The sequence below is a fragment of the Humulus lupulus genome, chromosome 5 (assembly GCF_963169125.1).
Source record: "Humulus lupulus chromosome 5, drHumLupu1.1, whole genome shotgun sequence".
Taxonomy (NCBI): Eukaryota; Viridiplantae; Streptophyta; class Magnoliopsida; order Rosales; family Cannabaceae; genus Humulus; species Humulus lupulus.
The window spans coordinates 218,965,340-219,080,598 of NC_084797.1; the positions used below are offsets into that span (position 1 = coordinate 218,965,340).

The 115,259-nt window shown below is 39.5% G+C and overlaps 1 protein-coding gene and 1 long non-coding RNA gene across 2 annotated transcripts; one reads left to right on the forward strand and one right to left on the reverse strand.

Moving 5' to 3' along the window:
• Positions 1-4,920: 4,920 nt before the first annotated feature.
• LOC133833978 (uncharacterized) lies at positions 4,921-7,427 on the forward strand. The gene is made up of 2 exons (XR_009893246.1): positions 4,921-5,080; positions 7,264-7,427. It is a non-coding gene; the product is annotated as an uncharacterized LOC133833978 (long non-coding RNA).
• A 3,404-nt stretch (positions 7,428-10,831) lies between these two features.
• LOC133779956 (uncharacterized) lies at positions 10,832-112,196 on the reverse strand. Its single transcript, XM_062219851.1, has 11 exons — positions 112,124-112,196; positions 111,546-111,880; positions 63,421-63,513; positions 62,549-62,630; positions 38,363-38,485; positions 37,089-37,247; positions 36,865-36,947; positions 35,482-35,495; positions 35,007-35,134; positions 31,309-31,509; positions 10,832-10,845 (listed from the first exon to the last, which is right to left on the reverse strand). Exons 1-11 carry the CDS (start codon positions 112,194-112,196, stop codon positions 10,832-10,834), a joined length of 1,305 nt encoding a protein of 434 aa, XP_062075835.1.
• Positions 112,197-115,259: the final 3,063 nt, after the last annotated feature.

Here is a 115,259-nt window from a genome sequence, read left to right on the forward strand (position 1 = left end):
CTTCAATTCAAGAGCTCAAATCTTGTTTCACACAAATGGTGGAGGAAACGAAAGACATAAAAATCCAAAAGACAAAGCTAAACACTACTTTGGCAATTCAAGAGCATGGTAGACTTCCCGCTCAACCTCTAATCCATCAAAAAGGGCAACACATGGCACAAACCTCCTCCTCTACAGATACAAATTTCAAAGAGGTTAATGCTATCACTACTCGAAGTGGTCAAAGTACAGTTTCGCCATTAACTAAGACAACGAGTACGTGAATGCTTGCTCCAAATGATGATGTGACAATAAGCAGTCAAGTAAAGGAACCTTTTCCTCAAGCTTTGAAATCCATTGGAAAGGTACTGGAAAATCATGGTGAAATCCTAGACCTTTTAACACAAGTGAAGATCAACTTGCCATTGTTGGATGTGATCAAACAAGTGTCGGCTTATGCCAAGGTTACCAAGGATTTGTGCATCATTAAAAGAAAGCACCATGTCAAGAAAAATACATTCTTGGCAGAACAAGCTAGAGAGGTAATTGACTGCAAGACACCGCCTAAGTACAAAGATCATGGTTGTCCCACCATCTCATGTCAAATTGGGGAACAAGAATTTGGTCAAGCCCTTCTAGTCATAGGAGCAAGTGTAAATCTCATACCATATTCAATATACTTGGAATTAGGTCTAGGAGAACTCAAGCCCACATCTGTGGTGCTACAACTGGCCGATCGATCAATCAAGAAACCTCGGGGAATAGTAGAAGATGTTCTTATTCAAATTGAAAAAATTCTATTACCTTATTGATTTTCTCATCTTGGACACTCAATATGAAGTGAGTATAGAGTCCAAAATTCTATCATCCTCGGTAGAACTTTCCTCGCAACAGCAAATGCACTCATTAACTGTAGGAAAGGTTTCATGAAAATCTCTTTCGAGAACATGACTCTAGAAGTGAATGTTTTCCACATTGGCAAACAACCACCTGATAACGATGAGTGTTTCCAATCATATCTGATCGATACACTTATTTCGGAAGAGGTTGAATCGAAATACACGTCTAATCATTTTAATCACTTCTTCCAAATTTCAGAAAGTTTTGAGCCTGATGAGTCTAAAATCAACCATGAAATCTTCAAACACTCACAGGCTAGAAGAACCATGTTTTGGAATCCAATCTTTGAGGAACTTCGTCAAGATCGAGAAACACCAAAACCCTCCATTTAAAAAGCTCCTCAACCAAAGTTGGCCCAACTTCCCGAGGATCTTAAGCATGCTTTCCTGGGAGCTGCCAACACTTTTCCTGTCATAATATCTTCCAAGATCAATGCCACACAAGAGCACCAACTCATCAATGTGTTGCAAGAACAAAGAGATGGATTAGGATGGACGATAGCTGACATCAAAGGTATTAGTCCTTTAATTTGCTCCCATCACATTCAATTGGAAGACAGGGCTATACCACGACATGACCCTCAAAGAAGATTAAACCCAACGATGAAGGAAGTAGTTTAGACTGAAGTCTTGAAACTTCTTGATTCTTGAATAATCTATCCTGTTGCTGACAGTAAATGTGTTAGCCCAACTCAGGCTATTCCCAAGAAATAAGGAGTAACATTGGTACAAAGAAAAAGGGGAACTTATGCCTACCAAGGTCACAACTGGGTGGCGCATGTGCATTGATTATAGAAAATTCAATGCAGCCACCCGCAAAGACCATTTTCCACTTCAATTCATCGATCAAATATTGGAAAGTGTGGTGGGTCATCCTTTTTATATTTTTCTCGATGGTTATTCACGGTATTACCGAATCAAGATTTCCTTAGAAGATCATGATAAGACCATATTCACTTGTCCTTTTAGTACTTTTGCCTTCCGGTGTATGCCATTTGGCCTGTGCAATGCTCCAGCCACTTTCCAGCGAGGCATGATAAGCATATTTAGTGACATGATCAAGAAATGTATGGAAGTATTCATGGATGATATGACAGTCTTTGGAGATTCCTTTTAATCAAGTCTCCTTAATTTAGAGTCTGTGCTTAAACGTTGCAAAGAGAAAGGCTTGGTAATCAAATGGGAAAAGTGTCATTTCATGGTGCCATCAAGCATAGTATTGGGGCATGTCGTGTCGGAATGAGGAATTGAGGTTGATCAATCAAAGATTGAACTCATATCAAAGCTGCCCACCCCCAAGACTGTGAAAGACATTCAATCTTTTCTTGGGCATGCATGATTCTATAGGAGGTTCATACAAAATTTCTCGACAATTGCTCGCCCTTTGTCAAACCTCCTAGCAAAAGATGTAGTGTTCAGTTGGACACTTGAGTGTGAGGAATCTTTCCAAACGCTCGTTGCAAAACTCACTTCCGCCCCTATCATTCAGCCACCATATTGGAACTTACTGTTCGAAGTCATGTGTGATGCTAGCAATTATGCTATAGGGGTCGTCTTAGGTCAAAGAAGGGAAGGGAAGCCCTTCGTTGTCTATTACGCAAGTAGAACTCTTAACAGTGCTCAGATGAACTATTGTACTACTGAAAAAGAGTTACTTGCTAAGTATTCACACTTGACAAGTTTCTTTCCTACCTGATTGGTTCACCTATCATAGTCTTTACCGACCATTCCAAAAAGGATGCTAAGGCGTGTTTAATTAGGTGGATCCTTCTGTTACAGGAATTTGATCTGACCATAAAGGATAAGAAAGGAGTTGAAACGTGGTAGCGGACCACTTATCTCGTTTTGAATTTTCCAATTTCGCTGATGGCCTAGCCATTCGAGATGACTTCTCTGATGAACATCTCTTCGTAGTCACAAAGTTGCCATGGTATGCTCATATCGTTAATTACTTAGTGACTGGAGAACTTCCAACTGCATGGAGTGCACAAGATAAACGTAAATTTTTGGTCGAGGTTTGTAACTTCTATTGGGACGATCCATATATTTTTAAGTATTGCCCCGACAAAATTATGAGACGTTGCATTCCAGATGATGAAATTTTTAGTGTCCTGAACTTTTGACATAATGAAGCTTGTGGTGGTCATTTTTCTATGAAAAAGACTACTGCAAAAATCTTTTAGTGTGGTGTTTATTGGCCCACTTTATTCAAAGACACTAACAATTTATGTCGATCATGTGAAAGGTGTCAGAAATTAGGTGCTCTGTCCCAGCGACATATGATGCCATTAAACCCAATTCTTGTCATAGAAATATTTGATGGCCAAGCTAAATTACCCAACCGAGAAATTAAGCAAATCTTAGAAAAGACAGTTAATCCTGACCGCAAAGATTGGTCCTCACGACTTCTTGATGCTCTCTGGGCATACCGCACTGCTTACAAAACTCAGCTTGCACTACTACAAAATACCCTTTACGGGACACTTTTTTAGGACATGCACATAAATGCAAGTCCTTAAAAATATTTATGGAGTTTTTAGGACACTCATTGAGAGTCCTGAAAAAACATAATATAGGACTCGCAATGAGTGTCTTAAAAAAATATGCGAGTCCTAAAAAACTATGGGCTAAAAAATGAGTGTTTTACTTAACAATTTTAAGGACTTGCTTTGGGAGTCCTTAATACTCTTTAAGGACTCGCTTTGCGAGTCCTAAAAACACATTGGCGAGTCCTAAAAACACATTGGCTGAAAAATTAGTAATTGTGACTTTTAAAGACTCGCTTTGCGAGTCCTAAAAAAGTATTAAAGACTCTCAAAGCAAGTCCTTAAAATATTTTGTAAAGAAGCATAAAAACACTCTTTCTTTCGAAAATATAGGATAAAAGGGATTTATTTTAGTCTCACCCAAGATATTTTTAATTTAAATAAAAAAAATTATGTTAACTAAAATAGAATTTATATATTAGAAATATAATCCCTAATATACCACTAATGGATTGTAGCCGCAGACCCTCACCCTCACTCTCGATCTCTCCGTCGACGCACCCCTCACCCTCGATCTCTCTGTCGCCGCACCCTCACCCTCCCTCTCGATCTCTCCGTCGCCGCCTCTACCTCAGCCAGCCGATTGTAGCCGCACCGCCACCGTCGCCGACCGAATAGCACAGGCAGAAGGGACGATTCGCACGGAGCGAAGAGCACAGGCCGAAGGTATTAATCAATAATAATTTCCATTGCCAATAATAATAATAAAAAGGAAAAAAAATCAACCTAAGTTCTTGATATCTAAGCCAAGTGGAGTTGTTCAATATTAGTAGAAATGATGAAAATGAAAGAAAAATCAAGTCTGTCAACTTTTTTTTTCTCATTTCTTTCTGGATATGATGCATGCTGGTTAATTGTATTTATGTATTTACATATTTTATAAAGATCATTGAGTCATTGCCTCGTTTGTTTGAACTTCGAACCATATTATTTTAGTTTGTGCTTTCATTCTATTGTAGATTGTGTGTATCTGGGTCTGGTTTTTCTGACCAATTTGAGTGTTGTTGATTTGTCTGGATTTTTTTGTACATATGTTTTTTTTTCTGTTCATTGGGTGATATCAAATAAAAGAAAGCTCGTGATTTTATTTTATTGTTCATCGGGGTGTATCACGGGATCCGTTTATTTCATTTATTTTGTTTTTCTGATGCATTCTTTCTGCCTGACCATTCAAGTAACGAAAATAGCATTTATAATTTATTCCATTGTTTGACGAAGTTTAAATATATTTGCGTAAATTGGTAAGCAGTGAATAAATTTTGCAACTTCAGAAAGTAGACCAATGTTATTCAGATTCTATATATATATATATATTCATATAAATGGGGTGATAGTCTATAAAACCAGAGCTCACTGTTCAAGCTGAGCCAATCATGGACCCTTATGGCCCTTCTATAGTTGATGAAAATTTGGAAGCTATAGTGGTCAGGTTAGTTTTGGATTAACTTCTTTTTTGGGACATTTCATTGAATATACAAAGGTGACATGTAAAAGAATATACAAGTATGTATGCATATATTTGTTGTGTTGATTTTAACCGTTTTAAAAGAGCATGTCAACATCTGACATTTTTCTTTTTTTATAATGTTGATTAAAATGAATAGGTTAATATTTTGATTGGTCTTAAAGCATTGGATTGGTAGCTAATTGCAAGAGGTATGTTGCATTTGATTTAGTTTTAAAAAATTTCAATATTTTATAATTTTGAATGATAACTGTACTATTTTAGTGGAGTTTGAATATCTTAGATATTCATCCGTAGTGAAGTAGGTTCTGGAAATTCTGTGTGTTGCGGTGATAACGGAAGATTGAGAACTTGCATGTCTTAGTGAAGTAGGTCCTGAGAATTTTGTGTGCTGCGGTGATATATAGATGAAAACCTGTGTGTTGTTTGATTTGATTGACATGTTGGTGTTGATTGTGACAAATGTCTAGGCTAGTAAATTAGGGGATATGCTGTCCAATTTTCTATAAATTTTTTTGTACTTGGTTTTGTGTGGAAATATAAAAAAGATGACTGCCACAATGATAAATTTGTGATCTAGATATTTAATATTTGAACCCTCATATGAACTTGGTTATCAAAATAATTTTTGATCCCCTCTTATGAATGCTCAGCGTGCCCTCTTTAGTCATAGAAATGAATAAAGTATATGTTGCACTTGTTTAGTTTCACAACGGGTACAGATCTAATAGCTCACTATGTTCTTAAAAAGACAAAGATAAGCAAATAAGTTGTCCCATCAAAAATTAAAATCACACAACTGCATTAGGCCAACATAAGTGACATTTTGTGTTTACTTTCTTGAATCATCCGTGTATTTACAATGCATGGTATTTTTCCTTTTTATGGAAGATATATATATATATATTGTTGTTGAATTTGTATTATGGACTTATATAAACTTTATGCTGATGAATTTAACATTAAATAAAAAACTATCAATAATAGTTCTTTTTTAAAATTTACATTAATATCTCAGTTGACTGGTCTTTGTAGCACCTTAATTTGACTTCCATAATAGCAGCTATTTGCCTGGCCTAATTTAGCTTTGGTCTCTAGATATGTCTCAAATAATTTTGATGTACTTTTGCCACGTCTGTTACCAAACATTGGTCCCAAAACAATTACTTTATTTATTAAGTTGGATTTGTGTAATTAAAACAATATTCAACCATGTCAATAATAATATTGGTTAAAAGCATTTTAAAAGTAGTCCCAATATAATAGGTGAACTTTTAGGGGAGTGGTCCAGTAAATTAATTCAAAAAATTTATGTAATGGTTGGCTCAAGTAAATGTATACCAAAAAAAAAAAGTATGATCCAACTTTACTACATCACCAGCTTTGTATAAATAATTTGGTTATTGCATTTTTATGACTATTTTATACAATAAAATAAATTAGTTGCTTCAGACAATTAAAGGATCCCCTCCTATAGAATTAGAACAACGTTAATCAAAGATTAGATTTAATAATTGGTTAACTTTTGTGAGTCACTTTTGAGTAATTGATTATATACTAATCCCTATAATATACTAATACAACATATTGAATAAAATGATGATAATTTCTATGTTTTGTTGTTTCATGAGAAATGAGAATCCAAACTATTTAGATAACGTGACAAATTGTGTGATGTTCAACCAAATATTAATATATCATATGAAGTTTAGTACTCATCTTGTCCGTGAGCTTTGCTATTTTAATTGTCACATCAGTTTTGGTATCAATATATATATATATATATTAATCAAACTTCCTCAAATATGTCTCAAGACATTTTTTATGCTTAGATTGATAAATATCTTTATTTTGGCTCACTTGTTAATATGAATATATATATATATAAATTTTCATGTTATAACAAATATTACAGGAATGATTTGTGTGTGGTTTAGACATTTTGTGAGGTATTTTGATTGATCATGAGCAAATATTAGTGAGCAGAATAAGTTGATTGTATATTTGCTAATGTGCTATGAATGATTAGTAATTTGGTTTATTAATGTCTATATGATTTGATAAACTAACTAGCTTGAGCACTTTTAAATTGAGACTGACAGATATGTATTCCTTAGTTTAAAGAACTAAGACTAACTACTTAAGCCATGAGAAAGTGTCGATATTCTTAGCTGTACAAGGGTCTTGTTTTTAGAACTTGAGAATTTCTTATTTTGATGTTCTTTACATTTTAGTCAAATTTGCTTTACTTGATAAGAAACATTGAGGGGAACTATGATATATGAGTGGTTGAAATGACCATGGCTATATATGCTTTGAATTTATTACCACTAATATAATTATAATTAAATTTTTTTTTTTTTTTTTTTTTCAGTTCACCTTCGACAAGCCATATACTACTCAAGAAATTGATGAAGTTAGAGAAGAATGGGCAATGTTATTTTTACATTTGGTTAGAGCAAAATGAATGATGTTATAGCTAGCTAATTACAATACATGTTTAGAAATTTTAAATTTATTTCGTAAAATTTTTTGCCATTTTTTTAGTATTTTCTTTTCAAATTCTTTTGATACATATTCGACACTCAAATGGATATATATATTTTTAAATCAAAATTAAAATTGTAGCTGTATTTTTTTTTAAAAAAAATTACTTTTAAGGTCATGCAAAGCGAGTCCTAAAAAATTACCCGCGAGTCCTAAAAAATTACTTAAAGGCACTCAATCCGATTTTTTAGGACTAGTATTGCGAGTCCTAAAAAGTTACTTAAAGACACTCAACCAGATTTTTTAGGACTTGCATTGCGAGTCCTAAAAACATTCTTTTAGGACTCGCAAAGCGAGTCCTAAAAACTTAATTAAAGGCACTCAACCAAATTTTTTAGGACTCGCAACAATTTTTCAGGACTCGCATTGCGAGTCCTAAAAACATTTTTTTAGGACTCGCGTTGCGAGTCCTAAAAAGTTACTTAAAGACACTCAACCAGATTTTTTAGGACTTGCATTGCGAGTCCTAAAAACATTCTTTTAGGACTCGCAAAGCGAGTCCTAAAAACAGTTTTTTAGGACTCGCATTGAGAGTCCTAAAAAACCTTAGTTTTTAAGGCTCTCAAATAGAGGACTCGCGCCCCGCGAGTCCTAAAAAACCTTTTTTGTAGTAGTGTTGGTATGTCTCCTTATAGGCTAGTCTATGGTAAGTCATGCCACCTTCCTGTTGAGCTGGAACACACAGCTTATTAGGCCATTAAAAGCTTGAATTTTGATCTCAAGGCGGCATGACTCAATCGTAAGCTTCAGTTGTCAAAAATTGAGAAGTTAAGGAACGATGCTTATGACAACTCTAGGATCTACAAGGCTAAAATGAAAGCTGCCCATGACAGGCAGATCCTAAGAAAAGAATTTGAATCAAACCAACGAATGAATCTTTATGACTCTCATTTGCATATCCACCCTGGCAAGTTGAGATCAAGGTGGACTGGCCCATATCATGTGAAAACCCTCTTTCCCAATGGTGCTATTGAGGTCACAGACCCAACTGGTGGGAGAGAAGTCAAAGTAAATGGCCAACGACTTAAACACTACATAGAGAGGGTGACCCATCCTGAAGAAGTCACTCTCGTGGAACCGGGTTACCATGTTTGAGTAGTGTTCCAAATTGTTTGTACATAGGTTTGTTTTTTGTTTATTTCCCTTTTGTCATTTTATTTTATTTTTTTATCATTTTGTGTTATCAGTTTTTCATGTTTTAAAGAATCAATATTCGCTCTATCACTCGATGCTCACTATCTAGGTGTTCTCTTTCCCTCCTCTTTTACATTTGTTATATTTTGAGACATTGAGGACACTGTCAGATTTTGGTTAGGGGTGGTGAGCATATTCATGCACGTTCATGTTGATTTTTGTCATATTAATATTTTCACAGCCAAATTTTTTTAAAAATTACTTATTTATTCTTGCAAAATGTTACTTTTGAGTCAATTTTTGTTATCTATATTACTAAGAGTTTCTCTAGATTTACCTAATGCACATGCCAAACATTGTGGTAAGATGGTTGTTAGCACATATTTGCTTAGAAATTTTCCATGTTTAAGAATTCATTCTTTTCTGTGAGAGGTGAGACTTGAGAAAGAAACTTAAATTTTTTTATTGATGCTTAGAAATGATTATAAGAAAGAAAAAAAAAAGAAAGACACAAGAGAAATAGTTCTATCATTTTCAATCATGTTGTCTCTTGTGTTACAAAAAAATGTGTTTATTAATTTCATGTTTTATTTTATGGCTCTTAGAATAAATGTAAAGATTATATATTTAACTTAGAATTCCCAAAAAACTGGTTTTGTGGTACTCTTTATGATGGTTGTCCAAATAATTTATTTCCTATCTTCGTTTCAATTATTATTTAAAAGTTTGTCCTAAATATATATCCATTTGGTGAGTGCTTACTTCTTTATTTCCAATTCCATGAGCGAAACCCTTAACTTTAAAAATTTTCAATTACATGAGAGGTTAATGGAGTTGAGACTTTTATTTGACATAATTTCGAAGGCTTTATGTGCTGTGCTATGGTTTGCGGTAAAAAGGTTCAAGTTTGGTGCACACACTCACAACTCTAGATTTATTCAAAGTAATTTTGATAACTCTTGTTGACTTGTTACTAACATTTTGTGTTAATACTTAATTTCTTTTATAATTTTTTATATGAAATATATCATGTTGACATTTATTATTTCGCTTGAATTGCTAGAGACTAGCAATTAGCTGGTTGGGGGTTGTGATTAGTGCTCAAAATATCATTTTATTAGTCTTAAAGTTTAAAATTAATTAAGTTTTAATTAATATTTTCATTGATTTATTGCCATATATTTTATATTTGAAAATATTAATTTTAATTTAATATGTCTTTAATTTTAAGGAAATAAAATGTATTTTGACCCAAAGAAAAAGAAAGAAGAAAGAAAGAATTAAAATTTAACAAATCATGAAAAAATGGCATTTTTTGAAGATGAAATGGCCCAAATAAGCCCAAGTCCAAAGCCTTCAGCTGCCAAGCCTGTAACGTCCTGGTTACCCCAAGACAGTTACAGTGAATGTTGAATCGTGAATTTAACTCGCTACCTGAGTTCTTTGATTAAAAACGTGCTTCTAGGTGTTATTAATAGGTTAAGGTGGAAAACCAATCAAAAGGAAATGATATATTTTATTGAAAACATAAAACTGTTCATGGGCCCATAAAAACGTTTACAAATTATTTATGATACAAAATGGTCATTACAGTATAAAATTTACAACCTGCTGATCTAAGCGACAAAAATAAGGTAAACCCCCTAGTTCCCTTGAGAACTCCTTGACCGTGGTGGTCAAGTGGCCGCATATGTACACATCACCACCTAAGCTCTCTACTCAAGGCTGGGTGAGCTTTTCTTTCCCTTTACCTGCACCACATAACACCCATGAGCCAAAGCCCAACAAGAAAACTCAATACTGCAAGAATATAAAATCAAACGATGATCATAATAACCATCCAGGACTTTCAGTACAAAATAGAGGAGTGACAGTTGTAAAAGTCACTAAGGTGGGTTCCGTTCCCTCTACAAATAAGTGATCATCTCACTAGCTTAAACGAGATAGGTATCTGATGAAAAAGTCACAAGCATAAACCTACCGAGTGACCATATAGCCTCCCAAACAGAGGCGCCAGCCTCAAGCTCCTGCACCCAATGTCGCGGCATTGCCTCCCAAGCGTCGCAGCATTGCCTCCCAACAGCCAAAAACCCCTGTTTTCTCCCATTAAAACCTCGTTTTTTCCCTCTTTCAATCCTCCAAAAACTTACTCAAACATCTCCAAATCCAAAACCAAGTATTACCACAACACAATCAACATACGAACATCAAAACCCAAGCAAATTTTCTCAAAAACCTCCATGAATTCCCATCTAACCACATCAAAATCTCTTGACTAAAAACCATAAAAAAACAGAGTATAGCTTAAATTCATGGGTGAATTCTTACCTCAAGTTGGGTTTGTGTCCTCTTCAATGGATGAACTAAGTTTATAAACTCCAATCCCTGATTTCCCAGCTTGTTCTTCAAATTAAGGTCAAGAATTCCAAAGGAAAATGAAAGAGAAGGGATGTACGGGAGAAGGGGAGAACTTGCTCTGTTTTGGTAAGCTTCTACAATCTACAAAGTTGATATATATCTTAGGGGTGAAATGACTATTTTTCCCCTCGGCCATTTAAAGGTTTCTAAGTAGGGCTGTGTAGAAATTTTTACAACCCGCCCAACCCGAATAATCCGCCCAAACCAACCCGAAAAAACCGCAAAAAAACGTAACCCGAATAAACCGACCAAAATTTAAACCGCCCAATTGTTACATTGGGCGGGTTGAAAATAATTATCAACCCGCCCAATATAACCCAACCCGCCCAATTAAGAATTTATTATTTTTAATATATTCAAATAAATATATAAATTAATTAAGTTTTGTTTTATTTTTTTTTACTATAAATTTAAAATATTGTTTTAAGTTTAAAAAGATAAACTTCACACTATTAGTACTAGTATTTAAAAGAAAAAAATGTAAAAAAAAAAATACCACTTTTGTTTGGGCGGGTTGACCCGACCAACCCACCAAAAAAAAATACTATTTCGGTTTGGGCGGGTTAACCCGACCAACCCGCCCAAATTATTGGACGGGTTAAAATTTTTTTTTTCTTAATTGGGCAAGTTACGGGTCACTTTTGCTAACCCAATTATGACATTGGACGGGTAAAAATTCCTTGTAACCCGACCAACCCGCCCAATGATCAGCCCTGTTTCTAAGGACTCCCAAGGGTGAAATCGTCCTTTCCCACCTATTTCATTAATCATAACTAACACCCTCCAATTCCTGCTATTCTAGATATTCTCAAATACCAATAATTCATATCTTGTTACCCTTTAATTCTTGGTAATGCTATAATCACCAAAACACCACGAGACTCACCCCGAGCCCCGAGCTTAAGCCTGTTATGACCAAACCGATAGTTTATAATCAAAGATTGTCTCATGCCGAGTAGCTCGAACAAATCCACATTATAATGTGGCCTCAACAATTATTCACAACCATAAACCAAAATATTCAAGTATGCCCTCAACAGGCCAAATTACCAAAATGCCCTTATAATCAAATGTGGACCCATATGCATGCATTTAACAGCATATTATAATATAATTCACATAAACATGCTTATACTCATTTAATGGCATAATAAAATAATTATGGCCCTCCCGACCTACTAATCTAGCCATTAAACCGCATTAGGGATTTTGGGGCATTACAACTATCCCCTTAATACCGAAATTTCGTCCTCAAAATTTACCTGTACAACTTGGGATGCTGACTTCACATATCTGACTCCAGCTCCCTGATCACTTCCTCGACCTTGTTGTTCCTCCACAATACCTTAACCAAAGGTATCGTCTTATTTCTGAGGACCTTGTCCTTCCTATCAAGTATCTGGACTGGCTGTTCCTCATAGGAGAGATCTGCCACGAGCTCCAGATCTTCGTAGCTCAAAACATGAGTCACATCAGATACATACCTTTGAAGAGCTGAAACATGAAACACATTATGCACGACTGACAACGCCGATGGCAAGGCCAACCTGTAAGCCACCTGACCAATCCTCTCCAGGATCTCAAATGGACCTAGGGCTTAGCTTGCCCTTCTTCCCAAATCTCCTCACCCTTTTCCATGGCGAGACTCTAAGGAAGATGTAGTCTCCCACTTGGAACTCCACGTTCCTGCGCTTGGGATCTGAATAACTTTTCTGTCTACTTTGAGAAGCGAGCATCCGAGCTCTAATCTTCTCAATGGCTTCACTGGTCCTCTGAACTGCCTCAGGACCCAAGTATTCCCTTTCACCTATCTCATCCCAATGAATGGGAGATCTGCACTTCCTACCATACAACATCTCATAAGGTGCAACTCCAATGGTAGACTAATAACAGTTGTTGTAGGAAAACTCTATCAAAGGTAGATACTTACACCAAGATCCACCAAAGTCCAACACATGCTCGTAGCATGTCTTCCAATATCTAGATCATCCTCTCAGATTTCCTATCTGTTTGAGGATGATAAGCAGTACTAAACTTCAATTGTGTTCCCATGGCCTTCTGTGAACTTCCCTAGAACTTGGATGTAAAAGTGGGGTCACGATTTGATACGATTGAGCTCGGCACTCCATGAAGACGCATCATCTCTCTCACATAGAGATCTGCATACTAGTTAACTATATTGTAATGAACCAACTTATTCTAGATTTTGGACCATTAAAAATACTTATACATAGACACTATTCTTTAAGAAAACTTACATACGAAATAGTCATAACTTTATTAAAAATTGTAAAACCAAGGTTAAAATACATAAAAATTGGTTAGGATATGGGATGCCATTGTTTTGAAAATAAAACATAACATAACTTAAATCTTAAATAAATTGGTTACAAAATTGAGTGCGGAAATACATAGAAATCATAATTAAAAGACTTAGAAAACTTCATCCTCGAATCATTCACGCAGTCCACCGATTTCATTCTCCCTCAATACACAGTCCTAAGCTTCCAAGAATCTTCCTGCCACCATACTATTTTCCTGCACATATAAAACAAAGGAATGAGCCTAATGCCCAGCAAGGAAAATCTACTACAAGCATGAAACATATACATAAAACATTAGCTATAAACATATAACATATTCTATAAAAATATATCATAATTCTAACCCATTTTCATGGTAACTATTGGGGTTTTCTAACTAAGCAACTATAAGCCTCATACTACAATCAGGTTTGCTAGCTAAGCAACTATAAGCCCCAAAACATAAAAGTATTGGGGTTTGCTATTTAAGCAACTATAAGCCTCAAAACATATATATCATAACGTATAAAGACATATCATAACATATTATAAACATAACACATAACATATAGAAACTATCCTATTTTCCCTACCAAATACCGGGATGTGAGAACAAAGACGAGATTTTGGAACACTCCAAAAACCATTAATGAGAAGGTGAGTATTTCTAAAAGAAGAAGATGAAAAGGAAATAAATCTAAACCACCAAGATGATACTTACCGATAAGAAACCTCAAGTTCAAAGAACTTAGATGCCTAACCACGAATGAAAACAGCAAGTTAGGAATTGAGTAGAGAAAAACTATAAAAACGAATGAAACAATATAGAAAGGAACTAGAAATAGGAATACCTTGAATGCACTATAACCAAACTACACCTCAAAATCGAAATACACACTATGAACCTTACTTCCCAAGTGTTTAATAAGCTTAGAATGATAAAGCTTATAACCCCAACCCAAGGGTTTAACACTCTAAAGTAAACCTAGCTGCTTGAAGGCTCTGAACTCAGCTTGAAGAATGAAGAAATGGCTGGGTACTAGGTCCTATTTATAGAGTTCAAGAATGAAAAGATTTTCTTTTAGCTTGAATAAAAATAATGAATTTTAATTGAATATCATTTGAATATTCGTTCAGTAGAGGCTTAAGAATCGGTCAAAAAGATTCTGGACTTATCAAGAGGTTATGGAATAAAATGAGCTCGGTTTCAAAATTATTCAAAATTCATGCCCTAGAGCTGATATATCGCCCATGCTAGGCGATATATCGCCTGGGCTGATATTCCCGAGGGCTCATCGAGGTGGTCGTGCGAAGTTACGTGTTTTTCGTATCCTCATGTGGCGATATATCGCCCCTAGAGCTGCGATATATTGTCATACGCAGAAATATTATACACGTAATTGCACTTTTTAAGCCTAATTTGAATTGAGTAAACCGCTTTGACTGAGTCTAATAACGATTTCAAAGCTGTTAGCAGACTTTGGAATTTTCAAATATTACTCTTAATAAACTATTTCTCAAAAATACTTAATTTCTCATTAAACATGCACATGACAAATGTCATTATCTTATTGGGTCTATCTAAACCTTATAGTATAATAAATTGCATCTTCATAATCAGTCATATTAATCAAACCTTAGGTTATAATTAATATTCTTAAACTATAGGTTAAACTTATAAAATCTACAAGTGTTGCTACGAGTGTCCAACTAAATCTCGGCTTGAACCAAAATCCACAGTAATAAACATACTATAACTACTACCACTACTATCTAACTAGCTAAGTATAGTTCTTGGACTCTAAAATTCTCCCCAACTAAAAATAATTTCTTCCTCGAAATTTACTTACCAAATAATTCAGGATACCGGCCTCGCATGTCTTCCTCCAACTCCCACGTTGCCTCCTATTTAGAACTATTACTCCATAGGACTTTGACTATCGGAATAAGCTAGGACTATAACTGCTTCATCCCTCTATCTAGGATGCTAACCGGTCGTTCCTCGTAACTTAAGTCTTTCTGGAGTGCTATCGTATCATACTTGAGGACGTGAGATGGGTCTGACACATACTTGCGTAGCATTGAGATGTGGAACACGTTGTGGCTATCTGCTAGAGCTGGCGGTAGGGCTTGTCTATAAGCAATTGATCCCACTTTGTCCAATATCTCAAAAAGACCTATAAAATAAGGACTAAGCTTGCCTTTCTTCCCAAAACGCTTCACACCTATCATAGGAGATATCTTCAGGAAGACTTGATCTCCGACTTTAAATTCCACATCGCGTCGCTTGGCATCTGCATAGCTTTTCTGACGGCTTTGTGCATCTAGCATACGCTTTCTAATCAGCGTTACTGCTTCTTGAGCTTTTCTAACAGCTTCGGGACCGAGAAGCTGCCTTTCTCCTACCTCGTCCCAGTGTAGCGGAGATCGACACCTTCTTCCATAAAGTAACTCATAAGGTGCCATCCTGATCGTTGACTGGTAGCTATTATTGTAGGAGAACTCTATCAACGGCAAGTACTTATTCCATGATCCTCCGAAATCAAGTACACAAGCGCGTAGCATATCCTCTAAAATTTGTATGGTGAGCTCGGACTGACCGTCTGTCTGAGGATGAAAAGTTGTACTAAGACTTAACTTAGTACCCATGGCTTGCTGTAAACTTCCCCAAAATCTCGATGTAAACACCGATCCTCTATCCGACACTATTGTCTTGGGGATTCGATGCAACCTTACAATCTCTTGGACATAGATGTCTGCGTAATGGTCCACTGTGTATGAAGTCTTAACAGGCAGGAAATGAGCGGACTTGGTTAGTCTATCTATTACTATCCAAGCTGAATCATGCTGCTTACTTGTTCTTGGCAAACCTGTCACGAAATCCATGGATATATCGTCCCACTTCCATTCTGGTATGCTAAGTGGCTGCAATAAGCCTGCAGACCGCTGATGCTCTGCTTTCACTTGCTGGCATATTAGACATTTAGACACAAATTCCGCTATGTCCTTCTTCATCCATGGCCACCAATACATTGCCTTGATGTCGTGTGTCATCTTGGTCGACTCTGGGTGAATTGAGTACGGGGTACTGTGCGCTTCTTCTAGAATCGTCATCTTAATTCTTTGATCAATTGGCACGCATACCCGATCCTTATATCTCAATAACCCTTGACTTGATATTGAGAAATCTATGGCCTTGCCTTCTCTGACTGCATCCATATGTACCACTAGTGTGTCATCTTGCCCTTGCCCAATCCGTATATCTTCTAGCATATTTGACTGGATAGACAAGTTAGCCAGCTTACCGACAACTATTTCTATTCCGGCATTGATCAGCTCCTGCTGCAACGGCTTTTCTATTCCGACTAATGCTGCTAAACTCCCATAATTCTTCCTACTTAGCGTATCGGCAACTACATTTTCCTTTCCCAGGTGGTATAGGATTTTGCAGTCGTAATCCTTTACTAACTCTAACCACCTGCGCTGCCTCATGTTGAGCTCGTTCTGAGTGAAGAAGTACTTTAAAATTTTGTGGTCCGTATAAATCTCGCACCATTCTCCGTAAAGATAATGGCGCTAGATTTTCAACGCAAAGACCACTGCTACGAACTCCATATCGTGAGTTGGGTAGCATTGCTCGTACTCCTTCAGTTGCCTTGAGGCATAGGCTATCACCTTGTCATTCTGCATCAGCACGCAACCCAACCCTTGCATTGATGCGTTGCAGTAGACTACAAACTTATCGTTGGGTGTCGGTACACAGAGTACTGGTGCTGAGCAAAGCTTATCCTTAAGCAACTGGAAGCTTTCTTCACATTTATCAGTCCAGTGGAATCTTTGTTGTTTAAGTGTCAGGTTGGTGAGCGGAGTGGCTATCTTAGAAAAGCCCCCTATGAACCTCCTATAATAACCTGCTAATCCCAGAAAGCTTCTTACTTCGGATGCGTTCTTCGGTCTTGGCCAATCCTTCACGGCCTCTACCTTTGATGGGTCTACTGCAACTCCGTCCTTGGATATAATGTGCCCGAGGAACGCCACTTGCGAAAGCCAAAACTCACATTTCTTGAACTTGGCGTAGAGTTGATGCTCCTTTAATCGTGACAAAATCAACCTCTAATGTTCCTCGTGCTCAACTTCGTCCTTGGAGTATACTAAGATGTCGTCGATGAATACTACGACGAATTTATCTAAGTAGTCCTTGAAGACCCTATTCATCAAGTCCATAAACACGGCTGGAGCGTTGGTAAGACCGAAAGACATAACTAAGAACTCATAATGCCCATAACGAGTTCTAAAAGTTGTCTTAGGAATATCCTCTCCCCGCACCTTGAGCTGATGGTACCCGGACCGCAAAATCAATCTTTGAAAATACGGTCGCACCTCCGAGTTGATCAAACAAGTCGTCAATCCGGGTTAGCAGTTACATGTTCTTAATCGTTACTTTATTCAGCTCACAGTAGTCTATGCACATTCGCATACTTCCGTCCTTCTTCGCAAATAGAACCGGTGCTCCCCATGGCAAATGACTTGGTCTAATAAAACCCAAATCTAGGAGTTCTTGTAGTTGCGTCTTTAACTCCTTGAGCTCTGTAGGTCCCATTCGGTATGGTGCCTTGGAGATAGGCTTGGTACCCGGTACTAATTCTATCGTGAAGTCAATTTCCTGAGTCGGTGGCAACCCTGGCAAGTCATCGGGAAATACTTCTGGGAATTCTCTTACAATACGGACGTCTCCAACCTTAAGCGGTGTTTCCTTTACTATGTCTGTGATGCTGGCTAAGAACGCTTAACATCCTTTGAGCTTTGAGAGATGATACTAGCGGGGTGCATAGTCCTGAAGCGTGTCCCATGAAGCATAGTCTTTGGCCATCAGGATTCTCGAACATCACTTTCTTTCGTTTGCAATCGATGGTTGCGCCATGCCGTGCTAGCCAGTCCATGCCTAGTATCACGTCTAAGTCCTTGATCTCCAGTTCTATCAAGTCTCCTTATAATTCTACGTCATCAATCTTGATCAGTACGCCTCGTACTATCCGTGATGATAGAACTACTTTGACCGAAGACAACTCGGTTACAAACCTAGTTCTAAATTGTTCACAAGGTTTGTCTAGTTTTTCTATCATTCCTAACGAGATATACGAATGAGTGGCTCTCGAATCAAATAATACATAACATATATTATTGAGGATAAAAGCCTAACTCGTGACCACCTTATTGCTAGCATCAGCCTCTCCTTGGGTTAAGGAAAATACCCTGGCAGGAACCATCTTATCTTCCTTTTTCCCTTCTGGCTTGAGTTGAGGACATTCTTTCTTCCGGTGTCCTTCTGGACCATAATTGTAATATCCCTTGGTGTTTTCCCGGCATTTACCAGGATGTTTCTTCTGGCACATAGTACATTCCGGGTACTCTACATAACCCGACCTGCTGCTTCCATTGTTTGTCTGTGCCCGTTTATCGTTGTCGGACTGCTTATTGTCAGGATGCTTTCTTTTCTGAGCGTTATTGTTGTTGTTGCTGGACTGATTGCTGTTGTTGTGGTTGTTGTTGTTCCGACTAGTCTGAGGTTGACTGTGCTGTCTAGGCTCAGGCTTACTGGCTTCTTCTTTACTAACATTAGCCTGCAGCCTTTCTACCTCTATTGCTGTCTCTAAAACATCGGCATAGGTAGTATTTCCTGGGTTTGCTAGCTTAACCCCTAGCTCGATCTTCAGTCGAAGTCCTCTAATAAACTTAGACACTCTCAGATAGTTAGTTGGAACCATTTCCGGTGTGAACTTAGCTAATCGGTGGAACTACCGAGCATACTCTGCCACTGATAAACTTCCTTGCTTCAGGCCAGTAAACTCCTCGACTCTTGAAGCGAGTACATCCGAATTGTAATACTTCTTGTGCAACAGCTTCATAAATCGGGTCCAAGCCATGGTGGCAACATCATGCGTCTGGCTAACTAAGTCCCACCATATCCTGGCATCCTTCTTAAGCAGAGACGAAATGCAGGATATGCGGTCCGCGTTGCCTAGATTCATGTGTGTTAAGATTGGCTCCACGTTTCTTAGCCACTCTTCTGCCTTGAAGGGGTTTATAGTCCCTTCAAAGTTCGGAGCATGTTGCTTACAGAAACGCTCATAAACTGGCTCCATGTGCTGAACTGGATATGGTGCATAACTTGCCACTGGCCAACCCCCATATGGACCAACTTGTTAGGGTGCTGGGGCCATTTGTTGAGGCTGTGGTGGAGGCGGAGGCTGAGTCTGAGGCTGAGCCTGTTGTCGCTATTGTTGCAATAGCTCCTCAACTTGTTGTCGCAGTCTGGCAATTTTTGCAGTGTTGTCAACTAGCGGCGACGATGGCAATAGCACATTGCGGCTGGCAGTAGCACACACTCCCCTTTTGCGAACTGGAAGGGCTACATTGTTCACCGGAGCAGCGTTGGAGACATTTCCATTGGTGCGAGCAGACCTTCAGAGCGACATCGCAACAAAGTTCTAACAGTTGAGAAAAACATGTTAGAACTTTACCCTAATAGGCTCTAAGGAAAAAACTTAATCTACACAAACATAACTCGGACCTATAATTATGAATTCTTATGAAAATTATAAAAGTCTTCTTTATTATTAGAGTGGGTTTCTATACTTAGATAAATAAGCCATCTTTATTTTCTAAGTCTGTTTCTAATCATCCTATATGACTTAATTCTCAGGCTCGAAACTCCTCTTTGTTCCAAAGTTAACCATATTGAGGGAGGGTTGGATCAGTAAAATCGTTCCCACTACTATGGCCCCCTAACTCTCAGTATAGAAACTTGGTTCATTGATTTGTATCCACCCTCACCAAACTCAGTCATTATTTATTTTATTTATTATTTATTATGATTGCAAAAGAAAAAAAATCAAACTCATACATGATAACAAAATAACCATGATAGTAATTTGGAAAAGAAAGTTTTTCATTATTTACAATCGTAAAAGAAAACAAATAATAAATGAAAATAAACAATGAAACTAGTCTATTCTAAAAATTGGGATCTTTTACATCCGATCCTTCATCTAGCATATCACCTTCTATCTCTTCATAGTCATCATTGTCTTGTGCCTCAAAATGCCATCGAGGAAGATTCATAAAAATTCCATGTTTTTTCTCATTTGTAAACTTAAATTCCATTTTTGATGTGAACCTAAGTATGAGAAAGTAATATCTCATAGCTACCGGCAGTTCATCTTCATCATCTAATGTCTCCCAAATTTCATCTAAGGCTACAATCACGGTAGGATAATCTTGAAAGAGTCTAATTACTAAAATGTATTTCTCTGTTGATCTCATCATGATTTGCTTAGATTCTTGGAGGTGACCTATCTCCCTGTGGAACAAAAGTAGCCTCCGAGTGATTCTTTCTAGCACTCCTACGGTGTTTGGGGGTTCTCTAATTCTTTTAAAAGCCTTAATGGCTCAGATATCCTCATAAGTTAATGCTCCGTTCATTCTTAACAGAAAACATAAAGGCTAAAATCATTAGCTATACATATAAACATAATAAATATAACTTAAACACTTACTTGGTGGTCAGATTCAGAGCTTTGAGTGTGTGTATCGAGGAAAACTTCATGCGAATGAACCGTTGCTCTGATACCAACTGTAATGACCCAACTTATTCTAGTCTTTGGATCATTAAAACGACTTATACATATACACTATTCTTTAAGAAAACTTACATACGAAATAGTCATAACTTTATTAAAAATTGTAAAACCAAGGTTAAAATACATAAAATTCGGTTAGGATATGGGATCCCATTGTTTTGAAAATAAAACATAACATAACTTAAATCTTAAATAAATTGGTTACAAAATTAAGTGCGAAAATACATATAAATCATAATTAAAAGACTTAAACAACTTCATCCTCGAATCATTCACGCAGTCCACCGATTTCATTCTCCCTCAATACACAATCCCAAGCTGCCAAGAATCTTCCCGCCACCATACTATTTTTGTAGAGTCCAAGAACTTTACTTAGCTAGTTAGATAGTAGTATTATAATATTTATAGTATTATCTTTGTAACTGTGGATTTTTGGTTCAGACCAGGAATTATTTGGACACTCATAGTAGTACTTATAGATTTTATAAGTTTAACCATTAATGTTAACCTAAGGTTTGATTATATGACTGATATTAAGGATAATATTTATTATACTATAAGGTTTAGATAAGGACCAATAGCATTTTAAGCACATGTTATGTATGGATGATTAAGGATTAAGTATTTTGAGGATTAAATTTAATAAGGGTAAAAGTTTGAATGCTATAAGGTCAGTCAGCAGCTTTGAATACGTTGAGCGCTTAGTCCAGGCTGTTTACTCCATTCAAACTTAGCTAAAAATGTATAATTTCGTGTTTAATTAATCAGCGTGTGCCGATATATCGCAACTATAGGGGGCGATATATCGCAGCACGTAGATACGGAAAACACGAGACGATGCACGACAGCCTCGGGCATACTGGCCCAGGCGATATATCGCATCCTTCAGCATATTTTGAAACATTTTGAATTTGTTATCCATTCAGCCATTCAACCTCTTGATAAGTCCAGCATCTTTTTGAACGAGTCTTCAGCCTCTGCTGAACGATTATTCAAATTATTTTCACCTAAAAAGCTATTATTTTTATTCAAGTAAAATTAAGATCCTTTAATTCCTTTACTCTATAAATAGGACCTAGTACCCAGCCATTATTCATCTTTTACTCTAAGTTTAAAGGCTGCAAGTGCTAAGTGAGTGTGAGAGTGTAAACACCTGGGTTGGGGAATCATAAGCTTGATCATCATAAGCTTATCAAACACTTTGGGAAGTAAGGTTTTATAGTATTTCGATTTGAGGTGTAGATTGGTCTTACAAGTCTTCAAGGTAACCCAAAACTCTAGTTCATTTCTGTACTTGTTCTTTTAAGTTCTCATAGTGTTCTACTCAGCCTCTAACCTTAATTTTTATTTTGGTTAGGAAATCTAAGCTCTTGAGTAAAAAGGTTTTGGTAAGTATGTTTCTCAATGGTTTAGTCATTCCATTCCTTTCATTCTTTTTCTTCAAATCTACTCACCCTGTTATATATGGTTTTAGGAGTGTTCCAAAAGTCCCAACTTTGTCCTCACATCCCGGTAACTTTGGTAAGGAAAATAGGATAGAATCTATATGTTATATGCTTATGTTATCTTATGTTTTATGCTATGAAATATGTTATAAAATATGTTATGAATATGTATGTTTGTAGGCTTGGGCATATGACCCATATGACTAACAAGACCCCAAATAGATTATGGGCATATGACCTACTTAGCTAGTAGGACCCCACTAATCTCATGGGCATATGACTTGTTTAGTCTATGGGACCCCAAGTAATAATGGCCATTATAGTATGTGTATGATAAAGTGTTATGTTAAGTTTTTATGTTTCTTATGAAATTATGTACATGAACTATGTGTTAGATTTTTCCTTGCTGGGCATTAGGCTCATTCCTTTTTGTTTATATGTGCAGGAAAATAGCTATAGTGGCGGTAAGATTCGTGGATGCTTGGGAGAATGTGTATCGGTGGTGAATGGAGTCAAGGAGTCGAGAGTTCGATTTTCGAGGATGTAGTCTTTTTTTATGGTTTTATATGTATTTTTCCGCACTTTCTATGTAATTCCTTTTATTTTAAATTATGTTTTGTTTTAAAGACAATGGGATCCCATATCCTACTTATTTTATGAAAGTAACTCTTATTTCTACAAGTTTCCAATAAAGTTATGATATTTTCGCAAATGTAAGTTTTATTAAGGATTTGTATGTATAGTTTCATTAATGGTCCAAAAGTCTAGAGCAGTGGGTCATTACAATTTTCCTACACATATAAAACAAAGGAATGAGCCTAATGTCCAGCAAGGAAAATCTACTACAAGCATGAAACTTATACATAAAACATAAGCTATAAACATATAACATATTCTATAAACATATATCATAATTCTAACCCATGTACATGGTAACTATTGGGGTTTGCTAACTAAGCAACTATAAGCCTCATACTACAATGAGGTTTGCTAGCTAAGCAACTATAAGCCCCAAAACATATATATCATAATGTATAAAGACATATCATAACATATTATAAACATAACACATAACATATAGAAACTATCATATTTTCCTTACCAAATACTGAGATGTGAGAACAAAGACGGGATTTTGGAACACTTCTAAAACCATTAATGAGAAGGTGAGTATTTCTAAAAGAAGAAGATGAAAATGAAACAAATCTAAACCACCGAGAAGGTACTTACGGACAAGAAACCTCAAGTTCAAAGAACTTAGATGCCTAACCACGAATGAAAACAGCAAGTTAGGAATTGAGTAGAGAAAAACTATAAAAACGAATGAAACAATATAGAAAGGAACTAGAAATAGGAATACCTTGAATGCACTATAACCAAACTACACCTCAAAATCGAAATACACACTATGAACCTTACTTCCCAAGTGTTTAATAAGCTTAGAATGATAAAGCTTATAACCCCAACCCAAGGGTTTAACACTCTAAAGTAAACCTAGCTGCTTGAAGGCTCTGAACTCAGCTTGAAGAATGAAGAAATGGCTGGGTACTAGGTCCTATTTATAGAGTTCAAGAATGAAAAGATTTTCTTTTAGCTTGAATAAAAATAATGAATTTTAATTGAATATCATTTGAATATTCGTTCAGTAGAGGCTTAAGAATCGGTCAAAAAGATTCTGGACTTATCAAGAGGTTATGGAATAAAATGAGCTCGGTTTCAAAATTATTCAAAATTCATGCCCTAGAGCCGATATATCGCCTGGGCTGATATTCCCGAGGCTCATCAAAGTGGTCGTGCGAAGTTACGTGTTTTTCGTATCCCCGTGTGGCGATATATCACCCCCTAGAGTTGCGATATATCGTTATACGCTGAAATATTATACACGCAATTGCACTTTTCAAGCCTAATTTGAATTGAGTAAACAACTTTGACTGAGTCTAATAACGATTTCAAAGCTGCTGGAAGACTATGGGACTTTCAAATATTACTCTTAATAAACTATTCCTCAAAAATACTTAATTTCTCTTTAAACATGCACATGACAAATATCATTATCTTATTGGGTCTTTCTAAACCTTATAATATAATAAATAGCATCTTCATAATCAGTCATATTAATCAAACCTTAGGTTATAATTAATATTCTTCAACAATAGGTTAAACTTATAAAATCTACAAGTGTTGTTACGAGTGTCCAACTAAATCTCGGCTTGAACCAAAATCCACACTAATAAACATACTATAACTACTACTAGCTATTACTACTACTACTACTATCTAACTAGCTAAGTAAAGTTCTTGGACTCTACGTATATATAGTCCTCACAGGAAAGAAGTGAGCTGACTTGGTATAGCGATCCACTATCACCCAAATAGAATCATGTTGACCAATAGTCCTGGGTAACCTCACCACGAAATCCATCGCGATGTCCTCCCATTTCCACTCTGGGATATCCAGAGGCTGCAATAACCTTGCTGGCCTCTGATGCTCAGCCTTGACCTGTTGACATGTCAAGCACTTAGCCACATATTTCACTACATCCTTCTTCATCCTCGACCACCAATACAATGATCTCACATCCTGATACATATTCATGGTGCCTGGATGCAAAGAGTAAAGTGTAGTATGAGATTCATCCAGAATCTCTCGCCTCAAAGAAGTGTCTAACGGAACACATATCCGCCCCTTGTATCGCAGCAAGCCTAAATCAGACACTATATAATCTTTGGATGCTCCAGCCAAAACATCATTTTTTATCTTGATCAGCTGTGGATCACCCAACTGACCCTCCTTGATTCTCTCCAACAATATAGAATGTAGCGTAATATTGGCCAACTAGCCCACCAGCAACTCTATACTAGCTCTGGTCATATCATCTGCTAACTCTCTGGCTATCAGCCTCGCACTATAAATCTGTCTCGGGCCCTTTTGGCTTAAAGAATCAGCTACCACGTTGGCCTTTCCTGGATGATACAAAATCTCACAATCATAATCTTTTACTAACTTTAGCCAACACCTTTGTTTCATATTCAAATCTTTCTGTGTGAAGAAGGTATTTCAGGCTCTTGTGGTCTGTATAGATCTCACACTTCTCCCCATAAAGGTAATGCCTCCATACCTTTAAAGAAAATACCACAGCTGCCAACTCCAAATCATGAGTGGGATATCTCTTTTCATACTCCTTCAGCTGACGTGAGGCATAAGCAATTACCCTCTCTGACTGCATCAGAACACAACCGAAACCTTGATGTGAAGCATCATAGTAAAACACAAACTTCTCCTAATCTGTTGGAAGACTTAGAATCGGAGCTGTAATCAACCTCTGCTTCAGTTCTTGGAAGATGTTCTCACACTTATCTGACCACACAAAATTCTGATTTTTGAGTGTCAGCTCAGTCAATGAAGTAGCAATCTTTGAGAACCCTTCCACGAAACACCTATAATAACCTGCAAGTCCAAGGAAAATTCTAACCTCAAAAGCATTCTTTGTCCTTATCCAATCTTCATTGAATCTATCTTAATCCCCTCCTTAATGACAATGTGCCCGATAAAAGATACCTGAGATAACCAGACCTCACATTTCTTGAACTTTGCAAACAATCTGTGTTCCCTCAGTCTGTGTAGAACCAATCTCAGATGTCGTTCATACACTAACTCTGACTGAGAATAAACAAGGATATCATCGATGAAGACGATCACAAACTGGTCCAGATAATCCTCGAACACTCTGTTCATTTGATCCATAAAAGCAGCTGGGACATTAGTCAATCCAAAAGACATGACTAAGAACTCATAATGCCCATACCTGGTGCGAAAAGCAATCTTTGGTATATCTCCCTCCTTGACCCTCAACTGATGATAACCAGAACGAAGGTCGATCTTTGAGAATACATTCTTACCTTGCAACTGATCAAACAAATCATCTATTCTTGGAAAAGGATGCTTATTCTTGATTGTTAACTTATTCAGTTCCCTGTAATCAATGCACATCCTCAGAGACCATCCTTCTTCTTCACAAACAGAACTGGCGCACCCCAAGGTGAGAAACTAGGTCTGATAAAACCCAAATTCAACAATTCTTGCAACTGTATCTTTAATTCTTTCAACTCATCTGGGGCAATTCTGTAAGGTGAAGTAGTAGTAGTAGTAGTAGTAGTAGTAATATCAGTAGCAGCAGTAGTAGCAGTAACAGTAGCAGCAGCAGCAGCAGTAGTAGCAGCAGCAGTAGTAGCAGTAGCAGCAGCAGTAGCAGTAGTAGTTGCAGTAGCAGCAGTAGTAGTAGCAGAAGTAGCAGTTGCAGTAGGAGCAGCAGTCGCAGTAGCAGTAGCAGTAGCAGGAGCCAGAGCAGGAGCAAAAGCAGGAGCAGGAGCAGCAGTAGCAGTAGCGGCAGTAGAAGGATTAGTGGTAGCTGGCGCAGTAGCAGTTTTGGTAGGAGCAGCAGTAGCAGTAGCGGCAGTAGTAGCAGTAATAATAGCAGTAGTAGTAGTAGTAGTAATAGGAGCAGCAGGAGAAGTAGTAGTAGGAGCAGTAGGAGTAGCAGTAAGAGTAGAAGTAGCTGTAGCAGTAGCAGAAGCCGTAGCAGTAGCAGTAGGAGTAGGAGCAGCAGTAGCAGTATCAGAAGCAGTAGCAGTAGCAGTTGTAGAAGTAGTAGACACAGTAGCAGGAGCAGGAGCTAGAGCAGGAGCAGTAGAAGCAGTAGTAGCAGTAGCAGCAATAGTAGTAGCAGTAGCAGCAACTACAGCAGCAGCAGCAGTAGTAGCAGAAGTTGTTGTAGTAGTAGCAGCAGAAGTAGCAGTAGCAAAAGTAGCAGTAGTAGCAATAGTAGCAGTAGTAGGAGTAGTAAAAGTTGCAATAGCAGTAGTAGAAGTAATAGTAGAAGCACCAGTTGGAGTATTAGTAGCAACAGCAGCAGTAGCAGTAGCAACAATAGTAGTAGCAGTTGCAGCAGCAGCAGCAACAGTAGCAGTAGTAGCTAGCCGTAGCAGTAGCAGCAGCACGAGCAATAGGAGAAGTAGTAGCAGGAGTTGTAGTAGTAGCAGTAGCAGTAGCAGAAGCAGTAGCAGTAGCAGGAGCAGGAGTAGTAGCAGTTGCTATAGGAGAAATAGCAGCAGCAGCAGTAGTAGCAGTAGTAGTAGAAGTAGCAGTAGCAGTAGCTGTAGCAGTACCAGTACCAGGAGCAGGAGTAGAGGCAGGGGCAGTAGCAGTAGCAGGAGCAGGAGCAGGAGCAGGAGCAGGAGCAGTAGCAGTAGAAGTAGCACTACCAGTAGCAGTAGCAGTAGTAGAAGTATGAGTAGCAGAAGTAGTAGTAGGAGCAGCAATAGTAATCGGAGCACCAGTAGCAGTAGCAGTAACAATAGGAGTAGCAGTTGCAGTAGCAGCAGCAGTAGTTGTAGTAGTAGTAGGAGGAGTAGGAGAAGTAGTAGCAGGAGCAGTAGCAGTCGGAGTAGGAGCAGTAGTAGCAGTAGTAGTAGTAGCAGTAGCAGTAGCAGTAGTAGTAGTAGGAGCATTAGCAGTAAAAGTAGGAGCAGCAGCAGCAGTAGCAGTAGGAGAATGAGTAGCACTAGTAGTAGCAGAAGTAGAAGCAGTAGTAGCAGTAGCAACAGCAGTAGTAGCTAGCAGTAGCAGTAGCAATAGCAGCAGTAGCAGTAGCAGTAGCAGCAGTAGTAGAACTAACAGTTGCAGCAGCAGTAGTAGTAGCAGTAGCAGTAGCAGTAGCAGTAGCAGAAGCAGTAGTAGCAGTAACAGTAGGAGTTGGAGTAGGAGTAATAGCAATAGCAGTAGCAGCAGTAGTAGTAGAATTAGCATAAGCAGAAGTAGTAGTAACAGCAGTAGTAGTAATAAGAGCACCAGTAGCAGTAGCAGTAACAATAGGAGTAGCAGTGGCAGCAGCAGCAGCAGCAGTTGTAGTAGTAATAGGAGAAGTAGTAATAGAAGCAGTAGCAGTAGGAGTAGCAGTACCTGAAGCAGTAGCAGTACCTGAAGCAGTAGCAGTAACATTAGTAGTAGCACTAGTAGTAGCAGTAGTAGTAGTAGAAGTAGAAGTAGCAGTAGCAGATGGAGCATCAGTAGCAGTAGCAGCAGGAGTATGAGTAGGAGTAGTAGTAGTAGGAGGAGTAGGAGTAGTAGTAGAAGTAGCAGTAGCAGTAGAAGTAGCAGTAGCATTAGCAGCAGTAGCAGGAGCATGAGCAGGAGCAGTAACAGTTGCAGTAGGAGCTGCAGTAGCAGTAGTGGCAGTAGTAGTAGTAGTAGAAGTTGTTGTAGCAGTAGCAGCAGAAGTAGCAGTACCAGTAATAGTAGCAGTAGTAGGAGTAGTAGCAGTAGTAGGAGTAGTAGTAGTTGCAGTAGCTATAGTAGAAGCACCAGATGGAGTATTAGCAGCAACAACAGCAGTAGCAGCAGTAGCAGTAGCAGTAGTAGCTAGCAGTAGCAGTAGCAGCAGCAGTAGTAGTAGGAGAAGTGAGAGCATGAGCTGTAGTAGTAGCAGTAGTGGTAGCAGTGGCAGAAGCAGTTACAGTAGCAGGAGCTGTAGCAATAGCAGGAGCTGGAGCAGGAACAGGAGTAGTAGCAGTTGTTGTAAGAGAAGTAGCAGCAGAAGCAATAGTAGCAGTAGTAGCAGTAGTAGTAGTAATACTTATAGTAGAAGAAGCAATAGCAGTAGCAGTACCAGTACCAGGAGAAGGAGCAAGGGCAGGGGCAGTAGCAATACCAGTAGCAAGAGCGGGAGCAGTAGCAGGAGCAGTAACAGTAACAGTAGCAGTAGCAGTAGCAGTAGTAGTAGTAGTAGGAGCAGCAATAGTAATCGGAGCACCAGTAGCAGTAGCAGTAACAATTTGAGTAACTGTTGCAGTAGTAGTAGTAGGAGAAATAGTAGCAGGAGCAGTAGGAGTAGGAGCAACAGCAGTAGTAGCAGTAGTAGTAGTAGCAGTAGCAGTAGTAGCAGTCGTAGTAGCAGTAGTAGTAGTAAGAGCAGTTGCAGTAAAAGTAGGAGCAGCAGTAGCAGTAGCAGTAGAAGTAGTAGTAGTAGCAGTAGAAGCAGCAGCAGCAGTAGCAGTAGTAGCAGTAGCAGCAGCAGTAGTAGTTGCAGTTGTATTAGAATTAGTAGTAGTAGTAGTAGTAGTAGTAGCAGTAGCAGTAGCAGTTACAGTAGCATTAGAAGCTAGAAGTAGCAGTAGCAGCAGCAGTAGCAGTAGGAGAAGTAGTAGCAGGAGCTATATTAGTAGTAGTAGCAGGAGCCGGAGCAGGAGCAGGAGTAGTAGTAGTAGTAGTAGTAGTAGTAGTAGTAGAAGTAGCAGTAGCAGTAACAGTAGCAGAGGAGATGGAGCATCAATAGTAGTAGGAGTAAGAGTAGGAGCAGGAGTAGTAGTAGTAGTAGTAGTAGTAGTAGTAGTAGTAGTAGTAGTAGGAGTAGGAATAGCAGTAGCAGTAGCAGTCGCAGTAGCAGTAGAAGTAGCAGTAGCAACAGTAGCACGAGCTGTAACAGTTGCAGTAGCAGAAGTTGCTGTAGAAGTAGCAGCAGAAGTAGCAGTAGAAGCAATAGTAGCAGTAGTAGGAGTAGTAGTAGTTGCAGTAACAATAGTAAAAGTAAAATTAGAAGCACCAGATGGAGTATTAGTAGCAACAACAGCAGTAGTAGTAGCAACAACAGCAGTAGCAGCAGCAGTAGCAGTTGCAGTAGCTGTAAGAGTAGGAGATGGAGCATCAGTAGCAGTAGGAGTAAGAGTAGGAGCAGGAGTAGTAGTAGTAGTAGTAGAAGGAGTAGGAGTAGTAGTAGCAGTAGCAGTAGCTATCGCAGTAGCACTAGAATTAATAGTAGCAGTAGCAGCAGTAGCAGGAGCAGGAGCTGTAACAGTTGCAGTAGGAGCAGCAGTAGTAGTAGTAGCAGAAGTAGCAGAAGTTGCTGTAGAAGTAGCAGCAGAAGTAGCAGTAACAACAATAGTAGTAGTAGTAGGAGTAGTAGTAGTTGCAGTAGCAGTAGTAGAAGTAATATTAGAAGAACCAGATGGAGTATTAGTAGCAACAGCAGCAGTAGCAGTACCAACAATAGCAGTAGCAGTTGCAGTAGCTGTAGCAGTAGTAGATAACAGTAGCAGTAGGAGAAGTAGTAGCAGGAGCTGTAGAAGTAGCAGTAGCAGTAGCAGAAGCAAGAGCAGTAGCAGTAGCAGAAGTCGGAGCAGGAACAGGAGTAGGAGTTGCTGTAGGAGAAGTAGCAGCAGCAGCAGTAGTAGCAACAGTAGTAGTAGTAGCAGTACCGGTACCAGGAGCAGGAGCTGGGGTAGGGCAGGGCAGGAGCAGGAGCAGTAGCACTAGCAGTAGCAGTAGCAGTAGCAGTAGCAGTAGCAGTAGCAGTAGCAGTAGCAGTAGTAGTAGTAGTAGTAGAAGTAGGAGTAGGAGAAGTAGTAGCAGGAGCAGCAATAGTAATCGGAGCACCAGTAGCAGTAGCAGTAACAATAGGAGTAGCAGTTGCAGCAGTAGCAGCAGAAGTAGTAGGAGAAGTAGGAGAAATAGTAGCAGTAGCAGTAGTAGCAGTAGTAGTAACAGTAGCAGTAGTAGGAGCAGCAGTAGCAGTAGCAGTAGAAGTAGTAGTAGTAGCAGTAGTAGCAGCAGCACCAATAGCAGCAGCTGCAGTAGTAGTAGCAGAAGTAGCAGCAGCAATAGCAGTAGCAGTAGTAGTAGTAGTAGTAGTACTAGTAGCAGTAGCAGCAGCAGTAGCAGTTGTAGTAGTAGTAGCAGTAGCAGTAGGAGAAGTAATAGTAGGAGCTGTAGTAGTAGCAGTAGTAGTAGCAGAAGCAGTAGCAGTAGTAGGAGCATTAGCAGTAGCAGGAGCCGAAGCAGGAGCAGGAGTAGTAGAAATTGCTGTAGGAGAAGTAGCAGCAGCAGCAGTAGCAGTAGTAGTAGTAGTAGAAGAAGAAGTAGCAGTAGTAGTTGTAGTACCAGTACCAGTAGCAGGAACAGGGGCAGGGGCAGTAGCAGTAGCAGTTGCAGAAGCAGCAGCAAGCACAGGAGAAGAAGCAGGAGCAGTAGAAGTAGCAGTAGCTGTAGAAGTTGTAGAAGTAGGAGTAGCAGAAGTAGTAGTAGGAGCATCAATAGTAATCGGAGCACCAGTAGCAGTAGCAGTAACAATAGGAGTAGCAACTGCAGTAGTGACATCAGTAGTTAGAGTAGTAGTATGAGATGTAGGAGAAGCAGTAGCAGTAGTAGTAGTAGTAGCAGTAGCAGTAGGAGCAGCAGTAGCAGTAATAGTAGTAGCAGTAATAGTAGTAGTTGAAGTAGCAGTACCAGTAGAAGTAGCAGCTGCAGTAGCAGAAGCAGTAGTAGCTAGCATTAGCAGTAGGAGCAGCAGTTGCAGTAGGAGAAGTAGTAGCAAGAGCTGTAGTAGTAGCAGTAGCAGGAGCAGGAGCAATAGCAGTAGCAGGAGCAGGAGCAGGAGCAGGAACAGTGGCAGTTACAGTTGCAGTAGGTGCACCAGATGCAATAGCGGTAGTAGTAGCAGTAGCAGCAGTAGCCATAGCCGTAGCAGTTGCAGTAGGAGCAGGAGCAGTAGGAGCAGTAGCAGCAGTAGCAGCAGTAGTAGCAGTTGTAGTAGGAGCAGCAGTAGCAACATCAGTAGTAGCAGAAGTATAAGCAGTAGCAATAGTTGCAGTAGCAGTAGCAGCACCAGCACAAGTAGTAGTCGCAGCAGCAGCACCAGTAGTAGCAGTAGAAGAAGTAGCAGCAATAGAAGAAGCAGCAATAGTAGCAGTACCAGTAACAGTACCAGTAGCAGGAGCAGTAACAGTTGCAGTAGGAGCAGTAGTAGCAGTAGCAGCAGCAGTAGCAGTAGCTGTAGTAGTAGCACTAGCAGTAGTAGTAGTAGTAGTAGTAGTAGTAGTAGTTGTAGTAGTTGAAGTTGTAGTAGCAGTAGCAGTAGCAGTAGCAGTAGCAGTAGCATTAGTAGCAGAAGTAGCAGCAGTAGCAGTAGCGGGAGCAGGAGCTGGAGCAGTAAGAGTTGCAGTAGGAGCAACAGTAGCAGTAGCGGCAATAGTAGTAGTAGTAGGAGCAGGAGCAGTAACAGTTGCAGTAGGAGCACTAGTTGCAATAACGGCAGTAGTAATAGTAGTAGTAGTAGTAATAGTAGTAGTAGTAGCAGCAGTAGCAGTAGTAGTAGTAGCAGTTGCAGTAGCCGTAGCTGTAGCCGTAGAAGTAGTAGCAGCAATAGCAGGAGCAGTAGCAGTTGCTGTAGGACCAGCAGTAGCAGTAGGAGTAGCAGCAGAAGCAGTAGTAGTAGTAGTAGTAGTAGTAGTAGTAGTAGTAGTAGTAAGAGAAGCAGTTGCAGCAGCCGTAGGAGTAGGAGCAGCAATAACAGTAGCAGTAGTAGTAGTAGCAGTAGTAGTAGTAGATAGGACTAGCAGTAGCAACAGCAGCAGTAGAAGTAGTAACAAGAGCAGTTGCAGCAGCAGTAGCTGTTGCAGCCCCTGCAGCAGCAGTAGCAATAGTAGCTAGCAGTAGCAGTATCAGCAGCAGCAGCAGTAGTAGCAGTAGTAGCTGTAGCAACAAGAGCAGTAGCAGCAGCAGTAGCAGTAGTAGCTAGCAGTAGCAGTATCAGCAGTAGTAGTAACAGTAGGAGAAGGAGTAGCAGTAGTAGTAGCATAAGCAGAAGCAGTAGCAACATTAACAGTAGTAGCAACAGCAGTAGTAACAGTAGTTGCTAGCAGTAGCAGTAGCAACAGCAGCAGTAGAAGGAGCAACAACAACAGTTGCAGTAGAAGTAGCAGTAACAGCAGCAGTTGCAGCAGCAGCAGCAGAAGTAGCAGTAGCAGTAGGAGAAGGAGAAGTAGTAGTAGTAGTTGTAGAAGTAGCAGAAGTAGAAGCAGTAGCAGTAGCAGAAGCAGTAGTAGAAGTAACAGTAGGAGTAGGAGTAAAAGTAATAGCAATAGCAGTAGTAGTAGTAATAGTAGTAGAATTAGCAGTAGCAGGAGTAGTAGTAGCAGCAGTAGTAGTAATAAGAGCACCAGTAGAAGTAGCAGTAACAATAGGAGTGGTCGTGGCAGCAGTAGCAGCAGTAGTTATAGTAGTAGGAGAAGTAGTAGTAGGAGCAGTAGCAGTAGGAGTAGCAGTAGCAGTAGCAGGAGCTGAAGCAGAAGCCATAGCGGTAGTAGTAGCAGTAGCAGTAGTAGTAGCAGTAGCAGTAGCAGTATCATTTGCGGTGGCATTAACAGTAGCAATAGTAGTAGCAGCAGTAGTAGCAGTAGTAGAAGTAGCAGTAGCAGTAGGAGAAGGAGCATCAGTAGTTGTAGCAGTAGGAGTAGGAGCATCTGTAGCAGAAGCAGTAGTCGCAGTAGCAATAGCAGTAACAGTAGTATGAACGGGAGCAGGAGCAGGAGTTGTAGTAGTAGTAGTAGTAGTAGCAGTAGCAGTATCAGTAGAAGTAGCAGTAGCATTTGTTGTAGCAGTAGCAGGAGCAGGAGCATAAGCAGTAACAGTTGCAATAGGAGCAGCAGTAGCAGTAGCGACATTAGTAGTAGTAGTTGCAGTTGCAGTATCAGTTGCAGTATCAGAAGCAGTAGCTGGAGCAGGAACAGTAGCAGTTGCAGTAGGTGCACCAGATGCAATAGCGGTAGTAGTAATAGTAGTAGTTGCAACAGTAGCAGTAGTAGCAGTAGCAGTAGCCGTAGCAGTAGAACTAGCAGGAGAAGGATCAGAAGTAGGAGCAGTAGCAGTTGCAGTAGGAGCAGTAGTAGTAGTAGCAGTAGCAGTAGCAGTCGCAGTAGCAGCAGTAACATCAGCAGCAGTAGTAGTAGCAGTTGTAGTAGGAGCAGTAGTAGCAACATCAGTAGTAGGAGCAGTATTAGCAGTAGCACTAGTAGCAGTAGCAGCAGCAGCAGCAGCACCAGTAGTAGTAGCAGGAGCAACACCAGTAGTAGCAGTAGAAGAAGTAGCAGCAATAGTAGCAGTAGTAGTTGCAGCAACAGTAGAAGGAGCAGGAGCAGTAACAGTAGCAGTAGAAGGAGCAGGTGATGGAGCAGAAATAGGAGCAGGAGCAGCAGCAGTCGAAGTAGGAGGAGTAGTAGCAGCTGCAGTAGTTGTAGCAGTAGTAGTAGGAGCAGCAGTAGTAGCAGTAGCAGTAGTAGCAGTAGTAGTAGTAGTAGTCGTAGTTGTAGTAGTAGTAGGAGTAGTAGTTGCAATAGCAGTAGCATTAGCAGTAGCAGTAGCAGCTGTAGCAGGAGCAGGAGTAAGAGAAAGAGCAGGAGCAGTAACAGTTGCAGTTGTAGTAGGAGCAACAGTAGCAGTAGCGGCAATTGTAGTAGTAGCAGTAGCAGTAGCAGTAGCAAGAGCAGGAGCAGGAGCAGGAGCAGTAACAGTTGCAGTAGGAGCACCAGTTGCAATAGCGACAGTAGTAATAGTAGTAGTAGGAGTAGTAGTAGCAGCAGCAGCAGCAGTAGAAGTAGTAGTAGTAGTAGTAACAGTATCAGTAGCCGTAGCAGTAGTCGTAGAAGTAATAGTAGCAGTAGCAGTAGCAGGAGCAGGAGCTGGAACAGTATCAGTAGTAGCTGTAGCAGTTGCAGCAACAGTAGTAGCCGTAGCAGCAGTAGTAGCAGTAGCAGTAGCCGCAGCAGTAGGAGGAGCAGGAGCAGGAGCAGTAGCAGTTGTACTAGGAGCAGTAGAAGCAGTAGCAATAGCAGCAGTAGTAGTATCAGTATTAGTTGGAGCAGCAGCAGTAGCAGCAGTTGTAATAGTAGATGTAGCAGTAGCAGTAGCAGCAGCAGCACCAGTAACAGCTCTAATAGTAGCAGCAACAGCACAAGTAGTAGCAGTAGCAGAAGTTTCAGCAGTAATAGAAGCAGTAGCGGTAGCAGCAGCAGTATTAGAAGTAGCAACAGTAGTAGCAGTACCAGCAGTAGGTGTAGCAGCAGCAGTAACAGTAGCAGAAGCAACAGTAGGAGCAGTAGCAGTTTCAGTAGGAGCAGTGGTAGCAGTAGCAAGAGCGGCAGTTGTAGTAGCAGTAGTAGTAGGAGCACGTGTAGCCGTAGCAGTAATAGTTGCAATTGTAGTTGTAGCAATAGTAGCAGTAGCAGTAGCAGCAGCAGCACCAGTAGTAGCAGTAGCAGAAGTAGCACCAGTAATTGCAATAGTAGCAGTAGCTGCAGCAGTAGTACCAATAGCAGCAGTAGTAGCATTAGCAGTAGCAGTAGCAGGAGCAGGAGTAGGAGGAGGAGCAGGGGCAGTAGCAGTTTCAGTAGGAGCAGTAGTAGCAGTAGCAGTAGAAGTAGCAGTAGCATTAGCAGTAGCAGGAGCAGCAGCAGGAGGAGCAGGAACATGAGCAGTAATAGTTGCAGTAGGAGCAGCAGTAGCAGTAGCGGCTGTAGTAGTAGTAATAGTAGTAGTAGTAGTAGCAGTAGCAGTTGCAGTAGCAGTAGCAGGAGCAGGAGAAGTAACAGTTGTAGTAGGTGCACTAGATGCGATAGCGGTAGTAGAAGTACTAGTAGTAGTAGTAGTAGTAGTAGCAGCAGGTGCACTAGATGCAATAGCGGTAGTAGAAGTACTAGTAGTGGTGGTAGTAGTAGTAGCAGCAGTAGTAGTAGTAGCAGTAGCAGCAATAGCCGTAGCAGTAGCTGGAGCAGGAGCAGGAGTAGGAGGAGCAGGAGCAGGAGCAGTAGCAGTTGCAGTAGGAGCAGTAGTAGAAGTAGCAGTAGCATCAGCAGCAGTAGTAGTCGCAGTTGTAGTAAGAGCAGCAGTAGCAACAGTAGTTGTAGCAGAAGTATTAGCAGTAGCAATAGTAGCAGTAGCAATAGCAGCACCAGCACCAGTAGTAGTTGCAGCAGCACCACCAGTAGTAGAAGTAGAAGAAGTAGCAGCAATAGAAGTAGCAGCAATAGTAGCAGTAGCAGCAGTAGTAGAAGGAGGAGGAGCAGGAGCAATAACAGTAGCAGTAGCAGGAGCAGTAGCAGTTGAAGTAGGAGCAGTAGTAGCTGTAGCAGTAGCAGCTGTAGTAGTAGTAGCAGCTGCAGTAGTAGTAGCAGTAGTAGTAGGAGCAGCAGTAGCAGCAGCAGTAGCAGTAACAGTAGTAGTAGTAATAGTTGTGGTAGTAGTAGCAGTAGCAGTAGCAGCAGCAACAGCAGGAGCAGGTGCAGGAGTAGAAGCTAGAGCAGTAGCAGTTGCAGTAGGAGCAGTAATAGCAGTAGTAGTAGCAGTAGCAGTAGATGCAGTAGTAGTAGTAGTAGTAGGAACAGCAGTAGGCGCAGCCGTAGTGACCGCAGTAGTAGCAGTAGCAATAGTAGCATTAGCATTAGCAGCATCAGCACCAGCAGTTGTAGCGGCAGCAGCACCAATATTAGCAGTAGCAGAAGTAGCAACAATAGAAGTAGCAACATTAGTAACAGTAGCAGCAGCAGTAGTAGTCGTAGCAGCTGTAGTAGCAGTAGCAGTTGTAGCAGTAGCAGTAGCCGCAGCAGTAGCAGGAGCAGGAGCAGTAGCAGTAGCAGTAGCAGTTGCAGTAGTAGCAGTAGCAACTGCAGCAGTAGTAGTAGAAAGATTAGTAGGAGCTGCAGTAGCAACAGCGATAGTAGAAGCAGTAGTAGCAATAGCAATACTAGCTGTTGCAATAGCAGCAACAGCACCAGTAATTGCATTAGTAGTAGCAACAGCAGCACAAGTAGTAGCAGTAGTAGAAGTTGCAGCAGTAGAACAGCAACAATAGATGCAGTAGCAGTAGCAGCAGCAGTATTAGCAGTAACAGCAGTAGTAGCAGTAGCAGTAGCAGCAAGATATAGCAGTAGCAATGGCAGGAGCAGGAGCAGTAGCAAGAGCGGCAGTTGCAGTGGCAGTAGTAGTAGGAGCAGCTGTAGCCACATTAGTAGTAGTATTTGTAGAAATAGTAGCAGTAGAAGTAGCAGCTGCAGCACCAGTAGTAGCAGTAGCAGAAGTAGCACCAGTAGCAGCAATAGTAGCAGTAGCAGTAGCAGCAGCAGTAGTAGCAGTAGCAGCAGTAGTAGTAGTAGCAGTAGCAGCAGCAGCAATTGCAGTAGCAGTAGCAGCTACAGTAGTAGTAGTCGTAGCAGTAGCAGCAGTAGAAGTAGTAGCTAGCAGGAGACGTAGCAGCAACAGTAACAGTAGTAGCACCAGCACCAGTAGTAGTAGCAGCACCAGCACAAGTAGTAGCAGTAGCAACAATAGAAGTAGCAGCAATAGTAGCAGTAGCAGCAGCAGTAGTAGCTGTAGCAGCAGTAGCAGTTGCAGAAGTTGCAACAATAAAAGTAGCAGCAATAGTAGCAGTAGCAGTAGCAGCAGTAGTAGTAGCAGTAGCAGTAGCAGTAGCAGCAGCAGTAGCAGTAACTGGAGCAGGAGCAGTAGCAGTTGCAGTAGCAGGAGAAGGAGCAGGAGTATTAGTAGTAGTAGTAGCAGTAGCAATAGTAGTAGCAGCAGCAACAGCAGCAGTAGCAGGATCAGGAGCAGGTGCAGTAACAGTTGCAGTAGGAGCAGCAGTGGCAGTAGCGGCAGTAGTAGTAGTAGTAGTAGTAGTAGAAGTAGCAGTAGGAGAATCAGGAGCAGTAGCAGTAGCGGTTGCAGTAGCAGTAGTAGCATTACCAGCAGCAGTAGCAGCAGTAGTAGCTGTAGCAGTAGCAGCAATAGCAGTAGCACTAGCAACAGCAGTAGTAGTAGTCGTAGCAGTAGCAGTAGTAGCAGTAGCAGCATTAGCAGGATCTGGAGCAGGAGCAGTAACAGTTGCAATAGGAGCAGCAGTAGCAGTAGCGGCAGTAGTAGTAGAAGTAGCACTAGCAGAAGCAGTAGCACTAGCAGTAGCAATAGCAGTAGCGGTTGCAGTAGCAGTAGCAGTAGTAGTAGAAGTAGTAGCATTAGCAGCAGCAGTAGCAGTAGTAGTAGCTGTAGCAGTAGCAGCAATAGCAGTAGCAGTAGCAGCAGCATTAGTAGTAGTCGTAGCAGTAGCAGCACTAGTAGTAGTTGCTAGCAGGAGCAGTTGCAGTAGTAGTAGTAGTAGCAGCACAAGTACCAGTACCAGCGGTAGCTGTAGCAGCTGCAGTAGCAGAAGTAGCAGTAGTAGTAGGAGCAGCAGTAGTAGCCGCAATGGTAGCAGTTGCAATAGTAGCAGTAGTAGTAGCAGCACCAGTAGTAGCTGTAGCATAAGTAGCAACAATAGAAGTAGCAGCAATAGTAGCAGTAGAAGTAGCAACAGTAGTAGTAGCGGTAGCAGCAGTAGTAGCAGTGGCAGTAGCAGTAGCAGCAACAGTAGCAGTAGCTGGAGCAGGACCAGGAGCAGGAGCAGTAGCAGTTGCAGTAGCAGGAGCAGGAGAGTAGTAGTAGTAGCAGTAGCAATAGTAGTAGCAGTAGCAGCAGAAGCAGTAACAGTTGCAGTAGCAGCAGCAGTCGCAGTAGTAGTTGTAGTTGTAGTAGTAGCAGTAGCAGTAGCAGTAGCAGTAGCAGTAGCAGTAGCAGGACCAGGAGCAGGAGCTGGAGCAGAAACAGTAGGAGCACCAGTTGCAATAGCGGCAGTTGTAGTAGTAGAAGTAGTAGTAGTTGTAGCAGCAGTAGTATCAGTAGCAGTAGCAGTAGCAGTTGCCGTAGCACTAGCAGTAGCAGTAGTAGGAGCAGAAGCAGGAGTAGTAGTAGTTGGAGTAGTAACAGTTGCAGTAGGAGCAGTAGTAGCAGTAGCAGTAGCAGTAGAAGTAGCAGTAGCAGTAGCAGCAGTAGCAGGAGCATGAGCAGTAACAGTTGCAGTAGGAGCAGCGGTAGCTGTATCGGCTGTAGTAGTAGTAGTAGTAGTAGTAGTAGTAGTAGTAGTAGTAGTAGTAGTAGTAGTAGTAGTAGCAGTAGCAGTAACAGTTGCAGTAACAGTAGCAGTAACAGGAGTAGGAGCAGGAATAGTAGCAGTTGCAGTAGGTGCACCAAATGCAATAGCGGTAGTAGTAGTAGGGGTAGTGGTGGTAGTAGTGGTGGTAGTGGTGGTAGTAGTAGTAGTAGTTGTAGTGGTAGTGGTGGTAGTGGTGGTAGTAGTAGTAGTAGTGGTAGTGGTAGTGGTGGTAGCAGTAGTAGTAATAGTAGTAGTAGTAGTAGTAGTAGCTGTAGAGTTTTTGTTTTCGTGGATATTGAGGAAAGCTAGGATTTAGTTAGAAAGTCGTAGAAATAGTTATGGATTTTATAAGTTTAACCTATGGTTTACAAATATTAATTTTAACATAAGGTTTGATTAATATATTGGTCCTAAGAATATTATTTATTATACCCTAAAGTTTAGATAGAATAATTAATAACGTGACACTTGTCACAAGCATGTTTATTATGGATTTAAGTATATTTGATGAATAGTTTAATTAAAAGAAAGATCTAGAAGCTCTAGAACCTTCTATTATCTATTTGGATCACTTTTTACTCCATCAAAATAGTTTTAATCAATTTCAAATTATCCTGAAGTATGCAAAAATGTGTTTAAAATATCAACGTATGCTGATATATCGCAGCTATAAGGGCCGATATATCTCCTATAATTGATACGAAAAACACGTCGACTTTGCACGAATGAAACCAAGAACCCTCGGGATCATGGTAGGGGCGATATATCACCTAAGGTAGGCGATATATCAGCTCTAGTGGTCATATTTGAGTTGTTCGTAAAATTCTAAACTAGAAACAATCCTCAACAACCTTGACTTGTTCCTGAACGTTTTTGGCCGAGTTCTGGGCATCTGTTGAACAGATAATTCAAATTTATTCATTTTAATCATTTATTTATTCATTGAAATGGGAGTTAGTTTCACTCCTTGAACTCTATAAATAGGACCCTTCACTCAGCCATTCTATTCATCATTCAAGCACAGTTTAGAGCCTCCAAGCTGCTAAGTTCGTTCTAGAGATAAACACTAGGGTTTTGGAGTTAAAGCTTTCAAACCTAAAGCTTTTATAAACACTTGGGAAGTAAGCTTTTGTGTGATTTCAGTGTTCAAGGTATAGATCGAGGTTTTAAGATATCCAAGGTATTCTTTATCTTCAAGTTTAGTTCACTATAGTTTCTATTATTCTTTCATTTTTCTTCAAATCATAACTTGTGATAGTGACTTTTGGTTAGGTGTTCAATTTCTTTCAAAACTTAAGGTTTTTCGGTAAGTTTCTGTCTTGATGGTTTAGATCTTCTCTTCATTTTATTTTCCTTAGGACACTTATGGTTTCTTTATGTTTGGTTTTAGGAGTTCCAATCCCGCTCTTGTCTCCAATATTCTGGTTTTTTGTAAGGAAAATTAGATAGTTTAGTATTATGATTTAGCTGATGTAGTTTATGATATAGTTTATGTTTTTATGACCTAACATTTCAGGTACAATAAAGGGGTAAGTGTGTCTGGACCTAAGGTGTCCAATAATGTATGACAGACTATGTACAGTAGGCTCGGTTGCCAAAACTTTATGACTGACCTAAGTGATGTCCAGTGTATGACGTGCCATCCGCTGTATAAGCACTTATCTTTTTATTATTTCTGACTTGTTATTATGACCCATAGTTGTGAATATGATTTATGACCTATGACCTATAGTTATGATTATGACTTATGACCTACGACCCATGATTTATGATCTATGACTTATGATTTATGGCTATGACTTAGATTATGATTTATGATATGATTTAGGTTATGATATGACCTAGGGTTTATTGTTCTATGATTAGTATTAATAAGTTTTGGTGTGGCTTTTGTGAAATTTATGATATGTTTGATTATATGATTATATGACTAACTTTTGTTTGTATTTTTCTTACTGGGCTTAGAAGCTCACCCCTTATGATGTTGTTATTTTAGGCAATTAAGGATAGAAAGGCTGGTGGCGAGTGTGGGACCTAAGAGCTTCCTGATGTACTCGTGGGGACCATATAGTCGAGGAAGATCAAGCAGACCTAATTTTATAAAAGCATATTATTTTAAAGTTTTACCTAAATGTTGCTCTTTTTTGTGTTAAAGACAATTATTTTATTTTTTGTAAAACCATTGATCTATGTATTTATTTTCAAGTTTTTATTCAATAAATGAGCAATATTTATGAATTATGATCTAGCGCTATGTTCTCGGTAATCTATGAGAAATTATGGCATTACAGGTGGTAGCAGAGCCCACGGCTATATTGGTCTTGAACGTTCCCACGAATTATACACGATAGCTACAAATGATCTACTCGTTACCAAGTAAGTATACACATTGTTTTCAAAATATGTTTGTAATGTTTTTCTTGTGTTTTTTTTCTTCTGAAATTAGCCCAATGTCCTTAAGTGTGGTTAGAAAGGTTAAATCTATAAGAAGAATACTAGACTTTGAGTATGATAATGGATCCGATGTGGAGGATTAGACGCATATAAGAACATATCGTTAAATTTTATCATATGTTGTTTTAGAATATTTTCACTAGTTGCTATTTTTTTATATAAAACAAATTATTTGCTTTTGTTATTATATCATTGTTTAGTAAGTGTTAAGAGTTTTGGATTCAATTGAAAGTGTAAAGTTTAAATTCATCTCTTATGGGTTAGCCCATTTGTGAAGGCCCATTTGCTTTGCATTATTAGATTGGGTCCAATTTAAACAAATAACAATAAATAAAGCAAGGGTTCAAATTGCTGTCTTTTGGGTCCAAGTGGAAGTTAGGGGGCCATAGTAGTGGGTACGATATACTGAACCCAGCCCTCCTCCATGGAATATTCAATTGTTAAGGCCCATTTACCCGAGTTGGACTTAATTGTAATAGGATAGTTTTGATAGATAGATGGACCTAATAGACAGTAGTACAATAGGCTAAGTTGTAACCTCTACTTGTTTTGTTTGTCTTAGTTTTTCAACTTTTCTCTTTTGGGGAAACAGAAAAGACACATGGAGCAGGAACCAAGAAGATCTGAAAGACTAAATGGCCAAGTTAGAGGCCAAGGCAGAGCCCGAGGAAGGGGAAGGAGGCGAGGAAGAGGAGTAGCCGCCACCCCCACATATGAAGAAACTCCAGTAGCCCCAGGAGTGCCAAAAGCACCCAATGTAGTGGAAGATCCTGCAGTTGTTGCTATTCGAATAAATTTGGAAAGAGAAAATGCACGTCTTAGGGCAGAGCTAAGGAGAAGGGAAGAAGAGTTCCAAATAAATTTAGGGAAACAACAACAAGTGGTGCACCAAGTCATTCCTCTAGCACAATTATTACAGTTGGCAGAACCTCGCTACGAGTTAGTGTATGAACGCTTTAGAAAGCAGCAACCACCGAACATCGACGGTGGATCCGACCCAATAGAAGCCGAGATTGGCTTTGATCAGTGGAGTCCATTCTAGAACACATTCGGCTGGGAAACGAAGATTGAGTTTCTTGCCCTTCAAGCTTGCTAAAGAAAGACGCCCGCATCTGGTGGGATATAGTAAAGCAGACTAGAGATGTGAACGTCATGACTTGGGATGAGTTCATTCAAGTGTTCAACAAGAAGTACTATAGTCCTGCAATTCTAGCCACAATGTTGGACGAATTCATAGCGCTTACTCAAGGGAATTCGACTGTGATGGAGTATGCCATGAAGTTTGATAGGTTGGCTAAGTTCGCAGCAGACATGGTACCCACTTAGACGCTAAGAATTCAAAGATTCGTGAAGGGACTAAAACCTATGATAGCTCGTGATGTAAATTTTATTCGGGGAATAACCATTTATGCAGAAACATTAGAGGTAGCCTTGGAAGCTGAGCAGGCTGAAGAAAGAATTTGGAAAGAAGGCGCGGCCAGAAAAGATTCCAAAAGGAATAACAATGAACAGAATGAACACAAGCGAAAACATGACGATGATCAAAATCGAAAGGCCGACAAGAAGAACAAGACTGCATCAGAAAGTAACAGGAATAAGAATCCCTATGTGGAATATTCCCAGTGTCCTGTCTTCAAGAGGAAGCATTCAAGAGGAAGCATTCAATTGTGGAGAAGAAGGACACATTAAAAATGATTGCCCAAAGTTGAAGGACCAAAAGAAAGATGACAAACTTATGCCTGCCAGAGTTTTTGCTCTTACTAGAGGTGAAGTAGAAACTAGTAATACAGTGGTAACAGGTCAGGTCACTATCTCGGGTAAACTATGCAATGTATTATTCAATTCAGGAGCTACGCACTCTCTTGTCTCTATGAATATGATTGATAGATTAGATAAACCATGTGAACTTCTTAGAGATAAGTGTTGACGGTGAGAACTCGTCAACGAAGTTGAGTTGGAAAAATTATCAAATCAAGATCACTAATCGGAAAGCTGTCAAAACTTGAACAATAACTCAAGAACAGTGATAGAACGATAATGGAGAATTCAGTCTTTCATTCACACTCAAACCTCTGCTACAGTAAAATTTCCAACCCCCTTTCAGGTGGTCTTAGAGTTCATTTTATAGTAGGCTCTAATGGCCTTAGGTACATAGTGGTCCAGGGGACCAAGTGGTACATATGTATTGTGTCAGGGGAGTGGCTTCAAAGGTTGTGGTCGTACATCCCGTACAGGAGCAGGTGTCAGGAGGATGTCTCCACTACTTGTCTGTACCCATGTCTGATGCGTGGTGGCAGGCGTAGTGGCGCAGAAGGTAGTGGTGTCGGCTCTGACCTATGGCCGTAGACGTACGGACCACAACTCCTATCCTTGCATACCCACTCCTGGCGTTCCCACTACTTGTCTGGTAGGGGTACTATATCCGTACTCTGACTTCTTTAGGTTTGTAGGTACATTCCATATTCATGCGTGTACCTTGCCCCTTGTGAGTATTCTCACCTCCAAGGCCATGGGGCCGAGGCCGTGGGCGAGGCCATGGGGCGAGGCCATGGGCGAGGCCATGGGCGAAGCCATGGGGTGAGGCCATGGGCGAGGCCATGGGCGAGGCCATGGGGCGAGGCCATGTGCGAGGCCATGGGGCCTAGGGCATGGGCGAGGCCATGGGGGCGAGGCCATGGGGCCGAGGCCAAGGGCGAGGCCATGGGACCGAGGGCATGGGCGAGGCCATGGGGCCGAGAGCATGGGCGAGGCCATGGGGCGAGGCCATGGACGGGGCCATGGGGCGAGGCCATGGGTGAGGCCATGGGGCGAGGCCATGGGGCCGAAGGCATGGGTGAGGCCATGGGGCGAGGCCATGGGGCCGAGGGAATGGGCAAGGCCATGGGGCCGAGGGCATGGGCGAGGCCATGGGGCCGAGGGCATGGGTGAAGCCGTGGGGCGAGGCCATGGGGCCGAGGGCATGGGCGAGGCCATGAGGTGAGGCCATGGGCAAGATGGGCCTCGCGAGGCTTCTGAGCCTTGGCACCTATGCCTTGCCAACGTGGGCCACTTGGCATTGACTCCACGAGAAACGAACCCAAACTTGTGTTGTGATGGTGCGATGGCTTCCCGAGACGACGGTGGCCTAAGGGCCTTGCCTCGGCCTCATACTTTCTCTTGATGAGATTATGAGCATCAACACTTGCCCCTCAGTCTAGGAGAGTACCTTTAGGTGCTCTTGTAGACTATTCACCTTGATTCCTATAAATAGGCCCTCATGCATGGCTTAATATTTTCACCTTACTCCTTTGGCTTAGTGGTGCATAGACCCTTACTCCTTTCAAGAGGTAAGGGGTTCAATCCCCCACACCCTCACTTTCACCATAGTTCCTTTCATTTGTTTTATATATTTTTTCACTTCACATTTTTTTTTTTTACATATGAGCTAATTTCTTGGTGTGTATATTTTATGACTAACACACCTTTTTGGTTCATTCTTGCAGACGCGCATTTTCGACTCTTTGGTGCTTTTCGCTCCCCGACCTTTTTTGGCCCCCAACTTTGCTCTCTTAATCACCTGAGGTATATTTTCTTTCCTTCTCCCTTTTATTTATACATATATATATATATTTTATCGGGTCCAAACTAGCAGTACTTGGGATGGGGTACATTAGTCTGAGCTTGTAGTGAGTTTGACCATATGCACGCACCTCCTCTTTGTTGTTTGTTTCTTTTTTTTTTATACCCTGTAGTAGGCCATTTGGGGCGTTTGCATCTAGAGGTATTAAGCCTATTCCTTTGTGTTTTGTATCCTTCCCCTCGTTTATACGTGAGCCCCTTTTTGCTGTTGGGACGTGGTTTCATGGCCAGTGACGGCCCGTCCGGCATACCCCCAAGGGCTGAGTTTATTGACCTGTCCTCAGACTCAGAGTCCCCTAAGGGCAACCCTCACCAGGACTATGACTCCTTAAGGCAAGCTCGCATTCGCCACCTTGAGTGCATGGCCGAACTTAGGCGTAAAATTTGGGTGGTGGAGAGCGAAATTGACTCGGTGTCGAGAGAAGATGGAGGACCTTCACCCCTGGGCCTTAGTGACCATATAGCGCGTCTTAGGACAACCCTTTTTGAATTGTGGTGGAAGTTATAATTTATGTAGGGACACATTCCGCCAGAACCTCCCACTCCTTCCTCGTCTGAGGACGGTCATGGGGCTTCTAGCTCCTCTCCCCAGCCCCTAGTCTCAGTTTATCCGATCTTAGTGCTTCCGCCATTGCTCCCTCGATGGAAAAATCTTGCTAGGAAGAAAAAATGGAGGGTTAAGTGTTCTGCCTCTTCCTCACATATTTCTTTTGATTTTGCAGATATGTCGAAAGCACGCAGACAGGTGTCCGTCCAGGAAGAGGACGACGCCCCCTACTGGCGTCCAGTCTAGTGTCACACGTGTCTCCGAACAAATTGAAGGCGATCGTGAAGCACTACCGAGTTGCTCCAGAATACGCCCTGCATGTTCCTCAGGAGGCCTGTCGGGCTGACCGCCCTGAGAAGGGCTTTGTGGCTTTGAGTGAGCAGATTTTGAAGGCGGGTGGCACCATTCCTCTGCACCCGTTTTTCGTGGCAGTTCTCAACTACTTCGATTTGGCCCCTCTTCAACTGTTGCCCAACAGTTGGTTGACTTTAAGTTGCCTTTTCATTTAGTTCAAGGGTAACGCCAACGCGCCCCGATGGCGCAGGAGGTGCATTCCCTGTATAACCTTATGGGAGTGCACAAGTCCAAGGGCTTCTTCTACCTGCAGAAGTCCAACAGTGAGCTTCCCTTAATAGAGGGCTCAGTGTCCAACACAGGGCCTTGGAAACAAGACTGTTTCTGGGTGGAGGGGCCTCTCTCGGTTCGTGAAGTTTTTCACGCCGGCCCTAGTAAGTATCCTAGTCTTTCTCTTCTTCTTATTAGAACTTACTGTTTTGCACTCTTGCTTGTACTGACATTGGCGTGGATATTGTAGGGAAATTTGCTGATCCCTCGATCATCGGGCCGGAGGTGGAGGCCATAAACAATATCATTACTATAGACTTCGCTCTGAAGAAGGCAGCGGTCCTATTTACTGTGGTTAATCTCAACCGCCACCAGCTGTCCCTGGTCTCTGACCCCAAGTTCTTGTGGTCAGTTACTGGGTCTAAGAAGGCTATGGCTATGCCGGCTGGGCTGTCCCTACCCGACGGTGAGGCCGATGAGGAGATGGAGGATGCCCCCCTCGAATGTGGGGGGTCTCATTAGCGCCCCCTGTCCCCCGGGGGATGCCCTCCCTATGGCTCCTACGGCCATGACATGGCCTTTCAATCTCTAGACCCACAGGCCGCAGCGGGATGTTATGCTCCCCCTGGCCTTGATGGCTGTGACGCCTTCCCTCCAGTCCCTCACGATATTGGCTTACCGGATGCTGATTTCGTCGACCTCGCGGAGCCCCCTTCTAATGCACCAGGGTCCCAGTTCTTCTCCTTCCCTGCGCCTCCTCCTGCTTCGGCGAGTGGGTCATCCGTTCCTGTCCAACAAGATGTTCCTAGCGCGGAGTCAGAGCCTTGGGTGACTAGGATGGCCTCAGCTTATGGGCAGCGTTTCTTTCAAATAGCCTTGGGCCTCCCTGTCTCCGACTGGAGGGGTCTAGGGAATGTGACTCAACCAGACCTTGGGGAGACCCTAAGGCGTGCCGCGGCCTGGGTGAGGTCTTGCACCTTGCGTTGATTAGTATTATGTATAGATGTACACGTGTTTTTTCTTTTTGTTACTTATCCCTGACGCCATTGACTTTCTTGTACAGGTCTACATCGTGTCTCTTCGACATGCTGACACGTCCGGCGTCCTCTCCGCATCTACTGCTGAGAGGGACGGCCTCATGGCCCAGGTCCAGGAGCTCGAAAATGAGCTTAGCGAAACCAAGGTCCAATTGTCAAAGGCCCGGACTAAGTCTGCCAACTTGGACTCGAAGAGGGAGAAGCTGAAGGCCAAGATCAAGGAGTTAAAGGGAAAGGCTAGACGCTTGGAGCACGAGCTCCGGGGGGTCAAGGCCACCGCGGCTGCGTCGCAGGAGAGGGTTGCTCAACTGGAGACCGAAGTTGAGGCCCTTAGGGCCGAACTCCAGTCGACTCAGGAGAAGAACGCTTCCTTGGAGGTGGAGAGGGCTTCCTGGGAGGCGGCGAGGGCTTCTTTGGAGGCGGAGAGGATCACCACCGAGCGCAGGTCTATAGATCGTGCTCTTTACAATGTGTGGAGGCAGGATCCCAACTTCGACTTCTCCTCTTTTGGTGAACAGGCCATTGCCCGAGCGGCTTGGTGGAGTGCTCACTATGGGAGGCCTTGAAGTACTCTTGCTCTTTTTTTGTTTTCTTTTTACTTTGTAATATCATTATCTGTGCTACTTTTCTTTTGGTAACTCTTGTAATATTTCAAGAACTCTTCTTTTTTTTTTAATGTATAAATACATATGTTGCTGTTTATTTCTTGTTCTATTGCATTTGAGGCCCTTTTAAGCCTGTATGATGGAGTTTGGTTGGTTCCCCTTTTTTTATTTATCAGGCTAGGGGTCCTTTGGAGCCCATGCGAGAGGGTTCACTGGGACCTCTTTTGGTGCCTCTTGGTTGCTTCTATAAGGATATTTTGACCCCTTGGGTCTTAGTTATCCGTTTATGTTTTTCTTGTGCGCGCTCATTATTTCTTTGCGAGAAGCGTCCTTCTCGTCATTATTCATAGTACTATTTTTGCAAGGGTCTCCTTTGGGACCCTTTTTGGCTAGGCGGCTTGGTGGCCGCTCTAGATTTATTATTATTGTCGTCACCATACATTTTTTGTAAGTCCCTATGGCCTCCTTTGGTGTTCATAAGGGTAGCTAATCCTTGCGATCCCAAGGGATACCTTGTAAGAACTTCGTTTAAGGCCCTAGTATAGGGGGTCCCTTTGGTTTTGGGTCACTTCCTCTTGATAGAGGGCCCTTTTTAAGATACTCTTGGTAGAGGGTCCTCCTTTTTTTTTTTAGGGGCCTCCTTTTTAGGAGGGCTAGGGTTCTTCTTGGTAGAGGGTCCCTTTTAGGGGCCTTGTTTTTAGGAGGGCAAGGGGTCCCTTTTTAGGATCCTTTGTTATAGGGCCCTTTTTAGGTTCCCTTTGCTAGCCGCCTGCTGTCGCCTCCTATCCTGCCCCCCAAGTGTCTGGTGAAATTTATATCGGCAGGCACTTTGGTTGATGCCCACGTAGCGAAGGAAAATAATACATGAGGTTGTGAACAATTTTACCCATAACATGCAGTTCCATTCATCACATTCATAATAAATAGTCTCATACAAATAGTTACAACGGTACATATGAGGTTTTTATATAAAACAAAAATAAAAAGACTCACACCTACTTAGGAGGTTATCTAAGTAACCTCTTTGATTTCTTCCTATCATATCAAGGCAGCGTGCCACACTTGTTCTTTTACCATCGGACATGGGCGCCTTACTGGTAGTACTTCCTCAGGTGCTCTGCGTTCCATGCTCGGGGTATGATGGTGTCGTCCATGCGAGCCAGCTTGTAAGTGTTCGGGGGGATGCACTGAGAAACCTGGTAGGGCCCCTCCCAATTCACCCCCAGCACTCCTGCGCCTGGGTCTCGTGTGTTTGGGAGTACCTTCCTTAGCACCAGGTCGCCAACTCTGAAAGTTCTCTCTCGCACCCTCGAATTGTAGTACCTTGCAGCGCGCTGCTAGTATACCGCCACCCTCATTTGTGCTTTTTCTCTCTTCTCCTCAAGCATGTCTAAGCTTTCGGCCAGGGCTACGCGCTTGGCTTCGTCTCCATATGCCTTTACCCTGTGGGACTTGACTCGCATCTCGACTGGGAGCACGGCCTCGCACCCATAGGCCAAGGAGAATGGGGACTCCCCAGTAGTCATGCGTGAGGTGGTTCTATAAGCCCACAGCACATTTGGTAGCTCATCTACCCAGGCTCCCTTCATCTTTTCTAGCTTTGTCTTCAGGTTCTTCTTAAGGACCCTGTTTATGGCCTCCACTTGTCCATTGGCCTGGGGATGCACAACCGCGGAGAAACTCCTCCTTATGCCCCTTTCCCTACAATACTCATCGAAAGCTCCTCCCTCGAACTGGGTACCATTGTCGGAAATAATCTTGTAGGGTACTCCATATCTACAAACAATGAACTTGTTGATGAAAGAGGTGATGTGCTTGGCGGTTATCTTCATAAGGGGTTCTTCTTCTACCCAGTTAGTGAAATAATCCACTGACACCACTGCGTACTTCCCTCCACCCCTGCCTGTGGCAAGAGCGCCGATTAAGTCTATCCCCCAGATAGCGAAGGGCCAGGGGCTGGTCATGCTGGTCAGTTCGCTTGGGGGTTTCCGAGGTTAGTTGGCGTGCCTCTAGCATTTGTCGCATTTCGTGGCAAAGTCATGCGCATCTTTCTCCATGGAAGGCCAGTAGTATCCTTGTCTCATGGCCTTCCTAGCCGTGGAGGGTCTGCTCTCATGGTTCCCGCACTCTCCCACATGTATCTCTTGTAACACTTTCAACACCTCCTCCTCTTCTATACACCGCAGGAGTGGCATTGAGAATCCTCTCTTGTAAAGGACTCCATCTACCAGGGTGTATCTTGCGACCTTGTACACCAGCCTCCGGGACTCGTTTTTATCCACAGGCAAGGTTCCTTCTTCCAGGTACCTCTTGATTGGCTCGATCCATGATTCCCTCGGGACACTAATCATGTGCACGTCAGCGCCTTCGATGCTGGGCTTTGGTAAGTACTCCACGGGTATTGATTCCAAGACATCACCGTCCTTGGTAGATGCCAACTTTGCGAGTGCATCGGCATGGGTGTTCTTTTCTCTGGGGATTTGCTCTATAGTATATGCCACCAACCGTCCCAGAAAGCCCTTCACCTTCTCCAAGTAGGCTGCCATCTTGGGTCCCCTCGCCTGATACTCCCCCTTTACTTGGCATACTACCAATTGAGAGTCGCTGAAGATTTGAAGGCGCGTCACTCTTAATTCCTGGGCTAAACGCAGGCCAGCTAAGAGTGCCTCGTACTCTGCTTCATTATTGGAGGCCTCAAACCCAAATCGGATTGCACAATACATTCTATGTCCCTCGGGCCCAGTCATCGTGATGCCCGCTCCTGATCCTCCTTCATTTGACGCCCCATCAATGTGCAAGCTCCACTCCTCTGAACCTCCTAGCTCCTCCTCTGTAACAGGTTGCTCTCCTTCTTCATTCCTTCCTTCATTCGGCTGATGGGTGAGCTCTACTATAAAATCTGCCAGCACCTATCCATTGATGGAAGCCCTTGGAGTGTATACAATATCAAACTGACTTAGCTCAATCGACCATTTCATTAGTCTCCCTGAAGTCTCAGGCTTATGTAAGACCTGTCTCAAAGGACTATCTATTAGGACTTCAATTGTATGTGCATGGAAGTAAGGCCTCAACTTCCTCGAAGCCACCACTAGCGCATAGGCCAGTTTTTCGATCTCTGGATACCGGTTTTCCGCGTCCACCAAACGCTTGCTAATATAGTATACGGGTTGTTGCTGCTTCTTCTCTCCCTTAATCAGGGCTGCGCTGATGTCATGCTCAGACACTTCCAAGTACAAATACAGCTTCTCGCCCTTCTCTGGCTTTGCCAACAGGGGTGGCTTCCCCAGGTGCTCTTTCAGCTTGGCAAATGCTTCCTCACATCTTTCATCCCAAGCGAACTTTTTGCTCCCATTGGCAAACATCTCACCAAGGTCTCTGCTGAGCTCTGCTGCTTCTTTTGTCTTCACCAACATGTCATCCACATACACCTCCATATTCCTTCCTATCTGATTGGCGAACATTTTATTCACCAGCCTCTGATAGGTGGCTCCTGCATTTTTGAGTCCGAAGGGCATCACCTTGTAACAGTAGAGCCCTTTGTCTGTAATGAATGATGTGTGCTCTTCATCTGCTGGGTTCATTGGGATTTGGTTGTATCATGAGTAGGCGTCCATGAAACTTAGTAACTCATGTCCTGCTGTCGCATCTACTAGTTGATCTATCCTGGGAAGTGGGAAGCTGTCCTTAGGACAAGCTTTATTCAAGTTCGTGAAATCGACGCAAGTTCTCCACTTCCCATTCGGCCTCGGCACGAGTACTGGGTTTGATACCCACACAGGGTAGAAAGACTCACGGATGAACCCGTTGGCCTTCAACTTGTCGACCTCCTCCTTTAATTTGCCGGACGGGCCTTGCATCTGGGGAGATGTTCAGGTGGTGGCACATCACACTGGGGTCTATGCCCACCATGTCCTCATGACTCCATGCAAACACGTCTAGATTATCTTTCAAAAATTTCATCAACTCCTCCTTCACGTCACCTTGCAGGCTTCTCCCTATCTTCAATTTCCTTAGGGGTTCCTCCGTCACCGTAACCTCCTCTACTTCTTCTATTGGTTCTGCTCTTAACTCATCCACAACCCGAGGGTCCAGCTCCTGCGGACCCCCCGTGGGCATACATAGTGCCTCATGTACCACCATGGCCATTGGCTCACGCTGTTTTGCAGGCGTGCGGAGTGAGGTGTTGTAACACTCCCTCGCCTCCTTCTGTTCTCCCTTCATACTTGCGACCCCTCCTGGAGTCGGGAACTTGAAAACCAAGTGATATATTGAAGTTATGGCTTTCAATTCTCTCAGGGAGGGTCTCCCCAATACCGCGTTGAAAGCTGATGCACAATCTACTACAACAAAGTTAGACATGACTGTAGTCTGCCGGGGTTGCTCCCCCATGGTAAGTGTCAATTCGATCATTCCAAGGGGTTGCACTGAGTCCCCTGTGAATCCGTATATGGACGACTGGCAGGGCTTCAGGTGACGAATGCCCAGTCCCATCTTTTCCAAAGCAGGGCGATATAAGATGTCCATCGAGCTCCCGTTGTCCACTAGGACTCGATGCACACGCATATTTTCCAATTGAACTGTCAACACCAGCGGATCATTGTGGGGAAAGTGTACCCCCCGTGCGTCCTCCTCAGTGAACGTTATCGAGTCGTTTTCCCCCTTGAAACTCTTCGGGAGTCGTTGTTCTAAACTCATGACGCAGGGAGACGGACTTCGCCGAGCCTCTCTTGCATATCTATCTCGCCCCTTCCTAGAGTCTCCCCCAAATCCTGGACCTCCAAAAATGGTTCGGACATCCCCCTGTATTTCTGGGGCTCGCTCTTATGCCTGGGGTGCTGTGGGCTCGCCCTCCAGCCTTTGCCTTTCTCTCCTGACATAGCGGCCCAAGTGCCCCCGGTGGATAAGCTCCTCAATTTCCTCCTTCAGATGGATACACTCTGCCATGGTGTGTCCGATGTCCTTGTGGTATTGGCAGTATCTACTGAGGTCCCTTTTGGACCGATCCTTCCTCATTGGTGGGGGATTTTTGAAGGGCACTCGATCTTCGTTGGTGATGTAAATATGCTCCCTGGTGTCCGTGAGGTTCGTATAGTAAGTATAAGCCGTTGGCCTATGGTCACCTCCTCGTTTGGTTTTCCTCTGTTGGTCATCTCTTGGCCCATCGTACGCCTTTTTCTTCTTTGCTACATTCGATCCGTCATTATTTGGGGGCTTCGCGTGGGGCTCCTCCTTCCCCGCCTTTAGGTTTGCATGGCCATCCTCCACACGGATGTACTTCTGCGCTCTCTCATAGAAGTCATCTAATTTGGTGACTTCCCTCTTCAACATGTTGTCCCACAACTTGCTTCCTGGGAGCACTCCAGTGGTAATGGCCATTTTTAACTCTCGGCGCGTTAGGCTTCCCACTTTTGCGGCCTCCATATTTAACCGATGAATGTAGCTCTTCAGGCTTTCATTCTCCCCTTGCTTCACGTTAGCCAGGCTGGTACCAGGCATCGTGTAGTCTCGCACGACATGGTGTTGCTGGAGGAATTCGTCAGAAAACTACTGCCAGGACCTGATGGACCCCGGCCTTAGTCTTTTGAACCATTTGTAGGCGGGTCCTTTCAGAGTAACAGCGAAGCAATGGCACCTGGCACCACTTCCGATCCCCCTCGGTTTCATCAAATCATTAAACGCATCCAGGTGGTATTTCGGATCCGTGTTCCCTTTGTAAGGGGTCATATTGGGCTCCTTAAAATTGGCAGGGAGTCGGATTACCTGAATTTCTCTCACAAAGGGCGACTCATGGTCGAAGTCCTCCTCAAAGGCCTGGCCGCCTGATGCGGTGACGATCTTGCTCCGCAAGCTCCTCATCTCCATGTCTAGGTCCTGCCTCCTCTTGCTGAGAGTGTGCCTTAAAGCGGACGGGCTGAGATCCGCCTTTCCCTTGCCTTCTCGAGGCGCCACAGGGGGCATGGTCCCTTTGCCCGCCCTCTTCTTATTGAGCTCCTCCCGCAAGTCTGAGGGTGCTCTTTTGGAGGTGACCTCATCCTCATGGCGAGGGGCAGCGTTGGTCCTCGGCGCTGGCTTCGAGGCCTGCTTAGGCGGTTCGGGGTGATCGCGTTGCTTCGCGCGGGGGGTGTTACTAGTTGAATGTCGGGTTCTCCCATCATCTACCGGTACAGTGGTCTCCACCCCATCCTTGCCCTTCTCCTTCCTCTTAGGCAAGGTTACGCTGGACTTACCCTGCAGCAGGTCGTTAAGGACCTCTTGCATGTTTTCTAAGGTGGTATCTAATCTTTGGTTCTTACGGTGGAGTTCACGTATCTCCTCTTCATAAAATCGGGATTTCGAACTTGAGCTCACGGAGTGGACCCGGGGGTGCTTGTCATGCCTACGGGCAGAAGGGCCTGGGTCTTGTCGGCCGGAGTTCGGTGCCTGCGGCGGTTTTGGAGGAGGGAACTCATCAGCGTTTACTGGTGGTGCTCTTGGAGGACTCCCTCCAGGTGGAGCGGCTGGCGATGAGGCCACCCTATCACCTCCGTGAACCTCAGGGTCTTTTGGGGGTTCCACGTCTCTTGGTGGAGGATCGTCCTTCATGGAGGCCTTCAGCTGGACTCCGTTCAGGTGAACTTCTACCTCCCGCGTCTCCCTCAGTTGCTTTGATCGTCTTGGCATCTTCTTCTTGTCGGAAACAATGGTGGAACAGTAGCTTGAAACTAACGTTCCCACAGACGGCGCCAAACTGTTGACGGTGAGAACTCGTCAACGAAGTTGAGTTGGAAAAATTATCAAATCAAGATCACTAATCGGAAAGCTGTCAAAACTTGAACAATAACTCAAGAACAGTGATAGAACGATAATGGAGAATTCAGTCTTTCATTCACACTCAAACCTCTGCTACAGTAAAATTTCCAACCCCCTTTCAGGTGGTCTTAGAGTTCATTTTATAGTAGGCTCTAATGGCCTTAGGTACATAGTGGTCCAGGGGACCAAGTGTTACATACGTACTGTGTCAGGGGAGTGGCTTCAGAGGTTGTGTTCGTACATCCCGTACAGGAGCAGGTGTCAGGAGGATGTCTCCACTACTTGTCTGTACCCATGTCTGATGCGTGGTGGCAGGCGTAGTGGCGCAGGAGGTAGTGGTGTCGGCTCTGACCTATGACCGTAGACGTACGGACCACAACTCCTATCCTTGCATACCCACTCCTGGCGTTCCCACTACTTGTCTGGTAGGGGTACTATATCCGTACTCTGACTTCTTCAGGTTTGTAGGTACATTCCATATTCATGCGTGTACCTTGCCCCTTGTGAGTATTCTCACCTCCAAAGCCATGTGGCCGAGGCCGTGGGCGAGGCCATGGGGCGAGGCCATGGGCGAAGCCATGGGGCGAGGCCATGGGCGAAGCCATGGGGCGAGGCCATGGGCGAAGCCATGGGGCGAGGCCATGTGCGAGGCCATGTGTGAGGCCATGGGGCGAGGCCATGGACGAGGGCATGGGCGAGGCCATGGGGCCGAGGGCATGGGTGAGGCCATGGGGCCGAGGGCATGGGCGAGGGCATGGGGCCGAGGGCATGGGCGAGGCCATGGGGCCGAGGGCATGGACGAGGCCATGGGGCGAGGCCATGGGCGAGGCTATGGGGCGAGGCCATGGAGGAGGCCATGGGGCGAGGCCATGGGCGAGGCCATGGGGCGAGGTCATGGGGCCGAAGGCATGGGCGAGGCCATGGGGCGAGGCCATGGGGCAGAGGCCATGGGCGAGGCCATGGGGCGAGGCCATGGGGCTGAGGCCATGGGCGAGGCCATGGGGCCGAGGCCATGGGCGAGGCCATGGGGCGAGGCCATGGGCCGAGGCCATGGGCGAGGCCATGGGGCAAGGCCATGGGGCCAAGGGCATGGGTGAGGCCATGGGGTGAGGCCATGGGCGAGATGGGCCTCGCGAGGCTACTGAGTCTTGGCACCTATGCCTTGCCAACGTGGGCCCCTTGGCATTGACTCCACGAGAAACGAACCCAAACTTGTGTTGTGATGGTGCGATGGCTTCCCGAGACGACGGTGGCCTAAGGGCCTTGCCTCGGCCTCATACTTTCTCTTGATGAGATTATGAGCATCAACAATAAGTTTGTCACAGAGTTACCCTCAGGGAAAAGAATGTTATCTAGTAGAGGGGTGCATAACGTTGTAGTTAGAATCGAAGGAAGAGAATTACCAGTAGATTTGATCGAGTTAGACCTTAAGGAATATGATGTAATTTTAGGCATCGACTGGTTAGCAAAATATGGGACAACAATAGACTGTAGGGTAAGGCAGTCAACTTTCAAACATAAGGCAGGGAGCAGTTCACCTTCAAAGGAAAAGTTTCCCGAACTCGCATACCTATAGTCTTAGCTCTCAAAGCTCAAAGATTAATCAATAATGGTTGCCAAGCGTTTCTAGACAGTGTGGTGGACAAAACACGAGAGATGCTGCTCGAACCAAGGGATGTACCCATTGTATGTGAATTTCCCAAGGTGTTTCCAGAAGATCTACCGGGATTACCTCCGAGTAGGGAAATCTAGTTTGAAATAGATCAGTAGGGATTACCAAAGAGATCAGTAAAGGAGGAGAGAAAGAAAAAAAAATAGGGTCCGACCACCCCGGATCCCTAGAAATCGCCCAAGGGTGTGGTGGTTGGCCCATGAGGTAAACATTGCTCGGCCTATGGTGGGTATTTAAATTTGGAAATCGCTAGGAGCATAAGGAAAACTTAGGGGTAGTTTGCCTAAACCATAATCCCTAGGCCTGGAAATCGCATAAGGAAAGGGAGATGCAAGGGAAGCCCTACAGGTACTTGGCCCATGATGGAAACCCTAGGGGTGGTTAGCCCATGAGGGAATGGACATCCCTGGAAATTGCATCAGGCAAGGGAAATGCAAGGGAAGCCCTAGAGGTACTCGACCCATAATGGAATTTACATCCCTGTAAATTGCCTATCTTAGGGTTTGGAATCCAAGAAATCGCTAGGCTAATGGATCTCAAAGAGGTGGTCAGCCTAGGGTTTTACATCCCTGGAAATCGCCTCTCCTAAGGTTTCACAAACCTGAAATCGCATATGCTAGGGTTTGTAACCCTTGAAATTGTCCATGCTAAGGAAGTTCTAGAGAAATCGTAGACTTGATTCAAACAAGTCAATTATTTTGGATCAAAATAAAAAAAACAAGGAGATTCAAATAGATTCCTCAAAGATTCAAATTATTTCTTCTAAATATGTGCACATATAAATTAAATGATGTAAGGATTAGGGGGAAGTACTAACCCAAATAAAGATCTGAGTTTGATGAAGAATTGGAGAAATCACCCTTGGAGACTCCTATAGGTGAGGCACATAGATCAAGGAAGTGCGAAGTGAGGCCCTACTTATAGCCTCTCAAGCTAACCATATATTTTTAGGAATTTAAAATCCTTGAAAAATATTTGGTATGATTAAAAATTCAAATTCCTTGAAAAACATCTGGTATTTTTTAGGAATTCAAATTTCGTGAAAAATATCTTATATTTTTAGGAATTCAAATTCCTTGAAAAATATTTTGTATTTTTAGGAATTAATATCCTTGAAAAATATATTGTATTTTTAGGACATCAAAACTCCTTGAAAAATGTATTATATTTTTAGGACTTCAAATTTCCTTGAAAATTATACTAGATTTTCCTTGAAAAATCTAATTTTTTTTTAGGAATTACGAGTATCCATGAAAAATTCGTGCTCATCAAATTATTGATAGTTGATAAAAGTACTACGTAATGTCCCGAGGGACTTTGCTAGTAAAGTACTGCTACGATATGTTTCTCAGGCCAGATCAAGTTTACCGTAATGTTGGTCACGTTACGATAAACTAGGGGGCAAATGTTATCCATCAAAAATCCAGAGATGACGTGGCGAAAGAGAAAACAGCACATGACATCACAAATCAGGGAAATCAACGAAGTATTGAAAAAATACCGATGAGCAAAAAAGATATGTCCAAGACCTATAGAGAAGTCGACCAGACCCTAACCCCTAGGGGTGGTCGGCCTGACCCTTACCCCTAGAGGTGGTTGGCCTGACATTCTCAAGAACCACCTAGGTGGTCGACCCACCCTATCCTTCATAGGGTGGTCGGCCTACACTCCCAAAGACGCTTCATTGGGTAAAACTCACACTCGTTCAAACCAAGATCAACAGGCCTAGCACCCATCAGATCAACAGGTTTAGCACCGAGAGGGTCATCAGGCCTAGCACCCAAGCTCTGAAGGATCATCGAGCCTAGCACCTAAGTTTCATAGACCAACCGAGACTTAGCATTTTCCCAGAGGTTTCAATCATGCATTGTCTACCACGATCCAGAGAAACAACGACAAGACCCACGATCTCATAATCATTGGGAGGTGGAATGTATCTCTACTACCTAATAATCGTGTACCAAACCATGATCCCAGTATTACTAATCATGTAACAACTCCTGAGTACTATTAATAAAGGACCCAGGGCTTCATTGAAGGGGATCAGATGAATATTTTGGGAGAAACTCTGGGAAAATTAGCAAAAAGTTAATACTTCTATTCATCAGTGTAATTGTCTATCGAGTAATTCAATACTAAAAACTAAGTGGGTTAGGTTATTACTGTTCATCAGAACAGGGCTGAACCACTATAAAATTTCTGTGTTTTCTTAAGATATTTGCACTCTATCATATATTCTATTTATTTCGTTCAAAATGTGTCGTATACTGTACATACGACCGTTGGCCAATTTCACAGGTCAACAAAGGTCATGTCTCATAACCAAAATTTGTATCTTTAAAGCACACCTGCACACAGAAAATCCCAGAGCATACATACAGTCTTAACTGGTAACATACATACTTACTTACTCAGTCATATCATAACATACATACTGACTTAGAGTTCCAGAGGAACCTTCAACATAGCTTAACATATCTCGACATGTCTTAGCATAGCTTAGCATATCTTAATACATCTTAACATATCTCACCATAGCACCGACGAGTGTAAACTAGTTACACCGGTTACCCAGACTCCTAGAGGAATTCGACATACTTTCTTAGCCATAGAGATTTGATTTCAGAATTATCTTACTTACGTGTCACGAAGTTTAACTAGACTCTTATGTCATGGGTGTTAAGCCGGACCTCTTACATATTGCGGTGGCCAACTGACCTTAGTCACATAGACGTCGGTGGTGAACCGATTTCTCACATAGTTCCTTGGTGGCTAGCCGGAGTTCATAGTTGTCAAGGTAGCTAGCTGGACTCAGAACCAATTTACTTATGCATCCTTGAGTTTAACTGGACTCTTATGTCACGAGTGTTAAGCCAGACTTCTTACATATTGTGATGGCCAACCGAATTTAACCACATAGGCATCGGTCCCGAACCGATTTCTCACATAGTTCCCTGGTAGCTAGCCGGATTTCATAGTTGTCACGATAGCTAGCCAGACTCTTACGTCATGGGTGTTAAGCTGGACTTCTTACATATTGCGATGGCCAGTCAGCCTTAGCCACACAGGCATCGATGGCAAACTGGTTTCTCACATAGTTCCCCAGTGGCTAGCCGGAGTTCATAGTTGTCACAGTAGCTAGCCAGACTCTTATGTCACAGGTGTTAAGACGGACTTCTTACATATTGCGATGGCCAACCAACCTTAGCCACACAGGCATTAGTGGCAAATCGATTTCTCACATAGTTCCTCGGTGGCTAGCCGCAGTTCATAGTCACCGCGGTAGCTAGCCGGACTGCTTACCTTAGTCATGAGTATGCGAATTCTCTAGGACCACGGTCTTGAGTAAACCTTCTAGAACTAGTTCAAATTATTAACTAATAACTCAGTTATCTAAACTAGTCATTAACGTGTTGTAGCCAAACATATCATAAGTTGTCTTACCCAGATTCCTTAGAGTTTTCTTGTGGAAACCTTCTATCCAAAAGCGAGCCTTCACACTTTGATAACTCTATAGTTAAACCACACAGTGACTCAGATTAAACTATGACATATTCTTATAGTTAATATTCCACATAGCTACATTCAATAAAGTTCTCTTAGAGACTCTATACAGACATTTGTCTCAAGTGTATAAGACCAGATTACGTTTTAAATAAATTTACGGTTTTATAAAACCTAACTCCCATTGTTTTACCATCTTTAAATCCATAACCTAGGATCTCTATTATGTCATTTTCGAAAAGAAAGGACAATTGTACCCCGAGTTTAGAAAATGGTAAAAATGAATTCTCAATAACCTTAAACTAATTTGGGATTTGTTAGATATCCAAAACTTTAGCTATTTTTTAAAACAATTTCATTTCCAATTCTGAACATAACTTTTTCACTATTCATTTTAACGTGATATATTTTAATCTAAAATTTTACCAGAGCCTTAATACCTATCTTAAAAAATTTCTCACCAAGTTTCAAAATTTTTGGGAAGGCAAAACCCATTAAACCATTTAAAGAAATCTGGACAGTGCCTGCTGCACAGGAGTTTTTCTCAGATCTTTAGGGTTCTTAGAAAAATTATTTCTCTTACATAGTAGCCCAATTTTTTCTAACTTTTTACCAGAAGCTTTAATCATATCTAATATAGTTTCTCTTAAAATTTCATAATTTTTAGGAAAGGGTAACCTATTAAAAAATGTAAGACAATCTGGGCAGTGTTTGCTGCCCAGAAATTTCGTTTTCAGATTATTAGGGCAAACTTTGAAAATCCATTACATTCTAACCATTTTTCATTATCCTCTAAAAATTTTATGTGATCCTTATACATATTAGACTAAAATTTTACCAAATTTTATAGCTTTTGACTCTGTAAAACATGTTCAATATTCAAAACAGTCTGGGCAGTGCATGCTGCCCAGAAATTTTCCAGATTGCATAAAGATGCCAAAAAGTTCATAACTTCGGTTTGAAAACACATTTTTTCGATTTTCAAAAGCTTAAACTCAAGTACTCATCTAGAACTATGCAACCATATAAATTATTTCTACAAACAAAGGTAGTAGGGTACGATCTGACCCATTGGAAGTCAGACAACGAAACTTTGCAGCATGCATTTTTACACATTCTAGCAAAACTAAATACAACTAGCAAAACCCTAGCCACGTGCATGCATGAAAATCAACCAATCTAACCCTCAAGCATAAAATAAACTTCCAAAACCAACAAAACAACCTATACAACCAGATATATCATCAATAACCAAAAAAACAACCCAAAACCAACCAAAGATCTACCTTTGATGATTCTAGCTTGGAGATGATACTTCTTAACTTGTCCAAACTTCCTTCTTGAATTCTATACCCTCAAACCAAGCCCCATAGGTTTCACATGAAGATTTTTAGAGGGTGTTAGGATAGAAAATGCAGATGAGTGGAAGAGAGAAAAAAACTTAACCACATCCTAAAATCTTACCTTGATTCTCACTAACGCACCAAAGAGCTTCCAAACCTTGAAATCTCTTTAGAAACACTTCCCTTTTTGCCCTAGAATATAATATCCATTCCATGAATGGCCATTAGAACTAGATGCATGCACAGAAAATCCCCTTAGGGTTTTGTATTTGAAAGAAAACAAAAAGAAGGAAGAACTATGATCCAAAACATACAATGCTAGAACTCTTGAAGATCTCCTTCCTTCAATGTAGGTGAGTACTCTTGAGCTTGTGAACAAGAGAATAAATGCAGAAATGGAGGTTTAGGGGACTTAAGGTTTCAGTTTTGGGAGTGTAGGGGAAGAGAGAAATCTTGCTTGAGTGGAAAAAAATGATTTTTGAGAGAAGTGTGTAGTTTTGGTGAAAAAGGGATTAAGGACAAAAATATGGAAGAGCACTAATCAGTAGGGTAGTCTCTTAATCTTCCCTAGGATATGTGTAATAAGAAACTTAAGTGCATAGGCATAGCCTAGCCTCCCACCTTTCTCTCTCTTCCCTTGTGAAAATACTTTTATGCTCTTGCCAAATTTTACCACACTTTAAGGCATTTGAGGACCCTTTGGTAATTTCACTTCTAATTTTTAACAAAAAAATTTCCCTATAGTTTTTAAATATCCCAAGCTAAAACTAATTAAATAGATGTGACCAAATATAAATTTTGTCACATAACACATAATTTTGGTAATTTACTCAAATTGACCAAAATGCCCTTAGGGGCTCGTGCAAGAATTTTTATTCTTTAACCCGATAAATTGGAATTAAATCCTCAATCAAAATTTTTCTTAAATTTATTGGCTAAATTATACAGTCCCAGATGCCAAATATTTTTATGTCATAGTATTCCTTATTTTACTTAATCTGAGACTTTTACCCGATTAGGGTTTTTGACCCGGTCCATGACCAAAGGTCTCGGTTTCTAAAAAAACCACACTTACCACAGCATGGCAATCTTTCACACATCATAACTTTTTGTAACATAAAATGTTCCCCTGACATAACATACAATATAGGGTATTAAAATATTCGAAGTAAGGTTTACCCGATGCCCTAAATCAAGGGCGTTACACGGGGCCCAAGGACATCAGTGATAAGGTCCATATCAGGCGTGAACTGACCGTTGACATTATCGCTGACACAAGATACAACAGATGATGCAGGGGCCACACTCTGCGATGCTCGGCGCTCAGTCATCTGAGTCTGCATAATAAAAAACACATATATCACATTCCAATATAACATTATTTGAAAACTTAACTTATAAATTTTTAATATAACTACATATAAAGTATAACTTTATTATCTATCTGCTAACATCCTATCATTAATGATTGTAGACCAGTGATTTGAAATAATGTAATTAATTTTGTTTCTGTATCAGGAAGCAAATAGGCTAAAATTAATTTGGTCATGAAAATCCATATCTAAATCACAATAATGAAGATATTGTTGATATATACAGTAAGAGCATTTAATTCCATTAATGGGGAATTTACGTCTCTAAACATATACATCAATAATATCTGCATGTTTGTGATTTAGATATGATTTTCACAAACAAATTAACTTAGCCCATAAGCTCCCTGATACGAGGACAACATTAGTTACGTTCTTTATTTTATCTTAGTCCACAATCATTAATCATAAATATATTGGCTCATAGATCATAAAGATTTAATTGTTATAAATTTAATTAATAATTAATAAGTAATTATTTATTGACACCAACAAAACATTAATAATTAATAATTATTTACTAAAATTTTTTTAAGTTAAATATGATAAATTAGTTAAGGTTAGGAAACTTACATATTTTTTCGTCACTTCATTGCTAATCCACTTATCCTTCTTCTTGTGGAGTTGCTCGAATGTGTCGATCATGCTCGGAAACTGGCCCGTAGATGGATCGATCTAAAAAAACAAATTATTATAACATTGTAACCTTTATAATATTTTCGTAACCGTCAAGATATATGTTATTATAACTTACGTGATCATAAACATATGCAACGATGGATTTGGAACCGTATCCTCCAAGTATGATCATTTTTGCTCGAGCCTCTTTAATTCTCTTCGATATACGCTTCAAACGGAAAATAATACTCATTAATTTAGATTGTAAATTTATAATTAAACATTAATGTAAAATCTAAGGTATACCTGCTGAGAATTAGAAGCCCAATAATTGCATAGAATTTCCCAATAAGAAGAATTAACACCATGATAAGGTTTCGCTTTCGCTCTCTCATTGTCCACCTCTCCCCCAACCTCTACCCAGTGTTTCTTCATCGTGTGGCGCCAATCAAATAAATTATTACTAATTAACACTAATTGATAATAATATGATATCGTTCGCCATCCTATTTTTTAAAATCATTTAATAATTTCTTACGTTTTTTTAGTTAATTAATTATAATATTTTTTTATTTTTTTAACCGAGTATAATTTGTAATTAATTATTTAAGTAGCTATTAATTAATACATTTTTAAGTACTTATTTAACAATTAAATTATTTATGGTTTTCATGCACTATTTTTAATTCTAATTAAAAATTTACTTATTTATTTAATGCAAATATAATTATTATATAAATTAAATTTAATTAATGATTAAAAAAATTATTACCATTATCCAATTTTTTAAAGTGTGTTATGATGTCTTATTATTTAATTATTTAGCAATTATAGTTAATTATGTATTTATTAATTTTCCTAAGCATGATAAAATTTGGGCAGCATAACAGCTATATTTCAAACTATCCCAAACATTTTAAAACCTACAAATTAAATACATATATAACCATAATATTCTCAGATCATACAAAACATATATATACATTAACAAATACATCCATATACATATATACAAAAGAAAAAAAACACTAAATGAAAACAAAAATTATATAAAAAAACTAAAATAAAATACATATGACAGTGGGCTCGGGGGGCTTCGGCAGTGGGTCGAGGTGGTTGCGGTAGTGGGTTGGGGTGTTGTCGGCAGTGTGTCGGCAATGGGTCTCCAAAACAATTAAATAAATAATAAAAAAACTAAAAAATATAACAACAAAAATGTAAAAACTAAATAAAATACATATTAGTTGGCTCAGTAGTGGGGTATCTCTGGCAGTGGCTTCAACAGTGGGATCGAGTGGCGTGGTGGAGGCGGCGATGTGGTGGAGAAACCGAGAGGGAGGCGGCGGTGTAGTGGAGAAACTGAGAGGCAGCGGTGGGGGTTGGTCAGCGAGGGGAGAGTAGAGCAGTGGTGGGGGAGGGGGTGGACAGTAGGGGGGTGGTCGGGGCAGAGAACGTTAGAGAGATAGGGATTTAGAGAATGGGGGATGAAGAAGCCGCAGTTGGTGATATCGCTATTACGTTAGAGAGTTGCTACTCTCCATCTCAAGACTGGTCTAACTTTCCTTTGCCTTTACCTGCACCACGTAGCACCCATGAGCCAAGTCCTATCAAGAAAATACAATAACAGAGCATAAGCAATCAACAGATAATCCAATATCTCACATTGCATAAACATGTTCTCAATCATATAAACATTCAGTATAACCAAGTATTCAGCATGTTAACATATCAACTCATATCATATATCAATTTACAAATGACAACTAGGGTTAGCGCCCTCAGGCCGCACCCTCCATTATCCCACTGACTCCGACTCGCTTAAACCGAGCTCAGTGAATATTAAGTTGTCCTCGGCTACCAGTGTCCAAGCCGCGCCCTGTGCGCAAATATTGTGTATAGCACCCTTAGGCCGCTATCACATGTCCCATGGCGTAATACCATCATTGACATTATACAGATATCGAGAGCTCTTAGTCCCATCACAAACATATAACCGAGTGCAGTTTTCTTACCTTCAGATTTGCTAGCTTTGATCACTCGACTCCTTGAGCACGATCCCTCTCGAGCCCTAGTGCTCACCTAATCACAACCATAGGTCAAAGTCATCACCTAACCTCAAATCCAAAACCTAGCCTCGGGACCAATCCCGAGCCCCCCGGGAAGTCCTAATTCCACCAAACAAGGTGGTGGAATCGAACCCCGAACCCTTGGTCAAAAACACTTGTAAATAACCCTAAAATCCCTTTCTGGAAATAGGGCAGTGCTACAGCGCTCTAAGGAGGGCGCTACAGTGCAACAAGCAGAACCAAAATCCCCCAGAAAGCATGGCCTAGCGCTACAGCGCCCAAAGGCTAGCGCTAGTCACAGACAGCCAACATCACATTTTCCCTTCCTGCGATTTTCTCGAGCCAAACTTGACTAAAACTTCTCCAAACCTTCACCAAAATAAAAAAAACAAGCTTATTAACACACTCCACTCATCCCAAGCATCCCAAATACTCAAAACCCAATCACATGCATCCTTGATCTTAAAATTCACCATAGTTGCTCATAGACTTTAGAAACTCAGCAAAATAGTCAGAACTTCAAAGTTTAAAGCTTAGAATTTTATACCTTTGATGGAAATTCAACTTTGAGTTAGCTTCTAGACCTCCTTGGCTTGCTCCTCCTCAAATCTTCGCTTGAATTCCCCTAAAGTTCCCATCAACTCAGCTTAGACACCATAGCTTAAACAAACCAAACCAGAAACTGAAAACTCTAAAGACTTACCTCAAATATTGATGTGTTCTTGCTAATCCTTTGCCAGCCCTTCAAGCTTAGCTTAGTACTCTTGTTGCTCAACCTAACCTAGCTCCCTTCTGAGTCTTGCTCAAAGAAAATTGAAGAGAAATGGTGAGAGAACCACAAACCGACCCTTTGGAAAAACTACTATGTTTTCTCTCTTTTTCTTTTTTTCTTTCTTTCCTTAGCCTTCTACCCTTTTCTACAATTCCCACTAAGTATAAAGCCTCAGAATACTTATCTCTTGCAAGCCAAATGACCATTATGCCCTCCCTTTTAATTTTAAACCTTCAATCCACTTAGGGGCATTTTGGTCATTTTACCCAATTCCCGCTAATTTCCTCGAGTGTCTCTAATATTTCCCGCTTACTTCCCGATACTTAATTAATCACCAATTATATTCCTCGATGTCAAAATAGACTCCAATATACTCACTAAATTCCCATTTATACCCCCAGGCTCACCCCGAGCCGGGTATAAATCCCCGCCATGAGTTTTTCGCTAAACTGCTCACTAGGATCGTCTCGAGTCACAGATCACAGATATATCCACATAATAATGTGGTCTCAACAATTATCGCATATATATACAGTTACGCCCTCAACGGGCCAAAATTACAATTATACCATTTCTAAACTAATCAGGGCCTACATGCATACTAATACACATAGCCATGCATCTCAAATATTCTAATAGCCATACAACATACTTTAAATCATTAAATCACATATAATTCTCATTACGCCCTCCAGGCACACTAATCAAGGCCCTTAAGCCTTATTAGCAAATTTGGGTCGTTACAGTCTCGGATCGTGCAACATAGATATATCACAAATATATCACAATTATCAACATTTATCACATTTATGCTCTCCGCGAGCTAAAATTACAATCATGCCCCTAATAACCAGATGGGGCCCACATGCATATTTAATTCACCTAACACATGCATCTCTAATCATATTCATGAAAATTCACATATAATAATAATAAACCACTTATTGCCCTCCAAGCATGCTAATCAAGGTCCTAAGCCTTATTAGCAAATTTGGGTCGCTACAACTATCCCCTCCTTAAAGAAATTTTGTCCTCGAAACTACTTAAACAACTCGGGATACCGCTCCCGCACTTCTGACTCAAGTTCTCACGTTGCCTTCTCAACCTTGTTGTTCCTCCATAACACTTTTACCAAGGTGATGGTCTTGCTCCTCAAGACTTTATCCTTCCGGTCAAGAATCTAAACCGACTTCTCCTCATAAGACAAATCCTGATCCAGCTCCAAATTCTGATAACTCAGAACATGCGTTGAATCAGACACATACTTCCGGAGCATGGACACGTGAAACACATCATGAACCCCTGATAAGGCTGGAGGCATCGCCAATCTGTAAGCTACCTCTCCAACCTGTTCCAGAATCTCGAAGGGGCCAACAAATATAGGGCTCAGGTTTCCCCGAACACCAAATTGTTTCACTCCCCTCAAAGGTGAAACCCTAAGGACCACATTGTCACCAACCTAAAATTTCACACTCCTGAGTTTTAGGTCTGAGTAACTCTTCTGGCGACTCTGGGAGGCGAGCATTCGAGCTCTAATCTTCTCAACCGCCTCATTGGTCCTCTGAACCATCTCAGGACCTAAGTAACTCCTCTCACCTGTAACGCCCCACGTCACTATGGCTGCTTCCTGGAATGACAACTGGCCCTACAAACCAACACAAGTCTTTCCAGCGTGGTTTGTCCTCACTCGCACACTTCCTGGGAAAACTTCCCAAGAGGTCACCCATCTTGAGATTACTCCAGGTCAAGCACGCTTAACTTTGGAGTTCTCAGGTGATGGGCTACCGAAAAGAAGATGCATCTTGTTGATATAGGTAGTACCCATCAATCCATTTAAGCCCTCTTCAACTGTGTAGTCCCATACCTACACATTTTTAGAATCATCACACTTGACCTTCCCCAAGCGGTGTGGGATTGCACAGCTTACTCTGTCTTTCCCCTTACGGATCACGGGATTCTGACAGTCACATCACCCGTCTCATCCCAATGGATAGGTGATCTGCACTTTCTCCCATAAAGCATCTCCTACGGAGCCACTTCGATAGTCACTGTTATATTATTTTATAATATAATGTAATATTATATTATTTTATAATATAATGTTTTAGATTAAATAAATGTGACGTAGAGTGTCACATATTGTAACATATAATAGAGAGTTACACTATTTGGATATATGTGAAATATCCAAACATGTAACATATTTGGTGTTACAAAAAATAAGCTTTTGGACAAAGGTTTCAAACCTTGTTCAAGTTGGTGATCCCTAACACTCTTCACTTTAGTTGTGTGAGTGAGAGTTTATTGTTTTGGTTCTTGTTCTTATTTTCTTCTATTGCTCTTTCTTCTTTTCTTCTTATTCTATTTACTTGTACTTTTGTTTAAAAGTTGTAATCCTTTTATTTCCTTTGTTCAAACACTTCTAGTTTACTTGTATCTTTTTGTAATAGAGTTGTACTTTCTATTTCTATCATCTTACATCTCCTTCTCCTTTTATTTGTATTTTTCAGTTATAGAGTTGTAACACTTTATTTAATCAATCCTTGTCTATTGTAATATTTTACATAGAGTTGTAATATTTTCTTACCATTTTCATTGAGCCAATTTATATTTTCATAACATTCAAAAGCTTACCCCTTTTTGTTTCAATGGAAGGGGAAACCATCAAGATCATGAACCAAGACCTAGTAAGGTTGGATAGGTTTGATGGATCCAATTTTACTAGGTGGCAAGACAAGGTGAGGTTTCTATTAACCACTCTCAAAATCGCCTGCATCCTTGAGTCTTCCTTGGCACCTCTAGCCGAGCCATCCGACAAAGACACTCCTGAGGAGGTGGAGAAGAGAAGGAAGAGGGAGGAGGACAATCTCCATTGTAGGGGTCATATCCTCAACGCCCTATCCGATAGGCTCTATGAGCTCTACACCGAGACCAAATCGGCCAAGGAGATATGGGATGCACTTGAGAAAAAGTTTAAGGCGGAAGAGGAAGGTACCAAAAAGTTTTTGATATCTCAATACTTCGATTTCAAATTTTTTGGGGATAAACCTATTCTTCCTCAAATTCATGAATTGTAAATTATTGTTAATAAATTGAAAGTGTTAAAGATTGAGCTTCCCGAGGCCTTTCAAGTTGGTGCTATAGTGGCTAAATTACCACCAACTTGGAAGAGCTATAGGAAAAGAATCCTTCATAAAAATGAGGATTATTCTTTGGAGGAGATCCAAAAGCATATTCGAATCGAAGAGGAATTGATATGCAAAGATAAACTTGTGGAGGGGTCTAATGCAGAGACTTCCAAAGAAAATGCAGTGTCACAACCAAAACATCCCCAAAACAAAGGGGAAAAGGGTAATGAGAAACCTTTGGGTCTAAAAACCAACCCAAACAAGTTTAAGGGCGAGAAAGGTCTTTGCTTTGTGTGTGGGAAAAATGGTCACTATGCTAGAGAGTGTAGACATAGAAAAGACCAACAAGGACCTAAGGTGAACGCAACTCAAGAGGAAAACATAGTTGCTACCCTTAGTGAGGTGAATGCGGTCCAAGGCAAGGTGAAAGGGTGGTGGTATGATACATGTGCCACCGTCCATGTCACCTATGACAAATCATTGTTCAAGACCTTTGAAGAGTCAAAGGGCAACCATGAGATACAAATGGGAAATGAGGGCAAATCCAAGGTACTTGGCAAAGGTACTATTGATGTCTACTTCACCTCCAGCAAGAAAGTTACATTAGTGAATGTACTTTATGTTCCCGAAATGAGTAGAAACTTGGTAAGTGGTGATTTGCTTGGCAAGCCCGGCATTAAAGCCGTTTTTGAGTCCGGTAAACTTATACTTACCAAATCAAATGTATTTTTGGGAAAGGGGTACTCTTGTGAGGGTATGGTTAAATTATGCACCAATGATGTAACTTTCAATGTTATCAATAAAAATGCTAATTCCGCCTATATTGTTGAGTATGATTCTTTATTTTTGTGGTATCTTAGACTATCGCATATAGGTTTTTCAACCATGAAAAGAGTAGTAAAATGTGGTATGATTGCATGCAATATTAAAAACTATGGTAAATGGGAAACATGTGTTAAGGCGAAAATGATTAAGAAACCATTTCCTAGTGTAGAAAGATCATCTAATTTACTAGATTTAATCCATAGTGATCTCTGTGAATTAAATGGTTTTTTAACTAGAGGTGGTAAAAGGTATTTTCTTACTTTTATAGATGATTTTAGTAGATATACCTATGTGTTTCTTTTAAAGCATAAAGATGAAACTTTTGATGCTTTTAAATTGTATAAATTAGAAGTTGAAAATCAACTAAATAAAAAGATTAAGGTGCTAAGAAGTGATAGAGGAGGAGAGTACTTCTCTAATGAATTCAATACATTTTGTGAAGAAAATGGTATAATTCATGAGTGCACTGCACCTTATACACCACAACACAACGGTGTTGCCGAAAGGAAAAATAGGACTTATCTAGAGATGATAAATTCTATGTTGGTGTTTTCTAAGTTGAACTTCAACTTATGGGGTGAAGCGCTTTTAACCGCTTGTCACATTCTTAATCGAATACCGATGAAGAAAAATGAGATATCTCCATATGAGTTATGGAAAGGAAGAAAACCCAACATAAGGTACTTCAAAGTGTGGGGGTGTCTTGCATATTGCAAGAAAAACGAACCTAATAAAACAAAGTTGGGTTCAAGAGCCATAAATTGTGCTTTTGTTGGTTATGCCAACAATAGTAAAGTTTATAGGCTATTAGACTTAGAGTCTAATATTGTGATTGAATCTAGAGAAGTTGAATTCTTTGAGAATATGTTATGTGACAACAATTCTCAAGCTTCAGCATCTCTAAAGGAGAATTTGCTATATGAGAACAATTCTCAAGCGTCTACATCCAAAGTTGATTCTCAAGAGGAGAATTCTCAAAAGGATGTAAAGCATCCCTTTGAACCTAGAAGAAGTCAAAGGCTTAAAAATCATAAAAGTCTAGTAGTGGATGAGATAGATTGTCAACGAATTTCATTCTACATGGTAGAAGGAAATAGAGAGGAAGTCATTAGGAAAATTCCTATTGTAATTCTCGTTGAGGATGATCCTAAGACTTATAGAGAAGCTATGCAATCAAGAGATAATGCATTTTGGAAAGAAGCCATCAATGATGAGATGGATTCCATTCTTTCCAATAACACTTGGGAATTGGTAGACCTCCCACCGGGGTCTAAACCAATTGGGTGTAAGTGGGTATTTAGGAGAATATACCACACTGATGGCACTATCCAAACCTTTAAAGCTAGATTAGTAGCTAAAGGGTTTAGGCAAAAAGAGGGTATCGATTATTTCGATACCTATGCGCCTGTTGCAAGAACAACTTCTATAAGAATTTTGTTCGCTTTAGCTTCTATACATAACTTGTATGTTCATCAAATGGATGTCAAAACGACATTCCTTAATGGTGACCTCAATGAGGAGGTCTATATGGAACAACCCGAAGGGTTTGTCCTACCAAAATATGAACATAAATTTTGTAGACTTGTAAAATCCTTATATGGATTGAAACAAGCTCCTAAGCAATGGCATGAGAAATTTGATCAAGCCATCATGTCTAATGGGTTTAGACATAACAATGGAGACAAGTGTTTGTATTCCAAAACTTGTAAGGGATATGTGATCATTGTTTGCTTATATGTGGATGACATGCTTATTCTAAGTAATAGCATGAAGGGGATAGAAGAAACGAAGAGGTTTCTATCATCAACCTTCAAGATGAAAGATCTTGGAGAAGTTGACACCATACTCGGTATCAAAGTAAAGAAACATAGTGGGGGTTTTGCGTTAGGGCAAGCCCACTATGTTGAGAAAGTATTGAACAAATTTAACCATCTCAAGGTTAAAGATGTCAATACTCCATTCGATCATAGTGTAAAACTAGAGAAGAATGAAGGAAGAGCGGTGGCTCAATTGGAGTATGCTAGTGCTATAGGGAGTCTAATGTACGCTGCCCAGTGTACTAGACCTGATATAGCATTTGCGGTAAGTAAACTTAGTAGGTTTACAAGTAATCCAAGTGTGGATCACTGGAAGGCAATTGGAAGAGTCCTAGGTTATCTCAAGAAAACCAAAGGACTAAGCCTTCACTACTCCAAATTTTCTTCGATATTAGAAGGATATACAGATGCAAGTTGATATCTAATCTTGGGGACAACTTGTCCACAACTGGTTGGGTATTTACACTTGGTGGAGGTGCAATTTCTTGGGGTTCCAAGAAACAAACCTGTATATCTCATTCCACTATGGAAGCAGAGTTCATAGCTCTAGCTGCTACCGGCAAAGAGGCCGAATGGTTAAGGGATCTGTTGATAGAGATTCCCCTAATCAAAGAGAATGTATCTACTATATCGATACATTGTGATAGCCAAGCGACATTGGCTAGAGCATACATCGGAGTGTATAATGGGAAGTCTAGACACATTAGTCTAAGACATGGATATGTAAGAGAATTGATTCAAAGAGGAGTCATCTCAATATCCTATGTGAGAACAAGTGAAAATCTTGCGGATCCTTTCACTAAGCCACTAACGAGGGATTTAGTGGCCGCATCATCTCGAGGGATGGGACTTAAACTCCCTAAAGAGATTCATGATTGATGGTAACCTATCTTAACACTAGTTATTCAACCAGTGTTAGGTTCAATAGGTAATAACAAGTCAATCAAGTGAATATTAGTTGTACTCAAAACAAGTCCTATCTAAGATATTGAGTACTTGTGTGTTACCAAGTGGAGGGTTAAAACCGAAAGGTTTTTTAATAGAATTCAATCTTGTAAAGACAAGTATTTTTGGTAACAAAATACTGTAAGAATTCTACCTATATGGACCTAGGGGTGGTGCCGCCTCTCATGAGAATTGAGAGTATTCTCAAGAACGTCCATGAATGGAAAGTGGACATGGCCATTAACGGTGCAAAGCGAGACATGGAGGTCTCAAGTGAACATCGCAAAGGTGTGTGTATTATCACCGATTTGCCATCATGAAAAGATGGTTCAATGCCTAGTGCAATCAAATTTTTGACAAATTTTGTGATAATTACACTATAGTAAAGTTCAAGTTGAAAAACACTTTACTTTATGCATCAATGCAATGACTCCTATAAGAGAGAGTTCTTATTTAATCAAGTGGGGGAATGTTATATTATTTTATAATATAATGTAATATTATATTATTTTATAATATAATGTTTTAGATTAAATAAACATGACATAGAGTGTCACATATTGTAACATATAATAGAGAGTTACATTATTTGGATATATGTGAAATATCCAAACATGTAACATTTTTGGTGTTACAAATTCATCACAAATTTGTAACTCCTAAATATCACCCATTATTGTGTAGATTTGTTGTTACACAATATTGAGATGAATTTCTTAAAGCCATATGAGAAATGGCTGATAGAGATGTGATTTTAACTCTCACACTGTGTATGGAAGTTACAAAATCAAGTGGGAATAAATTGGAATGTTTTGAAAAAAAAACTGAAAAAATAGCTGCTGGAACTGACTGAGGGTCGCGACGCCTAGTAACAAGCGTCGCGGCCCTAGTGCCTGACAGCCTCTTCCAACTTTGGTTTTTATCCAATTTTGAACGTTTCCAAAATCCAAGTAACTCCCAAATCTCTATTTTAATTCCATAAAACATCCAATTAATCATTGGTAACAACCATGGGGGTTGGTGGAATTTGAAATTCAAAGGGTGTCTCAAAACTCTATAAATAGGAGCCTAATGCTCACTTGTAAGACACACCATTTTCTATCCACTAGAGCACTTGGCTAGAAACACCTTGAGGCTTGATTATTCCAGAAAACATTTCCAAAATCTATGAGAGATCCCTTAGTGCTTGAGTTAGGGGGAAATAAGCTTTTGGACAAAGGTTTCAAACCTTGTTCAAGTTGGTGATCCCCAACACTCTTCACTTTGGTTGTGTGAGTGAGAGTTTATTGTTTTGGTTCTTGTTCTTATTTTCTTCTATTGCTCTTTCTTCTTTTCTTCTTATTCTATTTACTTGTACTTTTGTTTAAAAGTTGTAATCCTTTTATTTCCTTTGTTCAAACACTTCTAGTTTACTTGTATCTTTTTGTAATAGAGTTGTACTTTCTATTTCTATCATCTTACATCTCCTTCTCCTTTTATTTGTATTTTTCAGTTATAGAGTTGTAACACTTTATTTAATCAATCCTTGTCTATTGTAATATTTTGCATAGAGTTGTAATATTTTCTTACCATTTCCATTGAGTCAATACATATTTTCCTAACAGTCACCTGATAACTGTTGTTATACGAGAACTCAATCAAAGAGAGATACTTAATCCAAGATCCCCCAAAATCTAGCACACAGGCTCGTAGCATGTCCTCCAATATCTGAATCGTCCTCTCAGACTGTCCATATGTCCGAGGATGATAAGCGGTACTAAACTGTAACTGCGTGCCCATAGCCTTCTGCAGACTCTCCCAAAACTTGGAGGTGAAGGTGGGGTCCCTGTCGGATACTATCGACCTCGGAGCCCCATGAAGTCAAATAATTTCCTTTACATATAACTCAACATACTGCTCCACAGTATAAGTCGTCTTGATAGGTAAAAAGTGGGCGGACTTGGTATACCTATCCACAATCACCCACACTGAATCATGCTGTCCCACAGTCTTTGGCAAACCAACCACGAAGTCCATGGTGATATCCTCCCACTTCCATTCTAGAATCCCTAGAAGCTGCAGCAACCCTACTGGCCTCTGATGTTCAGCCTTGACCTGCTGACAAGTTAAGCATTTGGCCACATAATCCACCACATCCCTCTTCATGCCCGACCACCAATACAAAGCTCTCAGATCCTGGTACATCTTCGTCGTACCGAGATGTAAGGAATAGGGAGTGGTATGCAGTTCATCTAAGATCTCCCACCGGATATCAAAATCCATTGGAACACAGATCCAACCCTTGTACTTCAGTAACCCCATCTCCGAGATAGCGAAGTCCTTAGCCGCTCCGACTAAGACGTTCTCCCTGTGACCCTTCAACTGGGAATCCTTCCCCTGCACCTCCTTGATCCTCTCAAGAAGTGTAGACTGAAGAGTGATGTTGGCTAACCGACCAACCACCAAATCTATACCCACTATAGTCATCTCCTCCGCTAGCTTATCAACTATTTTTCTCGAATTGAAAAACTGTCCTGGGCCTTTCTGACTCAATGCATCAGCCACTACATTAGCCTTCCCAAGATGGTATAGGATGTCACAATCGTAATCCTTAACCAACTCTAGCCACCGCCTCTGGCGCATATTCAGATCCTTCTGAGTAAAGAAGTACTTCAAACTCTTATGGTCGGTGTATATCTCGCACTTCTCACCATATAGATAATGCCTCCAAATCTTAAGTGTGAATACCACCGCTGCCAATTCGAAATCATGCGTGGGATATCTCTGTTCAAACTCCTTTAACTATCTTGATGTGTAGGTTATCACCTTCCCAGCTTGCATTAGCACACACCCTAAACCATGTCTGGAAGCATCACAATAAACCATGAACTTCTCATTGTCTGTCGGCAAACTCAACACTGGCGCGGTGATCAGTCGCCGCTTCAACTCTTTGAAGCTGTTCTCACATCTGTTTGTCCAAACATACTTTGTCTTCTTCTTTATCAATTCGGTCAATGGCGTAGCTATCCTGGAGAACCCCTCAAAAAATTGCCGATAATACCCTGCCAATCCCAGAAAACTCCTCACTTCAGGAACACTTCTCAGTCTAGGCCAGTCTCTCACTGCCTCAAAGTTACTTGGGTCAACCAGAATCCACTCCTTATTGACAATATGGCCTAGAAATGTAACTTGCGGTAACTAGAACTCACACTTGCTGAACTTAGCATATAACCTATGCTCCCTTAACCGCTGCAATACCAAACGTAGATGCTGCTCATGTTCTGCCTCTGACTGAGAGTACACTAGAATATCATCGATGAACACAATCACGAACTTGTCTAAATAGTCCTTGAAAACCCTATTCATCATATCCATAAAAGTTGTTGGGGCATTGGTTAATCCAAAGGACATAACTAGGAATTCATAGTGTCCATACCTCGTTTGAAAAGCAGTCTTTGGTATGTCCTCTTCTTTAATCATTAACTGATGGTAACCTGACCGGAGATCTATCTTAGAAAACATTGTCTTTCTTTGTAGCTGGTCAAACAAATCATCAATCCTAGGTAGTGGATACTTATTCTTAATGGTCAACTTGTTCAGTTCCATGCAGTCAATACACATCCTAAGAGATCCATCCTTCTTCTTGACAAACAACACTGGAGCACCCCATGGCGAGAAACTCAGTCTAATGAACCCTAAATCTAGTAACTCGTACAACTGAATCTTCAACTCCTCCAACTCCATCGGAGCCATTCTATATGGTGTCCTAGATACTAGCTTCGCCCCTGGTACCAACTCTATAACAAAATCAATCTCCTGCTGCGGCGACAGCCCTGGCAAATCTATTGGAAATAAATCTGGAAACTCACATACCAATCTGGTCTCCCCTGGTCCAACCGACACAACCCTAGAGGTATCCACAACGTTCGCTAGGAATCCTATGTAACCTCCCTCCATCAGGTCTCTAGCCTTCAGTGCTGAAATCATAGGTACTCGCGGTCCACTAGCTGTTCCCACAAATACAAAGGGTACCTTTCCTTCTGGTTTAAAAGTCACCATCCTGCGCTTGCAGTCAATCGTTGCCCCATACTTTGATAGCCAATCCATCCCTAGGATCATATCAAAGTCATCCATCGCAAGCTCAATCAGATCAGCAAACAGCTCCCTACCATCTACCTCTACTGGTAAAGCTCTAATCCATCTCCTAGAGACTACCAATTCCCCAGTCGACAACAAAGTCTGAAAACCCGTAGCATACAGAACACTAGGTCTACACAGCTGATCTATCACTTTAGCAGATACAAATGAATGAGTAGCTCCAGAATCAAACAATGTAGTATAAGAAGAACTAGCACTAGAAATCTGACCTGCCACAATCGAGGGGCTAGCCTCCGCCTCAGTCTAAGTCAAAGTAAACACCCTGGCAGGAGCAAGACTGTCGCTCTGCTTTGGCTCATCTTTCTTGGCTTGTGGGCAGTCCTTCTTCAGATGATTGGCACTCCCACAGACAAAGCAGGCTCTAATCCTGCACTCACCCTGGTGTCGTCATCTGCACCGAGGACATACTAGAAAGCTCCTCCAGTTGTCACCTCCGCCTTGACGGCCACTAAAACCATCCAGTGCCCTCATATCCGAGCTAGGAGAAACAAAAGAATCTGGGGCCTTTCTCTTCTGCTCGCTGGAGCCACTACCCCGATTGGATCCAATAAAAGGAGGTATTGTCCTCCTGGCATCGCGCCTAACGGCACTCTCTCTCCAAATATGGTCCTCATCCCCCTCAGCTATAAGGGCCTTGTCTGCAACCTAAGCATAGGCAATAGTCTCTGGATCCAAAGTGATCTTCACATCACGGGCAATCATAACATTCAATCCCTGTACAAATATGTATTTTCTTGCCGCATCTGTCGGCACTAAATCTAGCTCAAACTTTGCCAATCGGTCAAATTTCAGAGCATACTCTGTCACAGTCAGCCGGTTTTGAGTTAGGTTGATAAACTCATCAACCTTCGCAGCTCGGACTACAACGCTGTAGTATTTCTCATTAAAGATATTCCTGAACTCTTCCCAAGTCATCACTGTCACATTCCTCCTCTGAACTACTACATCCCACCAAATGCGGGCATCCTCTCTGAACATGTAGCTAGCATAAGCTACCCTCTCATTCCCTTCAACCCTCATAAAATTGGGAATAAAGGAAATCATATTCACCCACTGCTCTGCCCGCAGTGGGTCTTGTCCAAAGGTGGGAGGATGCTGCTTTTTGAACCTCTCATATAAAGGTTCCCACCTATTCTCCACAATAGGTTGAATCGGCATTCACGCCATAATCTGCTGAACTGGAAACCCAGTGACCTATGGAGGGGCCGGTTGCCTCAACTGTCGAAGTTCTTCCTTTGTTCGTTGCAATCTTGCTTCCATTTCGGCAAACATCTGTTGCCAATTCTGTGGGGCAGGTGGAGGGTCTTGACCCTGGTTATCATCCTTGGCTCTACTGCCGCAGAGTCTCGATGATTGTTGAGGCATCTCAACAAATATGCCTGCAATCAACGATGCCACTCATCAAGCATGATAACAACATCCAAAACCACCTCCTAATCACATCAGTCAACCACACACAACGGGCCATGCCCTGACATCATGCACATGTTAACTCATTCATCATGCTCTATATGGAATAAGCAGGAGAACGAGGCATTTAAGCACATAATCAAACATGTTATTCAATTATTACCAACCAACCCTGAGTCAAGCTTGTTACGGACAGCGAGCGTACATGTTCGGTCATTCTCCAGAAACTATAAACCTTGCTCGCTCTGATACCAAGTTGTAACACCCTACTACCTTAGAGTCGTTACTAAGTGAGTTTAAAACGTGCAATTAACTCGCTAATCGAGGTTTTTAAAGAAAAATTGTAATTAAACCATAAACAGAGTCATAAACTTTGAAAATAATTCCATTCATTGAAAAACATAAAACATTTAACATTTGGGATCCCAAAATATTGTTTAGAAATATTTACAACTCAAAAATATATCTAAAGCCGGCTAAACGACAAAATCTAGGTTTAGTACAACCATCTCCCAAAATACCCCTGGCCGTGGCAGCCAGGCAGGCCAAACATGTACGCGCCACTTCACGCTCTCCATACTCATGGTTGGTCGACTTTCCCCTTGCCCTTACCTGCACCATAGAGCACCCGTGAGCCGAAGCCCAGCACGAAAACCCTCACAAGCAGATAACATATGCATATCAAACACTTAACATGAAAACAAGCCATCCTCATGCTATACACGTACGGCCATGCCATCCCAGGCGCTTTATCAGGCCCTGGGTTCGCACTCCACATCGTGCGGATATCCCAGGTATCATTTAGGGTCTCGCCCTGTTAACTCGCACTCCACGTGCTAAACGCTGCTCCCGCTCCCTTGCCGTTCTCAGCCTTGCCACTCTCGACCTTCGCCGTTCCCGGCCCTCGCCGTTCCCAGCTCTTGTCGTTCATTCACAAATATGCACACATAGCATAATTAAACAAATACTTAAACATGAATAGATTCAATCAAAGGGGGAATGCGTTGCAACACAATCATATAGGGTTGAGCCCTGCAACACAATCATATGGGTCGTGCCTTGCAACACAAGCTCTACGGGAACAACAGTTTTCTTACCTGTATCCCAAGCTTTCCAAGCACCGATGTCCCGAGCACAATCCCCTAGTCTGAGCCTTGTTGAAAACCCTAGTCACAACGTACCAACAATATCCATCCATCAAGTTCTAATCCATTAAATTACTTTGGGTCATAATTCTAGTCTCCGGGACCTTGAATTCTATCAATCCGGGTGATAAAATCCATCCCGAGCCTTAAACTTTGAGTTCCCAAGCCTAAACACACTTTAAAGCCCAAAAATGCACTAAGAGCCACGACCCACCCCCAAACCTGAGAGCAGCCCCAAAACAGGGCAGGCGCGCCGCTGCCCTAGCTAGGGCATGTCGCGGGCTGCCCCTCTTCCAGGCCACCATTCTGCTTCAGAGGGGCGCAGCTCAACAAGAACAATGTCACGGCTCGACCCTTTGAACCCAGAAAAATCCCCCATTTTTACCATGAAAACAAATCAATTAACCCCAAAATCAAACCATTAACCACAGAAGGTCTACTATGTTTTCAGTAACAAATCCTAATAAAGAACTAGCTCAAAACCTCATCAAATCTCAAGAATGATCCTTCACCTATCCAACATGCAATACTCCAGAATTTCAGCATAAAACCAGCTACAATTCAACACAACTCAACATATTAAAAAGCTTACCTTGGGCATAAATGAATCCCTAAATAAGTTCCCTAAGCTCCAAGCCTCTAGCTCCCAAAATCCCAGCTGAAATTCCTTAGCCTTTGATTAGATTCACCAAGGTTTCCCCAAGCTTCCAAAGGAGAGAAGACAAGAGAGAGATAGAGAAAGAGACAGGGTCGGTTTAGAGAATTCTAAGGGTTTCCTATATTTTGTTATATTTAACTTAAGTCTATAAGGTTACCTCAAAGACTCGGGGTGCCAAAAACGTCCCCGAGGGCAAAATGGTAAATTTCCCCAATTTTCTCTCCTAAACATTCTAATCTCAAATATATCTCAAAATATTTATTTCCATAACCTGATAACCCCATAAAATGTCTAGTTTCCCGAAATACCCCTCGACTCGCCCCGAGTCGAATTTTCGACCCCGTTGTGACTTTCTGGCTAACCGCTCCGTAGGACTGTCTTGGATCGTGCAACACAGATATATCACAAATATATCACAATTATTAACATTTATCACATTTATGCTCTCCACGAGCTAAAATTACAATCATGCCCCTAATAACCAGATGGGGCCCACATGCATATTTAATTCACCTAAATATGCATCTCTTATCACATACTCATGGAAATTCACATATAATAATAATAAACCACTTATTGCCCTCCAGGTACGCTAATCAAGACCCTAAGCCTTATTAGCAAATTTGGGTCACTACAAGGTTATCGCTAGGGGCTCAGAACCAGGATCATACTCAAGGGTCATTCTTAACATTCAGTACACTCGGACCTAAGGTAAGAAAACTTCACCCAATACGTGATGTACATGATTAGGGCTCGGCCCGAATGTTGAACATAGACTTGATTAGGGCTTGGCCCCTGTAAATGTGCATGATTATGATTATGCCTGTGATTGTTGATTAAGCATGATGAATGCTTTGTGTCTGGATATTTGCTTGTCTGCATTATCTGATTAAAAAGCATTGACTTACAAGTCAAGGGCGGCAATAGCACGCTGAGCGTTGGTAGATATGGTTAGGCTAATCCGGAATGCATCATACACTTGTCTGACCCGATGGTCGTTGAAAATTCAGCGCTAGGTACGTTGGGCCAACTCCAAGGCTGGTTATATAGAGGATAGGGAAGTGTGTCCCAGGGTGACTTATTAGTCCCATATCCTAGGGCTGGGCCCTGAACTTGACATATAAGTCAAGAATGACATTAGCACGCTGAGCACTGGTCGAAAGCATTGACTTATAAGTCAAGGGCGGCAATAGCGTGCTTAGTGCTGGTCGATATGGTTACGTCTAATTAGGAGCGCATCATATGATTGTTCAACCCAATAGTCGTGGAAAATTCAGCACTAGGTATGATGGGCCAGCTCCAAGGTTGGTTATACAGAGGATAGGGAAATGGGCCCCAGGGTGACTTATTAGTCCCATATCCTAGGGCGTTGAGTCCCAGTATGATTCATTAATCATTTTTCTAGGGAAACTGGCCCCCATATGACTTTGTAATCATTTATATGAATGGTACACATGCTTGAGTTTGTTTATTACTTCTAGGCATGCTTAATATGATTTAGTAATGTGTTATTAACTACTTATGAGCATGTTTAAGTTTTCTTACTCAGCCTTGGCTCACGGGTGCTATGTGGTGCAGGTAAGGGGAAAAGGAAGTTGGACCATCCATGAGTTGGAGAGCTTCGGTGATGATGTGTGCATATGCAGCTGCTCGACCACCACGGCCGAAGTTTCTCAGAGGAACTAGAGTCAAACCTTACTTTTCCGCTTAGGTCGGCTAGTTGTAATTTTTCAAATATAATTAACCTTATTAAACGTTAGTTTGGGATCCCATGTATGAAAGTAAATGTTTTAGTGAAACGGTTATACTTTTTGACTAAAAAATTTAACCTTAAACCGTTAATCACGTTTAGTTACAAGGTTATGCCTAGATGACTCGTTTAGCGAGTCTAGCACTATTTAAAACACACAGTGTAACGACCCTTAATTAGGAGGGCATTACAATGCACTACCAATAAACTAGGTTAATTATCAGTATTGCTTAACATTTCAAATATTTTAACACTTACGATTTAAACGAACTATTTATAATGTCCATAATCAATAATATATACTAAATATATCTAAAAACCGATATGTTTAACGTACTTTTGGGGTGTTATATCGAACGAGATCCAAACAGGCACTACCAACAAACTAGGTTAACTAGCAGTACTGCTTAACATTTCGAATATGTTAACACTTAAGGTTTAATTGAACTATTTATAATGTTCATAATTAATAATAAAATACTAAATATATCTAAAAATTGATGAAATTTGATGACATACACCAATATTTATATATCACAAAAGTTTATCTACTTGCACATTCAATACAATTACTATTATTTCTTGTTAATGATAATAAGAGATTAGTTATATGATCGATTATTTTTTTGTTCCTAAAAAAATGAATAATTACTTAACATTTCAAGAAATTATCAATAATGAAACATACATATATATTAACAAAAGAACAATATTCGATCATATATCAGTAACACTAATAATGTTAAGTAAGACCAAGATTGTATATATACAACAGTATATCAGACCTACGATAGTAATTTTTAAAAATAAATGATAATAGTATGGTTAGATAAGCATAATCGACAGTGACCCCAACAATCTTAGTTCATAATTACAAAGTTAATTAGTATTATTGTTGATCTTAGATCAATCTAACAACTTTATACCATTGATTAGATGTTAAATAATTATTAATTAATGAATGATACTATATAAAACTATAATCACTTATAAAATTTTTAAAAACTGTGTATTTCTATTTATTCTGTAATACTTTTATTGGCGCAATTTTATTTTTTCCCGGCGCGTTTATGACTTTTACCTGCATGTTTAGAATATTTTTTTCGTCCCAACATCGTATTGCGCCGGCAAAAGTACCACTGTCAAAACTAGATTCGTATAAAAATCACATTTTCCAGCGCAATATTGCCTTGTGGGGCAGAAAAAAGTATGACGTATAAAGTGCACAAGCTTTTGTCAGCATGTTTCGTCATTGTGCTGGCAAAATTTACTTTTCTTGACGCATTTCAGAATTGCATCCACAAACTACCTCTGCCGGCGCAAATTCATGCGTGGTGAAAGTGGTGTTTTTTGCCGATGCAATTCCAAAACACGCCGGCAGAAGTCTCGTTTCTTGTAGTGCTACTTAGAATGTGGATATGAGATGATTGCTTAAGTATGGTATTTTATAGGTTATGATTAATTTTGGTATTAATTTACAGCCCATGATAAGTTTTGACTTTATTAGTTAGAATAATAGTTTATTATTTAAGACAATATAATTATAAATAGATATGTCACACATATTGGAAGAAATTATTTAGCATTTAAATTTGTTGTTAAGATATTTGTGGAAGTTAGAAGAATTAGATAATCAAATGAAATTTTCGTAACTCTTAGGTATTGTAACTTGAGACTCGGTTTTCACCCAGTTACATTATGATTTAGAAAGAATATATTTCTAAAAAAAACTGTAGATAATTGAATTAGCCTTCCAACGACACTAAGATTGTTCAAATTGGACTACTACAGGTCTAGTCATATTTATTTTACTAAAGATAAGTCTAAAGTTACGAGATTTCTAAGAAATGCAATTTGGAGAGATTTAAACTAACTCGGAACAACTTGATTTGAATTCCTAGATTATAGCATGTAGGCTTATGGAGGAAAGACTTGAATTGATTTTAAACATTCAAATTTGAGTGATAATAGGCATAGGTGGCGTGTAGGCTAGAAAAAAGCAACTATGAGGTCTTGACATTGTTTTGAATAGCAAGCTTGGGTGTGTGGCATTAAGGGAGCAAATGTGAGGATTTGGTTACCACAAGACTAGGGCTGGCCAAAACATAGGAGAAGGGAAGAGGTTGGAGGGAAAAGTTTGAAATTTGAAAGTAGGTTGAGATGGTGCGAGAGAAACTAGAAAGGAGGTTAAGATTGGAGGCTATAAATAGGTCTTTAAAGCCTTTCATTTTACTAACAATTTTTGAACAAGCCTAAGTGCCTAGACACTATCTTCTATCTTCATCTTTTAATCTTCTTGGCCAAGATACACTACACCTCGAGCCTTCATCATATTTTGAACCCTAGCCCTTGTTCCATTCTCTACCAAAAACTGAAATAATATTTCCTTGCTAAACATTTTTTTTCATTGAAACCCTAAGGCTCCTAGTGGCCGAAATTCTAAGGCATTTGGGAGATAGCATAATTCCTCAAGATTGCAAGATTCATTCATAGTCTAGACTAGAGTATTGACTCACAAAGTTGAGGTATGATTATTAAGGTGTAAAGTTTGATTTAAGATATATGATAGTTTAGACTCTTATGCTAGTTTATGTAAATTTTATGATTTAAATGGCACTTTGGGCGTGTGGTTCTAAGGATTTTAGCGCAATCATTCTCTTATCACCATTTTCAAGGTAAGGAAATTAGGTATATATTTTTGTTAGAATATGTATGTGTGATATGTATGTATGGAATATGTATGGGTAACATTGCAGGAACATGAGGGATTTGTACGTGAAGTAATGTGGCTCTAGTTTTCCTATTACGGTTATCTCTACCCTCATAAACTGTCTGTTTCGTTATTATGTATGAAAGGAAATTAGGTAGATATTTATGATAGAATATGTATGGATAACGCTGCAGGGACAGGAGGGATTTGTACATGAGGTAATGTGGCTCTGATTTGCCTATTACAGTTATATATACCCTCATAAACTGTTTGTTTCGTTATTATGTATGTGAGGATATCCTTGATCTTTCATAAGATCACTTTTGGATTAAGCTATGATATTAGTAAGGTTTATGTATGATTTTGTATGGCTATGTTTAATAGGTATATGTATGTGATATAAGATTTGTTAAGTAAACTTTTTGCTAGGAATTATGTGATTGTTATGCTTATGTGTTTGCATGTATTTCCTTAATGGGCTTAGAAGCTCACTCCTTCTGTTTTATATGAGTAGATAAAACCAAGCAGAACGTTATACTGATGAGTGCAAGTTGATTCCAACCAGCACTGTGTGTATCAGTGAGGATCATATAGCTGATGGGGGTCAAAGGGAACACACAATTTTGATTAGTTTTTATTTGTTTTAATAATATTGCTTTATTTTACATTATTTTATGCATTAAAGACTCTAAAGTATATTTTCTTTTGACTGGGTACTTTATTGCATTGTTTATAATAAAAAGGTCAACATTTATTATTATTTTTCAATGCTTGAACTATTATGTGATTTTATTGAATAATATGGGAGTTACAACACTATAAGATTTATTAGTGACATTAACTCAAACAATTTGTGTGTGCTCTCAACACACCCACAACAACCATATATATGAAGTAAACCGCATGTGAACTAAAATCAAATACTCAAACCCGTCTCTCATAACTACAGAATGAAATTAGCAAACTTCATCACAAGATATTTAGCAAATGCATGATAGACCAAAAAAAAACGTAGATAATGAAGAATACGGCACTTTCTATAATATATATATATATTAACATGTTATTCTCATCAGCAAAATTTCATTGTATAATTTTAACATTTAATTTTTTTGGGGTTTATATATATATATATTTATATATATTTGGGGTTTTTTTGGGTTTGTAATCGCTCCCTATATATATATATATATAAAGAGTAATTAGCGGCAAAACTCCTTCACTTTTATGTTCTTATACATATAACCCCCAATTCTTTTCTTTCCGCCGGTGAAACATTCAAATCCATTGTTCTGTTATCAAATTTAAAGTCCACGTTTGATTAGTCTGTTAACTGCCATAGTAGACAATCCACGTGTACATAAGGGTACATGTGGCACGTTTCTATTGATCTATGTTATTTATTTATTTATTTAAATTTTATAAAAAAAGTAAAAATTAATAAAAAATAATAAAAATTAAAAAAAATCATAAAATGAAAAGTAAAGAATAATTTTAATTTTCTTTTCTTTCTTTTTTCTTTCTTTTTTCCTTTTCTTTCTCTTATGCCCAGATTCTCTCTCGATCTCTCATCAATCTCCCTCCTTTTTTTCTTTCTTTCTCTCAGCCCAGATCCCATCCCAATCATGATCCCTCAATCTCCCTTTCTTTTTCTTTCTCTTTGCCGAGATCCCCTACCCCCTCACAATTTCTCGATCTCTCTCCCTCCCTCCCTTTCTTTCTTTTTTTTTATTTTATTTTTTCTTTTTCTTCTTCTGCCTATATCTCTGCTCGATCTCCCTCCCTCCATCTCTCCTCTTGTAGGTCAGTGAAGATGGTGGCTCAGAGGGTTGAGGGTTGCGTGAGTGGATCTTTAGAAAAAAGAATAAGAAGGGAGGAAGAAGGAAGAAGAAGTGAAAGAAAGAAGAAGAAGAAGAAGATGATGATGATGATGATGAGAGGTATCAGTGAGAGAGAGATTAATTTTATTTGATTTTTTTTCTTTTTTCTTTTTTAATTTTTTTAGTTTTTAGTTATTTTTAATTAAAAATAATTAATAAAGTATGATGTGGACGAATTAGAGATCGTCACGTGTGTTAATACATGTTCATAATAATAGATAACAGAATAAACAAATGGGGACTTTAAATTTGCTAACAGAACAATGGATTGGGAGGTTTCATCGGCGAAAAAAAAAGAACCAGAGGTTATGTGTATAAGAACGTAAAGATGATGGGGTTTTGTTGCTAATTACTCATATATATATATATATACTAGTTGTGGAGATATGCCTATGACATGTCCCACCCGTTGTTATTTTTTTTTCCTTTCTTTTTTGGGATTTATATATATATTTACAGGGAGCGACTACAATGCATCTACCTTTTTGACAACACCAGTGTATCTTTTTTCTATTTTTGGCACCTATATAGATATAATTTCGATTTTTTTATATGACAATATACATTATAATTATTTATAACATCCTGCAATTTTTGAAGAAAATTTGAATAGTTTATGAAGTCGAAAACAGGGTTCAAACTGTCAAATTTTACATGCGCACACAAAAAAATATGCACGAGTGCAACAGACAGTTTAAACAATGTTTTCGATGCCATAACTTATTCAGAATTTCTTGAAAATACGTAGGATGTTCTAAATAACTACAATGTATATTGTCATATAAAAAAATTTGGGATTATATCTATCGAGGTGTCGAAAATAGAAAAAGGATGCAACGATGTTGTCAAAAAAGTGGATGCGTTGTAGTTGCTCCCTATATTTATATATGAGTGCACTCTTAATGGTTACTACCCATGGGTGGTTACTTTAATATTAACCATTGGATTAAGATCAATTGTCCATATTTATAGTTGTTAATTAATATTTCTAAAAATAAATTTTGATTTTTTCAAATTTTTAGAAGGATTGCTTGATGAAAAATGTGTATTTATTATGAAAATATAATATTGTAAACTTTTCATTTTTCAAATGCATGTTAATTTTTAAGTATAGCTAGTGTTTCTTATTGGTTGGAAACAACATTAATTATGGCAAAAAAAAATAACTAAATTCAAAATTAATGTAGAAAAAAATATTTACATGTTGGTGACTTGCTATATCAAGTCATTATATTGCCACATCATTAAAATTGTTAGTACTCATATATGGATAGTAACCATTGAGAAGTCTTCAATTTATATATGTGTGTGTGTGTAAAATACAAAATAGTTACAAAAATTACTTAACAATTTATTTTGGGTAGACATTCATTTGGTACATTGTGTTTCGTGAAAATACAGACTTGGTATCCTAGATTTTCAATAATGCTTATCTGGTACCCTATAATTTAAAATCTTACATATTTTGTATCCTGGACCCTGATCAAATTGATAAAGTTTTCTCAATATGACCAAACTATCATTAGTTATATAAAATTAAGTAAGTAAATTTGAATTTAAAACACATATAATTGTTGACAGTTTGGTCATATTGATAAAATTTTATCGATTAAATTTGGGTCCATGGTACCAAATATGTATGATTTCAAATTACAGGGTACCAAATGAGCATTATTGAATATATATGGTACCAAGTCTGTATTTCGATAAAACACAGGTACTAAATAAGTATTTACCATTTTTATTTTTACAAAAATACATTACCACATCATCATAAAATATCTAATTTCTAAAATAGTATACGTGAAATAGAAAAAAAATCACAGAATCTCTTATTTTCAGTTTTCTGAGTTTTCAAAAGTAACATTTTAGTTACTTAATATGCTGATAAGATAGTGATTGGTAACTTTGTCATAAAAAGCTTCATTTTTAGACTATATTATTTCAAATATATTTTGGTTACTTCCAAAACTAATTTGTAGAAAATTTATGTTATATTACGGTGACTTATTATTTAAGATATTTTTACTCAACCTTCAAGCCTATTTTAGAAACTAATGAGTTACAATAAAGTATAACAAATAGTTTTAAATTTGATTAAATAAAAATTAATTTTAAGAGACCAAAATATGAATTCTTTATTATAGTTCAAAATTAAATTCTAAGGTTTTTTTTGTTTCATTAATAAATATAAACAATTACTCATATGTCATAATTACATTAGTGACTAAAAAATATATTAAATATTTTTATTAAAAAGTTAGTATACTACCCATGGATGGTTACTTTAACATCAATAATTTGATTAAGATCAACGGCCCATATTTATAGTTGTTAATTAATATTTGTAAAAATAAATTTTGATTTTTTCAAATTTTTGAGAGGGTTACCTGATGAAACACGTGTATTTATTATGAAAATATAATATTGTAAACTTTTGATTTTTTAAATGCATGTCAATTTCTAAATATAGCTAGTGTCTCTCATTGGTTGGAAACAACACTCATTATGGCAAAAAAATAACTAAATTCGAAATTAATGTAGAAAAAAATATTTATCGATTGGGAACTTGCTATACCAAGTCACTATATTGTCACATCATCATAATTGTTAGTATTCATCTATGGGTCGTAACCATTGAGAAGTCTTCCATATAAATATATATATATACTAGGTAGAAACAATGTGCAATGCACGTTTGCTTAATTTTAATGTTGTAAACATGCTTATTCAAACATTTTTTTTAATTATCATATAAATTTTAAATAAATAAACAGTGTCATAAAAATAAATAAAAATATGTTTAATATAATGTATGACATAAATGTATTAAAGGAATTAGGGCAAAACATTATCTATAATTTTAATAAAAACTCGTTCACTTTTTTTAAAATATATAATATAATGAATTAGAGTTCTATAGTATATATAAATATTTATATCAATAATCTCTACATATATAACATCTAAACAAAACATTGACATAGATATATATTTATATGGTTACATGACATATATATAAATTACAATAATATTTAAAAACTAATTAATTATAGAATAAAATAAGAATAGAAAGAATCATAGTGTACAGTAGTATTACATGCATCAACTATTTTTAGTTTCTAATGAAGAAAAAGAGCTTCAACCGCTTCATAAAAATAAACTATCAGACAAATTTATAAGATAAAAATATGATATGTATGGCTTTATTATTTTTAAAATAAATATAATTTAATTATTTAAATTATCATAAAATATCTTTAAAATATTATATTTTAATCAATTAATTAATTAATTTTTATATTAGTTTATGTTTCTTCTAGTTTTTGAATTTGGCAGTGACAACAAGAGATTATATATATTATATGTTTAATATAATATTAATAATATACATTGATTTTAAATTTAAGTTTGTTGCAAGTTTTTTTTTAAAGAAAAAAAGAATTTTATTGCTAATTGATAATAGATTATATTATATTATATGTTTAATATGATATTATTTTAAAATGTGAATTTTAAGTTTAATTAAATTTTATTTAAGTTATAAAACCTATGGTTTTATTATTTTTAAATAATTATTATTGTCAAATATCTAAAAAAATATCATATTTTAATTTGTTTAATTATTTATTTAAGCTTAAATTATATTTACAATCTATAGTTAAATATAAAAATATTATGTTATATATAGAATATTTCATTAAAATTAACGAAAAAAAAGATAAAATACTGTTAAAACTAAAAATTTATGTTATGTACCCACTTTTTTTATATAGAAGAGATATATAGCCCCGTCTCAATTTATTTTTTTGGTTTCTAGGGGTTGGCGGCTACCAGACCCTCTTAAAGTCAAATATAAGAAAATAGTCACATCCACATTCAGGACCAATGCTATCTTTTAAATAAAACGATGCATTTTGATCATGAGTAGGGTTGGCCGAAAAAGAAAAAAAAGAAGATGCTGACCAAGAAAAATGGTCCTAGCCCTAAATAGAGGGCGGAGATTATTTAATGAGAGTAGGTTGCACTTTTGCACTCAATTGTATACTCTTCCTAATATACTATTCCTAATATTTTATTCTAATTTTCAATAAATTAATTGAGGTTATCATTGGGTAACTCCATGAATTAACCCTTTTCACCATATATTTATAATCATAACCCCTTATTAATGTTTCTCACATTAATGACCTTATAGGGCACTTAAAAAGACATTAATACCCATCAATGAATATTAGGTTTTTCTCTCTTTTGTTTGTCTTGCACGTACTCAGCAACCACCAAGAGGGTCTACTCTCACGAAAAATAGCAAAGACGTATTCTCTCTTAAATCATCCAATCTCAAGGATCTACTCTCATCACCATTTTTCTTCTCACCAAGATTTGGAAAGTGTCGTTATCTACCACATCCCTTGTCTTCTCACCAAAGTTGAAGAAGACTGAAGATTAAAAAGAGAACATCTCCCAAAGTTGAAGAAGATTGAAACTTTTGATTTGATAATGAGCATCTCTTTTTATTTTGTAGGTTATGTGTATCTTATGTAATGGTTTATATGAATTTTTCGAACTATTCTAGGCTGAAAAAATATGTGAAAATAAAGAATTTTATGTTGAGATGACAAATTTTTGATTGATTTTGCGATTTAGGGTACTATGTTCACACATAGTTCACATGTCGTTCACACATGGTTCACACGCCGTTCACACATGGTTTACACATTGATCACCATACATTAGGACCATGGTTCACACGTAGTTCACCCCTGATTCACATCTGCATCACATGTGCTTCACACTAAGTTCACACCTGGTTCACCCCTAGTTCACACCTAATTCACATCTGGTTCACATCTAATTCACCATTGGTCCACACCTAATTCACACCTAGTTCACAACTAATTCACACCAAGTTCACCAGATTGATCCACATATTCACACCTATTTCTGTAGAGTCCAAGAACTTTACTTAACTAAGATAGATAGTAGTATGATAGTATTTATAGCATTATCTTTGTTACTATGGATTTTTGGTTCAGACCGGGAATTATTTGGACACTCATAGTAGTACTTATAGATTTTCTAAGTTTAATCTATAGTTTAAGAATATTAAGTATAGCCTAAGGTTTGATTAAAGTGACTGATATTAAGGATTATATTTATTATATTATAAGGTTTAGACATCAACCAATAGGATTTTAAACACATGTTATGAATGGTGATTAAGGATTAAGTATTTTTGGGGATTAAATCTAATAAGGAGTAAAGTTTGAATGTTATAGGGTCAGTCAGCAGCTTTGAGTAGGTTGAGGGCTTAGTCAAGGCTGTTTACTCCATTCAAACTTAGCTAAAAATGTGTAATTTCGTGTTTAAATATTCAGCGTGTGCCGATATATCGCAGCTATAGGGGGCGATATGTCGCAGCACGTAGATACGGAAAACACGAAACGATGCACGGTCGCCTCGGACATACTGGCCCAGGCGATATATCGCCTACAGGGGGCGATATATCGCCTCATTCAGCATAAATTCAAACTCTTTTGAATTCATTTCCTTTCAGCCATTCAAACTCCTTCAACAGTCCAGCATCTTTTGAACGAGTCTTCAGCCTCTGCTGAACGATTATTCAAATGATTTTCACCTAAAAAGCTATTATTTTTATTCAAGTAAAATCAAGATCTTTTCATCTCCAAACTCTATAAATAGGACCTAGTACCCAGCCATTATTCACCTTTTGCTCTAAGTTCAGAAGCTGCTAGTGTTAAGTGAGTGTGAGAGTGTAAACACCTGGTTTGGGAAAAACTATAAGCTTAAACATCATAAGCTTATCAAACACTTTGGGAAGTGAGTTCTATAGTATTTCGGTGGAGGTGTAGATTGGTCTTTCAAGTCTTTGAGGTAACCAAAACTCTAGTTCCTTTCTGTATTATGTTATTTTCTTTCTCATAGTCTTCTACTCAATCTCTAACCTTAATCTTCATTTTGGTTAGGGAATCTAAGTTCTTGAGCACATAAGTTCGGTAAGCATGTTTCTCAAATGGTTTAGTCTTTCCATCTCTTTCATTTCATCTCCTTTCTTTAGACTCACTCTTTCTTATGGTTTTAGGAGTGTTCCAAAAAGTCCCAACTCAGTCCATTATATCCCAGTAACTTTGGTAAGGAAAATAGGCTAGAATCAATATGTTATGTGCTTATGTTATCTATATGTTTTATGTTATTGAATGTGTTATGATATGTATGTATGTTTGTAGGCTTGGGCATATGACCCATATGGCTAACAAGACCCCAAATGGGTTATGGGCATATGACCTACTTAGCTAGTAGGACCCCACTAATCCCATGGGCATATGCTTGTTTATTCTATGGGACCCCAAGTAATAATGGCCATTATAATAAGTGTATGTTATATGTATTATGTTAAGTCTTTATGTTTCTTATGAAGTTATGTTTATGACTATGTGTTAGATTTTCCTTGCTGGGCATTAGGCTCATTCCTTTCTGTTTATGTGCAGGAAATAAGCTTTAGAGGTGGAAAGATTCGTGACGCTTAGAGGATGTGTATCGATGGTGAATGGAGTCAAGGAGCCGAGCGTTATTCGATTCGAGGATGTAGTCTTGTTTATGTTTTTTATGGTTTTAAATGTATTTTCCGCATTTTCTATGTAAATCTTTTTAGTTTTTAAGTTATTTTTGTTTTAAAGACAATGGGTACCCATATCCTACTTATATTTATGAAAGTAACCTTTGTTTCTACACGTTTATAATAAATTATGGTATTTTCGCAAATGTATGTTTTAGTAAGAATTTTTATGTATAGTTTCGTTAATGGTCCAAATAGTCTAGAGTAGTGGGTCATTACAATTTCACACCACATTCACCCTTGGTTCACACCTAATTCACAGTTGATTCACACACCTAGATCACGCATGATTCACACCTAATTCACACTTGTTTCACTCCAAGTTCACCCCTTGTTCACATCTAATTCACAATTGATTCACATACCTAGTTCACACCTAATTCACCACATAATTCAAACACAATTCATACTTAATTCACACCTGGTTCAAACATGGTTCAAACACTAGTTCACATTCACACATAAATCACACCTAATTCACACTTAATTCACACATAATTTACACCTGGTTCACACAGATTAATAAGATAAAAGTGACAAAGTTTTCTTCCATTAATAAGATGAAATTGACGAAGTCATTCAATTTCATTTAATGAGATGAAGTTGACATAGTTTTCTTCATACATTCAAAAATAAGATACAAATATCTAAATAAAAGATAACTATGTTTGTAAGTTGTGGTAAAACAAATCTAAACAAGTTTTTTCTCTAAAGACATCCATGTTGTTGTCAACATCAATGAATAACTTCTCATGGTGAGTGTTAATTGGAGTTGGTATCTCTTTCTAGTCTTGCTCGTGATGATGTCCATCTACTACATCGGGCTCCATGGGAGGTTCCTCACGTTCTTCCCTTTAAAACTTCAATTACACATCATTGTCTACAAAGCTAATAACACGACCCATGAGTAATTCATTCGGTCCTTGAATAATAGTCATGAAATTATTTCTCTCTGGGTCTTGGATTGAGTGTGGCCTTCACAAGATCCTACAAAAAAATAATAAATTAATAAGGTACAAACATTACTTATAAATCACAAACTCAAATAAAATCTCAACGGCTCACACATGGTTCACACCAAATTCTGCCATGATTCACACTAAAATTACACATTAATTGGTCATACCACATTCACACTTGGGTCAAACTATATTCACTCATGGTTCACAGCAAGTTCACACTAAATTCACTCGTTTTTCACACCAAAATGGCCCAAACTTAAACAAACTTCTTCTAACAAATTTCAGACCACAACCATCAAATCTCAAACACAAAGTCAAAATGAACAATAAAAGATTTAGCATATATGTAAAGCTAGCACATTGAAATAAATTCACACTAATTCATATTTTTCATTATATGGGCATATATTATTCATAGATTAATATGTATATATATTCCATAAACATAAAAACAGTAAAGCTATTTGGGCTATATATATATTCTGTAAACATAAAAACGAGTTAAACTATTTGGGCATATATATATTATTAATAGATTAATATTTATTATATGTTCTGTAAACATAAAAACGAGAGGCTAAAGTATTTGATTACACACCAAGCTTCCCAGCCGACACTAGGCAATGCAGTGAGCCTACAGTGTTGTTGGGCAGCGGTGACGTCGGCGTAGGATATGGAGCCGCTAGGAGTCGTCGGCACTTCGATGGTTTGGGCAGAGACGACATCGGCGATAGGAGATGAATTTGTTGTGAGTCTTCACCGCTTCGATGGTGGTGATGGGGTTCATGGACTTGCCTCGGTGCAGTGGAGATGCCAACATCGCCACGGAACGACGCAGCTAGGAGCCTTCAGTGGTGGTGGGAAGATTGGTTGTTTCACGGCTCTGTTGCAGATAGCTACCTTCGATGGGTGCTTAGTAACCAAAATGATCATTACTTCTCTTCTCTATTGTAGACACACATAGGGGTGTCTGATGATTGATAGATGTTCATATCTCATCAAGAAAAAAAGCAACATCATCATCATTACTAATCAAAGATGGAGGGATACTTTTACTTCCAAAATGATAGATTACATTTAAGTCAAGATCAATACAAAACTTGTCAGCTCCGATTAAAGTATACAATTGATCAACAAGACTATTGAAAGTGATAGTCTTTGGCACCTTCATACCCTTGCTTTGTTTTGCACTAAATGACCAACATTCGTTCAAAACTTGTTCCCACGATCCATCATATAACACCACAATATTTATATGTGTTTGACCTGTATAACATATGACAAAATGTTAGGAACCCAAAGGTTATTAGGTAAAACAAGCCAAAAGAAATAAGAAATAACGTGTGAAGCAAGCATGTGTGAACCAAGTGTGAAACGTGTGTGAACCAAGTGCAAACTGTGTGTGAACCAAGTGTGAAGCATACATGTGTGAACAATGTGTAAACCATATGTGAATTATGCGTGAACTAAGTGTGAATCATGTGTGAAGTATGTGTGAACGAAGTGTGAACCAAGTATGAATCATGTGTGAACTAAGTGTGAATAATGTGTGAACTCATTTGAACAATGTGTGAACGACGCAATGACCTAAATCGCAGAAATCAATGAACCGTGTGTCAATCAAGTGTGAATCATGCATGTGTGAACAATGTGTAAACCATATGTGAATTATGTGTGAACCAAGTGTGAATCATGTGTGAAGTATGTGTGAATCATGTGTGAAGTATGTGTGAACCAAGTGTGAACTAAGTACGAATCATGTGTGAACTAAGTACGAATCATGTGTGAACCAAGTGTGAATAATGTGTCAACTCGTTTGAACAATGTGTGAACGCAGTGACCTAAATCGCGGAAATCAATCAAAAATTCGTCATCTCAACATAAAATTATTTCTTTTCACAGATTTTTTAGTGTAGAGTAGTTCGAAAACTCCATTTAAACTATTACACAAGACACCCATAACCTATAAATAAAAAAATACTTACTCATTATCAAATCAAATGTTAAATCTTCTTCAAGTTTGGGAGATGATTTTTCTTCAATCTTCTTCAACTTGGGTGAGAAGAAAAGAGATGTGGGAGATAACGTCACTTCCCAAATCTTGGTGTGAAAAAATGGTGATGATCTTTGAGATTTGATGATTTGAGAGAGAATACGTGTTTGCTATTTTTTGTGAGAGTAGATCATTTTCGTGGCTGCTAGGTATGTGCAAGACAAACAAAAGAGAGAACAACTTAATATCTATTAAAGGGTATTAATGTATTTTTAAGTGTCTGTAAAGTCATTAATGTGGGAAACATCAATTAGGGGTTAGGGTTATAAATATAGGGTTAAAAAGGGTCAATCTATGAAGTTCCCCTTATCATTTGGTTGGTTCGGAATGGGATATAAATACTGTTCATAATTTATATGTTATTAGCTCTTTTCTTTTTTAAACTAAACTGCGATCACTTTCAATATTTTTTATCTAACTCTTTTAATTAACTTAATAGTAAACTCAATTAACATTTGACATGTTATTGTGCCCAATACCATATACGGTTATTTGTGCAATTTAATAACAATTATTAGAATATCCCTTATCAAAAAGGAACCAATAATATAATTGTTGGACACCATTTTATAGAGTGTTCCATAGCAATATTCTTTGTATTTACACTACTATAAGTACAATTTGATAAAAAGATGACTTCATTTCATGTATTGCATAATAACTGTAAGTAGGGAGCCAAATGATAAAAAAATATTGGAATTGACCAAATTCAGAATTGTCAAAAATTTACTAAACTATATTGAAAACAAATACAAATAATTGTTTTAAAATAAAAACATTAATTGGGGGAGTCCTAAATGTGTTTTGTCCCTAGCTGCAAGACATTAAAAGTTTAGAGAGCATTTCATGTCTTGTATATGGTGACATGAAAAGTATTTTATTTATGTCTCACTGGATAAGACATGAAATTTTAAAGGAGTTGTTAAGTGTATTTTTTTTTTTAAATTTAAATATGTTTTTTTTTTAAAAAAAAAACTAACAAATTTTTATTTATTTTAAAATAGGGATTATTTAGTATGACTTAAAATCTCTTTCTATCTATATTCAGTCCCGCATTGTTTAGAAACAAAAAACCTCCCTTTCTCCCCTCTATAAATTTAACATTCACCTATGTTTCTAAACACAATTAATAATTATTTTATAATAAAATAATAAATTTAAATTTTATTAATTAATTTTTTTTAATAAAAATCTAAAATAATTATAATAATTTATTTTAATTAATTAAACAAATATATTAAATAATTTAATTAATATTTGAAAATAAAATAAAGTGTATCGCGTTAAAAAAATGGGAGCATATCACGTGAGAGACGTGAATAGTCTTTTATGTCTCCTCTTGCGATACATGAAAAGTGGATACTTTCAAGTCCCCAACTTTCAAGTCTTGCAAGTTGGTGACTTGAAAAATCTTTCCTATCTTACTTTTAGACCCCTTAATTGTAACAATATTATTATAGCTAAAAGCTCCGAATTGTAACAGTATTATTATTAGGTTTATAGAGTAACATTTGAATAAAACTACGGTAACTAACAAAGTGTTTGGTTGGATGGAATAAAATTTAAGAAATAATCAAGGTAATTGTGTGAATAAGATAGAAAGAAAAGTAAAAGTAATACATTGTTTGAAAGGTCCTAAAAGAGATTAACCAAAATGACAATAATTAAAGGCTTATTTGCAGCCAGCCTAATCCACCTTTTGTACATAGGTCCCTAAACTTAATTTTTTTTTTTTTTTTGCATTTAAATCCCGAGTATCTTTAAAGTTAGCATCGTTAGTCATTTTACTTTTCCATCTAATTATTCTGTCAAAAAATTAAGGTTTTGGGACAAAAGTCCAAAATCTATACGTCATTTTGCATATAAGTCCCCAACTTTAAATTTCGATATTCTTTTTAATAAAATCAAAATAATCAAAATAATAATGATGATATTACTTTGAAGAATTTATAATATAATTATTGAAATTGTCATTAAATATATTGATAAATATTTATTGTAACTATGCTAAAATTATATTTAAAAAATAATTTAATTACTGTTTGAATATTATAATTCAAAATAATAATTATGAAATGTATTTTTTTCAATAAATTTGAAGTTATGTTTGTTTAGAAAGAAAAATGCTAAAATTTAATGTTATGGACCTAAGTACAAAAGGATGTATATATTTTGTATTTTTGCCACAAAATCGAGGAGATCACCCAAATTTACGGGGGCATTTAAACCATAATCTGGGACGAGATAATCCCCCGAATCCAGATCTGAGAGATCATCTCAACGAACGCAAACACCCCGCGCCAAGGCGGGGAACTGGAGTCGTAATCAACGATAACCAGCTCCCTCTGATTCGGGCCATACCTCCCATAGATCCAGTCCAAGAAAGGATTGAGCAGTTGAAAAGAGCATTCAGACTCTTGCAGAACGAACATAGCCGGGAATGGGACGAAGAGTTCGATGAGGAACTCAAGCCCTTTTCCCCGCATATCTCTAACACCACATTTCCTCAAGGATTTAGAATTCCTCATGTCCTGCCATTCGATGGAAATTCAGATCCATATAGCCACTTAAGCACGTTCAACACAATTATGCGAGCCAGTAATGTGGGCTACGAGCTTAGGTGTATGCTGTTCCCAACCTCTCTCAGGGGACCAGCAAAAAACTGGTTTGAAAAATACAAAAGACATTTGATTTCTTCTTGGGATCAACTATCGAGAGATTTCAAGAAATAATTCAAAGCCATGGTCCGCATCAGGCCCGAGGCTTCTACCTTGACCAATGTCCGACAGCAGGCAAATGAGTCACTGAAAGGTTATCTCACAAGGTTTAACTTGGAAGTCGCTCAAGCTCGTGATGTTGACGATAGTGGCCATTTAATGGATGTTTGAGCAAGAATAATGCTTGGAAGTCCCCTCTGGGAATATTTGTAAAGGAAGCTTGTAAGGTCCTTAACCGAGTTCAATCGACGAGCTCAGAGGTTTGTTAATGTAGAAGAGGCAAGGTCAGCATTGAATATGACCTCTTAGCCCGTAACTACAGCAAACACAAACTCTGCCTCGACCTCGGTGGATCCTACGACTTCAAAACCCCCTGGGGACAACCCTTCTAAAAGAAAGAAAAATGAAGGGAATAACCCCGAGGAGAATGGGGGAAACACAAACTCTGCCTCGACCTCGGTGGATCCTACGACTTCAAAAACCCCTGGGGACAACCCTTCTAAAAGAAAGAAAAATGAAGGGAATAACCCCGAGGAGAATGGGGGAAAGAAGAAGAAAGGGGAAAAATAATTCTCCGTATACAAGGTGTATTCTGAGCTCAATGAGTCTCAGGAGAATATCTACATGGCTAATGAAAACCAGATCCCTTTCAGACGACCTGATCCCATGAGGAACCAAAAGGCAAAAAGAGACTCCAACAAGTACTGCAGATTCCATCGAGACATCGGACATACAACCGATGAGTGTCGACAGTTGAAAGATGAGATCGAAGGATTGATCTTGAGGGGATATTTCGAGCAATATGTAAGAAACCGAAACCCCAACCAGGCTTCCACCAGCCAAAGGGAAATAGCTATACCACCTGCCCAAAAAAATAACTCTTGACCTCGAGAGGATGAGCGAACCCCTCCGATTAATGGAGAGGATGTGATAACCATCTCGAGGGGACCTCATATCGCAGGAATGGGTAGGAATGCCTAGAAAAAGATATGTCAATGAGTTAAAAACTGGTGACGGTTCTCCCTACGAACCTGAACCTAGAGCTCTGAAACAACAAAGGGTTGAAACACAACCCATAACTTTTATTGAAGACGACGCCTCTCACGTACAGTTCCCTCATAATGACCCTTTGGTCATCACCCTTTAGCACGCGAACAAGAGGGTGTACCGAGTCCTAATTGACAATGGAAGCTCAGTGAATATCCTCTATAAGGCTACTTTAGAAAAGATGGGACTCGCGCTTCACAACCTAAAAGCCTGTGCAACTACATTGTACGACTTTTCAGAAGAAAGGATTGCTTGCATGGGATCCATCAAACTCCCAGTAACCTTGGGAGACTACCAAGTCTCTATGACCAAGATGATGGAGTTCTTCATGGTGGATCTCCCATCATCCTATAACGTACTGCTTAGGAGACCCGCCCTAGTAAGGCTGGGGGCAGTTTCGTCTGTTAAGCATCTAGCCATCATGTTCCCGACTTCTAGTGGCATCGGGACTCTAAAAGGGGACCAGCTCGCAGGGAGGGAATACTACAGTATTTTCGTTAGAGAGAAAAAGCAAACAAGTGCACAAGCACTTGTTGTGATTCAAAATAAGGATGGGACAATCTTCAAAATAGATGAAGAAATCAACCTTAGAGAAGAGGAGAGGGCTGACCTCGAGCCATTGGAAGAGCTCGAAGAGGTTAAGCTCGAAGAAGCTGACCCTCCAAAGACTGTGAAGGTGGGAAGAAACCTTCCTGAAAAAGTAAAATAACAATTAATTTTCTTCCTAAGGAGAAACCAGGATGTTTTCGCTTGGTCACATTCGGACATGGTAGGGATATGTTAGGAACGAATTTCCTAATACGCAGCGGAATGGTGGTGGGGTTGGCCCAGTGTACAACAACAATTTTGTAACATATTTAAACTACCTTTAAATATGCGGATCCATTAATATACATACATTAATCATAAGCAAGTTAAGGATAGAATTCATACCTCTTGAAGCCTATCAAGTGTCATTGCTATCTTTTCGTATTTAGAACGATCTTCCTATCCAAGCTGCTACCACGTACTCACACCAAGATCTTCCAAAGCGTTCTCTACACCTCAAGAAGTGTGTAGGCACTTAGAGAATGAATGATAGTTTATTTGTGATTCTACTTGATGTACTCAACACATGAGATCAAGAGAATAGGCCTGAGAATTGGTTCTTTATTTTTCATGGAGAGAAAACTACTGTTCTATTTTTCACAGAGTGAATAGACTGAGTTGTCTCAGATATCTGAATATTTTCTGATTAGTCATACTTAAAAGAAAATATTAAAATTTTAAAAATAAATCTGTAACCAACTTACAATTTACTTTTTAATTAATTAATTATTTTATTAATGAAAATATCCAGAAACCAATTTTTTTGAATTATCAATTAATTAATTAATTAATTAAATAAAAGTGAAAATCCTATCCCTGAAAAATAGCCCTACACGCCACACGTGTAGCATTCCTATTTTTAGGGATGTTGGTTTTTTCAATTTTTATTTAATTATTTATTCAAACTACTTTGTCAGATAAAATCTAACAACCTCATAACTAATTCAAATTAAATTAATTATCTTTTTAACTAATTATCAAATATAATTAATTATTTGAATAAATATTAATCTTTTAAATTTAAATCCAATTTGAACTTATCAGATTATTATCTCCCACTCAAATAAGGATATTTAATTAATTCTACCAATTAATTATTTCCAATATTTTCGAAAATAAATATTTAATTTATTATAATTTCGAAATTTATAATTAATTAGTTATTTAATTAAATTTTGAAATTATTTTAATTATTTAATATAATTTCAAAAATGATACAATAATTAAATATTAATTAATTTTGTTAACTACAACTAATTTGTAATTAATTAATTAATTACTATTATCATATAATTGCATATTTGGCCTGAAGAACAAATTTCTTCTTAAATATGTCTTTAAACTATTTTTCCCTTCATATCAACTCTTACCTTGAATAGTGTTGATAGAGCCGCTATGGGGACCTATGGACCTATAATTCCAAGCTCCAATAAATTTGAGATTATTAATTAAACTCCTTAATTAAATAATCTTAATTTATTAATCTCATGATTATTCCACTATAAATATGAGATTGCACTCTTATAATTATACACATTTCATTTACTGAGTACTTTATAATTATAAAGCGTACATTGATGTAATCATTGCGTACAAATTGATCCTCTAATAATGGTTCATAATTAATCGGTAATAAAATTACCATTTTACCCTTTTAATTATCTCTTGTTTCCTTAAGTACCATTGACTTTACTAGTGAAGGTTAATTCATAACTAAATTATGAATTTGAGCTCAATAACCTTTCAGTCCCAAAAGTCAACCCTTAAGAGAACCACCATTCAATCTCTTGCGAGAAGGCATAGATTCCATATCTGTATACAAGGTCCCCATCAATCTACATTAATGAGTTCCCAAAACAAAAGTTTCTAGCCTGATCATTCTGACAGGCCCTAACAAGTGAATCAAAGAACTCATATAACATAAACAGGAGTTCATAGTAACTTCAGGAATAAGATCTATTTGTATATGATCATCAGTTGATATATTTAATTAATACTTCGAAACGGTATTTAACTAAGTATTAATAAACATATCTGGTCCAGTTCTATATATTCTCTAATATATAAAGCACCTCCACTAAAGTGTCCTAGCACACTAGTGATCTGGATCTAGAAGTACTCATAATACTAGTGGACCGTACTTGTAGTAATTAATCTAAAGATCCCTTAACTTTATTTTACTGCGAACTATTCAAGTTCATTTATCTCAAACACAATCCTCCCGTACCAATACGTGTTTGAGATCACATATATGAAGTTGAATTTTCCTGATATTTACATAATATTATCACAGAATAATATAGTCCATAAAATATATGCATAACAAAATCAATTTATTTATTTATTTCATAAAACAATGTCTACTACATATGCTTTCAGGGCACATTTCCAATAGGATAAGCCCGAATGTAATGAGCCACGTGCTCAATATCGACAAAAGCTTCCCCCCGAAGCAACAAAAATGAAGACTCCTCGACGATGATAGAAAGAAAGCCTTGAAGGAAGAGGTTGACAGGTTAAAGGAAAATCGGTTCATACGAGATGCCTTCTATCCTGATTGGATCGCCAATTCGGTATTGGTCCTGATACCTAACGGAACGTGGCAAACTTGCATCGATTACTCTGACCTCGACAAGGCATGCCCAAAAGATTGCTTTCCCCTACCTCGGATTGATCAGCTCGTAGATGCCACAGCTGAGCACAGACTTATGTCATTCATGGACGCTTATTCTGGATATAACCAGATCGCCATGCATGCACCCAACCAAGAACATACGAACTTTGTAACCGATAAAGGGTTGTACTGTTACAATGTTATGCCCTTCGGGCTAAAAAATGCTGGAGCAACGTACCAAAGGCTTGTGAATAGGATGTTCTCCGAGCAGATAGGTAATAACATGGAAGTGTATGTTGATGATATATTAGTCAAATCTAAACATAACGATAACCATGTGGACGACCTCGAAGAATGCTTTGCCGTGCTACGGAAATACAACATGAAACTCAACCCCCAAAAATGCTTTTTTGGAGTATCGTCGGGGAGGTTTCTAGGCTTCATAGTGAACATGCGAGGAATAGAGGTTAATCCTGACAAGATCCAGGCGTTAATTGACATGCCCTCACCTCGAAAGCATACAAATGTCCAGTGCTTAATTGGACGGATGGCGGCGTTAAGTAGGTTTGTCTCTAAATCTGCAAACCGATGTCTTCCATTTTTCAACTTTTGAGAGGAGGCAAAAAATTCAAATGGACAGAGGAATGCGAGCTCGCATTCCAGAACCTAAAGAAATACCTCGCGGAACCTCCGATCTTGTCAAAATCTATCACATGAGAAGTCTTATACTTGTATCTCGCTACGACTGAGAACGCCATCAGTACTGTGCTCGACCGAGAAAACCAGAAGGTGCAAAATCCAGTGTACTATGCCAACAAGAGGTTATTGTGGGCAGAATTGAGATACCCAATAATGGAAAAACTGGCCTTTAGCCTGATCCACTCGTCTCAAAAGCTCCGACCTTACTTTCAAGCACACCCCATCCATGTGCTGACTGACCAACCGCTACGGCAAGTTTTGTCCAAACCAGAAGCCTCAGGCAGATTGTTAAAATGGGTTGTTGAGCTCGGGCAGTTCGAGATCACGTATCATCCAAGAACGACCATAAAAGGGCAGGCCCTGGCATACTTCATAGTGGAATGTACAGGAGTGTTTGATGACGAAGTTGTAACCCAAGCCCACAAGCTGTGGAAACTTTACGTTGATGGATCTACCAACGAAAATGGATCAGGGGCAGGGATTATATTAATCACTCCAACTGGAAGTCGATTTCACTCTACCTTGAGATTCAACTTTGAAGCATCTAACAATGAGGCTGAGTACGAAGCTCTATTGGCAGGACTCTGACTAGCCAAAGAACTCAAGGCCAAAGCAACACGTTGCTACAGTGATTCGCAGTTGGTGGTTAACCAAATCCTAGGAGAATATCAGGCTCGTGGCATGAAGATGGCCGCATATTTAGAAAAGGCGAAAGCAGCGCTCGAACATTTTGAGTTCTATACGATAGAGCAGGTTCCCCGAGAGAAAAACTCAAACGCGGACGCCCTAGCCAGACTTTCCATGTCCAACGAGGTCGATGCGCTAAATGTAGTACCTATTGAGCACCTTTCGACTCCTAGTATTAGCGAGCCTGAACAGAAAAATGTATGCATGATTGGCTCCGAACCAACCTGGATGACCCCAATAGTTAATTACCTCGAAACTTACATTCTCCTAGCAAAACAGAACAAGGCTCGAAAGCTGATGTATCAGATTCCCAGTTACACTATTGTGGAAGGAAGGTTATATCGGAGAGGATATTCTATGCCATTACTCCGATGTGTGACTCCACCCGAGGCCAAGAAAATCCTAGAAGAAATTCATGAAGGGTTTTGTGGAGACCACACTGGGGGGCATAGACTATCAAAGAAAATTATAAGACAAGGATACTTCTTGCCCACTATCAAAGCAAACGTATTCGAGTATGTCAAGAAATGCGATAAATGCCAGCGATTCGCTACAATTCTGCGAGCTCCTCCATCTAAGCTAACCATGATGACCTCCCCATGGCCATTTGCGATGTGGGGAATCGATCTTATAGGCTCGTTGCCAACCGGCAAAGGTGGAGTTAAGTATGCAGTGATCGCGGTCGATTATTTTACAAAATGAACCTAGGCCGAACCTCTGGCAATGATTACCTCGAAAAAAGTCTTGGACTTTGTGGTAAAAAACATCATCTGCCCGTATGGAATTCCAAGGAAAATAGTATCGGATAATGGTACTCAATTCGATAGTGAATTATTCATCCACTTTTGTGAAAAAAATGGGATAATAAAAAGCTTCTCCTCCATTTCCCATCCCCAACCAAATGGCCAAATCGAAGCAATAAATAAGAGTTCTATGAAAAATAAGTTGGAAGAAGCTAAGGGAAAATGGCCCGAGGAGTTGCGCCAAGTTTTTTGGGCATATCGAACTACAGCTCGCACTTCAACAAGACATACCCCTTTTTTCCTGGCATATGGATGCGAGGCCATGTTACCAATCGAGGTCAAATACCCACTATTAGCAGCCATGCTTATGATCAAGCCTCGAACCAATCCCAGCTCGAAGTAAGTCTGGACCTTGTTGAAGAAAGGTGAGATGAAGCTCAACTGAGAAATCCAGCATACCAATAGCGAGCTACCCGATATTTTAATAAAAAGGTTCGGGATAGGAAGTTCAGATTGGGAGACTTAGTGTTAAGGCGTGTGTTCCTAGCTACAAGGGACCTGGCTGCTGGCGTACTTGGGCTTAATTGGGAAGGACCTTACCAAATCAAGTCAGTTATCCGACCTGGCGTCTATAAGTTGGCGAGATTAAACGGAGAATTGGTACCACGATCTTGGAATGGCGAACATCTACGACCTTACTACCAATAGTGTAGGAATGATGTCTCGTGTAACCATGCTTGTCTATCTTTACAAAGTTTTTGTTAATAAAGTGTTAAATTTTGATTAAAAGTCATTTTTGTTTCAATGAGTTGTATTTTTTGCAAACTCTCTTAATTTAATAACCTATGATCTCACTCATAGGATATTAAGGGGGCATCAGTGGTATACATACCATTAGTTTGAAAAAAATAAATAACTCCAATATAGCATACACAAAAACTAACAAATGTCTGGACCAATAACCCGACATAGAAGTTAAAAGTGTATTCTAAAAATAAAGTGTCTAAATATAACCAGATACGCGAGCTAAGATAATTTGGACATAACCAGATTATTAAAAATAGTGTCTGGATATAACCAGATGCGCGAGCTAAGATTATTTGGACGAAACCAGATTATTAAAAATAAAGTGTCTGTATATGACTAGATACACGAACTAGTGTGATCTGGATATAACTAGATCAAAAATATTTAAGTGTATGGATTACGAACCAAACACGACCTAAATAGGTTTGGAAAAAACCAACTAAAATCGATCTACACAAGTGGGAAAAAGATAAACCTAGTGCAAGCTAAGTTGATACCGAGGCTGGAGTGTTTTGCAACAAAAAGTTTCAACCTCATAACCTCAAGGAACTGTCCGAGGAAGGGGAAAAGTGACTATAAAAAGAAAGATACAACTAAACTACTTAGCTTACATATCACTTAAGTACTTCCGAGTGCGTGGTAAAAGTAAGATCTGACCTTGACAAATAACGAGATCTGATATGGATATATCGAGCAAACTATGCGTGAATGCATCAAACCTCGAGCTTAAATCCAACATATATTTGTATAAAATAAACCAACATAAAAGAAAAAATATAATATATATTGCTTAAAATATTTCAATCTGAGAGATGTAAAACAAAAATATTAATGTAAAGTCGAACATGGTATTAAAAATATCAAATGTAAATAGCTCTTTTACGAGCTATAAATTATTTTTGCCCCAAGGGCATGAAAAAGAAAGGCTCTAAACTATTACAAATTTTTTTAAATGGGACGCAGCCCATGATCGAGATCTAGGAAGCATGAGCATCTCCCTTGACAGCACCTGACCCTTCCTTAGCCTTCTCAGCATCCTCCTTAGCCTTCTCAGCATCCTCTTGAGCAGCTTCCTCCGCCTCTAGCCGAGCTTGCCATTTGACCAGAAGCTCGTCCTCAAAGGTGCCCAAGAAGCTCGTGTCGAGATCGACGTTGTTAGCCCAAATCCTGTACATGGCCATATCAACTGCCCGATCCTTCCTTTGCTTAAACTCTTCAAGAAGACGAGCCTTTTCACCCTCCATTATCTCGAAGGTGGCCTGTTTCTCCTCCTCAAGCTTAGCGTTCAGCTTCTCAATCTCCTCAACCTTGGAGCTCTTCTCTTTGAGCTCGACATTTAGTTTCTCAAGCTCCTAAACCCTGGAAATCATCTCTTTAAGCTCAGCCTCCAGCTTTGACTTTGCAGCTTTGAACTCGTCAGCGAGCTTAAGCTGGAGATCCTTTGACTCCTGAGCATAGGACATGCTCGCATGAACCTCGTTGTTTAGCTTGTAATTTAGCTGAGCAACTGCAGCAAGGGCCTAACACACAAACAAATCAAGTTAGAATGCACTCTAAGTAAAATTACAATAAATAACGAAGAGAAATTACCGAGGAGATGAGCTCGGTACTCTTGTCATAAAGAACGTGGGAGTCCCGAGCATTGACCAAGAACTGCCATTGAGGAGCCCCAAGACTGCTGAAGCTTTGGCCAACTCGAGACAGGACGTCCGAGCCGAGAGTGGCTCCGTGAGTCCCAGCAGCATTGTTGATAACATACTCATCAGAATGAGTAGAAATCGACAACAGGCACCCCCAAGTGGGAGTTGGTTTCTACGGAGCTGGGGCGATCGTTGGAAGGATCTAGACAACAGGAGGCAGAGAAGGAGCATCTGTCGCAGGAATGTCAACCTAGGGAGTGGAGTTTGCGACTGGGCTCGGAACAAGAGGAGCTGGAGGAGGAGGAGTCACCTCGACTAGTTTTTTGTGAGGCCCTCGGGCGTTTGCTCTGCTTAGCTCCCGAACAGCTATTGAGCATATTCTCGAGATCAGAGTCCATAGTGCCTGCATGATCAAATCACATTAGAAAATGAGCTTAAAATGCTAAAGCAAGCGTAAGGTAGACAATTAAGGAAACAAAGACAAGTGACAAGAAAACTAACTAGAACTCTCCCCCGAGCTCGTGCTCGGGGACCAGGAAATCCCCCTATCTTCAGAGGAGGCTGGGGGAGTCCCTTCCCTATACATGGAAGTTTACCTCGAAAGGTCCCTATAGTCGTTTGTTTTGTATTGGACGGCTATCCCATCCCAAACTTCATTCAGACTATACATTGTTTGGTATCTCCCCAGCCAGCTATCAAACCTATGGACCCTATCATCTACCCAAGACCATACATAAAAGTTATCCCTATCATCCAGGAGTAAGATCAGGGTGTCGGGTCTATGTTTAAGAAGGGAATGAGACCACAAGGCTGAGCTGAGAATGACCTTACCTCTGTCACTCAAGCTCGAGGCCTCGTCGTTGGCGTCATTCCCTGAACACGGACTCATGTGACAACAAGCTAGAGATCGTTCTTTCGAGCTTCACCTCGGAGGAAGCTTATCAGTGGGGACTGGCACATGCTCCCACTTGGTGTACTTCCAGTAGGCGGTATCGTCTGTTGATTGGCCCTACTCGAGAAGACCACAAGCTCGAAGCTTATCTTCATGAAGAAGATAAGACAAGGAGCACCTACCGTATGGAAGCTGAAGCAGGGTTTCTTTGTGCTCATTCATTGTGTACATAGGAGTAGGATGGTGATATTTGGTTGAAGAATCGAATACATTATGATTGGTTCGAGCCTAAATGAAAGTCGAGCACGAAAGGAAAGAGGATCATATACTTAAGAATTCGTCAGGATGAATAAAATTTTGAAGGAGCTAGGCTGTCTGTCCAAAAGAACGCCAACTTGATGTTAGGAGGATGGTTGGGCATGTTCTCGAAGATGTTCCTCCCCTTGGGATAGCTCGACAAATAGTAGAATCCATCTCATCCCTAAGCTTGGGAGAGGTTGCTCTTCAGACAAAAGAGATACAGGATCTCTCTTGGCAAAGGTCCTTCCCACTTCAGTTCCTGGTATAATGACCTTAGGGCTAACAAGACCCTGTAGGAGTTAGTCTGGAGCTGGAAGGGCGCGAGCCCAAAAAAATCAAGAAAGTCCTTTAAAAAGGACTTCAAGGGCAATAATGCCCCTGCCTTCATATGCTCGTGGCTCCAAGTCACGAGCTTCAGCTTGTTGTCGGGACGGCCGTCTCCCAGGGCGTAGCAGCTCCGTTCATTTGAGGTAGGAGCTCGACACCTCAGCAAGCCTGACAATCCTAAGTTGTGGCGAGCTAGGATGTTGGTGATTTGTCCTAACAAAGAAACCAAGCTCCAATAATGCTCGGCCTCGAAGAATTCCCCCCTTGAGGTGGGAATGGTAGTCGGCTGTGAGGTGGATGGACGCACTATAACAAAAAAGGCCATTTGCGTCAGTTTACCACTGTCACAGTTGAGTTTTTGCGTCAGTGTACTATGTGACGCAATTGCCCATGACGCAAACCAGAGTGTCATTTGTGTCAGTGGGGCACTGCCACAAACTGGCATTTGTGGCAGTGCACCAAATCATCGAGGAAGCTACATATAATTAAAAAAGTTAATAAACTATTAAATTTCAAGTTAAACTAAATAAACTAAGATTATAAACACCATTGTACCTCATATATAATGCTAGCTCAGTCTGTCCAATCATCTCATAGTTGCACAAGTGGAGGATATCATCTTTCCCTAATAGAGCGATAGTTTCGAATCCAAATACCCTTTCAACAATTGGAATCTCTACCACACGGTCAGCTTGCCATTTATCAATAAACTTCACAAAACACCTCAATATTTTTGTGATAGGCACTTCTGTAGGCTCCTGTGTCAATGCCTCTATTCTTTTCTTTGATTGTCTTGGTTGTTGAGTAGAGGGTGCAAGTGGCTCTTTCGTTTGTTGATTAGTAAGAACCCAATGTTTTGGCCATCCAACATCATACCCAACTGCTTGTCCAACCAATGTATAACCTTCCATTGTAAGCGGATATGGTAAACTAGCATTCTCTTGAATGGCTACCTCAACTCTGACACGATAATTTCCAGGAGGCAGTTGAACGCTATGTATTTCTGTGCAACAGGTACTTACAAGTTTCCCCTCTGCAACTATATTTTGTGTCGAACCAAGACACAACTTACAATTAATCTGTTACATTCCAAATAATCTGTTAGACTTTTCGATAAACTAGTTTATTTTTACTGTATCAAATATATGCAATAATGAATTAATAAGAAACTATTACCTCCTCAGGAAAATTTGATTGTGGTGGTGGGGGAGCACATGGTGCCTGCGTCGGTGGTGGAGGAGCAAGTGGTAGCTGTGAGGGTGGTCGGTGAGCATATGATGTCCATGTCGGTGGTGGCGGAGCATGTTGTGCCTGTGTCGGTGGTGGAGGGGCATATGGTGCGTGTGGTGTGTTTGAGGCTCCTCCTACACCCAAACCAGATGCATTTGATGATCCAAATGCACCGCTCTGTTGAGATGCAATATGCGCCATCAACTGGTTTAACTTTTCCTCCTGTTGACGTGCCCTTTCTTCAGATTGACGCCATTTCTCTTCAAGGTCTTTATAACGAGCATCTTCCACACCTTTTTGTTTGTGATTGAATCTTTTTGGCGGTGGGACATGAAAAAATTGACGGGGAGCGACATGTGCACCGACCCCCCTAACACGTCCTCCATGCTCTGGAGTGCCTAATGCCATTGTTAGTATATCGTTTGAACCTTCCTCCACCAACTCGCCTTCTGCTACTTTTTGCCTGTATTCCGCCTATATACATAGTAAATAAATTGATTAGAATTTAACACACAGATTAACCATTACAATTATTTTAAAAAATTGAAGAACACTTACAATCTTATTGACCACATCTCGAGCTTCTTCATCAATAACTTCTCAATTCTTTTTCATCCGTGCCCGTGTCCACATCTCAGCTTTGTCATATTCGGTCAACTCATGACCCAATTCCTCTTCCATTTTTTGCTCTACCAATGCATAACCACCACGCCCTGAGTGATGTGGATACTTGTTCTGAGCCCGAGCATTTTGTTTTTGTTTTCTCATCTCTTCCCAGTCTGGGGTTAGTCTTTTTGCAACAAAATTCTTCCAATCTTCCGGTTTGTAATACTCGATGTACTCTGATGGCGGCTTGGCAAGAAGCTCAGGAGCTACATTCTTATATACATATATAAGATCTTTTGTTAGTCTTGTTTTCCAATTTCTCCATGTTTTTCCTGCTTCTTTGAGGACATCTGTTTTAGAAGAATTTGGAAGTTTGAACGTTTCCTGCACAAACAAACCCAAAAATATTAAACTTTTTTCAATATATTAATTCATTATGATAAATTTAATAGTCAATATTATAGGTTACCTGTATTTGATCCCATAAAGTCTCTTTTTTATCCTTTGGCATTTGTTTCCAATTGTCGATATCTAAAGGAAGGGTTGTGCGTGATAGAAGACCGATGGTGCTGTTCATCTTGATCCCCCCTTTTCCCATCGCTCGGCCAAAACGATTGTACTCGACCTCATAATTGCGACCCTCACTTCTTGCTTTGAATACATCACTACAGTTTGATTTACCCCTATATTTCTTATCTTGTGTATTTGTTGGTGCGGTAGGATTAATCCCCTCTAGACCATTACCATGATCATCAACAAACGGATCGCCATCTTCATCATATGATGGATCCATAATCAATGTACCTGCAATTAAGTAAACAAAAATATTATCTGGTATAAACTTCACAAAATACATAAAAACAAAATCATAAAATTAATATATATACCTTTAATTTTCTACCCACAACCCTTCACCATTCTCGCGTATATAGTCATCATCATTGTCAATGGTGACATCAATAGGCGGTGAATCAATGGTAAACGTTTCTTGTTCAAGTATAATGTCATCGCTCCCAGACTCTTTGATCAGATAATCTTTCGGTTGACTTGTTAGGACAACTGACCATCGAGCATCTACTGGATCACTCACATAAAATACTTGCTTGTCTTGTGATGCCATTATAAAGCGGTCAGATTTATGTCCTATTCGATTTAAGTCCACCAGTGTGAATCCTAAGTCATCTGTTTTGACCCCATTATCACTTTTCACCCAATCACACAAGAAGACTGGAATTCGAATAGTCACATAATCTAGTTCCCAAATTTCTTTGATCACCCCATAAAATGTCATATCACAATTTATGGGATTTTTATCTTTGGAACTAGATATTTGAAAAGTCTAGGCGATAATAGTAACACCACTATTTTGTGTCTTTCTAATATTATCACGTTCTACGGTGTTGAATTGAATACCGTGAATATAATAGCATTGATACTTAATTACGCTCATTGAAGGACCTCGTGCTATCCATTTTAGTGTTTCAGACACTTTGTTTGTGGTGTTAATCAGAACCTAGAATACAATAAAATAAAACAAAGTATATTAAATTCTAACAAGCTAAAATACAATAACACTCAAACAAGAACAACACAGGTATTTTACCTCATTCTCGAACCAAGTGCTGAAATTTCGATAATGTTCATCTTGTACCCATTTTTTATTCCAAGACTTATTAGGATAAGTAGTCTTGATCCAATTGAAATGTCCTCTTCAAGAAATATCATTTATATCATTGTCAATATAATGAAAGAGAAAAATAAGATTGATCATGCATATGTATAAGAACTTACTCGATGTAAGGTTGAACATCATCAATATTTTGTAAGACTAGGCGATGTGCTTCATCTCGATCAGATTTATTTACTTCAAAAACAACACCACCTCTACCACCTTTACTTATTTCAAACTCAATTTTAGAAAAACGTAGTCCAATGCTCGCAACACCTGATAAGTATTCTGAGCAGAACTCCATTGCTTCTTCAACGATGTAGGATTCAACTATGCAACCCTCAGGTCTACTTCTATTTCTAACATAACCTTTTAAAACCTTCATATACCGTTCAAATGGGTACATCCATCTCAAGTATACTGGTCCACACAATTTTACTTCTCTAACCAAATGAACTATTAAATGAACTATTATGTCAAAAAATGAAGGTGGGAAATACTGCTCCAACTCACACATAGTTATCACAATATTTGTTTGAAGATTGTCCAACTTCGACACATCTACCACTTTACAACAAATAGATTTAAAGAAAAAGCATAGTTTGGTAATTGCATATCGAACTTTTTTAGGCAACACAGAGCGGATAGCTACCGGTAGAAGATGTTCAAGTAGTGTATGATGGTCATGAGACTTCATTCCAACTAAATTCAAATTTTTCATATCTACCAGAGAAGAAATATTTGAAGAATAACCTTCCGGTACTTTCACATTCGACAAAGAATGACATACACTTCATTTTTCTTCTTTAGACAGGTTATAACATGCATGTGGTAAATAAGTTCGTCTCTCACCAACCTCTGATTGTAACTTACTGCGTATACCCATTAATTTTAAATCCAACCGAGCTTTGATTCCATCCTTACTCCGACCAGGAATATTCAGCAATGTACTAATTAAGCTATCTGACATGTTTTTCTCAATGTGCATTACATCAAAGTTGTGCCACAAAACCAAATGCTCCCAATACTCAAGCTCAAAAAAAATAGATTTCTTCTTCCAACAACCTGTCACACCATCTACAACCTCCTTTGTTTTTTCACGTCTAACATTTTTTCTCTTATTTGTAAAATTTCTAGGTTTTCCGAACTTGCATTGGACTTTGTTCAACTTTGTTAACAATTGTCCTCCAAGTAAAGGTGGTGGAGCCTTTCCAAATTCAGGTTTACCATTAAAGGCATCTGTCAAACTGCGAAATTTATGTTTTTCGGATAAGAACTTTCGGTGTCCCATATAACAAATCTTTCTAGAATGTTTTAAATATTCAGAATGAGTCCCTTCTTCACAAATGGGACATGCCTTGTACCCTTTCACACTAAATCCAGAAAGATTACCTAAGGCTGGAAAATCATTAATAGTCCACAACAACACTGCTTTAAGATTAAAATTTTCTTTCTTATAAGCATCGTAAGCATTAACCCCCTCATACCACAATGTGCTCAAATCATCAATTAAAGGAGCTAGGTATACATCAATATAATTTCCAGGTTGTTTAGGACCAGATATCAACAAGGTCAACATGGTAAACTTCCTCTTCATACACAACCATGGCGGTAGATTATAGATGACTAGCATTATAGGCCAACAACTATATTTACTACTAAGAGAATTGTGTGGATTAATTCCGTCAGCAGAAAGACCCAAACGAATATTCCTCGGTTCATTCCCAAATTCCGGCCATTTAACATCTACTGTTTTCCAAGCTGGCGAGTCAGCTGGATGTCTTAGCTTGCCATCCTTTACTCTATCTTTAGCATGCCAAATTAAATTTTTATCATGATCATCATTTCGGTACAACCTAACCAAACGAGGTATCGATGGAAGATACCATAAAACCTTTGCAGGGACACCTTTTCTAACTGCATCTGAATTTTTTTTCTTTTGCCATCTAGACTCGCCACATGTCGGACATGCAATTGCATCAACAAATCTCTTTCGATATAAGATGCAATCGTTAGGACAAGCATGTATTTTTTCATATTGCATGCCTAACGAACGCAATGTCTTCTTCGCTTCATAAAATGAAGACGGTATTTCATTACCTTCGGGTAATAATTCTCCTAAAAATGTTAACAACTCTGTCATTCCCTTATCACTCCACCCATTTTTGGCTTTTAAGTTATACAACCTAAGCAGTGCTGATAATTTAGTGAACCTTATACAATTAGGGAAAATGGGTTTCTCAGCATCTTCTAAGATTGACTGAAATTTAATTGGATCCACATGTGATTCATATTGTGCATCATCAATCATCTCTGCAACATCATCAACTTTGTAATCAACATCAAAATACTTACTATTCTTAGATGGTCCCTCATCAGCTCCTTTCATTCTTTCACCGTGCAAAAACCATACTTTATAACTTTTGTCTATTCCATTCCTAAATAAGTGGTCTTTTATTTTAAAAATTGGCATCCTCACAACGTTACCACACTTAACACATGGACAAGGAATAC

What these genes read in the sequence shown, in the direction of transcription:
- LOC133779956 (XM_062219851.1), bottom strand. Translation starts at nt 112,196, where the DNA reads ATGGCATCACAAGACAAGCAAGTATTTTATGTGAGTGATCCAGTAGAT. An exon ending in CTTTATGGGATCAAATACAG is followed by an intron (nt 63,514 to 111,545) that starts GTAACCTATAAT and finishes TTCCGTTTGAAG; the next exon opens with CGTATATCGAAGAGAATTAA. An exon ending in TACAGCTACCGCTGGTACTG is followed by an intron (nt 37,248 to 38,362) that starts GTACTTGTGCTG and finishes CTGGTGCTGCAG; the next exon opens with CTGCTACTTCTACTGCTACT.